This window comes from Microtus pennsylvanicus, chromosome 1 (assembly GCF_037038515.1).
Source record: "Microtus pennsylvanicus isolate mMicPen1 chromosome 1, mMicPen1.hap1, whole genome shotgun sequence".
NCBI classification, from domain to species: domain Eukaryota; kingdom Metazoa; phylum Chordata; class Mammalia; order Rodentia; family Cricetidae; genus Microtus; species Microtus pennsylvanicus.
Window position 1 is genome coordinate 134143371 of NC_134579.1, and position 139054 is coordinate 134282424.

At 50.2% G+C, this 139054-nt stretch overlaps 7 protein-coding genes and 1 long non-coding RNA gene across 12 annotated transcripts in view; 4 read left to right on the top strand and 4 right to left on the bottom strand.

Annotated features, from left to right (window-relative positions):
* Positions 1-16803: 16803 nt before the first annotated feature.
* On the bottom strand, positions 16804-18855 carry LOC142841281 (uncharacterized). Of its 2 annotated transcripts, XR_012909044.1 has the most exons (4): positions 18772-18855; positions 17141-17179; positions 17013-17054; positions 16804-16851 (listed from the first exon to the last, which is right to left on the bottom strand). It is a non-coding gene; the product is annotated as an uncharacterized LOC142841281 (long non-coding RNA). The 2 variants fall into 2 exon arrangements; XR_012909043.1 differs by lacking the exon at positions 18772-18855 and having other exon boundaries at positions 17141-17209.
* Positions 18856-26749: 7894 nt separating this feature from the next.
* Positions 26750-44464, bottom strand: Dmkn (dermokine). 2 transcript variants are annotated; one of them, XM_075958131.1, is made up of 20 exons: positions 43812-44464; positions 43394-43561; positions 43245-43301; positions 42998-43042; positions 42689-42853; positions 41748-41792; positions 41135-41197; positions 40912-40962; positions 38386-38433; positions 36783-36842; positions 36597-36644; positions 36143-36190; positions 32541-32597; positions 31913-31957; positions 30412-30459; positions 30255-30305; positions 29877-29948; positions 28440-28463; positions 28285-28332; positions 26931-27068 (listed from the first exon to the last, which is right to left on the bottom strand). In XM_075958131.1, exons 1-19 carry the CDS (start codon positions 44187-44189, stop codon positions 28285-28287), a joined length of 1521 nt encoding a protein of 506 aa, XP_075814246.1. In that variant the 5' UTR covers positions 44190-44464; the 3' UTR covers positions 26931-27068. The 2 variants fall into 2 exon arrangements, with proteins under 2 accessions (XP_075814237.1, XP_075814246.1); XM_075958122.1 differs by lacking the exons at positions 31913-31957; positions 32541-32597; positions 36143-36190; ... (9 more) ...; positions 43394-43561; positions 43812-44464 and adding an exon at positions 31571-31668 and having other exon boundaries at positions 26750-27068; positions 30255-30296.
* Positions 44465-54337: 9873 nt separating this feature from the next.
* Sbsn (suprabasin) lies at positions 54338-58720 on the bottom strand. The gene is made up of 4 exons (XM_075985134.1): positions 57064-58720; positions 55687-55752; positions 55522-55566; positions 54338-54492 (listed from the first exon to the last, which is right to left on the bottom strand). The coding sequence occupies exons 1-4, from the start codon at positions 58561-58563 to the stop codon at positions 54469-54471; spliced, it is 1635 nt and encodes a 544-aa protein (XP_075841249.1). The 5' UTR covers positions 58564-58720; the 3' UTR covers positions 54338-54468.
* A 9266-nt stretch (positions 58721-67986) lies between these two features.
* On the top strand, positions 67987-86428 carry Gapdhs (glyceraldehyde-3-phosphate dehydrogenase, spermatogenic). Its single transcript, XM_075978039.1, has 11 exons — positions 67987-68053; positions 76813-77029; positions 78771-78867; positions 79033-79139; positions 83135-83225; positions 83310-83428; positions 83959-84040; positions 84328-84479; positions 84611-84773; positions 86059-86156; positions 86356-86428. Exons 1-11 carry the CDS (start codon positions 67987-67989, stop codon positions 86426-86428), a joined length of 1266 nt encoding a protein of 421 aa, XP_075834154.1.
* A 373-nt stretch (positions 86429-86801) lies between these two features.
* Positions 86802-88654, top strand: Tmem147 (transmembrane protein 147). Its single transcript, XM_075985150.1, has 7 exons — positions 86802-86996; positions 87077-87146; positions 87642-87701; positions 87787-87923; positions 88060-88144; positions 88249-88370; positions 88453-88654. Exons 1-7 carry the CDS (start codon positions 86920-86922, stop codon positions 88574-88576), a joined length of 675 nt encoding a protein of 224 aa, XP_075841265.1. The 5' UTR covers positions 86802-86919; the 3' UTR covers positions 88577-88654.
* Positions 88655-91540: 2886 nt separating this feature from the next.
* Positions 91541-103883, bottom strand: Atp4a (ATPase H+/K+ transporting subunit alpha). 2 transcript variants are annotated; one of them, XM_075958142.1, is made up of 22 exons: positions 103872-103883; positions 103619-103759; positions 103448-103507; positions 102608-102811; positions 101501-101614; positions 100927-101179; positions 100494-100762; positions 99818-100016; positions 99408-99517; positions 99190-99324; positions 98671-98863; positions 97429-97604; positions 96459-96595; positions 96254-96377; positions 95966-96134; positions 95721-95875; positions 94209-94332; positions 93744-93889; positions 92486-92619; positions 92036-92137; positions 91852-91943; positions 91541-91664 (listed from the first exon to the last, which is right to left on the bottom strand). In XM_075958142.1, exons 1-22 carry the CDS (start codon positions 103881-103883, stop codon positions 91636-91638), a joined length of 3078 nt encoding a protein of 1025 aa, XP_075814257.1. In that variant the 3' UTR covers positions 91541-91635. The 2 variants fall into 2 exon arrangements, with proteins under 2 accessions (XP_075814257.1, XP_075814252.1); XM_075958137.1 differs by having other exon boundaries at positions 96227-96377.
* A 17993-nt stretch (positions 103884-121876) lies between these two features.
* On the top strand, positions 121877-122330 carry Pmis2 (PMIS2 transmembrane protein). Its single transcript, XM_075978151.1, has 2 exons — positions 121877-122059; positions 122202-122330. Exons 1-2 carry the CDS (start codon positions 121877-121879, stop codon positions 122328-122330), a joined length of 312 nt encoding a protein of 103 aa, XP_075834266.1.
* Positions 122331-132610: 10280 nt separating this feature from the next.
* Positions 132611-139054, top strand: part of Haus5 (HAUS augmin like complex subunit 5) — a 9115-nt gene continuing 2671 nt past the window's right edge. For both annotated transcript variants that reach the window (XM_075985166.1, XM_075985174.1), the window contains exons 1-13: positions 132611-132783; positions 133441-133503; positions 133599-133631; positions 133767-133791; positions 134657-134762; positions 134842-135001; positions 137398-137467; positions 137558-137640; positions 138067-138124; positions 138278-138399; positions 138562-138625; positions 138705-138835; position 139054. The exon at position 139054 is cut by the window's right edge and continues 162 nt beyond it. In XM_075985166.1, the coding sequence (XP_075841281.1) occupies positions 132662-132783; positions 133441-133503; positions 133599-133631; positions 133767-133791; positions 134657-134762; positions 134842-135001; positions 137398-137467; positions 137558-137640; positions 138067-138124; positions 138278-138399; positions 138562-138625; positions 138705-138835; position 139054 (1038 nt within the window). In that variant the 5' untranslated portion in view covers positions 132611-132661. The remainder of the gene's footprint in view (positions 132784-133440; positions 133504-133598; positions 133632-133766; positions 133792-134656; positions 134763-134841; positions 135002-137397; positions 137468-137557; positions 137641-138066; positions 138125-138277; positions 138400-138561; positions 138626-138704; positions 138836-139053) is intronic.

The following is a 139054-nucleotide window of genomic DNA, read 5'->3' on the forward strand; positions in this document are numbered from 1 at the left end:
GGTTTATAATGGGTTTATCAAGGGTTTCCATTCCCAGGTTTTGATTTTAGGTTCTGGAGGTGCTGAATGCATACTCTCTCACTGAGCCATGTGCCCACTCTTCCCTCTCCATCACCATTTTAAAACAGGTATCTACAAGACCTATCTTCACATTGGGCCCACGAGGTAGCTGAAGTGAGGCGAAAGTCTGGCGTTGCCTTCGTTTTACAACTGTCTCCTTTACTTTGGGTAAGAAAAACTGTCATTTGCTCAAGGAGCTCCTGCTCACACAAGCACCCCACTCCCTTCAAGACTCAGGGCCTGAGAGACAAGCTCTGCCCTAATTTACCCAAACCTAATTCTGAGATTCCAGGAAGCACAGAACCTGCAGAACAGACCGAACTAAACAGTTATCAAGCAAGAATTACAGTTACAATATTTATATCTACTTTATCATTTATCATAACCAAGAAGAACTATAGCTATAATCATAAATTCTTCAACTCCATCAAAGACTCCAGAAGGATATAATATTACCTATGTAAACAGGAAGTGCATTGTAAACAACTTCCAAAACTCTAGAATTGACAGAGACATCTCACTGCCTGGACAGTCACTCAAAGTTTTTCTGTACTGTTGGGGCATCCATCTTCAGCCTACAGGTCCATAGTATACAGCAAACTTTTTCACAAAGTAGGAGATTTCAAAGACAGTTCAGTCACTTTCTTCTGTATCCTTCAAAATGTCTCACAGACTCTTTCATGAAGCAGGAACCCTGAAGGATCATCTCACCTTTAGGCAAGTTCAGCAGTCATCTCTCTGTGGGTACTGCATATCCAGTGAAGCAGTCCAGGCAAGAGTAGTTTCTTGACCAAATGGCTATCAAACTCCATAAGGAGCCTCTTCAAATCCCATCTTCCTCTTGAAGTAGCTGGTGCTGCCAGGAGCAAATGCATCTCATTGTCATGAAAAGTCCAAGTTATTAAAACATCTTAAATGCCATATTCTGTAGTCTTTGAAAGATATGAAGAATGCCTATCCATATGATATATCTATGCACATCTAGAAAATCTAACTAACATGACTACAAACTTGACTATTATAGATGATTATCTATTAACCTATATTTCTTAATTATACATTATATTTTTAAACAAACTACATAATCACAACACCTGAATCAAGAGCAGAAATATACATATAACAAGATTGACCTTAAATTTATATCAATAAAGCAAGATCCAGACCAATGCAAATGTCTATAGCATATCCCTCTTTAAATGTAAAAAAAAATTTATAAACAATATTTGGGAATATGGGCATAGATTTATCCATACTGCTTCGTGCTGATTGAGGGGGCTATTAATTAGGTCTTTCATGGTGTATCCTGTATGCTAGGTTCATCTCAGTCAGCAGCTGGGCAAAGTAATTTTTTGAGGGTGTTCAAGGAGACCTTTCAGGGGGTCTTATTCCATGAAACCATATTGGTCTAGAAGCAATCCACAGGTTCTCATCTTTTGTGAAAACAAGAGAAGAACTTTTCCAAAGCATCATATCCTTAGACACAAATTTGAAAGTCATGATACCTTTATAATATACATGCTGGTTTAGCTCAGCAGCCTATACAATGAAATGTCTCTCTGTGCTTAGCTCCTTCACAGTCAAAAATAATTCAAAGAAAACACAATAATATACTGTCTCCACCTCTCTCAGGCTTTAAATATGGTGGAGGTAGTTCACCTCAGCTCTAGGACTACCGGGTGGGAGCCATCCTCACCACCTAACCTCTGGGTAGCACCATGCAACACATAAACCCTTTTTTTCTGAGTAAAAGCTAAATCTGCCATGCAGAACACTGCATGGCCTGGAAATATCTCTGTGTATGGTGACAGAAATCCGCCATGCTCTCCCACTTGTGCACACCTAGTAGACCTGATCCCGCCACCTGCCCAGGTGGGGAGAACCAAGCCACAGACGTGGTCTCAGGTACTTTCCTCCCGAACCTGAGTGTGCACACAAACACCCTGGCCCATATTGTCGTTCAAATGCTCCATAGCCAGAGTTCACGCTGGTGGCATGGCACAACTTTCTTCCTGCTAAGGCTGAATCAGAAAAAAACTCTCGACAAGGAGCCACACCACGCCTGCTTCTAGCAAGCAAAGCCCATCCAAGAAAACTCCACTGGCAAACCATGCTTAACTCTGTTCTTTTGTCTAGAATTATTTTTTAAGCTTTCTCTGGTTTTACATGGATTTAGTCCACCACGTTGGTGTGCCAAATGAAGAAGGATGCATAAAAGAAATCTCACACTAGCTCAGAATTGAGAAATAGATTGTTATTTATTTAGGGGTAGACTCACAAATCAGAATCCTCTGCTTGATCGGAGATCAGAAACAGAATTCTGCAGCCTGAAGATGAGAGCAGATGCATGCTCTACTTCAGTTTATATAGTATAAGAGGCCACGCCCCAGTGGGCGGGTAACCACTGGCTGTAAGACTTCCTACAGCAGATCTCCTACCCTCTATTGAAGCGTACAGCCCTTGTCAGGGCCCTAAACATGAACTTCAGGCTTGAGGGTTACTGTGCAGTAGGATAAGGTAGAGAATGGGGGTCAAGAGGCCTGGCACCAACACACACACACACACTATCAGACACACACATACACACACTATCAGACACACACAGAGACACATACACACGTATACACACATGCACAGACACCCAGACACACACACATGCACAGACACATACACACACAGAGACACACATACACACTGAACCATCTCTCCAGCTGCAACTAAGCAGGTTTCACAGAAGCAGAAAGTGCAGGGGGGGGTTGTTTTGTTTTGTTTATTTTTGTTTTGTCACAACTGAGCAAATGGCAGGCCCAAGGCAGAGAGCCTACCACTGTTCTCTTTGACACAGACCAGAACTGCTCTTCAGGTGGCTGTTAGTGTGGCAGATTTACTCTTCCTCAAAGGAGGCTTAATGAGCAGCCTGACAAGCAAATCTCAAGAGCAGCATCCCCGAGTGAACCTAAACTCCAGCTCTGTTAGTACTGCAGCCCTGTGTCCCCCACCTTTCCATTTCTAAGAAGTCTGGTTATCACACGACCTATCTGGACTTGGATTTGAGACAGAGCCCCTTCAGCTCAATTCTACTTTAATGTAACTTAATATTTATTCTGCAAGTACATCAGTAAATCTTCTATGACATCAGTTTGTCATTTTTGTTTTTCCTTCTCCTACCCTGAGGCACAAGAAACTGGAACACCTCTATGTCACGAGAGCTGTCATGCCGGAGTCCAGGCCCTTGCCAGCCCTAACAAGCTGGGCTCAGCCACAGGCAACAGATCAACTAAGCAGAGGAACAGCAGTGAAAAACTGGAAAAAGATTAATTCAATGTGGCCATACTGGGAAGAGGAAGAACTGAAGGGATGCAGTGTGATCCTCCCACCCAATTCATCTTTGGGGTGGCGTGAGGGTAAGTTTTAAGTAGAGGGTCAGGCTCAGGTAAACCTAAGCCATTCTGCCTGGTCAAGCTGTGGTTCCTGCCCAGAGCTGACCCCTCATTGTCTCATCTCCAGTCTCTCTGGCAAAGTGTGCTGACAAGCTAATAAGAACCTCGGGAAGACTCTCTCCAGCTCCTCCTGCGGCTCGGCTGCACCAGGCACCAGCCTTTCCCTTCTTCTAACATGAGGCTCTTGGGGGAATTGCAACTTCTTGAGGACCATCGTTCCACCAGTTTGAGAGCTGAAGGGAGGGACACAGGCGTCCCTCTTCAGAACACACTCATGCCCACTAGAACAGTTACATCCTTTGTGCCCAGCAACCCTGATTTCCATTGGTGTCTGTCTCGGATCTGCCAGGAAATGAGATCTTTGCTTCTAATCTCCCAAATATTCCGCTTGTTCTGGGGGCCTTAGGGGGAATTATTCTCATTTGCAGGCAAAGGGAGAGCTATTACATGCTGCCATGGTGCCTGCTGTTTGAAAACTCCCATGGCAGGATAATTTGATCATGACCCGTGCTGGAAATGAGCTCTCACCAGAGGCAAGATGCTCACCCATCAAGATGCATGAACATCGGGGCCTGGCCTGCAGTGATAGCCCCCTAGTAAGGACTGAAACCCAGCTGGGATTTCTCTCTCTAATGACTCTCCTCGTTCGGCAGCCACTCCTTTGCTTTGCTTCTTCATTTATTCTCCACGAGACCTGCAGGGACAGTGAGCCAAAGCACAGAGGACATGAGGGGGTGCCTCTGAGTTCTGCAGAGACTTCAGGTGGGCTTGAACTCGCAAGGGAGGGTGCCGTGGTCACGCAAAAACTTCCAGAGTTCGTGGCCTCTTAGGTTTTGTCCTGTGATTTGAAGAAGAAAATGTACAGACCACAGTGAGGGCGTTTTAGGGAGAAATGTATTTAGATTTGCAGGTCAGCGCTCACAAGACAGAAGGAGGAGAGGCCCTATTGGGGGAGCCTAGGCAGTTTGGATGCTCACCTTAGGAGACCTGGATAGAGGTGGGTGGTCCTTGGGCTTCCCACAGGTCAGGGAACCCTGATTGCTCTTCGAGCAGATGAGGGAGGGTGACTTGATCGGGGGAGGGGGAGGGAAATGGGAGGCGGTTGCGGGGAGGAGGCAGAAATCCTTAATAAATAAATTAATTTAAAAAAATAAAAAAAGAAAATAAAAGTTTTCCTGAAAAAAAAAAGCAGAGACAAATGCAAAAAAAAAAAAAAAAAAAACAGGCCCCAGGAAATTGGCTTCTGACGAGGTGCGAACTGGGGGCTTTTGCTTTTAAAGCTTGATTTGTTTTTATTATATGTGTATAGTGTTTCGCCTGCATATATGTCTGTGCAGGACAGGAGTGCAGTATCTGCAGCAGCCAGAGGAGGGGCTAGGGTACTTTGGAAGTGGAATTACAGGTGGCTGTGAGCCACCATGGGTGCTGGGAACTGAGCAACAAGTGCTTAGGATTTCCTTTCTTCCTCTTTTTCAATATTGATTTATTTTTTTATCATGACTGGGGATACTACTACCTCTAGGATGTTTGAGATTCTTATTACTTTTTCTCAAGCTCCACTAGATTGGAGCTGAGATTAGGCTAGGTAATGTAAATGGTCTCCTTTGTTTATGTCAAGAGTGACATCTCAAGAGAAAGACAGTGGTGGTGCAGGCCTTTAGCAGGAGGCAGAGGCAGGAGGATCTCTGCGAGTTGAAGGCCAGCCTGGCCTACAGAGTGAGTTCCAGGGCAGACAGGGTTACACAGAGAAACTTCTTGAAAAACCATACTCACACATATACACACAAAGAGCTATGTCTTTGGAAAGGCAGGTTTGGGATTTAGGATTGCTTGATACTATTCAGGATTAACAGTCCAACATTAGAGTTAGGAAGAATAGAGCAGAAGAAAAATTTTAAAAATAAAATTTAAAAAAAAAAAGAAAAAAAACAGGCCAGGAACTGGAGAGATGATGAAACCCTGGGTTTGGTTCCTGGAACCCATAAAGTGGCTTACAACCATCTGTAACTCTAGGTCTAGAGGATTCGTTGCCCTCTTCTGGCCTCCATGAGCACTACACACATATGGTGCAGGCCATGCGGGGAAGTCTCCTGGTTGGCAGCTACCATTCTGAACTGCTGGTGGGTTTGTCTCTTTACCCTCCTTTGCTGGTTTCAAACCTGAGTGTAGACTCATCAGGAGGACTTGTTAAAACAAATTACTGGGCCCCACCCTGAGTTTCAAATTTAATAGGGCTGGGTGGGGCCTAAGAAATTAAATTTCTTCCAAGTTCCCAGGTGATCTGTTGCTACTAGCCTGGTATAGCAGGGACTCTGGGGCTGTATTTGCTCAATGCACGTGCTCCGAATGGAGCTTCAGATGTGTGGTGGGTTCTGGAGGCGAGCTTTCTTCTGCACTTATCACCCTGGCTACCTCAAGCCTTGGGTCAGAGCCTTCTAAAGTCTGAGCACAGTTATGGTAAACATTTGAGTTGTGTTTAGGTCTGGGATGCTGGTCATGCTTGCCTGGCCTGCATCCAGCCTTGGGTCGAGCACCTGTACTGCAACAGGGGATTGGGCTGGAGAGTTGCCTTTATGGTTAAGAGCACTGGCTGCTCCTGTAGAGGACAAGATTCCAGCATCCGCATGGTAGCTCCCAACCATCCCTAACTCTAGTTCCATGGAATCTGACACCCTATTCCGATCTCTATGTGCCCAGGCATACATGTAGTGCATATATGTACACACAGGCAAAATACTCATACACATAAAACCATATATAAGTGGACCATTCTCCTCCAGCTGATGATCCTCTACTTCAAAAGAAGAAAGAAGCAAGGTGAGCAGCTACCATGCTTCTGAGACCACAGAGACATCACAACTAGGTGTCTTAGTTTGCTTTCTGTTGCTGTGATAAAAATGTCATGACCAAAAGTAACTTGGGGAGGAAAGGGTTTATTTGGGTTACAGGTTACAGTCCATCATGGGGGAAGCATGGCAGGAACCTGGAGGCAGGAACCTAAAGGCGGGAGCTGAAGCAGAGGCTGTGGAGAAAAGTTCCTTACTAGCTTGTTCCTCATGGCTTTCTCATACATCTATGACCACCTGCCTATGGGTGGCACCACCCACAGTGGACTGGGCTCTCCCACATCCATCATCAATGAAGAAAGTGCCCCACAGGCCGTCTGATGGAGGCATCTTCTCAATTGAGGTTCCCCTTTCACACACGGCTTGAAAGAGAGTCAAGTTGACAAGAGCTCTGAACCACTTCTCAGCAGACCACCACCCAGAGGCTTTGACAGTGTTCTCTTCCAGGGGCCGGAGAGGTGGGTAACAGCACATGCTACACACACCTGAGGACCTGAGTTCAGATCCCAGCTGCATGTGTGTCCATAAACACAGCACTGTGCAGGATAGAATTAGAAGGCTCATCAGGGCTGGCTGGCTGCTGGCCTGGCTCCAGTCCAGTAAGATGCTGTGTCTCAAAGGAAGGTGGGGAGCAAGCACAACACTCTCCCTGGGCAGCTGTGAACATGCATTGATGCACATGCCTCTTGAAATTGCACACACACACACACACACACACACCAGTTGTATATCTTCTCTCCGTATGACTTTCACACACAAAAACAGCAAAACTCATGCCCTGCCCCACCAGAAGACCATCCAGACCCCTCTAATCAATGCCTTTATCTAGAAGAACTAGTTTCCTCTTGCCTTTCTGACTGGTCCCCTGCTCCGAGTCCCCTATCTCTTGCAGTCACCCTGGAATCCAGGAACAAAAGATCTGATGGGTAAATGTGGATCAGAGCTCCCCTAAGGCAGTAGCAAGTTTCCCCTTTGCAAGGAAGCTCCCTGTGGCCATTATGAAGTCACAGTCAAGAGACAACAGCTTGACAAAGACTTCTGAACTCTCGCTGCTGCCTAGGCCCTTTCTAGTCTTCTTGGTAGAGCCACAGAGCTCTCATTTGCTCGTTGAAGACGTGGCCTTGGGATGCTTGGTCCTGCAAGTCCTTCCCACCACAGCTACACGGATGGCTTCTTCCCTACACTACCATTCTTCCTTACGCAGTTCTACGGGGGCAGCAGCCTGACTTGGTGTGTTGGGACCTCTAGAGTCAGACTTCCCTGGCGTCCAGGAACAGGTTTGGTCTCACAGTAGGTATCAAACTTGGAATCTTTGGACTCTGGGACCATAGTCTATAAACTACCGCTTTACCACAGTGACACTCTTAACCTGTGTGCGATGACTCTTAGTTTTCGGGAAGATAAAAAGGGGAGGAACATCTTTTTGGGTCTGGCTTACCTCACTCAGGATAGTGTTTTCTATTTCCATCCATTTGCATGCAAAATTCAAGAAGTCCTTGTTTTTTACTGCTGAGTAGTACTCCAATATGTCTAATATTCCATACTTTCTTCATCCATTCTTCCATTGAAGGGCATCTAGGTTGTTTCCAGGTTCTGGCTATTACAAACATGCTGCATAAACATAGTAGATCATATACTTTTGTTGTATGATAAGGCCTCTCTTGGGTATATTCCCAAGAGTGGTATTGCTGGGTCCAGGGGTAGGTTGATCCCGAATTTCCTGAGAAACCGCCACACTGCTTTCCAAAGTGGTTGCACAAGTTTGCATTCCCACCAGAAATGGATGAGTGTACCCCTTTCTCCACAACCTCTCTAGCAAAGGCTATCCTTGGTGTTTTTTATTTTAGCCATTCTGACAGGTGTAAGATGGTATCTTAAAGTTGTCTTGATTTGCATTTCCCTGATTGCTAAGGAAGTTTGTAGTAATATGGGGCGGCGGCGGGCGTCATTTGTAGTAATATGGGGCGGCGGCGGGGCTGCGTCCCCAAACACCCCAGCCGCCTGCCCTGCCCGGCTAGCTTATGCCCCGAAATAATTACACAGACACTGTATTCTTTAAAACACTGCTCTGGCCCATTTCTACCTAGCCTCTTCTAGGCTAACTCTCGCTCCTGGACTAGCCCATTTCTTATCATCTGTGTAGCACCGGTCTTACCGGGAAAGATTCTAGCCTAAGTCCATCCTGGGTCGGAGCTTCATAGCGTGCGTCTTCCCTGGAGCAGGTAGCATGGCGTCTCTCCTGCGTCTGCTCAGGAGAGGAGAGCTGTCGAGTCTGAGCTCACTTCCTCTTCCTCCCGGCATTCTGTTCTGTTTACTCCACCCACCTAAGGGTGGGCCTATCCAATGGGCCTAGCAGTTTCTTTATTGCTTAACCAATGAAATCAACAGATTGATATATGACACTCCCACATCACTTCCCCTTTTTCTGTTTAAACAAAAAAAGGAAGGCTTTAACCTTAACATAGCAAAATTACATATAACAAAAGTTATCAAGTAAAAGTTACATCAGAAACATTTATACATATAACAAAATTGACCATAAATCTATCAATAAAGCAAAATCTATACTAATGCAAATTATTCACGTCTATATCATATCCCCCTTTAAATGTAAAAGAACATTTATAAACAATTTTTGGGAACATGGGCGCAGTTTTTTCTCTCCAAACTGCTTCCTGCTGAATGGGGGCGTCGTTAATTAGGTCTTTCATGGTATAACCTGTGTGCTAGTTTCATCTCAGTTGGCAGTTGAGCAAAGCAATTTTCTGAAGATGTTCACAGCAACCCTTCAGGAGGACGTGGTCCATCATACCAAATCGGAATAGAAGAAATCCATAGAGTCTCATCCTCTGTGAAAACAAAAGAAGACTCTCTCCAAAGCATCATATCCTTAGACCCAAATTCTGAAATCGTAATACCCTTATATCCATTCTGGTTTAGCTTGGCAGCCCATGTAATGAAATGTCTCTCTGTACTTAGCTCCTTCACAGTCAAAAATTTTAAAGAAAACACAATAATACAAAGAATCCAGACTCTCTGTGAATTTTTCATCTTTACGCGGCTTATTTTTACTCTATCACTTTACTTTATTCTGTCTCTTTAAAGACTTTACCTTTTTTTTTAAGCATTAACTTTATTCTCTATATTCTTTTTCCTCTCTCTCCCAAGCCTACGTACATTCATCCAACAGTGTGACTCGTTTAGCGGTCTGAATCTGTCCTATTGTGAATCTGCAATTTTTTACTATCCAGGAGCACTTTTGATTTACGCCTTTAAATCACTAGGCGCTTAAGAATCTAATCTGAGACATTCCTAGATTAACTTTTTGCTTTTTGAGCATACATCTTTGACCTGGAATAACCCTGTAGACCAGGCTGTCTTTGAACTCTCAGAGATCTGCCTGTCTCTGCCTCCCAGGCATTGGGATTAAAGGCGTACACTACTACACCTTGAACTCACAGAGATCTGTTTGTCTCTGCCTTCTAGGCACTGGGATTAAAGGCGTGTGCTACCACACCTTGAAGTCACAGAGGTTTACTTTAAGAATTTTAACTTTTAGTCTGCATATATTTTTAACACACTTTAAACCATTCAGAAATTTTCTCTGTCTTTGAATCTCTCTTTACTGTATATCTCTCTTTTTCTGACCACAAGAGCCTTTAATTTACCAAGCAATATCAGTAGGACTAAAGGCGTGGCTTTGCCAGCTAGATCCAGTCCATTCCTTAGCTTTCCAGCCTCATGGCGGATATACAGGCTGCAGCCATGTTTATAGCCACAACTGGCATTTCAAGGTACCTGCCAGCCAGAGAGCTACAACAGACAACACTCAAGTCCTCTCTCGGTAGCCGGCCCTCCTGCCTCAAACAGTCAGAGTTTGCCCTGGCAGGATGGCCCAAAAGCTGGCATTTTTAAACGGCACAGCTTTTTTCCTGCTATGGCTTAAAACCGAAAAGCATGCGTTCAGCTTTTTGTCAACACCGTTTAAGTGTTTCGTGGCAGGACCTCTTAATGAGCTGCAGGCTTTGCAGCTAAAGCTGAGTCAGGAAGCCTCTTGGGGCTACCAGGTAGGAGCGGCACTCAGCACTTTAATTCTGAGACTGAGCGTGCAGCACAGAAATTCTTTTCATCCAAGTTACGTCCAAATCTGACACACAGAGCACTGCGCGGTCTAAAAACACGTCTCTGTATGGCGGCAGGAATCCGCCATGCTCTTCCGCCTGCCTAAGCCTGATTCTGCCTTCTGCCCAGGAGCAGGCGGGAAGCTCTGAGTCATCGCACCGTCTCAGAGCACTCTCCTTCCAATCCCAAGCGGGAACACAAACATAAAGCCAGAGTTTGCACTGGCGGCAAAGCCCCAGGAAGCCGCGCTTTAAAATAACACACCTTTTTTTCTGCTGCTGTCCCTGAATCAGGAAATCTCTCTACAGCACGCCACCAACAAACAGCAAAAATCTGTGTTAAACGCTCTCTTCCTTATTTTTAAGCCTTCTCAGGTTTTTTAAGTAGGTTTAGTTAGCCACACGTCTGGGCGTCATTTGTAGTAATATGGGGCGGCGGCGGGGCTGCGTCCCCAAACACCCCAGCCGCCTGCCCTGCCCGGCTAGCTTATGCCCCGAAATAATTACACAGACACTGTATTCTTTAAAACACTGCTCTGGCCCATTTCTACCTAGCCTCTTCTAGGCTAACTCTCGCTCCTGGACTAGCCCATTTCTTATCATCTGTGTAGCACCGGTCTTACCGGGAAAGATTCTAGCCTAAGTCCATCCTGGGTCGGAGCTTCATAGCGTGCGTCTTCCCTGGAGCAGGTAGCATGGCGTCTCTCCTGCGTCTGCTCAGGAGAGGAGAGCTGTCGAGTCTGAGCTCACTTCCTCTTCCTCCCGGCATTCTGTTCTGTTTACTCCACCCACCTAAGGGTGGGCCTATCCAATGGGCCTAGCAGTTTCTTTATTGCTTAACCAATGAAATCAACAGATTGATATATGACACTCCCACATCACTTCCCCTTTTTCTGTTTAAACAAAAAAAGGAAGGCTTTAACCTTAACATAGCAAAATTACATATAACAAAAGTTATCAAGTAAAAGTTACATCAGAAACATTTATACATATAACAAAATTGACCATAAATCTATCAATAAAGCAAAATCTATACTAATGCAAATTATTCATGTCTATATCAGAAGTTGAGCATGACCTTAAGTGTCTTTTGGCCATTTGAACTTCTTCTGTTGAGAATTCTCTGTTCAGCTCAGTGCCCCATTTTATAATTGGGTTGATTAGCCTTTTACGGTCTAGTTTCTTGAGTTCTTTATATATTTTGTCAGTTGCAGGGTTGGTGAAGATCTTCTCCCAGTCAGTAGGTTGCCTTTTTGCCTTAGTGACAGTGTCCTTTGCTTTACAGAAGCTTCTCAGTCTCAGGAGGTCCCATTTATTCAATGAGGCCCTTAATGTCTGTGCTGCTGGGGTGTACTCACTCATATTTGGTTTCTAGCCATAAATAAAGGACATTGAGCCTAGAATTAGTGATCCTAAAGAAGCTAAATAAGAAGGAGAACCCAAAGAAAAACATATAGGCATCCTTCTGAATATTAACCTTCATCAGGCAATGAAAGGAGACAGAGACAGAGACCCACATTGGAGCACCGGACAGAAATCTCAAGGTCCAAATCAGGAACAGAAGGAGAGAGAGCACGAGCAAGGAACTCAGGACCGCGAGGGGTGCACCCACACACTGAGACAATGGGGATGTTCTATCAGGAATTCACCAAGGCCAGCTGGCCTGGGTCTGAAAAAGCCTGGGATAAAACCGGACTCGCTGAACATAGCAGACAATGAGGACTACTGAGAACTCAAGAACAATGGCAATGGGTTTTTGATCCTACTGCATGTACTGGCTTTGTGTGAGCCTAGGCAGTTTGGATGCTCACCTTACTAGACCTGGATGGAGGTGGGTGGTCCTTGGACTTTCCACAGGGCAGGGAACCCTGATTGCTCTTTGGGCTGACGAGGGAGGGGGAGTTGATTGGGGGAGGGGGGGAATGAGAGGCCGTGGTGGGGAAGAGACAGAAATCTTTGATAGATGATAGATAGATAGATAGATAGATAGATAGATAGATAGATAGATAGATAGATAAAAAATCTTAAAACACACACAAAAAAAAAGAAAACTGTAGCTATAAAAAAAAAGAAGAAGAAAAGGGGAGGAATGTTCTGAGACTTCAGGCTCCTGCCATCACTCCCAGCTACACCTCGTTATCTCTCATAAGTCAGACATCTCCTTGTTCGTTTTCACATATGAGTTCCCGCTTTGCTTCCATCCTTGGAAGTCTGGCTGAGACCGTCTGAACCAGTGTCTCCTAAGTACGATTTCTAAGGCCCCAAATAAAGTCATTTTTACTTTCGTAGTTTCTGAGTTTGGGTTGATTGACATCTTTTTAAGACCCCCTTTTCTTCCCTTTAAAATCTCGTCACTCAATGAATGTCTTTTAAAGACCTTTCCCCTTCTCCATACTTTTGAGTGCTCTTTTTTTTGTGTGTATTGTATTGGCAGATCTTGTGTATCGTTTTTCTGTAATGATCATCCATTTATAGTTTCCTCACTTTTGTATCTTTTTTAGGTAACCAAAGGGAAGCCTGTAAACACATGTATGACCTGGGCCAGCAGGTTGTTCTTCAGTGACAAGATCTTAACGGGAAGTGACGGCGGGGGGGGGGGAGCGGTAGAGAAGATAGAAGATGATGGAGCAGGTGATTGGGAGGTCTTGCATGAGCAAACAGCATCCTCTGTACTGTTTGCATGGGGTAGATGGCCAAGGTCAGCAGAAGGCTAGGTCAGACAGTGTTAGCCAAGAGAATGTGGGACACCTCCGACACAGCAGCCTAAGGACTGATATCTACAGCCCAAGGGGAAGAGTCGGGTCTCCAGAAGATACAACCTTGGCTGCTATGAGGCACTGACTCCACCAACAGACAAGTCCATTCCTGGACAAGGACTAAAGTTCCCCTTGTCCCATCACCAGGTCCACCTGGTTCCCCACATGCACACGTGTTGGTTGGTCTGACTCCCCGGACCCATGTATACATGTGCTACTCATTTCATCTACAAGCAAGGAAAGCAGATGCCGAGTTTTGTCAGTGGATGCATGTAAGTATGTATGGATGTGTGAATGAATGGATGCAGGGACGGATGCATGTACAACCGTCCCTTCACGCACAGGTGGATAAGTGCATGGATATTCACAGAAGCATAGGTACATGGATGAATGATGGATGGATGGCTAGATGCATGAATGAATGATGTACAAATGCATGATAGATGGGTGGAAGGATTCACAGGTGCAAGGGTGAATGCCTGGATGGGTGGGTGAGTGGGTGGGTGAGGGAATACCTCAGTGGGTTAGGTCTCTGGTTGAACGTGCGAGCTGGAGAGGGCAGATAATAAAGTGTCTACTGTACGTCTGGCCCTGTACAAAGGAACTTTTTATGCTTATTTCACTTAACCTTGATGCAAGACTACAGTGTAATTGCTAGTGTTCTTGTTTATTCCTTCGCTCATTTCAGATACATACACACAAGCTGAGACAGCCCAGAGTCACGGCACTCATTTCTTTATTTACAACTTTCCTGAGTGAGAGAGAGAGAGAGAAACGAAAAAGCGGAGGGGAAGGAAGGGAAGGGAAGGTAGGGAAGGGGAGGGGAGAGGATGGGAGGGGAAGGGAACGGAACGGAATGAAGCAAACGAAAGGGAACGGAAGAGATTTCAAATGGGTCACATGATTTAGGCTGGGTGCCGAACCTCGGGTTCCAGACAGACCCGTCATACTAAGCTGTCACAAAAGCGTTTATATTTTCAGAAGGTGGGTGGGGATGGTGTCATAGGTCAGGGAGAAAGTTTGAATTAAGAAGCACATATCTTCATCATGTCCAAGACGGTCAGACAATACTAAAGCACAAGGGGGTCTCTTGATCACTTAATTTTGGAACTAGTCCCCACAATGAAATTAACAAATTGTTTCTCTTTGAGTCATTCTCTCTTCCCAGTGAAAATTTATATGTTTCTTATTCCTTCCTCCCTCCTTCCTTCCCTCCCTTCCTCCTTTCCTTCCTTCTCTCTCTCCTTCCCTTTCTTCCTCCTTTTTTCTCCTTCCCTTCCTCCCTTCTTTTCTTCCTTTCTTCCTTCCTCCTTTCCTTCTCCCCTCCTTCCTTCCTTCCTTCCTTCCTTCCTTCCTTCCTTCCTTCCTTCCTTCCTTTTTTGAGACAAGGTTTCACTCTGTAGACCAGACTGGCCTCCAACTCACAGAGATTCACCTGCCTCTGCTTCCTGAATTCTGGGACTAAAGTCTTGCACCCCACACCCTGCCCAAGTTAAGGTTTAAAACCCAGAGTGTGGAGAAGAGAAAGCTCAGTTTGTAAAGCACCTATCACACAAACATGAGGGTGTGAGCGTTGAGATCCTCAGCACCCATCTGAAAGTTGGAGTTGGCTGTGCATGTCTGTAACCCTAGTACTAGGGGTGGGATAAAGAAGGACAGGCGGACCCTGAGAATTCACTGAGTCTGGTGGGTTGATGAGGAGCTCCGAATTCAGTGAGAAGCCTCAAAAGATAAGCTGAGAGCCATAGTGGAAAACACTGAGGTCACACACACACAGACACACACACACACAGAGAGATACACACACAGAGACACACACACACACACAATCACCCTTTTTAAATTTTTCTGTAAAACTTGAAACCTCCCCACCCCCAGCTTCTAGCTGACTAGGGTTACTACCTTTCACTAGTCATTTTGGAAGTCACTTGGCTAAACAATAAAGTAGTACCTCCCTGCCAGCTCTCCCCTATGCACACACAAACCAGTGTAGCTATAGGCAGCACCTCTAATCATGGTCGTCCTGGGAACAAGAATCTAGAGACTGTCTTATCTGACTCAAACCAACTGAAGCCACCACCCTCTTCATTTAGGCCTACATAAGTGTCTTTTTGTCAAAAACTTCACCCACAGGTGAGGCTAATGTGCCATTTGGACCAGCGTCCTAAGAGCCTGGGAATTCAATGGAGCATCACATCCCTCATCCCCAGTCATCATCCCTCATCCCCAATCACCGTCCCTCACTCCTAACACTGCCGGATTTCCTCACCTCTTCAATGCTCCCATCTGTTACTCTTGCAGAGGTAGAACCAGCTCATCCCTCATCTAGAGCTGACAGGTAACTCGTGAACAAACTCTAGAACTTGACTTAGGAGATTAGCTCACTGTGCAAGATGGATTCCTTCCCGTTTCCTCCCACCTATCTGCTTACAGTCGTCTCAGAACTAATTCTTCTTCATTTTTCCCCAGAGCCCAGTAGGACAAGGACAGAAACACAGATCCAGGACCCACTAGACTGGTGGAAAACACTTTATTGGAGGTACTGAGCCAGGGGAGATTTGCCGTAGAATGGACGTCGGATTCCACGCTAGTGTCCTCTCCGTGGGGTCAGCCTAGGTCCTAGGTCTTAAAGAGAATGATCACTGGGAATCAGGAACTGCACTTCTCAGTCCTTTTACCTGAAGGGCAAGGGGTGTAGGTCAGATTGGGGACCCCCCAGCGTTGGAACCCTATAACAAAGTCAGAATGGGTGGGGCTTCGGTGGAAAAGAATTCTCAGCTTGGTCTGAGTTTCCATTGTCTTCAGAATATAGTAGCTGAGATGGCTCCGAACCATGGGGAAAGGGCCCTCTTTCCTTCAAAGTCCCCATACCCCTCCCAAATCCTCTGCCTCTTCCCTCACCCCAGTCTCCTCTCGTCTGAATGAGCACCACTCTTACCTTAGGGAAGAACTCCCAGTTGATGAAAGGTAACGCCTTTTTGAACATCTGAGAGGAAAGAATGAGGTCAGGTAAGCGGCCATCAATGAATAAACAAGGATCAGTAAATATTAAATGAGTGAGGATCAGTAAACGCTCACTGATGAAGCAGGGATTGGTGACCACTCACTGGAATCACACGCTAGTGTGCTCACTGAGTGTCACGGTGCTATTGGCTTGCTTTATGAGCACAGTCAGAGCCCACATTCTGGAAGCCTCTCTCCGTGTCTGTCCTGCATCTGCTGCTATGCAAACATGCCTTCATTTAGACATCAGAGCAGCCTCCTCAGGCCAGCATCACCTCCATCTCCCACATCCCAGATGAAAACACGGAGGCAGTTGCAAGGGGTCACATAGAAAGCGCAGAGCCAAGGGCACTAGATCTGGGGGGAGCCTCTGAATCAAATTTCTTGGTTTGCCTAAACCCATTTCTTCATGAGGAATGAGAGGGCTCAGATAAAATGTTGGTTTGTTTCAAGTCAGGACCTTAACTATGTAGCCCAGGCTGGCCTTGAATTCATGGTTCTCCCACCCCAGGCACGGGAGTGCTGGAATTACAGGCATGCTCCACCATGCCTGGCTCTCGAATACAACCTAAGGACTCACATCAGTGAGGGCATGCCAGTTCAGGAAGTCATCAGTCTTGAAGGCCTGTGGGGAAAGAAAGAGAGGCCAGAAGCCAGTCAGTTCCAGAGGTCCCCGTGCATCACCCAGCACGATGGAAGAGAGGAAGACGGGCCCAGGAACTTCGCAAGCGCTCTCCTCTGTGAGGTGGGCAAGCCATGGGTGCCACACTAGGGAATCATACTCACAGACTGTAGCTTGTCAAGGTTCAGGAACTGACTGTTAAAGCCCTAGGCAAAAAAGCAGGGTGTTACGGAAGTCACAGAGGAGACAGAGATGGGGACACAGCAAAGACTATGGGAAAACAGGTGTTTACCTCTGATCCCGCAGCGTAATTGCCGACGGTCGTCTCTTCCTGAGGAGACAAATGACCCTGTGAATGGTGAGCCCTTCTCCCTGACACACCCCCCTCTTCTTCCTCCTTTGTAAGCCGGTCCCCAAGAGGCACCGCCCATTGTCTCTCACCGGGGCCCCAGTGCCAGCCCCATTCTCGTCCAGGACACCCAGTTGCTGGCAGAGGATGGGAAGGGTGGAGAAAGAACCCCAGCTAACGAAACCAGTAGTATTGTTTGGCAGTTGATTTTCTATGTGCCAAAACGCCCATGCTTGTTGGCCTGGCTGGGTGGAGACCAGCGTGCTAGCAGGAGCCAAGCCCCTAAGGTGAGCCGCCTGCTCGGCAGGCTGAATCTCTTCTTTTAGTCCCTAAAACCTCTGCCCCTCCATCTTACTGACCCCCTTCCCCCTTCCTCCCCATGACAGGGATCACAAACATGTGGCCCTCTGGGCAGGGTCCCCGTGCACAGAGCTTAGCAGTTTGGCGCTGTTATTTTAAATTTGAATTAAGTTCGGGCAGGAGGGGCCTGAACTGATGGCTCAGAGATTAAGAACTCCTACTGCTCCTGTTGAGAACCCCAGTTTGGTTCCCAGCACCCTCATTAGGAGTCTCACAACTGCCTGTGACTCCAGGTCCACAAATAAGACATTCTTCTGGCCTCCGCAAGCTCTGGTGTGTCCATGCACACACACAGACACATACATACACTCTTAATTAAAACTAAAGTCTTTATATATATACATATATATATATACATATATATATATATATATCAGTGTGTGTGTGTGTGTGTGTGTGTGTGTGTCAGGGTCCACCTATGTAGCCTGAATGAACCTCAAATTCCTGATTCCTCTGCCTCAGCCTCTCAAGTGCTGAAATCACAATTGTACTCCACTATGCCCAGCTAATTGTTAAGAAGTAAGAATTCATAAACAAACACAGATTTCCTGTTTCTCATGAAAAGTATAAGGCTCTAGCCACCGTGGGTACATTCTGTCTACTTAGCCACAGTCTGATGGCATAGAGACCCAATCCCCATAGACCTGCCAAAGTCACCCAGCTCACTTGAGATGCAAGCAGATCCTGCTTTCCCTGAGGCTTTGTGCTCAAAACCAGTTAAGCCCATGCCCCTGGCCTTAGATCCTTAAACCCAAGAAGAACATTCTTCCCTCTCTAAAGAGAAGAGAGAGGCAGAGGAACTCTGAGGGTCCTCTCTGTCCAGGGACCCGAAAGGAGTCTAGACCAGCAGGGAGCCTTCATCTGGAAGCTACTCAGTATGTTAGAGAGGAAGGCTGGATTAGGCGGATCCCAACGACCCACCTCAGCTTCCAGCTCCCCACCCCTGTACCTTACCATTCTCTCCAGATATATAAACATTGCTGCCCCAAAGGTCTTCCCAGAATTGTTCTCTTCTGTCCCTCCCTCCTTTTGCACCAAGCTACATCCCCCATGCTCTCCTGCTTCCTTCCTCCCTCCCTCAGAACCCCAACTTCTCATCCAGCTCCAAGAATACATCCAACAAATAAGAATTACTTCTCCAGCAATGGGCAGGAAACCCCAAGGGACAGCTGGGTGACAAGTCTAAGAAAGGCTGATACAATTGGGGTGCTCACCTCGGCACCCCCCAGGGCAGCTCCCTGGGCAGCATGCAACGCCAAAAGAGCGAGGAGAGCCACGGCGGGAAGAATTTGGATCTTCATGGTGTCAGGTTTGGGGCGATCTGAGGCGGGGCCTCGTTGGTGGCCCTTTATATTAGCAAGGAGGTGGCTATGAGAATGAATAGGGTTCCCACCCTACTGACTCACCCCCATATCATGTCGCCCACCCCTGAGGCTCCGGGAGGGGAGGCATAGACTGTTCCCAGTATATCTTTGATTTCTCAACTCTCATTCCTCCCCAGGCTCTTGCAAGATGAGGCTGCCATGGGTCTGTCCATGCATGAGGTGATGGGACAGAGACAGGTTAGGCCTGTCCCTGCAAGAGCTGACATACAAGCAAGCGCTCCTTCTGCATCTGCCTCTTTTTCTCTATCCCTCACGCTTGTGTTCCTCCACCCTGACAAATCCCTCTAAAGCCCTTGGACTGGTATAAGGCCTTCCACACTGCAGACTTCACCTGCCCTTCCGGCTTCCCTCTTCTGTCCTCTTCACACATACCCCATATGCTGGCTAAATCGGACTCCTTACCAAGCACACCCCTTCCTCCTCCAGGCATCTGTCTGAGCCTCTCATCTCTCTCTCCCTCTCTGTTTCTTCCTTCCTTTCCTTGCAGTTTTTTTTAATAGGGTCTCGTGTAGCCCAGGCTGGCTCACTATGTAGACAAGGATAACCTGAAACTCCTGATCCTCCTCCTCGACCTCCCAAGGACTGCGATTGTTCACAAGCATCACCACGGCGACCTAAACCTAAACCTAGAGTGCCTTTTGTTTGTCTCCAGTTCTCAGAATTCAACATCCCCTGTGGGTGAAGTTTCCCTGGCTGCTCCCATTATCCTGTCCTATCCCTTCTCAGAACTGTTTGTATCTCTCTGAATCACAGACATGCCTGAGTTTAATTTCTCTTGTTTCTTTCTTGAAATACTAAGCCTCATACATGTGTGTGTTGTGTGTGCATGTGAGTAGGGGGAGCACACTTTGGAGATAGAGAGATAGATAGACAGACAGACAGACAGACAGACAGACAGACAGATAGATAGATAGATAGATAGATAGATAGAGATATATCTCCAAGGTTCTCTATCTTTCTCTATCTATCCAGGCTGGGCTCAAACTCACTACATAGCCAAGGATGACATTGAACTTCTGAGCCTCCTGCCTCCACCTCCTGGGAGCTGGGGTTACAGCCTCGCACTACCACATCTGGTTTATGTGATGCTTGGATTCAAACCCATGTTGCGTAAACTGCATGTTACGCAAGCACTCTACCAATTGAGCTATAGCCCCGGCCCAGGCACTGCACACGAATCCCCTTTCTCTCCATTAGCACCGTGCCTTCCACACAATGCAGTGGAGACTGGGGCATTAGAATTGCATCCATTCGTCCTTTGGTCCAGCTCTGCACTCTCCTCTCTTGGCCTGGACTCTGCATTATTACCCAGGTGTTGCTCCTGGGAGTTTAGATGACCTAGGAAGATGAGGAAACCAGAAACACAGAGCAGAAACAAGTGTCCCAGAGACGGAGCTGGAGAAGCATCTGCTCTGGCCTGACCTCTGAGCATCTGCTCCCTGAAAGGTTTCACTTCCCACCCCACCCTTAGCGGGAGTGGGATCACCTCAAAGTGGCAAAACAGCTCGATGATGCAACCTCTGCAATGAGGTCCAGATGGCCCAACCGGTGTCACAAGGAGGTGCCAGGACAAAGCCACCCCTTATCTGAGGGTTGGGTTCCTTACGGCAACCTGAGGCAGCGGGCCTTGGGTGGGAGGGCTCCAGTCATTCCTGAAGAATCTCTATGAACCCCTGCTGTCCTCACCTCCCAGGACCTCGTTAGCCTCCCAAAGCCTCTCCAGTAGGCACAGAGCATCCCCCACTTTGCCAAAGCCACAGGAGGACACAGCCTGGGGAACACCCACTTTGCAGGATGACTGAGTGACTGTGGACGTTCCTGGAGGGGACAAAGAAAGAGAATAAAGTGAGGTGGGTGGAGTTCCTCCCAAAGGGTTTTCTGGAGGACATGGTTTTTGTGAGAAGGTGGATTCATTCTGTTTAGCAGTGCCTGCCCAGCTCACGGGAGCCTTTGGGCCAGGGTAGTGTGAACAAAAGCCCTGGAAGAAGCGGGAGGCGCAGAAGAGAACAAATGTTATGCTAATCAGCTCCATTTAGACATGCTAATGGTGGAGTCTGATTTCCTCCCTGGCTCACAGGCCTGCACATGCATGGTGCCCAAACATGGACCAGCCAGCACCAGCACCACATCGCCGTGGCTCTGCTTGGCTCTGGACTCTGCCCTGTGGTGGGCTGGCGTAGCATACTGACATCTCAGTGATGTTTTCCTTTCGACCTCATGGTACCAATACCATTACCAGTTCTGCCTCTGTGGCAGGCCTTGTGCTAAATATTCTGAGGGCATGATCTCATCGAATTATCAGAAGTTCCAGGAGATAGGCACTATAATTACCCACATTCTGTAGGTGGGGGAGCCACGGCAAATATGGAGCTTAAATAACTCAACCTAGGTCACGTGGCCCGTGTGGGTGTGTGGCAGGGCCAGTGTGAGGGCCCTAGGATTCCAAGACCTGAGCTGGGTCTCTGATAGTCCCTTGCTCCCTGCGCAGTAGTGTCTCTCAAAATGCTTTAGCATTCGGTATGAGTTAGAGCCCTGGCGAGAGAGTGCAGGGCAGGCTCAGTACCGCCTCCCCCCCACCCCCACCGGACAAGCTTTGTGACCTAAGCTCCAAGCATGTGTTAATCTAAATGAATCCAGCCAGATGCTCTCAGCTAACAAAAAGAACGACCTGGCCAGGCACGGTGAAGGACTGTCATCCAGGTACTCCAGAGCTGAGGCAGGAGGATGCAAGGTGTACCTGGGCCGTAAAGTGAATTCATGGCCAGCCTGACGTGTGCCAAAATGAAGAGTCAAAGAGGGCTACGCATGTGCCTTGGTGGTAGAGCACACTCCGGTGCCTGGACTCCACCCATGAGGGAGTTTGAGCGTGGCTCAGTGACAGAGCATGTTCAAAGGCCCTGAGTCCAATCTGCAGTACTGGGTAGCAGCGCAAGGGGGGAGGGGCGCTGCTGGCATCTGGCAACTGTGTGTCCTACAGTAAACCTACAATTAATTAGCTCAGTTTCCACAAGTCCCACACAGTAAACCATCTTCCCACACCAAGTACGTCTTTGAAAGTAATGTTCTAGCTGGGTGTGGTGGCCATAGGGGCCTGGAAATCTGGAGTCCAGCCTGGGCTCCATGGCAAGATCCTATGTCAGCAAACAAACAACGGAAAAGTTTGGCCAAACAAAGATAGTCCTCCACCTTGGACCCCGTGTTCCTTGCTGTTGTGTGTGAAGACGCAGCACCCCTAAACACAAACCCATCTGTTCGGGTATTCCACGGAAAGAATCCTGGCCCCTTGCAGAGGCCAAAGCTGGCTGCATCAGTCTGCTGACCCTTGTCACCTTCCAGATGATCCAAACATTGTGTTTGATTTATGTACTGGGGACTGAACCGTGGGCTTTGTCCGTGCTTGGCAGACCTACTCCTGAGCTACATACGTCCTCAGCTCTCTTTTGCCGTTTTCTTTTTTACACTTAGCGTGTGAGAGGTGCGCATGTGTGTGGAGCTCAAAAGACAACTCAGGAGTCAGTTCCGGCTTTCTACCTGCCGAGTCATCTTGTCGGACCTCTTTTTATCTTTTGTGACAGGTTCAGGGTTCTAAACCAGGGGCTGGAGACATGGTGTGGTCAGTGAACTGCTTGCCATGTCCTCACGAAGTCTGGAGTCGGATCCCTAGAACTCATGAAAAGAGCTGTACAGTAAGCTGTATAGTGTGTGGATTCCTGGACTCACTAGCCAGGCAGCCCAGGAATCCACTAGTGAGCCAGTAGGAGCCCCTGTCTCAGCAACTAAGTGATGGCTCCTGACATGAGCACTTGTGTTACAACCAAATGAGCATGAATTCTCTCTCTCTCATTCACAAGCATGGATGTGCATGTGCACACACACATACACACACACATACACACACACACACATACACACACATACACACACATACACACACACACATACACACACACATACACACACATACAGACACATACACACACATACACACACATACACACACATACACACACATACACACACACACATACACACACACATACACACACATACACACACATACACACACACATACACACACACATACACACACACACATACACACACATACACACACACATACACACACATACACACTCACATACACACACATACACACACACATACACACACATACACACACACATACACACACACACATACACACACACATACACACACACATACACACACACATACACACACATACACACACATACACACATACACACACACATACACACACACACATACACACACACATACACACACACATACACACACATACACACACATACACACACATACACACACACATACACACACATACACACACATACACACACACATACACACACACATACACACACACACATACACACACACATACACACACACACATGCACGCACGCACACGATTCCTTGAGCTTTCTGTCCTCCTTTCTCGGCCTCCCAAGCAGCTGGAAAGATAGGTTTGGCTCCCTGGTGAATGTTCAGGAGTGAAACGATTTCTATGCTAAGCACTGATGCATCTTCCTCTCCACAGGCCTCGCCTTCCTCCATCCACAGTGCCTTGGTGACTTTGTGCTCCCCAAGTATCCAGTGTCCAACAGAGTGAGCGGAGGGATAAGCAGGTCTCAGGAAGGGAGGTCACAACAGTTCAGTCTTGGAGTGGGGGAGGAGCAGGGAAAGTCTCCCAGGATCCCACTCTGCTTTGAATGAATACAGAAAGACCCATCTCTAGGTCGAGTCATTCCCATTCCTTCTCCAAGAACATCAGTAAACCCCTGTTTTCTCACCGCCTGCCCCGGCCCATCCCAAATGTGATGGAACTTGAATGTGGGTAGGAGGTGAGGCCCAGCCCTGATTGCTACACCATGACAGGTACTGGGGCCAGAGCCTCCTGGGGATCCGGGCTAGGGACGCACACCAGAGAGTCAGTGGGGACAGATGGGGGTCATCCCTGGAGAGAGACGGGGGGGTCTAGAGTCTCAGGGAGGGTGCAGGGCAATTAAAGTTGAGGAGAACAGCCTCCGGCCAGTGCCAATCATTACCACACTCCAGGAAACAGCACGCCCTCCTCTCACTTGGAACCTAAACTTCTCCCAGGAAGACTTCCTGGGTCGGTCCCGGTGCCACTGAACTCCAGTCCCATAAAGATTTCTTGAGCAGACACTTTAGGTCTCAGTATTGGGAAGTCAAGAAAGACAAGAACCAGCCCTTCCCTTCCTGCTCAGCGGAGGAGGCAAAGAATCTAACAAAACAAACAAGTACAGGAGGATAGGAACAGGTGCTGGGAGGAAAACAAAGGGATGTGGGGGGGAGACCAAGTCCTAGGGAGGCGCCTGTGAACTACTGGGGGTGGGGAGAGCTGTACTTGGTGCCTGAGGCAGGAGCATTCAAAGCCTGTACTACAGAGCAAGCATGTGCAACTCAGATGAGAGCCTGTCTCGAAATAAAACGTAAGGTCCGAAAGCTGAGCCATCTGAATTTGAATCCCAGGAAGGAGAGGCCTGACTCTGGCAAGTTCTCCCCCTGACCTACACACACTGTGTGGCACATGAGTACCCATGTGTGCACGCACACACAAACACACACAATAAACATGTAATGAAAAATTTTAATTAGAAAAGTGAAAAGAAACTTGAAGATACAACTCTGTGGGGAGCAGGGTGGTGGTGCTGGCCAGACTTTAAGCCCAACACTCAGGAGGCGGAGGCAGGTAGATCTCAGTGAATTCGAGGCCAGCCTGGACTACAGAGTGTGTTTCGGGATAGCCATGGCTACACAGAAAAACCATGTCTCGGAAAAACCACACAAAACAAACAAACACAAACAAACAAAAAAACCTCCGTGAGGAGAAGCAGGGAAGGAGGAGACAGATACCAATAATCGATTACCCTGTCACCTCTCGAGCCTCTCACACCACGTTCTGGTCTTTGAAGGCATAGACCACCCTGTCTAGCGTCAATGAAGCTTAAAAGTTGGAACCTCAGAGGCTCCAGCAAAAGCTAAGGGAGCTAGGAGCAAGGGACCACTGCCCATTATTGGAGGGCCCCTTATACCAGACATCCCCTAAAAGTGGGAAGCCATATGGATCCTCGTTAATCGGCCCCAGGAGACCTGGGTTCCCAACCATTTCTTAGTCACATTCGCACAGCAGGAAGCCCTACCAAGCGAGAACCAGGCTCTCTCCCAGGTTCGGCCTCTCGTCCGCCCCCATGTGGATGTGGTGAGGTACTGCAAAGTCCTCAGTACAGGTAGATGAACACCCCGGAGACTCGATTTAAAACCCAAATTAAGGCGAAGATAGAGCGAAGGAGTAAACCAGGATTTCCGCTCCGGAATGTAGGTTTGATCAGGTGGCTTTTCTGAGTCAGCTTAGGGCCAGGTTTCTTTCACCGATTCACAACGTATTCGAACCTTGTGTCTAACTACAACCGCAGACAGCGCTCAAGCACTTAGTGAGCTTGCAGACGGCTCAGGACACACGAAGTTGCCAGGGTTTCTTGTCTTTCTCTTGCTTCCTGCTTCCCTGCATGGATATCGGGAGTGGAAGGACAGTGATAGGGGCTCCTCCATTTGGGCACCCTGTACCAGTTCCATGAAACACAGAGTTGCCTCTCCCTGTCCCATGAGCTTCTCAGCCTGTGCCCAGGGCCCGCGCCACTTCCTCTGGGTCATGGCCCGGCATTCCTCAGCAAAACAGAGGTGGCTTCATGGCAAGGGAGTGGTTTTTGGCTCCCCCTTCACTCCCCAGCTTCCTAACCGCTGCCACCATCTGCTCGTCCCCCTGCAACCATGACATGCCCCGACATATTCTCCACCAGTCCTTGCTGGTCTGTCTTGCCCTGCCCCTGTGTATCTCCACCCCCAAAACTGCTCTGTCGGTTTTTTTAACAGCCTCCTGACTGCGACCTCCTGTTTTGAGCTGTTGCCCTATTGCCCTTTCAGGCCACCAAACACCTACAGCTACTGTTGAAAAACCCTCGTTTTCAAGGGCGGTGGAAGAAATCCCCCAGTCTCAATAATTCAGGCCAACAGATGCAATCAGCAAGAGGTGTGTTTATTGATAACACAGGTGCCTGTCGGTGCAACAGCAGCTTACGCCAACTGCACACCCCGGGCAAATTCAAACAGCCATGTTTATAGGGAAAACTGATTACATAAGAGGGTAGTATAGCACAAGCATTTCATTGGCTCTCAAATTGGCGGGCTTAGCTCATCCTGGGAATGGCCCCATGTCTATTCTCGAATTTCCCCGAAAAACCATGAAGACAGATAAAACCCTGCAGCGAGTTGACAGTTTAGATAGGATATCTTGGGGAGGGGGAGGGGAGTATCCTTTCTCCTTAGTCCCGAAAAACCACAAAGCTAGATATAGCACTCTGTTTCTCTCCTTAGCCTAGTCAGTGAGTCTGCCACCCATAGATATCCAGTTTTAGCATCGGCTGAGCCCGGGGGCCCAGCTAAATTTTCAGCAGAGTTTAATATAGTACATGGGCACGGGGGTCTTTCAAGTATGGGGATCTTTCACTGTAAGTGTGGTATTTGTACGTTAGGCAAAAATTATTTTTGCAGATGGAGAAACTTGCAGGAAGCCGGGAGCTAGCTGCGACCCGTTTTACCCAAACTGAAGCCCAGGTCTCTCGAGTCACCCACATCTTTCATTCCACTCTCAGGAGAAAGGTGCTCAGCCACCAACCCACCTTTCCATCCACCTACACCCTGGTCGGCAGAGTCATATTAAACCACAACAAGTTGAGAAATCTAAGGAAAACGAAGAAGTCATGTTTTATTTCCACAGGGAGATTTGAAGGAAGGGAGTTCCTACTGCGTTGTTGGGGGAACTTCCGGTTGCACGCGGGACAAAGGGAAGAAACTGGCTGGTTATCCAACGAGGCTGATTGGTCTCCAGACACCACAGCTGAACTGGGAGGATGAGGACAGGCAAACCAGGTCCCCAGGTGGGATGACAGGTGTCAAGGCCCAGGTAGGTCTGGCACGGTAGAGAGAACTGTGGATAAGTACAGCCAAGCTCCCTGAAGACCTGTGTTCTTGAAGCATCAGCAGTGACTGGAAGAAATTTTCTAGAAGAAAAAAAATGCAAGAGGAGAAAAACAGATGGTATAACACACACACATACACATACATACCCGCCCATCGATGGAGAACGAACCCTTCCATGAAGATTCCTACCTTGTCCACCTTCAATCCCCCCCTTTTACTTCTATAGAAAACAAATTTTGTGGTCTCACTGGGGTACTCAGTAACCACTTTCCAGGTCAGGCATGGTGGTGTGCACCTGTGTCTCCACATCTGGGAGTCTGAGGTGAGAGAATTAGGAGTCTGGAGCCCCCCTGAACTACATAGAAAGACCCTGTCTCAAAAATGTGAAAAAGAACATCACCAAGAGAAATAAACTTCCATCCTGGGGTCCTAATTCACCGTGCCTCTGAACCTTTGCCTCCCGGGAGGCTCGCATGTCTGTAGGTACCAGGTACCACAGGCCAGCCTTCTCCTTGGTCCCGTACCTTTGTTGTCCCTCTCTGGTCAGCCCTTTATTCTGCCCTCACTCTCTCGCTCATAGACAGCCCTGAACCATTTTCCAGGCCCCACAAAGAGGGTGTTCTTCTTAATCCCTCTTCAGTATCCACCCCGAGGAAACTGGACTGCTGCTGCTGCTGCTTGTTGAGGTCCAAAAAAATGCCCCGCTCCCAGCCTGCCCAAGAGGAGGCTACTCTACTCCTGGCATTCAGTCTTGTGTGGCCCACTCTTGGGATATTTTGTTTGTGCTCAAACAAATAAAGCTTGCCTGAAGATGAGTGTGCAGAGCTAGGCCACTAGTTAGTCATAGAGGTCAGGCAGTGTTGGTGCACACCTTTAAACCCAGCACTCAGGAGGTGGAGGTAGATGGATCTCTGTGAGTTCAAGGCCACCCTGGGCCACACAAGATCTATCCAGTCTAAAAGAGAATCAGAGCCAGGCAGTGGTGGCTCACACCTTTAATCCCAGTACTTGGGAGTCACATGCCTTTAATCCCAACACTAGGGAGGTGGAGACAGGAAGAGATATAGCTGGGTGGAGAAAGGAATATAAGGTGGGAGAAGACAGGATCTCAAGGCTTTCAGTCTGAGGACTTGTAGAGACAGGATACCCCATTCGGTCTGAGGATTTCAAAGAGGTAAGAATTAGTAGCTGGCTGCTCTGCTTCTCTGATCTTTCAGCTTTCACTCCCTAATATCAGACTCCAGGTTTTTGTTATTAAGACCAATTAGAATTCGTGCTACACACTCGGACACTTACCTACCAAAACTTCAGCCACTTCAGCAGGCCAGGTTGTGCCCGGGAAGCCTGCAGGACAAGGGAATAGCTGAGCAGACATCACACTGTTACCTCCACCCTCAGCAACCTCGGGCACCCTCTTCTCCAGCTGCATCTCCTCAAGCCCCCATACTCACCGAGGACGATGGTGTGACTGCCCCCTGGAAAAGAGACGATCGAAGGAGGTGACTCAGCGTCATGGCAACCCTCATTAGGCTCTGCCTTGGCCTCAGGTTCCCCAAGGGCCCCCTCACCACACCCTACACATACACGCGCGCACACGCGCACAAATCAACATTTTCAGCTAAGTCCTTCAGGTTGGCTGTGGATACTCAGTCTATGGGTTTTTCCCCCACAGCATGTGTTTAATCCAGGATGATACTGAATAATGGTTGCCAAACACCACACAACACAATGGAGAAGCAGAAGATCTCCCCTGTCCATGGGATGGTGGAAGTCAACCTTAGACAGAGGCCAGAGAGCCTCATACATACTAGGCAAGTGTCCTACCGCTGAGCTACGTCCCTAGCCCTTTTTTGATCCTTATATTTTGAGACAGACTCTCTCCAAGTTGTCCAGGCTAGATGTGAACTCTGGAATCCTCCTGCCTCAGTCACCATCCCCACCCCATCCAGGTCGCTGGGATGTTTGGTCGCCAGGCTAAGAGTTTCTCTAATCTTCGAAGCAGGTTCTTTGGCCAGGGCTTTCACTGCTCTGAGAAATGGAAGGAAGTCCCTGGCCTGGCTTTTCTTTGAGAGCCTAATTAGAGTCTACCGTAGTCACTCTCCGATAGTATAATGTCACCTTGCTTATTTCCTGAATGGTTGGTTGGTTGATTGCATTGCTAGGAATTGAGCCCAGGGCCTTTCCTCTGTTCGATGGGCACTCTACTGTGGAGCCACATCCCGAACTCCTAAGACTGCCTTCTGGTTTCTTGTTTATTTTGTATATATATGTATATGGGCCAGAGTGCACATGTGGCGGTCAGAGGGCAGCGTGGAAGAGTCCGCCCTCTCCTTTCACCGTGTGCATCCAGGGGATTGATCACAGGTTGTGAGGCTTAGCAGCAAGCCTCTTTACTAGCTGAGCCAGTTCATGGGCCCCTAAGTCTGCCTTGTCTGCAACTATGCCAAACAAGCCTCTCAAGTGTCCCTTCCCCACGTTATTATTATTATTATTGTTGTTATTATTATTATTATTTCCTTTGAGGCAAGAAGAAATCAGTTTCCCACCAACCAAGTTGTCCCTAAACTTGGCTTGTAGGATGTGCTGGGCTACTTTCCTCTGCCCCAGCTGCTGTCCCACAAAGGACAGGAAAGCCACACACAAAGCAAGTCTGTGTGTTTGGCCTGGCGCCTGTAATCTGTCCATCTGGAAGCATCTCGTTGCCCAGGTTTCGCCGGTGCACCTACTTCCAATCTACTCTCAGGGCAGGGCAGGGAGATGCGCTGGAATCTCCCTCATAAAGTGATGTAATGGAGGAAGGAAGCAAGTCTCTCTGTGCTCCAAGAAGACACAGAGATAGATGAAAGGACGGACAGACAGACAGAGAGCAACGCTTTTTCAAGACTCACCTTGGCAGTGGTGGCCTTGGTATAGTATTGCCAGTTATAAGTAGGATTCCCCTGTGGGTTACTGTAGTAGTTCTGGGGAAAACAAGAAGTGCATGGGGTTCAGAGGAGAAGGGACGATGGCATCCCATTGTGTACTAAAGACCCCACTTCTTTACCCAGACAGCAGGTTTCTTAGAAGCCCACCCTGTGGCCCCTTCTTGTAACGTGGGCTTTCTTTAACATTACCACACAAAGCCACTGGACCCCACTCCATCGGGTCATTCCTCCCCCTCCCTGGTCCCTGTCCCAGCTCCTCAAGTGTGATATGGGAGGTGAGAGTCGAAGACCAGGAGAAAGGGTGGTGTCTATGCCAGGGGGTCAGGGGAGGAGATAGCTTGCCTTGGATGTGACAGCTGACAGCTCTTGTCTTGCTGCTTCAGGCTGAGAAAAGTATCAGGTGGGAGTGGGCAAAAGAGAGAATTTCAGATTAGCCAGCCTTGGGAATGGGGCTGAGAGACCCAGGGCTTTCCAGAAGCCTGTGGACAGAGAGACTCACCTGCTCGGCGCCACCTGCCCTCTTCTGCAACGACGGCAGATCTGGACCCTAAGAAGGAGCCGGAAGCTGTGGTCAGGGGCTCCAAGGTCCTCCAGGCCTTACCAACTTCCAGACATTGTGCTGCCTCCACTCTACTTCCCCCTGGGGCTCTGCCCATCCCACCCTGCTCCTGTAGGACTGGAGGATGCTGATGGCCCAGATAGATAGAGAGCACAGGTGTCCTCACTCAAGGTTGGGGAGCAATGGGTAAGAGCCAAGTTGGGCAACAGCAGCTGCACCCCCACACAGGCTGCATGGTCGGAAGCTTTGAGTGGAGATGAACCCACATGTATCCCTCAGCTCCAGCCAGCCGTGTACCTACACTAGACCCCGCTGCTCCCTCTAGGGCTCTTAATCCTGCTATACTAATGTTATTCTACAGGGTGTTCTTGAGGCTCAGTGATTAGGTTAGTTCCCAGGAAAACAGGCAAGGAAGCATTAACAGCAGTCTTCGGTGCACTCCCACAGCCCCTCAACATCTGGCAGAGGTAATAAGGATCAAAACTATTCCAGGCAGGGGCTCTACCACTGAGCCATGCCACAGCCCCTCACTGGGGAATTCTAGGCAGGGGCTCTACCACTGAGCCACGCCACAGCCCCTCACTGGGGGATTCTAGGCAGGGGCTCTACCACTGAGCCACGCCACAGCCCCTCACTGGGGGATTCTAGGCAGGGGCTCTACCAGTGAGCCACACCCCAGCCCCTCACTAGGGGATTCTAGGCAGGGGCTCTACCACTGAGCCACGCCACAGCCCCTCACTGGGGGATTCTAGGCAGGGGCTCTACCACTGAGCCATGCCACAGCCCCTCACTGGGGGATTCTAGGCAGGGACACTGGTCCTACATGTGTGCATAAGGAGCTCAGGCAGCTTCACCTCAGATCTGGTTCTCAAAGGCCACTAGTCATGCAGCATTGAGGTGTGGCTTTCTACAAGACACAACGGACCTGCTCATCCTCCCCAAGACCCAACTGCTAAGGCCTCCTACATCCATCCTGAACGCCTGATTCTCCTCGGCTTCCTCCCCTGTAGCCCTTTGCCATTGCTTGAGAGTGGATCCCAGGTCCTTTCTCCTCCCCATCTTGGGGATCCCCCTCCACCCACTTGCCCTCGGTACCCACCCAGCTGTGGCTGTCTCCGCACCAGGCCACGCCCAGCAGGATAAGCAGCAGAGCGGAGAAGGTGGCTGACTTCATGGTTCTGCTCTGGTGCAATGAGTCCCAAGCCTCTGGCCCTGGGGTTTTATCCTCAGGAGACCCCTCCCACCCCGTTCCTGCTGAGGTGACTCATGGCTTCCCTCTCGCTCCTGCTCCACCCAACTCAGGGTTGCATAATCCAAAGAAAGTGGGAAGGGAAGGTGTCCTTCCTCACCACGGACATCGGACATCGGGAAGCCGTCTACCTGTCAAGGGACTGCCAACCCTGAGCCCCTAGAACTAAGCTGCCTCCCCCCACCCCCTTACCTCAATCTGCTTCCAGTTGAAGAAAGGAGTCTTGCGTTTGAAATTCTGAAAGGAGAAGTGGAGATGAGACAGTGCCCACGGTGCCAGAACTCAGAGGGTAGGAGAGACAACACACCAGGCAGGGTGCCAGGTGGCTGGCTGTAGGACAGGCCAGGTGTGGCTTGGGGGTGGGTGAAGACAAGCATACGGGAAATTGGGGGTGCTTGAGTTTGAGATCGTGTCAGGGATAAAATATAATGAGACGGCCTATCTGAAAGATGAGAAAGGCCCTCAGGTGTGGTGGTGCACACCCTGAACCCTGCACTCAGAAAGTGAGGCAAGAGGATTGCGAGCTCCAAGCTAGCCTGTGTTACACAGTGAATCCAAGGCCAGCCTGGGCTAGCTAGCAAGCTCAAAGCCAGCTAGGGCTACAGCTGAAGAGAGGGAGGGGGAGCCGGGGGTGTCGCTTAGTAGCAGAGTGCTTCCTTAGCACGCGCAGAGCTCAGTGTTCAATCCCCAACACTGGGGAAACGAAGCAAACACCCCCAAAAGAGACACGATGTTTGCAGTAGGTGAGCTATAGCTGCTTTGAGGGAGATAGATGTGGGGGCGGGATCCCCAGGTCTTTGGAAAGTGGGATTTCTCCTACCTCCCAGAGTCTGCGGAAGTAGAGTAAGGCACGAGTGCTGGGAGGCGGGAGGTGGCCCTGTGAACAGAAGATGGGGAACAGGTTAGCAGGGAACCCCCGCCACTGCTCACCTAAAGCCCTGACTCCCGCTCCCGCCTCTTTTCAGCCTTCAAAGAGATGCCTTGTAACTAATGTGTGCAAGGGATTCTGGGAGTCTCTAGGTACACCAGAACCTGGAAGGAGAACAGAGAACAAGAGCGACGGGCTAGAGGTCCAGGCCGTGTGCCTGCCCAGACCTGGCTCTGTCCCTCTCCTGGATACAACACAACTGTCACAAAACCCTCAGGACCCAGGGCTGCCAGTCGCCAACACATCTCCCTACCCCCCCCCCCAGGGCAACACTGGAGGCAAAGAAAGGAACGGAGACCAGCAGTGTGGGACAGCTACGGTTTATTTCCAGGGGGCAGGGTGAGAGTCAGGACTGAGGGAATGGTGGGACTCCCATCCAGCTGGTAGCTCCTCGTCTGGTGGTCATGGTTTGCGAGAGCTCCCTTTGTCCTGAGCGGAGAAATGGGTTCTAAGAGGAAGCTGGGGGAGTGGGTATCTCTGGGGAGCACTGGGCAGGGGAAGGCTAGCAGGGAACACTGCTCTCGGATTCTGCCTGGATCTTTTAAGACACTATCGTCAGTCCACACAAGCCGGATATCCCCGGTTGGGCTCATGCCCCTCCCCTCGCTCATCCCACTGGCTGAAGTAGGCCGCTCAGCTCTCCCAACCCCCTCCCACTGGGGAAGCTGAATGCCCTACCCTGCCCATCTCTGCCTACCCCTTTCTTCTAGACTAACCTGCTAGGAGGCCAGTCCCTGTGAATTCCACCTAGCTAGCATTCCCCAGATGCGCAAAAATGCTTGGTACAGTGTTAGCCTGTGCCCTGGTCTCCTAGGGGATCATTAGTCCCTCAAGGACCACAGCAAGGAAGCTTGCCCTACTAGAAGCTGATATATATATATATATATATATATATGCAGACCCCTCACTCAAGGTACGGTGGTACATGCCTAGAATCCCAGCACTCGGGCAGCTGAGTCAGGAAACACTAAAGTTTGAGGTAAACCCAGGCTACCTAGTGAGTTCAAGGCTAGCCTGAGCTATATTGGGAGGCTTTGTCTCAAAATTAAATAATAAGGTACAAAAACGGAATTTATTTTGTTCATTTACACTAGAAATGTGTTGCCACCGGGAAATACCCATCTCTCATACCGCTGCCCCATTCCCTCAGACTTCAAACAGGCTTTCCTGAGATGTGGGTAATTCTGTCCCCATTTCACCACTGCCGCTGTCCCATAAAAACCCTAAGTCTTGGGAAGGACGTTTTAGGATAAGGATTAAAATTTCAGCAGCACAAAGAGCCAATCAGGTGACTAGAATGCTTGACAGACAGATCAGAATAGTCACTAGAGAACCCACAGTACAGTGTAGGAGCACCCTGTACCATGGAAAGGGGTCCCAGAGGGGCCAGATCTTTCGAGATGAGTCAAGCACCTAGATCATGAAGTGAAGTCATCCAATTTTTAAAGTTTGGCAAGTAATTCGTGTTCTTTTTATTCTTAATGTGCCTTGGTGATTCATGAGAAGGTCACCTGGACCTCTTGGGTGTGTACTGTTGTTTCTTAACAGCCTCCAATTTTCCTGAGTCTGTGTAGCAACCCTGTCATTCCAGCTACTCAGGAAGCTGAGGCAGGAAGATTATGAGTTCAAGGACTGCCTTGACAACTTAGTGAAACTCTGTCTCAAAATAAAAAGTGAAAAAGAATGCTAGAGATGTGGTTCAGTGGTAAAGCCCCTGCCTAGAATCCCCCAGTGAGGGGCTGGGACATGACTCAGTGGTAGAGCCTCTGCCTAGAATCCCCCAGTAAGGGGAAGGGGGTGTGGCTTAGTGGTAGAACACTTTGTCTGGATCTCTTTTGGCCCTAGGTTCAATCCCAAGCACTGAAAAAAATTTATTGTTTAAACTAAAATTAGGGCTGGAGGCATGGCTTAGTGTTTAAGAGTACTTGTTCTTGTAGCGAACAGAGTTCAGATCCCAGCAACTACATCAGGCTGGTTACAACTGCCTGTAACTCCAGCTCTCAGGGATCCAATGCCCTCTTCTGGCCTCCATGAGTACTGCTTCCCAACACACAGAGACAGACACAAATAACAAAACGGAAAAAATTTAAAAAGTAAACTTTAAAAAAAAGGAAAAATAAACTCCAAGTTAGCTTTTTTAAAGTGGCATAACAGGCCCATCTGCTACCTGCAGTCCCAGCTTCTGCCTGGAGAATTCGGGTTTCTCTTTGCCCTTCATCCTCTCATTTCCCAACAAGTTATCATGTCGTCAAGTTATCCTGGCCAGGGGCATCCACTGTGAGATGGGATGGGTAGGGCAGGGAGAAGGAGAAAAGGTTTCTCTGCCGAGCTGTGAGGCTTACACACGAGCAGGGTCTCTCCCAAGACCTGTCATGCATCTGGTTCTCAGCAGCTCCCCCTGTCCATTTTCTTTGTCTCTCTGGGTATTTTAGTCTTCATATGGCTTTGTACATCCATGCGACTCCTCATGCAGCAAATTCCCGAGGATCGAGTCTACTCAGTCTACCTAATCCCTTTTGTGTAGAGCTAGGGATTGAACAGAGAGTTTCACCTGTGCTAGGTAAGCGGCTCTACCACTGGGCCATGCACTCAGCCCCTCACTGGGGGATTCTAGGCAGGGGCTCTACCACTGAGCCACACCCCAGCCCCTCACTGGGGGATTCTAGGCAGGGGCTCTACTACTGAGCCACACCCCAGCCCCTCACTGGGGGATTCTAGGCAGGGGCTCTACCACTGAGCCACACCCCAGCCCCTCACTGGGGGATTCTAGGCAGGGGCTCTACTACTGAGCCACACCCCAGCCCCTCACTGGGGGATTCTAGGCAGGGGCTCTACTACTGAGCCACACCCCAGCCCCTCACTGGGGGATTCTAGGCAGGGGCTCTACTACTGAGCCACACCCCAGCCCCTCACTGGGGGATTCTAGGCAGGGTTCTACCACTGAGCCACATCCCCAGCTCCTCAGTAGGGATTCTAGGCAGATGCTCTACCACTGAACCATGCCCCTAACCCCTCACTGGGGGATTATATGAAGGGATTCCACACTGAGTTTCAGCTCAGACCTTCACTGATGGGTTTTAATTTTGAGATATTATCTCCTTAAATTGCCTAAGCAGGTTATGAACTCACTCTGTAGTTCAGGGTGGCCTCAAATTTGCGAGCCCTACCACCCTTTCTTCCCAAATTGCAGGGACTACAAGCCTGCATCTCATAGGTCTAAAGGGAAGACTGAGATTGACGATTCACCTGGTTCTTTAAGCTGAGATATTAAAGACCCCCCCCACTGCTCATTGCCAGTACCCAACAATTTCTGAGTTCACCCTATCTTCCCAGGTCTCCATGGCCCCCTACTTGTGGACCCATTCAGTTTGAGCGTTTGCCTAAACACCTTAACAGTCTTCGTTACTACCCTCTGCCACACCGGGAAGGCATCTAGCTCTCCTCTCTGGTCCTCTGCTCTCAAATCAGCGAGGGCGTGGCCTTCAGGCCCTTACCTTGTTTATGGCATCCCAGTTAATAAAAGGCATCTTGGATTTAAAATTCTGCAGGGAAAACAAAAGGATATAAAACAGTGTTTGTTTTGTTTTGTTTTTGATCAGAAAATGTCAAGGGCTGAGCTGGAGAGATGGCTCCGTGGTTAAGAGCTCAGGATGCTCTCTCCAGAGGTCCCGAGTTCTATTCCCAGCAACCACATAGTGGCTCACAGCCATCTGTAACTCCAATTCCAGGAAATCCGATGTCCTTTTCTGGCCTCTGCTGACACCAGGTACACATATGTGTGCACACAAACATATGAGTAAGCCAAGCACTCATATGCATGAAATTAAAATGAAATTTTAAAGATTTTAAAGGAGAAGGTCAAGGCCGTGGCTTTTTCTTGGCATGTGGAGGACTGAGGAAGTGGGGTTGCTTCTCCTCAGGGGTGCCGAGCAAGCTTGCAAAACTTACCTCCCAGAAACTGTCAAAGTTGAAAGGCGAGGAAGATGGGTCAGAGTTCTAAGGAATGGACAAGAAATGGCGGGAAGTTAAGAGTCTGCTTTGTGAGCAAGAGGCAGGAGATACGGGTGTCAGGGAGGAGCAAGGATGCCTGGCACCCCAGTCCCAGCCCAAGGGAGAGTAAGTACGGCCACTCACCAAAGTTTTGAGTCCACTGACAGCTTCATTGTGCCCACCGTCCCCATGGTACCCATGCTCCTGGGAAGCGGAAAGGAAGCCATGTTCAAGGCTCATGTCCACCTGCCAGACTATTCCAGGCCCGCCCATCTCCTCCCCTGGCCCCACCCAGAGTATTCCAGGCCCGCCCATCTCCTCCCCTGGCCCCACCCAGACTATTCCAGGTCCGCCCATCTCCTCCCCTGGCCCCACCCAGACTATTCCAGGTCCGCCCATCTCCTCCCCTGGACCCACCCAGACTATTCCAGGCCCGCCCATCTCCTCCCCCGGCCCCACATCTCTTCTCTCTCCCACGCCTGAACTCCCAGCTCAGAAATGACTTCACCCACACAGCTGACCTGATCTCTTGAGACGTGCATTCACTGTGTAGCCCAGGCTAGCCTTAAACTTGCAGTGATCCCCTGCGTCGCCTCCCAGGCTTACAGGGGTGATGGTGATCCACCACCATGCCTGACTGCCACATTTTCGCCTCCACTTCCTTTTTTTTTTTTTTTTTGGTTTTTCGAGACAGGGTTTCTCTGTAGCTTTGGGCTTTGGAGCCTGTCCTGGAACTACCTAGCTATTGTAGACCAGGCTGGCCTCGAACTCAGAGATCCGCCTGCCTCTGCATCCTGAGTGCTAGGATTAAAGGCATGCGCCACCACTGCCCGGCTTGCCTCCACTTTCTTCTGCCTGGCCCCGACAGAGCCCAGTGAGAATGATGAAAACCGTGTGGCCCCACTGTGTGCCAAGCACCACAGTGTAGGTTATATTGAGATGACTTTATTTCTCTGGAAGTGGCCAACAGTATCAGTTCTGTCTGCTTGTCTGGACCCTGGTTTGATTATGGTACAGAAAAGTCTAGAGTTGCTACGGTAGGTGAGCAGATCAGGGTTTACTAAGAGGTCAATTGACTTGTCTGAAAAAGCATAGATGATGAGCGGTGGACTTGACTTTTAACCCCCACCCTTATACCCAAAGTTCAGCAATTTTCCACTCCTCAATATTTATGTATTAGGTACATTGAAATGAACATATGTGTATGTATATATACACACATATGCATGCATATTCTCTTGACCTCGATGGGTGGGGCAGGAATCACTGGGAATTGGATCTAGGGTTTTACATATGTTGAGCAGGGGCTCTACCACTGAGCCACACCCCAGCCCCTCACTGGGGGATTCTAGGCAGGGGCTCTACCACTGAGCCACACCCCAGCCCCTCACTGGGGGATTCTAGGCAAGGGCTCTACCACTGAGCCACACCCCAGCCCCTCACTGGGGGATTCTAGGCAAGGGCTCTACCACTGAGCCACACCCCAGCCCCTCACTGGGGGATTCTAGGCAAGGGCTCTACCACTGAGCCACATCCCAGCCCCTCACTGGGGGATTCTAAGCAGGGGCTCTACCACTGAGCCACACCCTAGTTATCTTTTATTTTTTACAAAAGACTCTCTCCAAGTTGCTAGTTCAACTAGCTTTGAACATGCTATAGATTAGGCAGTCCTTAAATTTTTGTCTCTTGGCATTCTGTCCCACTCTCTACTGTCCCTTCTGCTAAGCCACCCTGACCCCTGACTCACCTGGTAGTCATGGGAGCCCCCAAGGAGACGGCTGCTTTCTCTACTTTCCTAGGGAGACAGACATAAAGCACAGAAGTCAGTTTAAGGGAAGGTAGGACAGAGGGGTGCAGGGGTGGAGAGAGGAGTGTGGGCAGGGCCTTCTCTCCTGAGACTCCTCCAGATACTGCTCCAACATCTCAGGGGTGGCCAGTGACTGCTCACTCATGCTTACTAATACATCAGTATCTGCTAATATCCATTTCTCCAGAACCCACAGAATTGTGACTAAGTCATCTCCATCTTCCCCTGGCCGGCCTGCTGGACTAAACTGACAGACTAGAAACTCCAGATGGGCTGGTGTCTGCACTGGGCAGAAAGAGGGTGGCCGCTGGTGCCTGTACCAGGCAGAAGGGGGGTGGCTGCTGGTGTGGCACACATTATGTGGCTATGCTGCTTAGGCACCTCCGGAGTTAGAGATCAGCAGCTCCATTGTCTGTTCCTCGTTCCCACTGAGGACCTGGCCAGAATGTGGGATACCTGCCTTGTTAGTATTACTACGGAAGACTGGTACACGCAAAGTATCTACTCTCAAAAGCTGCCGTCCCCCTGCCCTGATGTCCCCTGAGACCTCTGGGACCTCCCTGTTCTCTGCTAAAGTAACATAAAAGGAAGAAAAGGAGAAAAATATAAAATTATGTAAGTACTTGTAAATACTAGAGAATCGTAGAGACATTTAAAATAATACACCAGGGCGGAAGAGATGGCTCAGAAGTTAAGAGCATTGCCTGTTCTTCCAAAGGTCCTGAGTTCAATTCCCAGCAACCACATGGTGGCTCACACAGAATAATGTATACATAATAAATAAATAAATATTTAAAAAATAAATAAATAATAAAATAAAATAATGCACCAATGGCAGCAACCACAGAAACAGCCATGACGTTGTTGACTCCCTTTGGTATTTGCTCTTTTCTGTTTGTTTTGTTTTTCAGGACAGAGTTTCACTCTAGCCCTGGTTTTCCTGGATCTCACAGTGATCTGCCTGCCTCTGCCTCTGCCTCCCACGTGCTGGTACTAAAGCTGACGCCCTATATTCTTAAAAGTGATTTAAAAAATAAATCAACTGGGCAGTGGTGGCACATGCCTTTAATCCCAGCATTTAGAAAGCAGAGAAAGGTGGTTATCGGTGAGTTCAAAGGCAGCCTGGTCTAGAGAGTGAATTCGAGGACAATCCGGACAGTTGCATGGAGAAACCCTGTCTCTAATTAAATAAATAATAAAGGAACAAGAGTTAACAAGCTGAAAGAGTTGCTCTTAAAACCTGGGAACCCATAAAAATTAGCACCCTAATATACAGGTTCTTCGGAGAGCTGCCTCTGCTCAGTCTTTCTCGCCTCTCCATCTTCTCCCCATCTCATCCTACCCCTTGCCCAGTGACCTCCGCTGCCACCAGGGCCCAGCCCAGCAACCTCAATATCTCCAGGGAACGGATGAGAAACTCAGAGTCCCAGCCCCACACCAGATCTGCTGGCTCAACCTGCACTTTGCACAAGACCTCTAGGTGTGGACAGGAGTGTCACACCCACTCAGCCAGCATCATTGCGGGCACCGACCCTAGTGCCCAGATTTCCAGAATAGCTAAGGAAGGTGTGTATGTGCACTACTAGAGTTCACTGCATTCTGGCCACCGGCCAGGGATAGGATGTTTGAAATATCTGTCACACCTGTGACTCTGGCACTCAAGAGACAGAGGCAGGAGGATCAAAAGTCTGAAGGTAGCCTGGGCTCGAGTGAGAGAGGGCCTTTCTCAAAAATAAATGAAATCAGACTGGTTACGCAGGAATTCCTCGTAGCCTAGTCTGGATGTAAAGCCAAGCATAAGGCATAGGGTTTGCCATCCGTGTTTAAGGCCTGTTTGGGCTACTGTTTAGGGAGTTCAAGGCCAGCCTAAGGAACTTAGTGAGCCCCAGTCTCAAGATAGAAGCTAAAAGAAGCTGGGCTTCGTGGTTTATGCCTGCAATCTCAGCATTTACAAAGCTAAGGCAAAAGGATTGTTCTGTGTTTCAGGCCAGTTGAACCAACCCTGTTAGGGAGGTCTTGTCTAAAAAAGAAAGAAAAGGAAGGAAGGAAGGAAGGAAGGAAGGAAGGAAGGAAGGAAGGAAGTTAAGGACAGAAAATGAAGACCAGTTCCAAGGTGGTATATTTGCCTAGAATCCAGCACTGAGGGGCTGGGGAGGGCATGGCTGCTCAGCAGTTAGAGCACCTGCCCAGAATGCCCCAGTGAAGGGCTGTGGCTCAGTGGTAAAGCGGATGCCTAGCAAGAATAAGGCCCATGGTTCAGTCCCTGGCAGATCACACATGCTTGCGCGCACACACGAGGAATGCTGTCAAGTTGTCCACTGTGACTTAGGAGACTTGGGTTTTTAGGGGTCTATGCTTAGGTTCCCTGCAGGGATTGGATGGAGGTGAGCATCAGTAACGATGGCTGAGTAGAGCGTGCTCCTGGGGCCACAGCACAGTCACAATAACAAAAGGTTTGTCTCTCACCTGATTACTAGATCCTCCAGCCGTGCGTGCATCATCCCCTGGGTTGTCACACTGTGGAGGAAAGATTTTTTTCTCAATCTCCCAGTGATCTACAATCTCAGCCCCCATGTCAGCATAGCAATCAGCTCCCCTCGGGAGGCAGCAATGCCCACCACGTTCAGCCGAGCCCCACCCCGACTCCTCTTCCAGCATCTGGGTCCACATGTACTCCCTGGCCACTCACCTCAGGTCTGTTCCCACCACCACTTCCACCTCTGCTGCCCGAGGACGAGGACGAGCCAGTTCCCTGCAAGGAAAGAATCCTCATAGTGTGCACAAAGGAACCCAGGAGTCCCCAGCCATCTCTCCAGTCTCCATTCTTTCCTCACCTATGGCCAACTGGTTGCTAGAGGCCGAACTTTAGTACAAGAAGAAGGCCAAGTATAGCCCAGGGTTTAGAAATACACAGTTCCCTTGAGGGTCTGAGCTGTTTAGCTCTCCAACACACACAAACGCACACGCTCACACATGCACACGACTCTAAGAAGCTGCCATTGGAGGGGAGGCTGAAGAGATGACTCAGAGGTTAGGAGCACATATTCTTCCAGAGGACCCGAGTTCAGTTCCCAGTGCCCATGTTGGGCAGCTCACAATCGCCTGGAACTGCAGCTTCAGAGACCCATCAGTCTGGCCTCCATGGGCACCTGCACACACGAACACGTACCTACATACACATACACACCTCATAAAAATTGTTTTAAAGAACTGCCACTAGGGGGCAGGCTAGAGCCTGCTCTAACACACCCTTCTTTATGCACCCCTTCTTAGAACAAAAGGGGAGACTCTAGAGTCCTTACCCTGGAGACTGAATAGCCTTCATCAAAATTAGACGTTTCAATGTCCTGAATGGAGAGAGAGGGTTCTCAGACTGCATGCAAAGCCACCGGTGGCGTCAACAGCGGCTTAATTTATTCATCTATTCATAGCCTTGAACTCATTACGTAGCCATGGATGACCTTAACTCCTGACCCAGCAGCCACCCCCAGGGAGCTAGGATGAGAGGAGTGTGTCACCACACTTGGCTCATGTGGGATTGGGGATGGGACCCAGGACTTCGGACATGCTAGGTGAAGCACTGTGTATCCACTGAGCGCCTCCTTTGACTGGGACCGTTCTCAGACCCCTAAGGTGTGACATCCCTGTGTGGCCCGAGTTTGGACATCCTGTCTTGGAGCTCATCTCTAAGATGCCCCTCTGGTTCTCCCACCATCACGTGGGGGCCTGACAGGTGCCGTCTACACCACAGCTGTCCTTAAGTCTCTATGGGTACAACCCATCTCTCCCCATCCCATTCTTCCTGAAGCATCCCAAACAAGTGGGGGCAGACTTGTCTACTTTGTTTGAGATGCAGCCCTGGTTGGCCTCAAACTCACAGCAATCCTCCTGCCTTAGCCTTCCAGGTGCTGGAGAGAACACTATTGTCCTAGGCCCACCTGTCTCCTCCGGCCCCTCACCCTCAGCTCTACTCAGCAAGGAGCAAAGGTTAGACCTGAACCAGAACTCTCCCACCATGGCAGCAGGCACAGGAAAGGAGTAAGTGATGTAGGAAGTCAGTGCCCCTTCGTAAGGAACCCTGTTATTAGGGCTGGGCGGGTGGGGAACCAGGGCTGAAGGAGTCCCAGGGTGACCACTGTCACTGACACCATCCATTCTAGGGCTGTTGACAACTTTAAGGGAAACCCCAGAGCCTGGGTCCTCACCATCAGGACCGTCACCTCAACCCAAGGAAGCAACTTACCCGGGACCCAGAACCACTGTTGCCACTGTTGCCTTGGCCACCATTGCCGTGGCCACTGTTGCCTTGGCCACCGTTGCCATGGCCACCGTTGCCATAACTATTGCCATTGCTGCCACCTTGACTGCTGCTACCATGGCCACCATTGCCACCACCACTGCTGCTTCCCTGTGGGCAGAAGAACAGAGCAACAGGTAAGAACAGGGCCCCTGCACTTGTCCTTGACCCCTTCCTTGGCCTTGCACGACCTCAGCCCACCTAGGAAGCAGTGCATCCCAGCCTCCCCAGTCCTGAACCACAGGCTCCTCTTACCCCATAGTTGCTTTCACGGGAGTCAGATGGTGGGGGGTTGGTACACTGTGAATGGAAGGGGATACCCAAAGGCAGAGTATCAAAGCCACTCCACAGGCCAGGCCTCTTTGCCACCTGTGTCCTGACTTCCTCACCCCCTTCCACTTCCCTCCATCTTCCCCGGCCTGTGACGTCCATCCCTTCCCTCCCCCTCTTCCTTTCCTCTCTGTCCCTCCCCTGTTCTGTCCCATGCACCCTTCTATCTTACCCCTGAGTTCTGGTTGCTGCCTCTCACTGACCCGTAGCCAGGTTGAGCCACAGCTCCCTGCAGGGAGGGTGAAACCCAGTTTAGAAACCAGAGGATAAGGAGGGGTGGGGAGGGCAGGATCAAGGGATGGATCTGGGTGGTGACTTTACCTGAGCATTGGCCTCATAGTTGAATGACCTGCCATCGCCACCCTGACCCATAGAGCCACCCAGAGAGTTGGTTCCAAAGTTGCCTTGTGAGGTCCAGGGAGTCCCTTGACCACCGGGGTTACCATGACCTACCTGAGAGCCAAGAATTCCGTGGCCTCCAGATGTCCCCTGAAAGGACAACACACACATCCTTAGTGTGCCCATCTCTGACACTCACAAGAGAGAGGGAACCAACACAATGGGGCAGGGGGGAGAGGAGGGGAAAGAGAGTCTATATGGTAGAAGACTCACGACAGCAAAAGAAACCGTCCCAGGCAGCCACCAAAGAGCCATCTGGTCGCCCTCTGACCCACTTCTCAGGGTTCCTGCCGCAGCCACCCTCAGCTCCATCAGTACTCCCAGCTTCCCGACCACTCACCCAAGACTTGGAGTTGTGGACAGCATCCATCCCGCGTCGAATGACATCCTCAGCCTGTTTGCCAACCTCGTTGCCACTGTTCCCCAGAGATCGCGCTGCTTCCCCAAGCCTGTGGTCGAAAGCATCCCCTCTGGCCCCCCTCAGTGCATAGCCACCTTCCCCTCCATGACCCTGACCAAGGGCATCCTGGATCCCGGAGCTGGCTGCTTCTTTGGCCCCTTGGCCCACAGCCTCTCCAACTCCTTGGCTAACAGCATCTCCCATTCCTTGAGAAGCGCTTGCTCCTATGCCTTCTCCACCATTCTGCAGTGGGCTGGCTGTCCCGCTCCCCAGACACAGGGTCAGCAGGAAACAGGCCAGGGACCCTCTCAGCTTCATCTCTCCCCTGTGGATCTTTGCAGCCCAAAGTGGTTCTTGCTCCCTTCTTTCTTCTTCTGTACTATGGAACCTCCTGCCTTTCTTTCTTCCTCTGCTTTCTTGCTCTCCCTCCCTCAGGACCCACAGCCCTTCTCTCTCTTCCCAGACTCCCCTGCTTTCCAGAATCGTCCTTCTTGCCACTGCCCCTTATACTGTAGGTTGGGAGAAGGTAGCAGGGCTGGGCAGCACAAAGTCCCTCCTCCAGTGACTCAGGGCCTACCCGCCGATAGGGTAATGAAGCTTAATTGTGAGTGAGAGCCTGTGTTGAAACAGAGAGCGAGCCGGACATCGGGGAGGGAGGGGGAAGACGAGGATGAGACGGATGCAAAAGTGTTCCAGTTGCCTAACCACAGGAATTTGGGGCACAGGGTGGGGACAGGAGCATCTGAGGAGATAGGTGTTGATGTCTTCTGGAGGTGGCAGGGTGGGGGTACTTAGGAAACAGGAATCACACGCAGGTGAGACCCCAGGGATATAAGGTCAGGGAAGCAACAACAATAGGGGACCCATCCCAGGTAAGCCAGCAAGATCAGGGGCATGAGGACAGGAAAGAGGTGGCCCTTCTTGGCACCTTCTTAAGCTCAGCAGGCATTCCCTGCTCTCATCTCTCCCCTAGGATGCCACCCCACCTGCAGGTGACTGTTCTTGCCCAGCCCAGGAGACATTGGGAACTCTGGAACGTCTGTTAAGGTCTGAGGTTCTGAGGACTTTGGTATTGAAGGAGTGGAACACCTCTGAGCGGCCAAGCCAGGAAGGGTTTGGGCATCTGTCATGGAGAGCTCAGGGGCCCTGGGCGTGGAGCAGGGGAGCTGGGCGGGTCAGCCACCCGCAAGGGAAGAGTAGGCGGGAAAGACCAAGGGAGGGAGCTGACCCAGACACCCATCCTGTTTACCTGGATGGAGGGCCATGTGGATCTGTAAGAGTTCATGGTCACTGTGCTGCTTGCTTGCTACCTGCAGCCTTCCCCAGGGGCCAGGGCAGCTCTAGTGAGGGAGGAAGGTCAGCACAAGATCACCCCCTCACCATCAGTCACCATTCCAGTGGGGAGCCCCAGCATCCTCCCCACATCTCATCCCTGTTTGACAAGTGTGACTGCTTCTCTGTTCCCAGGGGCCCTGGGCCCTCCCACTTGGAACTGTCTTGTATCATCCGGCTTCATCACCTAGTTAGGAGCGGCCAGTTTCCATCTGCCTTTCTCAACGTCTCTCCCCACCCCAACATCCGCACCCCAGCTTGTACCATTCAACACTTCTCTGTGTATAAACACCATTCCTGACTGTCCCCCGCTCCAACCTCCCTGCTCTGCCATTGCTGACACTCAGCTAAAATACTACTAATATTAATAGTAATAATCACAGTTCCAGTTTATCAAAAGCTTTCTATGCACCCAGATTTCTGTGCCGGTTTCTGTATGGTCAGAGTCATCTAACCCAGGAAGACTGCTGTTTTTATTACCTCCATTTAGAGATGTAGACACTGTGGCTCAGAGTACACAGACGGCCCGCAGCCGAACCAAGAGCCAAGCCCAGACCTGCCTTTGGCAGAGCCTGCGCTCCTAAGCCTTGTCTGTCACTCCAGTGTGTCACACCAACCCTTGCTTGTCTAGATGGAATTAGTCTTGATTTTTCTCTGGAGCGACGTGGGAAGAGGGGACGCAGGAGGAAGTCTGGGTCCTCGGGATGAGTGACAGAGCCTCTACTGCCTGAGCCCACCGATCCCACTCACAGGGTGGATAGAGGAGGAACTCCAGACAGAATGCTCACTGTGGTCCCCCTACCAGGCTTCACGCATCTAGCCCTGCACACCTGCTCTGTTCATCTCCATCAGTGCTTGTCTTTCGTGTCCTAGCCAGCTTACTATCTTCCTTAGACTATCCCGGGAGCCTGGCATGGTGCACACACTTCCGCACTGGGAAAGGTGAGTCAGGAGAACCATGAATTCAAGGCCAGCCCAGGCTGCACAAACAAACAACAAAGAATATAATAAGAAGAATTTTACAGGTTGACAAGATGACTCAGCAGATAAAGGCCCTTGCCACTGAGGCGAACCGTCCAAGTTTGATCACCCGACCTCACATGGTAAACTGAAAGCTGTCTTCTGACTTCCACACATGTACCATGGGGCATGCATACACTAAGATACATACACACCATATAATGATGATGATGATGATGACGACGACGGCGATGATGATAATAATAATAATGATAATGATAATGAATAGAATACTTTATATTGCTCATTAAAATAAGAAACGATCCTCTGTCCTAGGCATTGTTTTGTAGCTGGGTACAGTTGCTAGGTGTTCTTTGTTATAAAGGAAAGTTAGCTGGAGAGATGACTCGATGATTACTAAGAAAGAATCCTTGCTGTGGCTGGAAGGTGGTGGCGCACGCCTTTAAACCCAGCACTCGGGAGGCAGAGGCAGGCGGATCTCTGTGAATTCGAGGCCAGCCTGGTCTACAGAGCAAGTTCTAAAGCTACACCGAGAAACCCTGCCTGGGGGCTGGGGAGTAGGTAGAGTGCTTGCTGCTCTTCCAGAGGAAGAGTTTAGTTCCCTGCACCTACATCACATGGCTCACAACTGGCGGCAACTCCAGCTCCAGGGCGTCCAGCGCCCTCTTCTGGACTCTGTGGCACTCGCACGCTTTGGTTACAGAACATCCAGAAATCAGTCTCCAACTGTTCAGGAAATTCTCTCCCAGCTGGCTGGCTCTCACAGTGCTGGAAGGTGCCGTGCAGACTGCCGGAAGAGAAAATGGTCTTCTCCAGGGTTGGGCTCTGCACCCTGGAGTACTGAACTGCCCCGAAAGTTACAGCCTCTGGGGCAATAGTGGCTTGATGGCTATGGGGTAACCAGTCATTTTCTGTTGGACCTGAGACCTGCTCCACAGAAGGGAGTTTGTGTATGGCACTGTAAACCTGGCCAAGAGCCTATGACTTGAGAGATCATAGATCCTGATTCACTAAACGGTCATGTCAAACTTCCTTCCTAGTCTTTATGCTTATACTCACAGACTTTTGATGCTCTTCACCGTGATTGGAGGAGCTCCTTTTTGCAGTGGGCAGTGGCTAACACAGAGGCTCAAAACTGGTCGATATATGAGAACAAGTGGCAGCAGGCGCTCAGCCTTGGATGGGTCACCTCTATCAATTTCCCACAGTTCACGGCGTAGGAAACACCCCCAAAGAGTGGGTGTGGAGACTAAGAGCTGGAGGATGGAGGTGGGAGCTGCTACATTGCTGGCTGCTGGACAGGACGGGACTGTTGTACCCGTGATTCATAGCAGCTGTGGTTGCCAGCATACAACCTGTACAAGACCGAGGGAGGCCACATTCCAGCACGGATGGGAGAGGGCTCCTGGGGCCCCAACCCTGGCTGAGGAGCTGTTGGTGGTTGATGGCTTCTGAAGGAGAGCTAGTCACTTTTCTTTGCAATGTGGCCACTGGGGCGTTGCCCACTCCCAGCAGATGGCTCCATCGTAGCTATTGGCACATGATCAGCACTGCTGGACTGGGGGGGTGCTATTAATAGTAACAATAACAAAAAAGAGGGATATGGGTGGTGGGTCATGGGGGGAGCTGAAGATGGGGATGGGGTGGAAACAATCAAAATACATTGTGTATATCAGGTTCAAAGGAAACTCCATTTCCCCAAATTCTGACCATTGGACAAAAAGTGGCATTCCTCAGAACTCGTGAGGCAGTTTCCCTCTACCAAAGGAGCTGTGCCCCTCAGACAGAAGAGACGAGTGGCTATCTGTGGTGCCTGTTTGCATTCCAGATTGCATGCTGGCTTCCATGCTTCCTCAGTATCACGGATACCTAGTCCTTCACACACACCCCTCCCCCAGCCCCTCATTTCTCTTTATAACCCCCGCTGTTTGGGCTATGGTCTCTCTCTTTGTCCCTCTTTTGCCCTCTCTTTCTTGCCCACACTCTTTCTCTTCATCTCTCACCCCATCTCTCTCTCTCCCTCTCTCCCCCTCTGCTCTGCTTCTGCTTCTCTCAAGGCAAGGTCCAGTCTGCTGGCCATGCTCTATCTACTCCGTGCTCTGTCTGCTCTGAACTCTTCCCGATGCCTCTGGCTGTTCTCTCCCTCATGTCTTCAATGAAACCCTTTTCTTCAGTCACGCCAGCGAGCCATCCTGTTGTCATTTTATGCAGTATACATGCGGATAAAAGTTTCACCCTATCTTTTTGTTCATTTTGATTTGGGGACACACCTGTGACCACATGGCTCCGGCTGCTGAGGCAGAAGGATCCCAAGTTCAAGACCAGGCTATGTAACCCCCTGTCTCAAAAAAGTGAGGGTGGCTGGAGAGATGGGAACTCATGACTGTCGGTAACTCCAGTTCCGGGGATCTGACACCTCATGGCCTCCACAGACATTGCATGCACGTGGCACACAGACAGAGGTGCAAGCAAACAGCCATACAGAGAAACTAAAAATAAAGAAAACCTTAAAAAGCATTCTAATTGGATTAGGAGGGTGGCTCAGTGGATAAAGCACTTGCCATGCTAGCATAAAGACCAGCGTTCAAATCCCCAGGATCCATGTAAGCCAGACACAGTAGCCCCCATCTGCTATCCCAGCGCTCCTAAAGCGAGACTGGAGAGAGAGACAGGGGAATGCCCAGAGGCTCTTGAGCCAGCTAGTGTAGAGTACATGATTGCAAGCAAAGAAACTCTGTCTCAAACAAGGTTTAAGGCACGGACCAACACCGTGGCTCTTGCATGTAAATGACACCCCCACTTACGTGAACATACATATTCACACATACATATCATATATAAACAAACAAGCTTATGTGTTAATTATTATTTTGTGTGTATTGATATTTTGCCTATGTGCCATGTGTGTCTGTGTGTGTGTGTGTGCATGCGCGCATGTGCACATGTACATGCATATGCACACCTGCCAGAGAAAGACATCAAATCCCTCTGGAACTGGAACTGCAGATGGTTGTGAGCCACCACGTGGGTGCCGGGAATTGAACCTGGGTCCTCTGCAAGAGCAGTAAGTATTCTTAACCCCTGAGCCACCTCTCTGACTTAACAGACTTTTTTTAAAAACCATGGGGAATAGTGTGGCCCAGGCCTGACTCTGGCTGGTCCCTTCAGTACCAGCGTGCAGTCTCCTTCCTGCATCTAATAACATCCTGTCTAAATCTCTGTCTCTCTCCTCTTTACTACTTCCTGCACTGAAACTTATCAAGAGCTAGGCGGAACTGTAAAGAAACCTACAACTGGGAGGAATAGGGAAAACGTAGCTGGCATTTTCAGCATCCATCGTGAACAAGGAGAGTCCTTTCAGGTCAGTTGGTAGGCTGCCATCTACAGGAAGAAAACAATCAGAGGGTGTGGAGTCTTCAAGCAGGACAGCATGCAGAGACCCTGCGGCAGGCGCCTGCTTACTCTGCTTAAAGACCACTGTGGCTGGAGCAGGCAATGGGAGATGCTGAAGTCAGAGAGGGAGGAAGGCTCTGGGGACTTGGGGACTCTTGTGAGGACTTTGGTTGGGGGACACTTGCTGCTTTTGGACTTTGGTTGGGGGACACTTGCTGCTTTTGGAAGCCCTCTGGGGTGGGAAGTACGCAGAGACCAGTGGGGAGGCCTCAGGGAAAGAAGGGAGGCTGACAAAACATAGCAGGGAGATAGTCTTGGGGCTGCTCAGGTCCCTCCTCCGTGCTGTGGGGTCCTGGTCACAGCCTGGACTGCCACATCTTACTCCTCTCCTGGAGCCTTCAGCACTTCTGTAAAGACAGCAGATGTGAGGCTCAGCTGCAGCGAACGGGAAAGGTTTCAAACAGTGCACAGAGGGCCCCAACGGAAGCAGCAGGAATCCGTGACCTGTCGGGATGCTTGCTTTCTTCTTCATGACTTTGGTTTTTGTTTTTTATGACAGGGTTGGTTTCTCTGTGTGAAGCCCTGGCTACGTTCTTGATGATTTTTTAATTTTTATTTTTGATTTGTTTTGTGTGCATGTGAGTACATGCCCGCATGTATGTGTGCATGAGTGTGCGTGTGTGCATGTGCGCGTGCACACGAGTAGATCAGAGAACACTTGATGGGAGTTGTTTTTTCTCTCCTTCAACCATGTGGGGCCTGGGGACACTGAACTTAAGTCATCGGATTTGGCAACAAGAGCCTTTACCTGTGGAGCCACCTGATTTTGTATTTGAGACATGGTATTATAACATAGCCAAGGCTGGCCTGGAACTCACTGTGTAGTACAGGCTAGCCTGTACTCATGTTCTGTCTTCTTACCTTAGCTCTGTAATCCCTTCTGCCGTGGTGTTAGATGGGTGCAACCTCACCCTGGCTTATAGTCGTGTGGTGTCCACACACACACACACACACACACACACACACACACACACACACACCTGTCCTTAAAGGGCAAGTCAGAAACTTGTTTATAAACAGAGCCCATTACCCCCTTGCTGCAGGTCACAGGGCAGACCACCTTTCAGGTGGCCTGGCAGCACACGGAACGGCTCCCCTGGGTGGCCTTAGGCACTTGTCTCCCTCTGACTGCTTCTCCATCATCTGTGAGGGGGGTATTGGGGTGTTTGCTTCTGGGGACTTGCGAAGACACAATGAATCACGTCTGTAAAGTGCTTAGCACAGACCCAGCAAGGGCCCTGAAAGGTGGCGAGGCAGCAGTGAGGTCCCGCCCAAATTCCCCATCCTACACCCAGGCATCTGCAGAAACTGGTCCTTCCTCTGTCTCTCTGGACCCACCCTTCCCATCTCAGGGCTTCTCCCTTCCTCTCAGTCCACAGCCTAACCCCGGTTAACTCATGTGTCAGACATCTGGGTCTGTCCCTGACCTCAGCGCCGGAGCTGGATGGGGGAGATGAGTGTTCAACAAGTAACATTTTGTGGTATAATTGCAAACTGCCACAGGCACCCTGAAAACGAGCTCAGGGTGTCATGAGAGAGTATGGGAAGTAATGGTCAGGTAGGACATGGTCAAGGCAGCTGTGACCCAGAGGATGAGGAGGGAACATTCCAGCAGAGGGCAGCAAACCCCGCCCATCCCAGGAAAGAGAGGGGCCTGAGAGTCTCCTCAGGTACAGCTGACGTTCCTCTGGTACCCTCAGGGCTACTCTGTAAACAAACCGGATGAGGAGACGTCATAAGAAATGAACAGTGGCTCAGTAAATAAGGGGGCTGCCTGCCAAGCCTGAGTCCAATCCCAGGGCCCCGAGTGGCAGAATCATCTCTGGCCAAGCTGTCCTCTGATTTGTTCCACACACTGGTCACGGCACCAGCGCACCTGCACACACAGATACATAAATGCATAAACACATAAATAAAGACGTGGAATTTGAAAAATAGCCAATGCAAGCTTTTACTTGGTAAAAGAATGGTGGTACCCTTGAATACTGCCTTTGGAAAGGCGATGAAGGATGCCTCCCAGAAGGACCGGTACCTCTCTGGGAATCCAGCACAGTGTCACCAAGTGTCTGACCTGGTTCTAGTTACCAACATGCAGCCCACAGATTTCCACAGTATAATTTAAAATGCACTTTAAAAAAAACATGTTGATAATGGCACATGCCTGCGATCCCAGCAATCCGCAGTAGAAGCAGGATGATGAAGAGTTTCTGTTGTTTTGTTGTCGTTACTGTGATCCTTGTTGATTTGAGACAAGGATGAATTATATAGCCCCAGTTGGCCTTGGGGGTCCTCTTGCTCCGCAACCCTCTACTACCCCCCTCCACCCTATCACCCACCCTTACCCCCTGCCTCCTGAGTGCTGGGATGGACATGCACCACTGCATATGGTAAGAATTGTTTGAGACCAATCTGGTCTAAATGGGGAAAGACTATTATAATAATAGTAATAGCAATAATAATCCAGGTGGTGGTGGCGCACACCTTTAATCTCAGCACTCGGGAGGCAGAGACAGGTGCATCTCTGTGAGTTCGAGGCTAGCCTGGTCTATAGAACAAGCTCTAGGACAGCCAGGGCTACACAGAGCAACCCTGCCTTGAAAAAAACAAAACAATAACAATAAAATAGTTATTATAATAAAATGATAATCGTAAGAAGAAGCAAGATGTCTCGGCACCCGAGGGAGACTGCAGCCGAGCCTGAGGACCTGAGTTCGACTTTGAGGCCAACATGGTGGAAAGGGAAAATAGACTCCCACGAGTTGTCTTCTTCTGTGGCGTGTGCATGCCCACACACGTACACATGCTAAATAAATAAATACTGTTTTCTTAAAGGGTTGTTCTGAGGCTAGATGGACAGGTGTGTGCTCAAGCAAGTTCAAAACGATAAGGGGGGAATCTGAGTGATGAAATCGCAATCTCTTTCCTTTCTTTTCCTTTTCTTTCTTTTTTTTGGCTAAAACATTTTCAGAATATTTCAGATGTTATTATGAAATGATAATACTTCCTTTAAAAAAAAAATAAGACAAGGTCTCCCTGGCTGGTCTGGAACTCACTCTGTAGACCAGGCAGGCTTCAAACTCACAGAGATCCACTCGCCCCAGCCTCTTGGGACTGGGATTAAAGGCGTGCACTGACTCTACAAAATCAGATGGGGAAAGGGCAGCACATTAGAAACATCTGGGATGTTGCCTTTGTTGTGCAAAGGTAGGCTCCTAGGTGCCTTGGGGTGTCTTTCTTGTGTTTTAAGGGGGTGTTTGGTATTGGCAGGCGCTCTGTGACTAAACTGCAGCCTGGCTTGGGCTTTCTGTGGTCTAACATCACCCCCAGCAAAGCCTAGATCCCCAGGGCAAGCAAAGCCCCCCTGTCTTAGTCGTGGTCCAGTGGGTGGACAGGGGAACTGGAAACAGACTGTAGCCTTAGACTGTAGACACCCTCCACCCCCACCCCCGCGAGCGCACTTTACACTGGAGGAAGAAATCCTACAGGCGGCTTCGGCTTCCCGGATGCTGCAGCACTCCTAGAGCTCTGGTTGGATCTGGGGAGCGGCAGGGAGACCATGGAAAATGCAAGGTAGCGTCCTGTGTGCAGGTCAGTAGTGCCCAGATGCAGGCCTATTGCTTCCGGTGAAGGATCCACAGTGTGCCCTCGCCCTGAGGAATCTCCGTGCACCCAACAGGGGTAACACAGCATCTGGGCTGGGTTGTGAGACAGACGGGCATGAGGAAGCTTTGCTCAGCCCCTATGATTGGCACTTGCTGGCTGCTTTTTTTTTTTAATTTATTTATTTATTAAGGATTTCTGCCTCCTCCCCGCCACCGCCTCCCATTTTCCTCCCCCTCCCCCGATCAAGTACCTCTCCCTCATCAGCTCGAAGAGCAATCAGGGTTCCCTGACCTGTGGGAAGTCCAAGGACCGCCCACCTCCATCCAGGTTTAGTAAGGTGAGCATCCAAACTGCCTAGGCTCCCCCAAAGCCAGTACGTGCAGTAGGATCAAAAACCCATTGTGCTGGCTGCTTTTGTTACCCCTCTGTGCCCGAGCAGTTCCTGAACCCTGGACCTTCTGTGTCTCTACCCACATCACTGAAGAGGCTCTTCCACCTGTCCAAGAACCTTCCTGCTGAGCGTCCATCTTCTGCTTCCCTGAGAAACCCTGCCACTTGTCCAGTCTTCTCCCAGTCCGCTTGCTGCCTCACCCTCCCGCCAAACAGGAGAGGGTTTGCAGCTCCAAGGCTGTTTCGTCCCCTACACTAACTGCCCGTGTGTTTTCCAGCTGCGCAAGCCTCCACGAGACTCCTCCATACCTAGGGATAATAACAGAAGTTTTACCTAATTGGGCGGTCGGAGGATTCGGTGAGCTCATGCCTGGAAAGCTCCCAGCATGTCTTTATTGCACAACGGATACAAGCTGCCATTGTTTCTTCCTGGGTACCACACACCCCACCAGCGGTTGCTTCCCTTCCCAGCTGCCTTTCCCAGCGCAGAGACAAACACTACATGTTGTTAGACAAGTGTGGCTCGCCTCCGGAAACTGCCCTCTTCAAGCCAATCAGTCTGGCGTCTCCAGCACTTTCCATCCTGTATGGCGAATTCCTACCTCCTTCCACCCAACAAGAAACAATGCAAGCCCCCTCCCGGCCTGCCAACCCTGCCTTCCCTCTCCAGAGAGCACAGTCAACCATGATGTGAAAGGACAGTGCGTTCGTGTTTATTCACAAAGCTCAAAGCAGCCCCCGCTAAGGACACCCAGGAAGCTCTTCCCCACCCCCAGCTCCTCCAGGCCATTTCAGCTGATGTGACAACATGAACATTCTGTGTTGCCTGGACATCAGTTTAGGGCATGATGGCGGCGATACTCTGGAAGAGAAGAGAGGGGGATCAGATACAGATGCATGGCCACAGGGTCCTGAGATCTGGGCTCCTAGTCTACCCTGGAGAAATGACAGGAAGACAGCTGTTTCTCTTGGAATAGTGGGCTGCCAGTCCCAGGGAGATGGGCTGAGGGAAGGCACTCAACCCAAGAAACCCTGTGTGTTTCACCTCAGAGGATCTTCTGCCACTCCAAGGTAGGGCTGTCACGCACCCTGGGTCCTGGACCCTAAGCTCTGGAAGCAGATAATAGCAGTATCTGTTCAGTCGTGAAGACCAGAGTGTGGATCCCAGCACCCACACCAGGCAGCTCACAAACACCTGTAACTCTAAGGCATTCAATGCACAGTGTACACACACACACAGACAGACAGACACACAGAGGGATCCAGCACAGAGTACACACACACAGGAATCCAACACACAGTGTACACACACACACAGAGAGAGACAGACACGCACAGGAATCCAACACAGTATACACACACACACAATTTCAAATGTTTTTTTTTAAAAAAAAAATACAAAGCAAGACTGTGGACCTAGAATAAGAACCAGAATTCCACAGGGACCTTTATACTATCAGCCTGGAAGGGAGCTTCCTGCCAAGACAAATTACCACCACTCAGCTCACCCACGCAAAGCAGCAGGGCAGGGTAACAGAGGCATTCACAAGAAGGCCAGTGAGAAGGAGAGGCAGCTAGTCACTGGGAATGGGAGGAGAGATAATGGGGAACCCAGATGGGCACGTGAGGGATGGTTTCAGCATCCCCACCCTGGCTCCCAGATGCCCCAGGGCCCTAGAGGTAATTTCTGTCAGCTTATGTTTGTTCGTTGGGACTGGAAAGTACCCAAAAGCTGCAAGTGAGTGACGAAAGGCCAGCGCAGAGCTAGGAGAACAGGTTGGATGGTCTCAGCAGAGGCTGAGTCTGCCCAAAGGAGCGCTGACCGCAAGAAGACTACAGGAAGGGAATTCAAGGTTGAAGGATGGAGAATGGGGATCATAGAGACACTCACCCTCCACAGAGCTGGGAAGTTGATAAATGGCTTGTTGACCGAGGCCTGGAATTCAAGGACAAAGCCAGTCACTGACCTTCAATCAACCACTGTACTTAGGAGAACCTCCAGCAGCCTCCACTCCCCACTCCCGGCTCCAAACCCATGTTACAACCAGAGACTCACCCCAGATGCTAATGTAGTGGTTGCGGCCCCTCCGTGTTGGCCTGCGTGCCCGCCTTGATGAGCGCCCTAAAGACAAAGCCCAGATTGTCACTACCATCCCTTGACCTGCGAAGGTCTCCCCCCATTCCCTTCTCCCGACCCGAGAACCTGCCCCCCTCTAAGATGACTGGGTCTGAGTGGGAGCCCAGGCTCCTCATTCAACTGTCCTGAAAGACAACCCAGAGTCCCAGCTGCTGACCCCATGGGAGAGGTGGAGAGAGAGGACTCAGGGAAGGATGCCTGCCTCTTTCTGACTCACCTCACCCAAGCTCTCCTTAAAGTCAGTGTTAGGGAAATGTTTCCATCTTGAAGAAGGAGGACTTGGAGGACCCACACAAATGCCAAAGCCACCATTCACCCTCAGCCCTGGTTTTTAAATGCTTTTCCACAGTCTAGCCTCAAGCCTAACACAATTCATGCCCACTCTCGACCACCACGTGTGGCTCAACATGTCCTCCCCAGTTGCCCCCCACCCGCAACTACTCTTGCCCTTCCCTCAGCCTCTATTTCAGTCTCTCACTCAGGGTCTGGGTCTTCACCCAGGAGTCTCTCTAGTCCCCTCCTCCACACTCCAGCCTTCAGTGCCTCCCTCCAAGCAGCAGAGGTGACTCTGGGCTCTGAGACCTAGACTCATCCTCAAGGTGGTGTCCCAGCTTGCTGATCTCTACTGCGACTGCTCACGGGGTGTGGAGAACTGGGAACTGGGCCACGCAAAAGTCAGCCTGACACTGCTTCCCAGTCCTCCTTGGTGCCTGCTCTGTGGCTGCTTGCCTGGCCTCCAGCATCTGTTCCCTCTAGAAATATAGGTAAGACAGTCCCCGAGAAGCTCCCCCCAACACCCCCTCACCCTCCTCCCCAGCCACACAATCAGGAAGCAAAGGAAGAGAGTTGCCTCTCCTCCACTGGGCACTTGTCATGTGACCTTGGTGAGTCCCCTTAGCCTCTCTGAGCCTTAGTTTCTTATCTGAATGTCATAGAGCCAGCACCCTCATCCTGACCACCTTGGAGACTTGTCACAAGGACGGAACACAACAGAGCCTGCGGCCAAAGCGCCTCCTTGTGCTCCGGGGTTTCTCAGACTCCGTCTGTTTGTACAGTGTCTGAGCTCAGGACTATTTCCTGGTTCCAGGAGTGGGGACAGGTTAGGGTCTCTCATCTAGGAGGACAGTTCCCCAACAACGGGACTGGATCCCTTCCACCTTCTCTAACCAGCTGGCCACCAGCTCTGCAGCAATGGAGATGGATGGGAGGGAACGCAGCGTTATGGCTTCCCAAGAGTTTAGTCTCTTCCCTCCCACAACCCCCATCCCCCCAGTTTCCCCATTTCTGTTCACCTACATTCAGCAGCTGGTTGGCCTCCTTGCTGGCTTGGTTGACCCCATTATGAACATCTTGCTGCCACCTGTCCATTTCCTTCCCGGCCTGGCCAGCAGCATGGTGGACACCTTGGCCAAGCTTCTCCGCTTCCTTTTCGGCCTGGCCAGCAGCATAGTTGACCGCTTGGCCAACTTTCTCTGCCTCCTTCTCGGCCTGGTTGACCCCAGTGTGGACCCCTTGGCCAACTTTCTCTGCCTCCTTCCTGGCCTGGTTGACCCCAGAGTTGACCCCTTGACCTACTTTCTCTGCCTCCTTCTCGGCCTGGTTGACCCCAGTCTGGACCCCTTGGACCACCTTTTCCGTCTCCTTCCCAGCCTGGTCAATGGTATGGCGGACACCCTGGCCAAAATGCTCCATCTCCTTCCCAGCCTGGTTGACTCCCTCTTGCCAAGGCTGCCCTGCAGCATAATAACCATGGCCATGACCATGGGCAAACTGCTGTGCCTCCATTGCAGCATGGCTAAGTCCCTGATTGGCCCCTTGCACCACTTTCCCTCCTTCCTTTCCAGCTTGACCAAAAGCATGGTGGACTCCCTGACCCAATTTCTCTGCCCCCTTCTCAGCCTGACCAAAAGCGTTGTGAACCCCTTGACCAAACTTCTCTACTTCCTTCGAAGGCTGACCAAATGCATGGTGACCTTCCTGACCAAATTTTTCTGCTTGTCTCCCAGGCTGACCAAAGGCATTGTGGGCCCCTTGACCTAATTTCTCTGTCTGCTTCCCACCCTGACCAAGAGCATGGTGAGCCCCTTGACCTAATTTCTCTGTCTGCTTCCCACCCTGACCAAGAGCATGGTGGACCCCTTGACCAAACTTCTCTACCTCCTTCTCACCCTGACCAAGAGCATGGTGGATCCCTTGACCAAACTTCTCTACCTCCTTCTCACCCTGACCAAGAGCATGGTGGATCCCTTGACCTAATTTCTCTGTCTGCTTCCCACCCTGACCAAGAGCATGATGAGCCCCTTGTCCCAACCTCCCAGCCTCATTTCCAGCCTGCCCCCAACCATGGTGGGCCCCCTGAGCAAACCTCCCTGCTTCATTGCCCGCCTGGTTGACCCCGTGATGGACCCCATGATGGATGATTTTGTCTGTCTCCTTCCCAACCTGTCCAGCGGCGTGGTTGACCCCATGGGTTAACTTCTCTGCTTCCTTTTCTGCGTGTCCGACGCCATTGTTGATGCCATGGGCTACCTTGTCCAAGCCACGGTCCAAATCCTTGCCAGCCTGGCTCCCCATGTTGCTAAGTCCATTAATAACTTTTTCCACTTCCCTTCCAGCTTGAGTGATTCCATTATTGATGCCTTCAAGGGCCTTGCCCACCTCTCTCTCTGCGTTGCTCAGCCCTCGGCTGAACCCTTCTATGACCTTCTCAAAGGGATCATCATGGGCTGCCCATGCTGGCAGAGCCCCCAGGAGCAGTAGGAGGCAGCAGGACCTGAGCGAATTGGCGAGATGCATGTTGTTAGAAAGGCGGGGAGGGTGCAGAGAGGAGCCGGAGAAGTGAGGCCGCTATTTATCCTTTGCCTCCCTCCCTCTTCTCCACCCCTCATGACTCAATTGCCCCTGTGAGGCTGTGACTTAGTTCCCAGTCAGGGAGGTGTTTCCCAAAGACAGTTGCTGTTGAGCAATGAGAAGGATGAAGAGGAAAACAGGGTGAGTCACAGAGAGAGAAGACTCTAGCTAGCATCTCTGCTCCTTGACCTGCTCAGGCCCTCCACCCCAGTATAGGGTTCTGCCCTGCTCAACCCCCTGTTTTCCTTCCTCCCCCACCAGTCATGCTCCTTGCTCCTGAATCCACCTTCAGGAACCCACCAAACCACCCTGTCAGCTCTCTTAGAGACCTAAACATACAGCTTGCCCAGATGGATAATTCTGGAAACATGGAAAGCAGTCAGGGAGGAGGAGAGAACCCCAGGAACTGAGAGAGTTTCCCGATTTTGTTCTTGGGGGTCTCTCTGCCACCCCCTCTCTCTGCTCCAGTTACATGGCCCTTCTCCCAGCTCCTCCCATAGCCCTCTCATTACTGCCTGATGTATTTGCCTGTGCCTGGAAGCTGGAGTGTCACCTTAATGGCTCCACGCATTCCACACCTGGCTCAAATGGCCAGCATCACAGAAGGGCCTGCCTGACCACCCCCAGGCACAGTGTGGTATTACAGGTATGACTGTTATGCCCGGTGACATCATCCTTCTGTTTCCATAGTAGTTATCACAATCTTAAATTGGATTTAGTTTTTAACAGTCTCTCACCTGCCAGATTGTACACTTCCAGCAAACTTTGTGCTGAATACGTCTACATTCCCAACTTGGGGGACAATAACTGGGGCTCAGTAAGTATTCATAGATGGATGGGTTAGAAACCAAAGGGATAGTCCAAGCCTGAGCCCATCTCACAGGATGCTGGAGAGAAGGGGTACCTGGGTCCCCAAAACTGCATGGGGTCTCTTGGAGATGGTTGCAAATTTTGGAACCAGGATCACATGTTCATGACAGAATCCAGGCCTCTTTCCTCCCAGCCCGTGGGCAAGGGCAGGGGGGCTGATCGTCACACGCTGGGAGAGGACGCAGTGGTACCTGAAAAGCCGGTTGAAGCAACCCTGGGGAGAGGCTCAAAGACCTGTGCAACAGCAACTGTCTCAAACATACGGGCTGGGGGCCAGGACCTTTTCCTTCCTCCCTTGGGGCATCCAATGCCTGGACCTGAAACCCCAAGCATTGCCCTATAGATTCAGATTACTGGGGGAAGCAGCTAGGAGCCTGGGCTGGGGTCGAAGCCCAGCATTAGAAGGAAGGGCAGGTAGTGGCTGGTGGATCATCTGTGGTGTGCTTACCCTAGATTAGAGGGAGGCAAACAAGAGCCAGCGGGTGGGGAACAGTGGGGCGAAGATATTTAGGTTTTAATGCCAACAGTGAGGCTAAACGAAGGGGTAATAGTGGGACGGTCAGGCACGGAGGAATGCAGAGGGTGTGTGCCCGTGGAGGTGGTAGAGTTATGTGTGTGGGTGCCAGGTGTGGCTGAGAATCAGCGCGTGTTTTTCAACTTCAAACCAGGGCATGAGGTGGTCCCCTTAAAGAAACAGTAGCCACACCCAGAACCTAACATCCCCAGGACTAGGGACCCTGGAGCCTCTGCCTTCCCTAGCTCTGACAGCAAAGGGTGGCTAATTGGGCCCCTCGAAAGAGTGGATCTGTTTCCCAGTTTCACACTCCAATGACAAAGGCAGATCTCTAGGCAGTTTGGGGCGTGGCCCTCAGCCAGGAGCATCTCTAAATGATGGAGAATCAAAGGCCAAGCAAAGAAGTGACAGGATAGATAGGTTGCCCCCCCCCCCTTATGACAAGGTATCCTATCTTTTCTACGTCCTATTGTGGTAGGGTCTCATGTAGCCCAGAACCAGAGGCTGGCTGGCCTTGAATTCTTGATCCTTCCGAGGCCACAGCTGGGCGCTGGGGTTGCAGGCACACACCCCATGTGATACTTTCTTTTCCATCCTTCTCTCCCTCTATCAGCCCTTCTTCTCAGCTTTCCGTTCCCATTTGCCACCGGATTCAGGAAGTCTCATCTTTCTTTTTAACTGCTGTCAGCAGCCTCTGGCCACCTGGTTGTGCTGGTTCTTTGACGCCAGTGGAAGAAGTTCAGGGTTTGGAACGTCACACTTCAGTATATGTTCACACAGGGTGTTTGCCCATCCAAGGATATCACAGTGAGTGCCTTACCCAGACCCCCCTGCAGAGGAACTGCCTGGGGCTCCCCAGCTCAGGCCAGGGTCTGCCACAGTTAGAAAAGGAGATGGACACAGGACATTGATCGGAAGCAGCTGCTGGGAGAACATCTCAAGACTCTTGACATCAGATCCTGGGTAGCTGTGTGTCATTTTTGTTTTGTTTAGCCTAGGGCCTCATACTGTAGTCCAGGCTGACCTCAAACGCATGGCAATCTTCCTGCCTCAGTATCCCAAGTACTAGGACTACAGGCAAGAACCACCATGCCTACATCTGGCACAGGGCAGGATGTTTTGATGTGGCTCTGCCTTTGGTTTTATGAGGCAGGATCTCTGTATGTAGCTCAGGCTAGTGCAGAACTCAATCTGCCTGCCTTAGCCTCACAGGGTCTGAGAGGGCAGGTATGTCACCATACTAAGGAAAACTTCCTCACACATGCTAGGCAAATGTCTGCAAGGTTATCTATACCCCCAAACATTTTACATTTTATTTTACTCATTTTGTTTACTTTTTGAGATAGGATCTCACTTTGAAGGCCTGGAACTCAACTCTGTAGACCAGACTGGCCTTGATCCTATGATCCTTCTGCCTCAGCTGCAATTACAGATTCATGCTTGTCTCCCTCCAGGTTATTTTTAGTTTATTTCTCTAGGGCCATCCAAGCAGGATATGGCCTTGCTGACTCTTGTCCCATGGCTGTTTTTTGACGTAATGTAGATCTAGCTTTGGTTTGGGGAGACCTCTGTGTGTAACCCATGGAAAGCGTCCATAGGGATTTGGGGAAGGAAGAGGTTATGTCATTGTATGAGTTTTGGGCCTTCCACCCTTCTCTCTAGGACAGTGACTCCTCCCTGTACAAAACCCCACACCCACCTTGGTCACAGCTGCGTGTCAACTGGCCCTGTAGGGGAAGGAGCCTGCCAGTGAGTCACTAAAATGCAAGCAAGGCCTGGGGCTTGAGGGGACGTCTTCACCTTGCTTTTGCCTGGACACTTCCTGAAAGCTGCTCTGTAAACTGGGCATGGTAGCATGTGGCTGTAATCCCAGCACCCAGCAGGCTGAGGTAGGAGGATCACAGCAACTCTGAGGACCGCTTCAACCACATCATGGGATCTTATCTCAAGAAATGAAGAAGAGAGAGCCTGAAGAGGGGGCTCAGTGGCTAAGAGCACTGACTACTCTTGCAGAGGATCTGAGTTCCGTTCCCAGCACCCACAGGGTGGCTGACATTCATCTGTAACTCCAGGTCTAGGGGAATCGACATCCTCTTCTGGCTTCCAAAGACACCAGGAATGCAAACAGCACACTGACATACATGCAGGATAAAATAAACACTGTCTTAAAAGAAGAAGGCCCAGTTTGTGCCAGGTGCTGCCCCAGATGCTGAGGGACACCTGTGGATGCAGCACCTCCAGAATACACAGCCAGCAGGAATGACAGGGAAGAGGGCATCACTAGGTGCCAGATACAGGAAAACTACAAGGCAAACAATGAGCTGCAGCCGGACATGGCTTAGCAATTGCTTCAGGACTGGGGACCAGAAGATACACAAGAGCTGAGGGTTGGCTTGCTGGTAGCAGGTGATTGCTGCAAAGCCTCAGGAGCTGAGTTCAATTCCTGGAGCCCACAGCTGGAAGAAGAGGACCAACTCCCACAAGATGTCCTCTGACCTCAAACAGAGATGTGGGGTGAGAAAAAATACAATAACCTGAGGGGCTGGGGGGTTCAGTGGAAAGAAACTTCCTAGCATCCCCAAGGCCTGGAGTTGACTCCAGCAAGAAAGGGAAAAGAAAAGAAACTGAGGAAACGGGAGACCTAACATGTTCACCGCTCACACACAGAAACACCTATCCACCCGTGCTTCCTAGATATTGCATGGATGGGTTTGGTTGTTTTAATATTTTATTTTATTTTTTTATTTTACATGTATGGGTGTTTTGTCTGAATGTTTGTCTGTGTGTGCCTGGGGCCTGTGTGAGGCCAGAAGAGGGCATCAGATCCTCTGGGACTAGAGTTATAGAAGATTGTGAGCTGCCATGTTGGTCCTGGGAATCAAACCCACATCCTTTAGAAGAGCAGTAAGCGCTGTTACCCACTGAGCCATCCCTCCAGTCCTGTTTGTTTGTTTATTTGTTTGTTTTGATACAGGGTCTCACTATGTAGTCCAGGCTAGCCTCAAACTTACAGAAATCCTCCTGCATTAGCCTCCCAAGTGCTAAGACTGTTGACATGGTATTTGGCAAACTGAGTGTCTTCACTATACCTGTGTCCACACCTCCTCCAGTTCCATCTCTTCCCCATCACTGATGGGCAGGAGTCATTGCCGTCTAGGGTATGTGTAGGCTGGAGTATGGGTCCACAGCAGAGCACACGCTTAGCCTATGCGAGAACCTGGATTCAATCTCCAGCACCCCACTACTAACGGGAGCCTTAAAGTAGGTTCAATTAAAGACACCATGATAAGCGAAAGGGGGGGGATAAAAATCTGAGTGTAAAGAAGTCTTCTCACAACAGAACCCAGCTGTTCATGTTTCTTTATTCTTCTCCCTTCAACCCATCATTCTCATTGTTCCCCCTCGTTCCCCCTTGTTCTGCCTTGGTCTCTCTTGTTCTACCCGTTACAAATGCTCCCAGTAATGTATACCCTTAAAACCAGCAATTCCCCAGCCCTAGCAGGTTCCAGGGCCAGAATAATTTTGTCCCATAAAAAAAATCAGATAAGTAAGTAAATGCTCAACATCCTTAGTCATCAGAGAAATGCAAGTCAAAACAACTTTGAGATTCCATCTTACACGTCTAAGAATGGCCAAGATCAAAAACACTGATGACAACTTATGCTGAATAGGTTGTAGGGAAAAGGGAACACTTCTGCATTGCTGGTGGGAATGCAAGCTGGTACAACCCCCTTTGGATGTCAGTGTGGTGATTTCTCAGAAAATTAGAGAACAACCTTCCTCAAGACCCAGCAATATCACTTTGGGGTATATATCCAAAGGATGCTCAATCGTGACACAAGGACATGTGCTCAGCTATGTTTATAGCAGCATTGTTTGTCATAGCCAGAACCTGGAAACAACCTAAATGCCCTTTGACCGAAGAATGGATAAGGAAAATGTGGTACATTTACACAGTGGAATACTACACAGCAGTTAAAAAAATAACATCTTGAATTTTGCAGGCAAATGGATGGAGTTAGAAAACATCATATTGAGTGAGGTAACCCAGACCCAGAAAGACAATTATCACATGTACTCACTCATAAGTGGTTTTTAAATATAAAATAAAGAAAACCAGCCTGCAATTCACAATCCCAGGGAACCTAGACAACAATGAGGACTCTAAGAGAGATATACATAGATCTAATCTACATGGGAAGTAGAAAAAAAAGATCTCCTGAGTAAATTGGGAGCATGGGGACCTTGGGAGAGAGTTGAGGGGGAGAGGAGAGGCAGGGAGGGGAGCAGAGAAAAATGTAGAGCTCAATAAAAATCAATAAAAAAATCAGATAAGGGTTTTCACACACACACACACACACACACACACAACACAACACAGACTCTGATTGTCTGCACGAAGATAGGAGTGGCTAGTGCACATCCAGTGAACTCCTAGTGGAGAAAGCTAGTTAAGAAGAGAAGTAAATAAATCCTCAGGGGGATTCTGAAGGGAAGGTTAGTGCACATGCTACATTCTCGGGTGGTTTGTAAAGAGCTACAAGGTTTATTCAGTAAAATTATGAATAGGGCACAGATTGTTTAAATCATCATGCCACTTCTTTCCTCACAGCATGATTGGAATCAGGTAACCAAGCAACCTACATAAACAATCAGAGAGAAGCCAGGCTCTTGATCTGATTAGCACATTCGCCAGAGGCTGCAGTTTCTATGGTCCTAGGTCTGGAGTTAGACTTACCGCTCTAAGCCAAGAAGAGACCCAGGCCTCTAAATTATCTGTTCTGGGCTATGCTGTTATCAGCCGTACTGGTCGAGGGGTAAAACCAGAGCAACGGCTGGGATAGGAAGTAATTCTGCGTCCATGGAGATGTGTGGACGTCTTAGATGGGGCCTCTCTGCCTGGACCCTAAGCGCTGACCAAGTTTCTGCTGAGAAAGATGACTGCAGGAAGGCAGATCTCTGCAGTGCCTAGGAGAGAGGAACAGAGGCCTGGCAGTGGGAACTATTTTTACATGCAGCTAGGGGGAAACAGTTCTGAGCCGTGGGAATTAATTCCCAAATATGTAACAGAAAGGGAGTTAGCTACAGTGAACGTCTACGTCAAAGGACGGTCACTCATTCACAAAGCAATGACGCCAAAAAACCTTGTCATTTGGTTTAAAAACCTTCATCAAAGCCCTTGGCTTTCATAAGTCACTCGTGAAAAGACAGCTGATCAATTACTGTATAATGTGGCTTGTAGCACCCTACATCCAGGCAGGAATAAAAACCAAGGTGTGGACATCAGATAGGTCACACACTTAATATAATAGATAGCTTCTTAGGCACATAAGGTAAGTACTCTGTCACTGAACCTCAACCTCAAGCCAAAATTTTTTTTAAAAGTTGTTATATTTTAATCTATTTTATTAATGTTTATAATTTATGGATATAATTCATGTGTTCATATCTACAAATATATTTCTAATTTTATTTATTTATATATGAGTGTAAATTCATGCCCATATGAGAGCAGGTACCTGTAGAGGCCGGAAGAATGTGTCAGCTACCCTGGAGCTAGGGTTTTATGGGGTTGTGAGCCATTCAAGGGGGGGGGGTTGTCTGTTTGAGCAAAGGCCCTTAGCCACTGAGTCACCTCCTCAGGTCCACCGGCCAGAATCAGAACCCTGGAGGAAAAAAAAACCCTGTGACCAATGTGGGTGCAATATTTGCATCTTGTTGTAGCCTAAAACTGAACCCATCATAGTAACAGGGAATTTTTATTTAAAGCTTTAAATATATATATATGTGTGTGTGTGTGTTGTAAATTATAAAGTTTAAAATAAAAGTTAATGAGCACTTCCTTCCCTTAATAAAAAAAAACCTGCAAGGCAAAGGTGTTTTATTTATGGAGTGAATAACCTCTAAGTTAAACATGGGGTTGAAGACAGTTCAGCTGGATAGGACACTTGCTACCAGGCGTGACGGGTTCAGAATTCAATCGCCAAGACCCATGCAGAAAGAGAGGCTTACTCCCAAGTGTCATCATCTGGCCACCACTCGTGTGCACATGTACACACATCATAAACGAATGAGATTTGAGTCACACACACTTGTCAATGGGACATAGAGAATGAGACAAAGCCCCACCTACCCTTTCAGAGTGTGTAGGTGACCTTGTGAAGGAAGGGTCTCCACTCCTTCTGCAGAGCTGTGTCATTTGGGCTAGCAGGCCCACAAGCTTCTAGGACAAGAGATTCATGTTGCCACATCTGGCTGCGTGTGTGTGTCTGCCTGTCTGTGTCTGTGTGTCTGTGTCTCGTGTGTGTCTGTGTATCTGTGTCTGTGTGTGTCTGAGTGTGTGTCTCTGTGTCTGTGTAGGTATCTGTGTGTATCTGTGTGTGTGTCTCTGTGTCTGTGTAGGTATCTGTGTGTACCTGTGTGTGTGTGCGTGTGTCTGTGTGTGTACACTATTTTTTTAAGAATTTCCTATGTGCATAAAGTGTGTTTTGATCATGTTCATCCGTGCCCCCCTCCTGACTCCTCACAGATCCTCTCCACCTCCCACCCTTTACCAACTTCATGGACATTTTTTAAAGTTATTTTTTTTTTATACATACAAGTGTTGCAGAAGATTTCTTTACATTGTGTTTGGTTTAATAAAAAGTTAAATGGCCAATAGCTAGGCAGGATGTATAGCAGGGACTTCTGGACAGAGTGCACTCTGGGAAGGAGGCAGGCAGGATCTTGAGCCAGATACAGGATAACCAGGATGGGAATAATGGAAATGAGGTAATGAGTGTATGGAAGAACATAGATTTAAAAATATGGCTTAAAATAAGGTAGAGAAGCTAGTTATAAGCAACCCTAAGCTTAGGCCACACTCTTATAATTAACAAGTATCTGCATCATTTTTTGTGAGCTGGTACCCCCCTCAAAATTCCATCTACATAAGAGTATTTTGCCTGCATGTATGTGCACCACATGGGTGTGGTATCTGAAAAGACAAGAAGAGGGCAGTGGATCCCTCCCTCCGGAACTGGAGTTACAGGTGGTTGTAAACTACCATGTGGGTGCTGGGAACTGAAGCCAAGTCAACTATTAGAGCAGCAAGTGCTCTTAACGGCTGGGCCATCTCTACAGCCTCATATCCTATCTATCCATCTATCTATCTATCTATCTATCTATCTATCTATCATCTATCATCTATCATCTATCATCTATCATCTATCTATCATCTATCTATCATCTACCTACCGACCCATCTGAGTATCGATCTCTATTTTTAAGCCCACACTCATTTGTTCTGCCAATAGATTCATGGGTGTGAACTCATTCTGCAGTGTTTGGCTTAGGATCCTAAGGAAAACTGACTTTTCGTTCCCTGTCCATAGCTCCCGAGCCAGCTGGAGCACATGAGCCCCTCCCCCATCCGTGAGAATGTTGACTGCCTTGCTCTTGGCAGGCAACTGTGCCTGCTGTGAGTTCAGAAGCACAGCAGTCCCATCATGTCGGGGAGATACTGCTTCTCTGCTGTCCTCCCAGATTTCTGGATCTTACAGTATTTCCTTCCTATTCTCCGCCTGGGTGAGAAGAGCCACGCTTAAGCCCCTGGGGAACCCAGCCAGCCAAGGGGAGACTTGGGAGGGGCTTTCTAGGTCCTCCCTGACTCCTGGAGAGCTAGGGAAACACCTCAGAGATTCAGGACACCATGGAGCAGGTGGACCAGGGGAGGGAGGGAGGGGGACAGCAGCCACAAGCACCTGAGTGAACCCAGAAGATTCCACTCTGGATGCCAGACGGAGGCCTGGAAATACTCAGCGTGAGATTCCCAAAAGCCTCTGGTGGGCCAAGATCCCCAGCCTGCACACTACTCCCTCTGTGATGTCACTGAACAGTGTGACATCATCAGAGGCTCTGGAAACACTAACCAACCCCCGGGGAGCCTCACACCTCAGTACCATCTCAGAGGGGCCCAAGGAAGCCAGGCCATGAGACCTTAGGCCATGTCGAAACGTGACGTCGTCCTCACCAATGTCACTGTTGTCCAGCTACTGAGGCAGCCATGCCCGGGTGAGGAGAGCCTTTAGGGGTGACCCTGGGAAGAGGAGGAAAGTGTGGTGTGGGAGTCAGTACACCTTCACACGGGGTGCTCAGAGTCCTGACACCCTTCTTCCACCAGAATGCTGACTGATAGGTGCCCTGGAGAAGCAGGCCAGGGGTAGGCCCTTCAGGCAGCTTCCAGGCCTCTCTCCTCCAGGAGTCCTTCCCTTCCCTTCCCCACTCCCTCTCATTCCTTCCTCACTCCAGAGCTTCTGCTTGGGATGCAGATGGAGGCTGGGAACCCTGTCCCCAGAACTGCCTGAGCTCTGGGTTCTAACAGTGCAAAGGGAAGAAGCAGAGGCCAAGATGAGGCAGGGAGGCTGGGAGGAGAGGAATGGGTGACCAAGAGCATTTGTGAAAGGGGCTAGGTGGGTGTGTTTCCCCCATTTCACTGATGTCCCTGGTGGCTGGCCACAAAGGAAGGGGCTGATGGGCTTGGTCATCAGTGGGCTGCAGAAAGCAAAGGTGCTTGCTGCCCTCCAGGTCTTTCCTGACTCCTGGAAGCAAGTGTTCACACCTCACAGACACCAGGTTGGGCCTGGGTGTTCACTGTCCCCCATTCTATGGAGGCCAGCAGAGGTCAACAGAGAGCAAGCCACTTCCCAGCCCCCAGCCAAGGCATGGCACATTCTCCCAGGACCTCAGGACTCTGTGCAGTCTCACTGCCAGATGCTGGGCAACCCCAGCCAGAGGGTGTGTGCACATGTGTGCTGTTCAGGTACTCAAGCCAGTGGAAGCCAGGGCTTCTGGGAGGGCAACCCCCAGTTCACTCCTGTGTCCTCACTTCCCACAAGTGGGCGGGTGTGGAGGGGACTCTGGCTTCAGGACACAGCAGCAGACAGGTGGACAGCAGGGATTGGCTTGTTCTGTGGCCCCCAGCTTCACTCCCCCTCTGGAGAGGGGGTGTGTGTGATGGTGCGGGGGGGGGGGGCAGCGCTGTGCTCTGAATGGCTTCTGGGTAAGCACACAGTCCCACCCAGAACTCTAAAGGAATAAACCTCTCTCTCTTGTTTTAGGTTTTACATTTTATCTGGGAGAGGGAGGCAGTGTGAGCCACAGCACAAGTGGGGGGCAGAGGACACCGCGGGAGAGTGCTTCTCTCCCTCCACCATGGGGGGCAGGGGTCCAAGCAGGCCACCAGGCTTGGCAGCAAGCACCTTTTCCCTCTGACCCATCTCACTGGCCCAAACCTCCCCCTCTGGGTGCAAGGAGTGCACAGACCTAGAAACTCCAGGATGCAAATATTCAAGGTCACCAGGGAGCACAAGGTCACGGCCACCAGGCAGTGTGGAGAGATTCTTGGTCCAGTTGGAAACACCCAGAATCCACTGCCAGGCCTTGGGTCTGAGGAGCAGGGAGATGTTGGGGAAGAGAGACAAGCTGGCCACTAGCCCCTAGCCCCAACCCCTCCTGGTGCCTTATTCCCTTGTCTGTAGCAACTCTCACACACACCTTCCAGCCATTTCCTAGCCTAGTTCCTCCTACATACTCCAAATGCTACCCTTGCTTCCCCGATCCTCTAAACTCAGCTTCTACTTGTGGGTGTGCAGGGCTCCCAGAACCCTCGAAACCTCTGGATGGAACCTGAGTTGCAACATCCAGGACTTAAGTCAGAGAGGTTCATTAACTTCCCCAGGCTCACACAGCAGCATGTGGCTAAGCCAGGGCTGGAATCCAGAATGTCCAGAGTGATATCTTCTGCCAGCCGGGTCCTCTCACTACTGTCTCCATTCCTCCCCTCCTCTTTCCTGAGGTCCTTGCCTCCATAGCTCAGACAGTCAGAAGCACACTCCAGGCCTGCACTGAGGTGTGGGGACAGGAAGCCAACATGGCTTCCAGTTAGGACAGCGCCATACACCTGCACCACACACTCAGTCTCCTCAATGTCCCTCAGGATGACAGCCACCTGGGTGTTGTTGTTTGGAATAATCAGTCAAATTCCTGCCCAGTGTGGGGCGCTGTCACCTCAGCACAAAGGGTCAAGGGTTCAAAGTCATCTTTGCCACAAAGTGAGTTTGAGACAGCCTGGGCTCTAATGAGAAAACCCTGTCTCAGAGAGACACGGACACAGAGACACAGAGAGACAGAAACAGAAACCTGGACCTCGGTATTGCCAGGCTCAGAGTTTCCTAGAACGAGGCCTTCCTCGGTAATTCTTATCATAAGAGGCTGGGGCCTCGCCAAACTGGATCCTGATCAGAAGGGGTCCAGAAAACAATCTTTGAAATGTTGACGCCGTAAGAGTGGAGTGCAGCTCTGTGGGAGAGCAATTGGCTAACATGTGGAAGGGGCTAGGTTTTTCTCCAGCGCTAGAAAGAAGATGGGGCCAGGAAGCCTAGGAAGGAGGAAATGCATCTGTAATCCTAGCAGTGAGGAGGCTGAGGCAGAAGGGCCGAGAGCTCCAGGCCAGAGTGCGCAACATCGTGCAGAGGGCAAAAGCAGTGGGCACCAGGCTTGGTGATCTGCATTCTACACTGGGACCCATAAGGTGGAAGGAGAGATTCTCTCTCTCTCTCTCTCTCTCTCTCTCTCTCACACACACACACACACACACACACACACACACACACGCACGCACGCACACATAAACACAATTAACCAATTAATATGTTAAAGTCCTGAGAGACTGGGGATGTGGCTCAATTGTAGAAAAATTGCTTATCGTGCCCAAAGCTGGGTTCAAGAAAGAGTACTTGAAGTAGGGAGGGGGCCACACTTAGATGGAGGAGGCCATCACTAGAATTAGACACACTAGACATTCCTGGGTTCCCCGAATAGGCGCGGGTGGTTGAGTTGTTTGTTTGATTGGTTGGTGCCGAGACAGAATCTAGTCCAGGCCAACCAAAACCTGGCTTAACCTCCCAAGAACCGAGATATTAGGCAAGTGCCACTCCACCCACCTTTGGTACTGTTTGCTTCGTTCTTTTTTTGTTTTTTGTTTTTAGCCAGGGTCTTATTATAGATCCCGGGCTGACCTGAAACTCATTATGTAGACCAGGCTGCCCTCAATCTTGGAGAGATTTGCCTACCTCTGTCTCCTGAGTGCTGGTATTAAAGGCATATGTGCCTGGAATGTCATGTATATTTTAAATTGACGTGTGTAGGCTAGGGTGTGGCTCCACAGCAGACACAAGGTTAGCGTATGCAAGGACCTGGATTCAATCTCCAGCACACTCACCTGCCAAGAAAAAAATAAATCCAGGTGCTTGAGATATTTACTCATGAATCTTTTATATATTTAATAGACTATAGTGCAATGTAAATATAATTTCTGTGTCTATGGGGTAGGGTTGGGGGGGGCAGATGTTGAGACCAAGCCTAGGACCTTAGTCATTTTAAGCAAGAGATCTACAACAGATTCTGTGTGTGTGTGTGTTTGTGTGTCTGTGTGTGTGTGCAGGTGTCCGCAGAAGCCAGAGGAGGCCAATCCCCCGAAACTCCTGGAACTGTATTTATAGGAGGTTGTGAGACACCTGATGTAGGTGCTGGGAACAGAACACAGAACTCGGATCACTAGATGAGCAGTACATGCTCTTAATCATTGAACCATTTCTTCGGTCCAATTTGAATTTTAAGTTTTCTCTGTTTGAATGTTTGCCTGCAGGTATGAATATGCACCCTGTGCATGTAGTGCCTTCAGAGGCCAGAAGAGGGCATCAGATCCCCTGGAACTGGAGTTACAGATGGTTGTGAGCTGCCACGTGGGTGCTGGGAACTGAGCTTGGGTCCTCTAAGAGCCATGAGTACTCTTAACTGCTAAGTCATTCCTCTCGTCTCTTGGCTCTTAAGATTTATTTTCTGTACTATTAGTATTTGGGGGGTTGGAGGGTGTGAGCGTGCAACAGCGTATTACAAAGATTATAACTGCTGCTCAGGAGTTGGTCTTCTGTCTACACTGGGTGCTGTGAACTGAACTCACTTGTCAGGTCTGTACAGCAAGTATTTTTGCAGGCGAGTTTCTCACAAGCCTGCATCAGTTGACAAATCTTCCCTCATGAGTCCAAATTTACTGTTCCACCAAAGACACATGGAAGACACATAAGACAGCCATCAGCAGAGTGGGTCTCAGAAGCCATGCAAGAGAGGACAACTGATACATTTTTAAATATATTCCAAATTTACTATTCTTCCAGAGACACATGGAAGATACATAAAGATGCCATTGACAAAGTAGATCTCATGAGCCATGTAAGACAGGACAGTTAATACATTTTTAAATGCATTTGAGTTTATTATGGGAAGTATTGAAGATTAAATTCAGGATTTCTTGTCTGTTAGGTAACTCTACCACTGAGCTATGTTCTAGGCTCTTAAATTTAATTCAGTTCTTAAAATAAATGTTTAAATATAACCTTTAATAATTTTATCTTATATATATGGCAATACCATCTTCTTCAAAATGGCATTTTCTACATAGAAAACTTTAATTCACTTTACCACATATTCTGTGATATATTGTTTTTAATTTTTATCTTTTATCATTTTCATTTTTCTCTATTTTTTCTAATTTTATTTTTATCTTTTAAATTTGTGTGTGTGTGTGTGTGCGTGTGTGTACCAGCGTAGTCAGGGAACAGTGTGGAAGTCAGAGGATGTGAAGAGCCATTTCTTCCTCCTCTCGTGTTGATGCAGGGTCTCCTCTTTCTGCTGTGTGCTGCAGGCTAACTGACCCATGAGACTCTGGGCTTAGTTACATTCGTCTACTATTTTTATTATATATATATATATATATATATATATATATATAATTACTTTTATTAAACTTTTGAGTCCATACATGCAATGTATTTGGACCATTTTCAACACTACCTCCTCCCCATGACTCCCCTAACACTAATTCCTTCCCAACTTCCTGAGTTTTTGTTATTGTTGTTTGGGGTTTTTTGTTGTTTCAGTTTGCTTTGTCAAGACAGGGTCTCTCTGTGTATTCCTGGCTGTCCTAGAACTCACTCTGTAGACTAGGCTGGCCTCGAACTCTGAGATCTGCTTGCCAAAGGTGTGTGCTACCAATGCCCAGCTTGGGTTTTTGGGTTTTGGCTTTGTTTTGATATGCCACTGATTCCCATTTGTGCTGTGTTCACAGAGGGGTCAGGGGTCATGCACTGGAGCTTGGTCCACAGCCTTAAGAAAACTGACTCTCCTCTCCCCAGAACTATCAAGAGTTCCTCAGCCAGAGGTGGTTGGGCAGGGGCCTTGGGAGTGCTCCCCTTCCTCCCGCGCTGGAATGCTGACTGGCCTGGTCTGTCACTGGGGCTCAGCACCAGCCACTATAGGTTCAGGACTGCAGCCTGTGTCCAGGAGACATCACGTGTCTTCCTCCCCACCTCAGGCTCTGATGGGCACCCCTTTACCTGCTCTTCCGTCATGGGGAGAAGGACCTCAGTTACAGAGAGCATCTGAGAGGAACCCAGCAGGAAGGGGAGACTTGGGAGGGGCTTTCTAGGTTCTCTCTGACTCCCGGAGAGCTAGGGAAACACCTCAGAGATTCAGGACACCATGGAGCAGGTGGACCAGGGGAGGGAGGGAGGGGGACAGCAGCCACAAGCACCTGAGTGAACCCAGAAGATTCCACTCTGGATGCCAGACGGAGGCCTGGAAATACTCAGCGTGAGATTCCCAAAAGCCTCTGGTGGGCCAAGATCCCCAGCCTGCACACTACTCCCTCTGTGATGTCACTGAACAGTGTGACATCATCAGAGGCTCTGGAAACACTAACCAACCCCTGGGGAGCCTCACACCTCAGTACCATCTCAGAGGGGCCCAAGGAAGCCAGGCCATGAGACCTTAGGCCATGTCGAAACGTGACGTCGTCCTCACCAATGTCACTGTTGTCCAGCTACTGAGGCAGCCATGCCCGGGTGAGGAGAGCCTTTAGGGGTGACCCTGAGAAGAGGAGGAAAGTGTGGTGTGGGAGTCAGTACACCTTCACACGGGGTGCTCAGAGTCCTGACACCCTTCTTCCACCAGAATGCTGACTGATAGGTGCCCTGGAGAAGCAGGCCAGGGGTAGGCCCTTCAGGCAGCTTCCAGGCCTCTCTCCTCCAGGAGTCCTTCCCTTCCCTTCCCCACTCCCTCTCATTCCTTCCTCACTCCAGAGCTTCTGCTTGGGATGCAGATGGAGGCTGGGAACCCTGTCCCCAGAACTGCCTGAGCTCTGGGTTCTAACAGTGCAAAGGGAAGAAGCAGAGGCCAAGATGAGGCAGGGAGGCCGGGAGGAGAGGAATGGGTGACCAAGAGCATTTGTGAAAGGGGCTAGGTGGGTGTGTTTCCCCCATTTCACTGATGTCCCTGGTGGCTGGCCACAAAGGAAGGGGCTGATGGGCTTGGTCATCAGTGGGCTGCAGAAAGCAAAGGTGCTTGCTGCCCTCCAGGTCTTTCCTGACTCCTGGAAGCAAGTGTTCACACCTCACAGACACCAGGTGGGGCCTGGGTGTTCACTGTCCCCCATTCTATGGAGGCCAGCAGAGGTCAACAGAGAGCAAGCCACTTCCCAGCCCCCAGCCAAGGCATGGCACATTCTCCCAGGACCTCAGGACTCTGTGCAGTCTCACTGCCAGATGCTGGGCAACCCCAGCCAGAGGGTGTGTGCACATGTGTGCTGTTCAGGTACTCAAGCCAGTGGAAGCCAGGGCTTCTGGGAGGGCAACCCCCAGTTCACTCCTGTGTCCTCACTTCCCACAAGTGGGCGGGTGTGGAGGGGACTCTGGCTTCAGGACACAGCAGCAGACAGGTGGACAGCAGGGATTGGCTTGTTCTGTGGCCCCCAGCTTCACTCCCCCTCTGGAGAGGGGGTGTGTGTGATGGTGCGGGGGGGGGCAGCGCTGTGCTCTGAATGGCTTCTGGGTGAGCACACAGTCCCACCCAGAACTCTAAAGGAATAAACCTCTCTACTCTCTCTTGTTTTAGGTTTTACATTTTATCTGGGAGAGGGAAGCAGTGTGAGCCACAGCACAAGTGGGGGGCAGAGGACACCGCGGGAGAGTGCTTCTCTCCCTCCACCATGGGGGGCAGGGGTCCAAGCAGGCCACCAGGCTTGGCAGCAAGCACCTTTTCCCTCTGACCCATCTCACTGGCCCAAACCTCCCCCTCTGGGTGCAAGGAGTGCACAGACCTAGAAACTCCAGATGCAAATATCCTCAAGGTCACCAGGGAGCACAAGGTCACTGCTACCAGGCAGTGTGGAGAGATTCTTGGTCCAGTTGGAAACACCCAGAGTCCACTGCCAGGCTTTGGGTCTGAGGAGCAGGGAGAGGTCGGGGAAGAGACAAGCTGGCCACTGGCCACTGGCCCCTAGCCCCAACCCCTCCTGGTGCCTTATTCCCTTGCCTGCAGCAACTCCCACCACCTGGGATTGTTCTCTCAGGATGGGTGGGGCAGTGAGAACATCCACTATTCCAAAGCTAAGTGAGCGCAGCTAAGAACAGAATTCCCTCCAGGTGCGTTGGTGCAAGTCTGCAATCCTGGCCCCTGGGACCAGGTGTTCAGTGTCCTCCTTGGGTACACAGCCTAAAGACAGCTCGGGTTACAAAGAGAAGACCCTATCTTTAGGAAGAAAGGCTGAGGGAGGAGAAAGGAGAGAGTGGAGAGGAGAGAAGAGAAAGAGAGAGAGGAGCTCAGTATTGCCCAACTAAGTCTGATTTTTTTCTAGAAAGAGGCCTTCCAGGGTGAGTCTTATCTTTAGAATAGGTTGGGGCTCACAGAACTAGATCTGTTATCAGATCAAGCAATGATCTCAGAAATATTAATATGTAAGAGGGGAGTGTACCAAAGTGGGAGAGCAGTTGTCTAATAGGCAGGGGTCCTGGATTTATGTGAAATAAATCCCCTGAAAGGCGGGGCGGGGGGGAGCTTATAGAGTGGAACACAGCTGTAGCCCCAGCACTGTGGAGGCTGAGGCGGAAGGACCAAGAGTTTGAGTCTAGTCTGGGTTACAGAATTAGACCCTGTCTCGGGAAGGAGAAAGGGAAAGGAAGGGACAGGGAGGAATATATATTATAATATGTGTGCAGAATAAGAAACTGAATCCCAGAAAATAGGCCCTCGTGGAACTGCTAAAAACACACACTCTCAGAAAGAAGTTTAGGAATGAATCCCTGGCAGAAACCTTTTGTTTTGCTTTTGTTTTTGGAGGCAGGATTTCTGTGTAGTCCTGGCTGTCCTGGAACTCAGTCTGTAGACCAGCCTGGCCTTGAACTCACAGAGATTCACCGCCTCTGCCTCTGGAGTGCTGGGATTACAGGTGTGCGCCACCACACCTGGCTACCTGGTACACATCTTAAACTCAGTTCTCCTGCTTCTTCCGGGGCTAGGTGACCTTGGCAAAGAAACACTAGGCCAGGGAGTTGGCCACTAGGGGCTCTAAGCCAAACTGGGTCTTTGTGGTAAAGATAGGTCTTTGTCCTCTTTGAAAGAAAGAGAGAGAAATTGACATTTATTTGCGTGTGTGTGTGTGTGTGTGTGTGTGTGTGCGCGCGCGCGCGCGCACGCAGCACCAATACTTCCACATAAGGCATTCTCACACCTTTGTACGTGTGCAGAGGTGGAGATCAGAGGACAATTTGTGGAAGTCCATTCTCTTTTTCTACCACAAGGGTTACAGAATTCGCACTCAGGTCACAAGCCTTAGGGGCAGTCACCTTTACCCATTGAGCCATCTCATCCATCCCCATGTCTTGTATGGTGTGACCCAGCTCACCATCTCTCTTCTGAACTCTCTCTGCTCCCCACAGTGATCAGACCTCCTTGTCCTCCTCCTCCTTGTCCTCCTCCTCCTTGTCCTCCTCCTCCTCCTTGTCCTCCTCCTCCACCTCCACCTGAGCCCACAGTTGAGGAGCCACCGCCGCCACCACCGCCTCCACCCCGGGTAGAGCCAGTCAAAGAGGTTCCACCTCCCCCTCCACCACCACCCAAAAAGCCATCAAAAGAGCTGACAGTGGGCATCAATGGGTAAGTCGGCCTCAGGTCTGAGTGGATGCTGGAGCTGGGCAGCCCCAGAGGCTGATGCTGTGGCTACCTCGGGTCACTGTGGTCTGGGCCAGCAAGGGCAAGCCAGCCGTCAGAGAACTCCCTTCGAGGAGATAGCACTCAGAACAGACCCGAGGGAGTTGACCCTGCAGTGGCAGATCTCACTAAGACCAGGGAGGGCAGCACTGGCTGGACCCCCGAGGTTTCTAGGAACAGATACAGGAGTGAGGCTGAGTGACAAAAGGCAGCTGGTCATCTCGCCACTGGGGAAAATCTTCAAGGGAGTGGGGCAAGCGAGTGCTTGGGCATGGAAGGGGCTGCTTCGTATATTCAAGGACAGTCAGGAAATCTGCATAACTGTAAGAACAAATGGGGGCAGGGGGGAGGGGGGCAGAGGATCCTCCAAGACCATGGTGAGGAATACAGATCTCATTGAACACAAAGAGGCGTGAAGCTTCCCAGCCAGTTACAGAAGTAAGAAGAGGGAACATTAGCAAGGCATGGTGGTGTGCCCACAACACTAGCAACTAGGGAGGCCGAAGTAGGAGTCCTAAATTCCAGGCCAATCTGAGCTAAATATTGTGAGTTCCAGGTTAATCTGGGCTACACACTGAGATCCTGTCTCAAAAATACAGAACAGAAACAATGCAAAAAGGAACTGGAGGCCCGCAAAGGCAAAGGCAGGCAGATCTCTGTGAGCTCTGGGCCAACCAGGGCAACGCAGTGAGACCCATTCTCAAACAGAAGAATAAAGGCCATGCAGGGCTGATGGTAAAGGTATATAAACTGCTGGTTGAGTGCTTGCCTAGCATACACAAAGCCCTGCATACACAACCACAAATAATACAAATAAAAATGAAAATAGAAAAAGGGATAGAGAGAGGAAGAGGAGGGGGGAGGAGGGGAAGAGAAGAGAGGGGAGGAGAGCGGAGGGAGTGGGAGAAGGAAAAGAAGGGAAGAAGAGGAATCAGCGGGTTGGGTGGGGCTAGGAAACAGAAGTGCAGGTTAAGCCAAGCAATCTCACCTGGGCTAGAGATGACCCACAGTGGCCCACACAGAAGTGGTCGATTCCCACACCCACACCAAGGACCTAGACTCCTCGAGTGAGCTTCATGCTGTCTCAGTTTTAAGTGGCTGTCATTTGACACCAGATACTGGGCCATTTAAAAGAGATCTCTTACAGTCTGGAGACTGGGGGAGTCCCGCATGGAGGTGATGTAACTGGTGAGAGCCTCCCTGCTGGTGGGGACTCCTGCAGAGTCCTAAGGCAGTGCACTAATGGCATCGCCAATAAAGTCCAAGCCAGTTTTCAGGTCTCTGCTCTCATAAAGCCACCAAATGCCACCCCAGGGGCCTCACCTCATATCTTCACTTAAACTTAACTTTCTAAGTCCCATCTGCTAATACACAAGAGGATTAGAAATGATCTGTGTTTTTATGCGTGTGCATGTGTGCATGTACACATGCATAGGTCAGAGGACAACTTGCAGGAGTCAGGTCTTCTCTTCCACCGTGTGGGTTCCGGGCATAGAAATGAGGTTGTCAGGCTTGGCAGCAAGCGCCTTTCCCCTTGAGTCATCTCACCAGCCCCAAGTTTTCATCCTCCTAATACCCCCCTTGGTCTAAAGTTCATCATGAACATTGGTGGGACTCTGACACCATGGCATCCCTGTCACCCTGTCCCCACACCCATTCCCTTTTTTGCATGTTCCTGCTTGGACAGATTTGGACGTATTGGTCGCCTGGTTATGCGAGTCTGCATGGAGAAGGGTGTTAAGGTGGTGGCAGTGAACGATCCATTCATTGACCCAGAATACATGGTAAGCAGCAGATGGGGAGAAGGACTGGCAAGAGTGGCGCTTGTGTTGAGGAGGTTCCAGGATCTGTATGGAAAGCCTTGCAGAACCTTCCCAAGGTGGGTGGAGACCTGTCTGGGGTTGCTTGCTCCACCACCTAAGATGAGGACCCTACTCTGTCGACTGCAGGTATACATGTTCAAATATGACTCGACGCATGGGAGATACAAAGGACGTGTGGAGCATAAGAATGGACGACTAGTTGTGGATGACCTTGAGATCCAAGTGTACCAGTGGTAAGGAGGGAGCGTCTGTGGCACCATGAGGCTGGGAGGCTATCATCTCTCTGTGCATGCCTCTGGGTCCTGTTTAGAGAGGGGGGTCTCAGGAAAGTCTCTGGCTCCCTAGAACAGTTAAGAACAACAGCTAAGAACAGTCCATGGTTCTTTAGTGTTTTGTATCTCACATCTTCGTGTGCTCTCTTGGCTATATGGGTGCCCTGTGCCTCATGTCCCGTTCCCCCTGAGCCATCAGCCACCTCTCTCGAAGGCAATTGAGCCAGTTCTGACTCAGCATTCCCTGAAGTCTTTTGAATCTCCACCAAGCCAGGGTACTCCTCTACCTAATCCCCCATGCTCCTCAGCACCCCAAAATAAGGCTGCAGCTACCAGTGTACTCCATGCACCATGCATTGCGTCCTGCAGTGTCTCTGTGCTTCATCTGCCACACTGGTCATCACCTCCGGCCTGCGCCCCTTACACCCAAGCAAGGCTGACTTCATAGTGCCCACCTCACACAGCTTCTACTGATGGAAGTCCCACTGTTTACAAATAGATTCAGAATCTATATATCAGGCAGTAACACTTATAACCCTGGCACTTGGTAGGCTGAGACAGAAGGATTACCACAAGTGCCAGACCAGCCTGGAGCTATGTAATAAAATTCGCTCAGGGAAAAACAATGACATCTTAGGTTACTTGCAAAGCCTAAGAAACACAGCCCTCTGTAGCCCCAGACAAGGTCTTCTGGCTCCTCGGGAAGGAAACTCTGTTTCCCTTTTAACTTGCTGAAGTTGAGGTGTAACGGGGAGCTTGGAGGGGGCTGAGGGAAGGTAGGTACTGGGGTGTCAGGGAGATAGAAGCTGCTTGCCCTGCGTTTGAAATCATGACCGCAAGAGCAGTTTCGGCGTGGCAGCTTATCAGCTGCTCCACGTCCTTCTGCGTCTGTCTGGTCATCGGTGAGGCACTCTCCCTCCCTCATCCTCGCCACACAGCACCCCACTCCCACACTGCTGCAGAATGACCTGTGACACCACACTTTCAGTTTTCGGTTTGAATAAATTTATAAATGGCAAGCCAAAGTAAAATAGGTAAGAGCAAGGAATGGATGGATAGATATATAGCAAGATGTCAAATCAGGTACTCAAAATGTCTGGTGGAAATCAGCTGGGGATACCCCAATAAGAGTCAGTTCCAAACAGCAGCAGAGCGTGATGAGACATCACACAGTCAAGGGCTCACGACATCCGGCAGAGACTGATTAGGGAAGCTGAGCTTTCTCTCACAGCTGAGCTTGCAGGCTTTCCCAGGGTACCACAGGTTGAACAATAGGAGATTCCACCCTGGGGACTGTGTTCTTACCCCTGGGCTATTTCACTGTTCTTTCCTTTCGCTGTCACACAGGTGGGAGGGGCCAGTCCATCCCTAGACAAGGTCTTGAAGAACACTTGACATAAACATGCTTGGGTCTTGAGTCAGCTTCTCAGTGAGCCCAAACAACACATGACAACTTGCTAATATGATATGCAATACGGTTGCCTTCCCCCATCAAGGCAGCTGAGTGGATGAGTCTTCAGGACAGCCCTGCAGGCATGAGGGGCTGTGCCAATGCAAGTGCTGCTCCAGGAATTGCTGAAGTACTCACAACTTGAAAGCCAGAAAATGAGTGCATCAGTTCAAAGATCCCCGGGCCAGAGGGTGAAGGGTGTGGGCTGATGGAGCAGAGGGAGAAAAGAGCCATGTGGCCGGGAGAAGGGGGGAAAGTTCATGCATTCATCCGTTCCCACACTGTAGCTGACTGGGGATAGAACCTAGGGCCAGGCAGCCTGTGCTCCCAGCCTACAGCCTGTGCTCCCAGCCTGCAGCCTTTGCTCCCAGCCTACAGCCTGTGCTCCCAGCCTGCAGCCTGTGCTCCCAGCCTGCAGCCTGTGCTCCCAGCCTGCAGCCTGTGCTCCCAGCCTGCAGCCTGTGCTCCCAGCCTGCAGCCTGTGCTCCCAGCCTGCAGCCTGTGCTCCCAGCCTACAGCCTGTGCTCCCAGCCTGCAGCCTGTGCTCCCAGCCTGCAGCCTGTGCTCCCAGCCTACAGCCTGTGCTCCCAGCCTGCAGCCTGTGCTCCCAGCCTGCAGCCTGTGCTCCCAGCCTGCAGCCTGTGCTCCCAGCCTGCAGCCTGTGCTCCCAGCCTGCAGCCTGTGCTCCCAGCCTGCAGCCTGTGCTCCCAGCCTGCAGCCTGTGCTCCCAGCCTGCAGCCTGTGCTCCCAGCCTGCAGCCTGTGCTCCCAGCCTACAGCCTGTGCTCCCAGCCTACAGCCTGTGCTCCCAGCCTACAGCCTGTGCTCCCAGCCTGCCATCACCACTGTCCTGACAGTGGCTTTTTTGAGAAGTGGTCGCAGTGACAGTGGTGGCATTGTGGTGGCTAACAGGGCTTCCTACAGTAAAAAGCTGAGACTGGAGGCTCATGAGAGTTTAGTGCACATGTGCAGAATGACTAAAAAGAACAAGACTAGGAATGTGGCTCAGTAGAATACTCCCCTCTATGTATTCCCCTGGCACCATTCCTCAGTACCCCAAAATTAAACGAATATGTATCGATTGGTACTGGGGAGACAACTTAGCAGTTAAGATCACAAACTGCCCTTTCAGGGGACCCTAGTTTCAATTCCCAGCACTCCCATAAGTGGCTTGCAGCCTCCTGTAATTACAGTGCCAGGGGGCCCAACAACTAACTCTCTCTCTCTCTCTCTCTCTCTCTCTCTCTCTCTCACACACACACACACACACACACACACACACTCACACACACACACGACTTAAAATAAGTTATTTTAAAATGTTTATATATAGGCAAGGCAGTGGCAGGACACGTCTTTAATCCCAGCACTTGGGAAGCAGAGGCAGGTGGATATCTATGAGTTCAAGGCCAATCTGGTCTACAGAGCTAGTTCCAGGACAGCCAAGGCTAAACAGAGAAACCCTGTCTCCAAAACAAATAAATAATAAAAAAGTTTAAATATCCATTGACTTATTAAATTGCTATAGCAGAGGCAGACCCGGCCCCCAGAAGCAATCATTAGAACAAATCTCCCTGTCACATGATAAATTCCATGAGGGACAAGCCCACAGATGGAGTCACTGAGCTTGCTTGCTGGACACAAGGATAGGTGTTTGTTGACCAGTTTCAGATGAAAACACTAGTGGGAACATCAGGGAGACACTGGGCATGATGGAGCCCGTGTAACCCCTGCACTTGTAGGCTGAGTCAGGAGGAGCACTGACCCTGCTGAGCAGACTGGGATACGCAGCAGACACTACCGCCACCCACCAAACACAAACCAAGTGAAAATGTAGACTGATGGGGAAGAACAGACTGCCTTTGGGGGGCGGGGCTTTCTACTGTCAATGATCGGTCACTGCTGGCCATAGGGTCTTCAACTGTAGTCTTCCCGCGAGTTGCTGTCTGACGTGGGAGTCTGCCCTTGGGGAGTGACAGCAACAGGCTAACAGGTGCAGCGGTCAGAGGTGGGGCCCAGAAAGGAGTACTGCCAGTTTCACCATCTTGGGAGTTCATGCTCTGAACATGGGATGACAAAAGGCTCTGGTCCCCTTTGGCATTATCAGGATGGCTCCTGAGGGAGTAAAATCCCGAGATGAAGATGTGAAAGTCTGGATCTAGACACTGCAGGTTTAGCAGACAAGGAAGAGTTGACAGGCAGTGGTAGCGCGTGCCTTTAGTCCCAGTGCTTGGGAGGCAGAAGCAATCCCTGAGTTCGAGGCCAGCCTAGTCTACAGAGCTAGTTCCAGGACAGCTAGGGCTACATAGAGAAACCCTATCTTGAAACACCCCCCCCCCAAAAAAAAGGGGGTGAGTGGTTAGTTTGGGCCTACAAGATGGCACTAACCTGGAACAAGTAGGAATATATAGTTAGGAAACAGGGGTTAGCAGGTCAAGGCACCAAGGCCTCTGGCTTGCCTGACACCCAAGCAAGGAAGCTGATACAGCCTTCCCACCACTCCACAGCAAAGATCCCAAAGACATTCCTTGGAGTTCTGTAGGGAGTCCCTATGTGGTGGAGTCTACAGGCGTATACCTGTCCACAGAGGCGGCTTCGGTAAGTGGGAGAGAGTGCCCATGCCTGTCTGGGAAGAGGGGGCAGTGGTGCTTGAAGACTCTAACCCCTGTACTCCATCACTAGGCACACATCTCAGCCGGAGCCCAGCGTGTAGTAGTCACTGCGCCCTCCCCCGATGCGCCCATGTTGGTCATGGGTGTAAATGAGAAGGAGTATAATCCTGGCTCTATGAACATCGTCAGGTACTTGGGATGACAGCCATCCTTGAACATGTGGGTGGTACCAGCAGACATGCCAGGCTGTAGCACAGGAAGTGCTCACCTCCTCCCACCCTCTCCCTACACCAGTCCCACTAGATCTCTGGGGTCTTTTACATCAACTTACCCCCACTTATCTGTCCCTAAGTCTCGAGTCCTCGGCCGGGCGGTGGTGGCGCACGCCTTTAATCCCAGCACTTGGGAGGCAGAGGCAGGCGGATCTCTGTGAGTTCAAGACCAGCCTGGTCTACAAGAGCTAGTTCCAGGACAGGCTCCAAAACCACAGAGAAACCCTGTCTCGAAAAACCAAAAAATGAAAAATAAAAAAAAAAAGTCTCAACGTGCCTGGGTAGCATTCCCCAGTGGCACTTCCAATGGCTCCTTCATCTTTCCCATGGCATCCCCAGTGAGCCCTCCCTCCCCGACCCTCGCATCTCACAAACCAGACCCAGTTAAGTAAGAGTAAGAGTGGAAGGGAGGTTCTGCCACTCATCCGCACACCATGGCTGTTTCAGCAATGCATCCTGTACCACCAACTGCCTGGCCCCCCTCGCAAAGGTTGTTCATGAACGCTTTGGGATCGTGGAAGGGCTGATGGTGAGTTGGGGCAGGAAGGACGGCAGGGAAGCCAACACTTTCTTCCCAGGCCTTGCTTAAGGCAAGGAGTTAGCAAGGAGATTGGCTTGGGGAAGAAGCCCACCGACAGAGGTGCCTTTTGAAATACTCTTGACAAGGACAGGCCCTGGCCTCCAGACACCCTTCCCATGGTCTGGGGTGGTGGCCCTGATAGCTTCCATACCTAAACCACCTCCCAAGTCCTAGATGAGAAAGGAATGAGAGGTTTGGAGCCAGAAGGCTTCATCTTGATTCTCTTGTTCTCCAAGACCACAGTGCATTCCTACACGGCCACTCAGAAGACAGTGGACGGGCCGTCAAAGAAGGACTGGCGAGGTGGACGCGGTGCTCACCAGAACATCATTCCATCCTCCACCGGAGCTGCCAGTGCCGTAGGCAAAGTCATCCCAGAGCTCAAAGGGTATGAGGATACACTGCTGCAACTAGGGTGGGGACAGATCCTAGGGAGACTTCACTGGCCTCACGGCAAGAGGAAAATGCAAGCGGAAGTCCCTGGGCTCTGACTCCCACCCTTTCTGTGAAATTCTCCAGGAAGTTAACGGGAATGGCATTCCGGGTGCCAACCCCAAATGTATCTGTTGTGGACCTGACCTGCCGCCTGGCCCAGCCTACCTCCTACTCGGCTATCAAGGAAGCTGTGAAAGAGGCAGCCAAGGGGCCCTTGGCTGGCATCCTTGCTTACACAGAGGACCAGGTAGGGACTGGGGAAATGGGGAGCCCCACTCACCAAGGAGCTATTCTGCATGGGTCAAGATAAGAACCACAGGCCAGATGGGCATGGTTATGCGCACGTGAGAAGGCGTGTGCCCCTGAGCCTAGCAGATGACACTAAGAAGTCTGCTCCCAGGAAAGGTGTCTGACCCCTGAACAAAAGAATTTTAAAACAACTGGTGTCTTTTGTTTGCTAAGCATGTATTAAGCACCTTTGTATGCCAGGCCCTGGGTACATAGTAAAAGCTCCATGAGGAGTTAGGTCTTAAGTTACTGTTTTCTTGAACAGGATGGTCTATGGATTATGTGAGTGACTTCTGGTCACTGTGGTAGGAGAAGCAACAGGTTTCTTTAAGTGTCATCTGCTAGGCTCAGGGGCACACGCCTTTAACCCTAGCACTCAGGAGGTAGAGGCATCAGATCTGTGTGAGTTTGAGACCAGCCTGATCTACACAGAAAATTCCAGGGCTACAAAAAGACCCAGTATCAAAAAAAAAAAAAAAAAGCAAACTGTCAAGTGCTTCTACCTTGGCAAAGTTCTCTTGCACTGGCTCCTGCAGGTCCACTCTCATACAATTGGCAAGATATCATTTGAATGGGCCCGATCAAATCAGTCCAATGCCAAAAGTCCTCCTGTGTCCTTAAGGGTTACAACCCTCTGTGTCTGTGTCAATAGCTCCTTCCACTTCAGGCCCAGGGCTCATGCCACCCATTGTTCCCTGGAACAGTGTTTGGGCCTTCTGGTCTGTGTCCAAGGTAATATATACATATGCCTTGTGTATATGTGTGGATGCATGGAGAAACATGTGCAGGTACACAAGTAGTATGATATGTGTGGAGGCATGAGGCTGACATGTCTTCCTCCATTGCACTCCACTTATTTACTGAGGCAAGCTGTGATGGTAGCTTGTCAATTTCAGCTAGTCTAGCTAGCCATCTGGCCCCAGGGATCTCCAGTCTGGATCTGGAATGCTGGGATTACAGGTGTTCACCACCTGCCCAGCCTTTGGGGATCCAAACTCAGATGCTCACGCTTATGTGACAAGCACTTTTACCGACTGTGTCATCCCTACCCCTATCCCAATCTAAGTCCTTTCTGACAGTCCCTAAGACAAAAGTCCCGCCTGCCTTGGTCACATCCTGTCACCAACACAAAAGACCTCGATCCACTATGCCAGATGAATGAAAGACAATGCGGTGTACGAGTCAATGTATGGGATCCTGGAGGTCCTTACTCTGCTACATTTATCTTTAAAATTGTCACCTAGGTGGTCTCCACGGACTTTATCGGCGATTCCCATTCGTCTATCTTCGATGCTAAGGCTGGCATTGCCCTCAATGACAACTTCGTTAAACTCATTTCCTGGTAAAGGGGAAAGATGACCGAAGATAGTGGGAGAGGTTGGCAGGAGGGCACGGGCACGCACGCACACACACACACACACACACACACACACACGATGCCTTCTTTCTCACCTCCCCAGGAACGACAACGAATATGGCTACAGTAACGGGCACACACACACACACACACACACACGATGCCTTCTTTCTCACCTCCCCAGGTACGACAACGAATATGGCTACAGTAACCGGGTGGTCGACCTCCTCCGCTACATGTTTAGCCGAGAGAAGTAACCTGGAAGGCTCCTCCTTGCTTCCCCGCGCACCTTACGTTCCTGCCTCGGGTCCCCTTCGAAGGAGGTCGCGCGGCTCTCGCGCCGCCACCAGGTCAACAATGAAATAAAAACCAGAGTGCGCACAACTTCGCCTTCTTGTCTCTGCGCCGATCACCGTACACTCGGGGCCGGGTTCAAGGTTCAGATGGGCGAGAAAGAGGTGGCGCTTGGTTCTGAGTCGAGTGCCACTTGGGAGGGCACACGCATCTCTGCTGTGGAACACCAGCCCTCAGTGGCGTCGGGCTCTGGAAGCACCGCAGTGGGGCGGGAGGTGGGCGCTCTGACGTCACGGCGCGCGCCGTGCCAGGCCGACTACAATTCCCATAAGGCCGAGCGCGGGTCACGACAATTAGGTGGCGCCAGGCCCGGGTGCCGGCAAGGCCGAGACCCTTGCCCGAAGGAGACGCCGCCTGGCGAGTCTCGCGCTGGCGGGACCGGGCGGCAGGCGTCATGACCCTGTTCCACTTCGGGAACTGCTTCGCCCTCGCCTACTTTCCGTATTTCATCACGTATAAGTGCAGTGGCCTGTGAGTGCAGGGCGGGCGCGGGGCGGAGAGGGTGCGGGTCCCGGGCCGACCCCTCACCGCCCGCCCGCCCGCTTCTTCAGGTCTGAGTACAACGCCTTCTGGAAATGCGTCCAGGCCGGAGTCACCTACCTCTTTGTGCAGCTATGCAAGGTGAGGGACTCCGGGACTCCACGTGTTTGGCCTCCAGGCATTCCAGACCTCAGGGACCCGGCTCTGCTGTTTGTCGCCCTCCAAGGGACCACCCTCGAGACAACGCTTAGGGACTGTGCCCGAATACCTTATAAGGGGTGGAAGCCCAGGGGAGTCCTTGATGTAACTTTTTCTTAGCTCTTTTGGTAAAATCGAGAAAACCTCAAGTGTTGGCTAAGCGATATTTCACCCACAGGGTGTCGCATGGTGCTGCTTACGCTATGCTACGCATGCATTCACTCTGGCATTTCTAGACTTCGGATTACCCTGTGAACTTACAGACTTCTTGGAAACCAGGCATCTGCTCTCTGTCTCCCCCACTTTGTGATCGTGCCAGTTATACCCGGCATGACCCCAGAACCCAACGTCCTGCCCTCCTCTTACACTCACTGTCCACAACATCCGTGTGGTTTTAGCGCCATCACCTTCTGGTGACCTTTCACTTTCTGTTCTCAGATGCTGTTCTTGGCCACTTTCTTCCCCACCTGGGAAGGTGGCATCTATGACTTCATTGGGGTGAGTTGATCACGGAAGGGACAGGGAGTGGAGGAGTGGATTCACCTGGCCCCTGTGTTTACTCAAGCCTCTACCTGACCCACAGGAATTCATGAAGGCCAGTGTGGATGTGGCCGACCTGATAGGCCTAAACCTTGTCATGTCCCGGAATGCAGGCAAGGGGGAATACAAGATCATGGTTGCTGCCCTGGGCTGGGCCACCGCTGAGCTCATTATGTCCCGGTGTGTGGAGCAACCTGGAGCCCAGACTTCTGGGAAAGGGCACCTGGGTCCCAGAGGGGTACTGGAGGGTGGGGATCAGAGTCTGAGTGTTGAGGGGGTCGGGGTACTGGAGGCTCCCTCCCTTTGCCTTCCTCAGCTGCATCCCTCTCTGGGTGGGAGCCCGAGGCATTGAATTTGACTGGAAATACATCCAGATGAGCATCGACTCCAACATCAGTCTGGTATGCAGGCTTGTCCCCCACCCCCACCCCATTTTCATGCTGCTAACCGTACTTCTCCCCGAAACTCGGCCCCAGCTTCCCACTTCCTTCCCTCCTCCCTGCAGGTCCACTACATCGTTGCATCGGCTCAGGTCTGGATGATAACCCGCTATGACCTGTACCACACCTTCCGGCCTGCCGTCCTCCTCCTGATGTTCCTTAGTGTCTACAAGGCCTTCGTCATGGAGTGAGCTGGATGGGGTTTGAGGCTGGGTTCAAATGGGGGTGTGTGTTCTCTTTCCTTTCCTCATTATGATTTTTCCCCACAGGACCTTTGTCCATCTCTTCTCTTTGGGCAGCTGGACAGCCCTGCTGGCCCGGGCCATGGTGACGGGACTGCTGGCCCTCAGTACCCTGGCCCTGTATGTTGCTGTTGTCAATGTACACTCCTAGCTTGGTGGCCTGGGTGTTGGCATACCTTTTCGCTGCCTCTCTCCAGATTTTAATGAAGTAAACAGTGTTTGGAAAGTTTTTTGTGCGTTCATTTCTCTCTTAGAAATCAATGCTAGAACTATGTCACTTGGGTCCCACAGAGCCTATCTGGTTTCCACAAGCTGGCCAGTCCTCCTGGTTTCCCCATGGGAGCCTGGAGGCTTGATAATTGAATAAGCTAAGGAACGGGTGCACTAGAGTTGAAGAGGGAATTTGGGGTAGAGGCAAATTCCTCTTCTCCTTATATCTTGGCCTGAGCCCTCTTCCACACAGAGCCTTCCCTGGGCTGGCTGCCTTCAACACTCAGCCTGTACTTCCCCCTCTGATCCATCCACTGTGTGACAGCTGAGGGCGGGGGTTGATCTGAAACCTATCTAACTAGGTCACCATCCTCAGCTTATAGCTCTCCATGTTGCCTCATTGTACAGCTGACAGTAGCCTGTGCCATTGCCCTTGATATATCTGGAGTTGCTCCCTGGGATGATTTCCCTAGTCAGATTCCTATCATCACTCAAGCCATAAGGCCACTGTGAGGAGTTCCTTGATTCTGAGCTTCTCCATGCTTTGACTCAGTTCTGCAGCCTTAATCCTGGCCTAAGTCTATTAAGGTGGAACTTGGGGTCAGCTATCGCTTAATAGCGCTTGAGCCCACCATCTTGGTTACTGTCCTAGATGCTAACTCCACCACGGCAGCCATGCCCTTCCTTGGTCTTCCCAGTGTCTTCACCCCCCTACCGCAGGGGGGGTAGGACAGTTCCCCATCCCACTATCACTGGGCTCTGAACTGCGTGTTGTTTCACCTTAGACATGGGAAAGGCCAATTCCTTTAAGCTCTGTGTGACAGTCTGTTTACAGAAGGCCTATTTTTCCATCACATGGACCCCATTCCCCTCCCCTTCTCCCACCCTTCCTCGGTGCCCTGAATATTACCCCGTAGCTTTGTGTACTGAGGGTAAAGAATGTCCTTGACTTTGCACGGACAGAAAGTAGACGGGGTGCACACTGGACCTACATTGGGATCACTTTCTCATGCACCTCTATCTTGTGGTCTGCCTGTCCCATCGTGGAGATGACAGAACTAACCAGATCCCTAATGGAGAAACCAGGGCTGTGGTTAGCGTTCTTGTTGGAAAGCAGGGTTTATTGGGACACAGAAACTACCTTACCCAGCCTGTAGGTAGGGGGTGCTCAAGGGAGGGTGTATCAGCTGAGTTCTAAAGGACCAGTTAGGACAGCAGAGAAGGACTTGAGTTGGATGTAAAGGCCTAGGGTAGGGGTGATGGCCTTGGCTTCTGGGACACACCAGACTGTTTGGCTCCAGATCAGCTGGGCTTGAGACACAGTCTAGTAGCAGGGGCCAGAGCTGATGGCTGACGATGATGTTGACCAGGGCACGGGTTGGTTTGGGGTTTTGGAAGCTGTCCATCATAGTGGTGTGGAAAGAGATGAACCAGAAGGCCTAGGTGGAAGAGTCCCTCAGCAGGGATGGACTAGAAGTGAGGTGCCGACAGTGTTGATTGGTTGGCTAAGGGGAGAGGTCACAGGTAAGGAGCAAGAGCCCAGGACACCACTCGTTTGGGGCTCTATGGCTCCCAAGAGCCTTCCACCCTTAGAGAAGACTGCACAGCAAATGGGGACAGGTTGGAGAGTCATGTAGACACCAGTGTGGGTTACCTCAGGAGAGGCTGGAGACAGATGTGGGCATGACAGGAGAAACTTAAGTCCTTGGGGCGTGGGGATGCGGTAGTGGTAGACAACAGGGAGGAAGAGACAAGCAGAGATTCCCAGGAAGAGGGGTGGGGTGTTCCCAGCAGCTGGAGAAGTTGGCTCTTTAGGAGCAGGGGTTCGTGGGAGAATCTCCATGATTTGATGAGGACATCAGGGTACAGGTACCAGCACATAAAATCAGAGAAGACCCTGGGGACTGTGGCAAGAGGCTGCTTGCTGTGGAAGTCTGAGTCCCTGTGCCAAGAGGCTGGAGAAGGGGGTTGATGGAGGAAGGTCATTGGTTAAATAAAAAGAAACTGCTTGGTCCTCATTGGTTAGAAGATAGGTGGGAGGAGTAAACAGAACAGAACGCTGGGAGGAAGAGGAAGTGAGCTCAGACTCCACAGCTCTCCTCTCGGGAGCAGACGCCTCAAAGAGACACCATGCTCCCCGCTCCCGGGAAGATGCCATGCCCCAGCTCCGACCCAGGATGGACTTAGGCTAGAATCTTCCCGGTAAGACCGGTGCTCACAGATTATTAGAGACGGGTTGATCGGGATATCAGAATTAGCCAGTAAGGGCTAGAGCTAAAGGGCCAAGCAGTGATTAAAAGAATACAGTGTCCGTGTAATTATTTCGGGGCATAAGCTAGTTGAGCAGGCGGCTGGGGTGTTGGGGACGCAGCCCCGCCGCCGCTCCTTATTACTACAGGGGGTATTACTGAGAATACCCCATCTAGGGCTAACGGGTAATGGTGGTCATACTCTGGATGGTACCTCAGGTCATTATCCCAGCTTGTCTTTAAGTTGCTACCTACACAAAGAAACGGGAAGTAATTTCCTTAAGGAATCTGCTGGAATCCCTACTCCACTCGAGGTTCTGCCCAAGGCACTACAGATGCTGCACCCCTGAACATTAGTCCTTAGGTGGCATGTTTGTGGGAAGTTGAGGGTACTGGGAAACATGTAAGACTGCACAATTGGTGTGGTATGTGGTTTATTACTGTCCAGCACAACATGAGGGGTGTGTAACAGCCCCTAGGCTACCTTCTGTCCAGATGGAGTCCTGGGGATGGACATACCTCCACGGGGTCTGCCAACTGCTTGGTCAAGCCCCTCCCACCTCAGAGGACTTGTCTGGGGTGCAGCTGCTCCAAGACAGTATGGAACTTTGGGGTGAGTAGCCCCTCCAAGGGGTGTGGGCTGCAGAAGTGGGTACAGCCAGGGCTGGGAATCTGCTGCATAGATGTTTTGATTGTCACCATAAGTCCCATCCCCATCACACTGCTAGTAGGTGGAGAGATGACCATCCCTCTAATAGTAGAGTTCCTGATCCCACCAGCCTGGAGGAGACAGAAGGAAGGCAACTCAGTGCTGGGTTACCCAAGCAAGAGCAAGGTTCAAAGCAGTAATGGTTTGATTCAGAGGGTCAAAGACTTGAAGTCATATGTTAAAGGTCAGGGGGCAAAGGGCTGCTCTAAGAACCATTCAGTTCTCCCCCCCTCCCAGGCCCCTAGGCTCCACACTCACTCCCTGGGCAACAGCGAACTCCAAGTTTCCGGATCTCATCATAGACAAAGATGAGGAGGCCGAAGGGCATGGGGACCAGCCACCACTGAAACCTAAAGGACAGGCGAGGATGGCAGGATCAAGGCCATGCCCAAGTCCGTGGCCCACATCCCCATCCCTATACCAACACCTCACAGCTCCTCACCGGATGGGCATGAAGTTGAAGATGTTGGGCATCCCCGGGCAGTAGCACAGGAAGGAGCCGATGCAGACCTGGAACACGATGGCAATCACCAGGATCCTGTTCCTGTGGGGGAGGAAGGACTCAGGCTGGCAGGCTGGGGACAGACACAGACCAGCCATCTGAAGTTGGGAAATAGGAGGAACTTAGGGAGGTTGGACATCACAGTAGCAGGAAGATGCCCTAAACCTGTGACTCTGGTGGCTGTCCTTAGGAACAGGAGCTGGCGCTCTTGACCTCAGCCCTTAGTGAGATATGGAAGGACCCCAATGCCAGCCACTGGCCAGCAGAGAAGGACTTATTTCCACGGTTTGCACCCAGCTCACTGCATCTGGTGCTGGCATTTGCTGGTTGGGAACTTGTAGGATCTGGGACTGAGAACTGGAGGGTGGAGCTGGGGCCAGCTGGGGACACCTGAAGAAGCCCTGCTGGAAAGCAGAGAGGCGACGTGTCTTGCGGATGAGGACATCAGCGATCTGGCACATCTCGATGCTGATGAAGAACACGGTGTAACAGGTGTACTGCTGGTACAGACGCTGACCAAATGTCTGTAGGCCAGAAAGGGACAGGGGCAGTCTGAGCCTGGGTGAAAAGCCTCTGCCACCTGCTGGGCACTGAGACCCCCTGACCTCCCTTCTCTTGCATCACAGGCTGGGCCGCAGGAGCCCAGCATCTAGAGGGGCTTGGGTAGCTCTGCCCGAACTGATAGATGAACCACGGGGTTTTCCCTGAATACCAAAGAAGGAGCCCAGGAAGGGGAATCAGAGGATCTCGGAGAAAGGTGACAGGAGCCAAGGAGGTGGCAGAGAGCAGGACATGAGCAATAGAGAATGCCTGCCCCACATGGGAGCAGCGGCTGTATATGCTGTTTCTTCAGCAACACTCGTGCATGCGTGCGAGCGTGTGTGTGTGTGTGTGTGTGTGTGTGTGTGTGTGTGTGTGTGCACGTGTATGTCAGTACCTAGCCCTGACTGGCCTGGAACTCACAGAGATCCACCACTCATCTTAATAGCGGAGGAGTAAGCTGAGCTTCAAGGAGCCAGGGTGATATCTCTTTCCAGTAAAACAGCCAAATGACAGGTATCAGACTCCCTAGGAGGCCCCACTCCCAGAGTTTCTGACCATAGGCCTGAGGTGGGGCCCGAGAATTTGCATTTCAAATGAATTCCTAGATGAAGTGAATTCTGCTGGAACAGACTGGGGAGGGAGGCACAGACGGGCCACACAGCTTGTAGGGTCGATGTAGTACAGTGAACCTAGGCTAGCCCTAGACTGCATTCATAACTGTGGCAGCGGCCATGGGGAATTTCTTGCTAAATAACATGTTACTCTCCAAGACAAACTAAACACATCTGGCTACTGCTGGCGTCACGGCCCTTTAAGCCTTCAATGAAATAAGTGCCACACACCAGAACTCTGTGTGAATGACATTACCAGGAAAATGACAGAAGACCAGTTAAACCTGCGATATTGAGGTCTATTGGTGCAGCAAAAGGGCTCAAAGGGAGCCTCAGAAGCAGAAGGCAGAGCCGAGGATAGTGAGGAAAAGACTCCGCTCCACAGTAACCACAGAAGGGGTGAGTGCCAGGCACTCCTCTAGCTGAACTGTTCCAACAAAGGTACATGGCACTAGGTAGGAGGAAGTGGGAAGGGAATGACAGGCAGAGCTCACCCATTCCTGGCCATAGCTGTCCTGAAGATCTTGTAGGTGGTGGTCCTCCCACTGTGGCCGCAGTCCCACACACAACAGAGGGAACCAGCCCTCCTGGGCCATGGCGGTGAAGTAATCAGCAAAGCCCGCAAATGACTGGATGGCACCTGTGGAAGGCGAGACAGGGAGTGTGGGAACAAAGATGGAGACAGACACAAAAGACAAACACACAGAGAGCAGGGTCGCGGGACTCAAAATACAAGAAACACACAGAGAGAAACAAAGTACAGACAGGGACAGAGAGAACCCCAAAAGACCAAGGCACTGACCCTGCAATAGCAGGGTTAACGTTATACACTAGGACCAGAGAGGCCACCTCGAATAGATTGGGACATGGACCAACCCAGCCCCGGAGGCCCAGCCGGGAAGCCCGTGGCAGGTGGGCAGAGCCTGGGGATCGCAGCCTTGGCCACAGACAGAGCTTACCAATCTGGAAATAGGAGTAAGCAGCCAGGGGTTCATTGACCAAGCGGTCACGCCTGGGGTTCCGTGGACGCAGGTGCATGATGTCGCTCTCGGCCTTCTCATATGCCAGGGACACCGATGGGAACTAGCCAGGAGCAGAAGGAAGAGGTGGAGGGTAGCCTGGGCCACTGACTCCTCTCACACACACACACCAGGAAAGAACAGGAGGGAGGTCCTGCAGACACCACACAGCCACACCTGCCCGACAACCGGGGCCACTTGGCATGTCTGGGTCACACGCGTCCTAATGTCCATCTCCATGCAAATGTCTGTCTTTTGTTGTTTTATTTAAGACAAGGTCTCATGTAGCTCAGGCTGGACCCAGACTCACTTGAACTACTATTCTTTCTACCTTCTCCCACACGTCCCAAGTGCTAGGATTACAGGTGTGCGTAAGCACACTTGGCAAAGGTCTGCTTTAATCCCACTAGCCTTTGCTTTCTGGCTGGCCCCTCTTCTCCCTTTCCCTGTTCCTCCTCTTTTCTGTATTTTTGTTCTCCACTGCTTGTGGTATTCTGTTTCCTGATATAATGCCTTTCTTTTCCCTTCTCTCTCTCTTGCCCCTCACCCACCTTTCTCTCTAAGGGTTTGCTATGTAACCCAGGCTGACTGTGAACTCACTATATAGCCAAGGACAGCCTCGAACTCATGGTCCTCCAGCCTCTGCTTCCCAAGTGCTAGGGTAACAGGCATGGGCGATAATACCAGACTTTGATCCCCCCACCTCTGCACACACACTCACATGCACTGTCTCCTCCCCACTCCTGTCTCTGATGTGTGAAGGGACAGTCACTGCCGGGATGGCAGCAGAATGGACTGATCAGGTGCACAGGCCCAAGGGAACAGCTCCCAGCTGGGGCCACTTAGGAGCTGATAGACCTGGGGCAAGCCACTGAGCTTGTCTGTGTCTCTATCAGATGGTCAGCAAGATGGGGAGAATCACAAGAAAGCCTGTCCTGAGGGCAGTGATGAGGACATTAAGTCAATCAGTGTGCGCTCAGCCAGACTGCACCCTGGGAGGTGTTGAACATACCTTTCAAAAGGGGCCCTATGTCTGCTGCCTTCAGGGCCTCATCACAAGGAGGTCTGCTGTGGGAGGTCTGTCTGTTAACCCTTCTTGGCTAGACACCTATGTCTTCTAACATCTCTATTAACTTTTGGTTTTTGTTTGGCTAGTAGGGTCTCAATACGTAGTCCAGGCTGGCCTCAAATTTGATATCCTCCTGCCCCTGCCTCTTGTGTGCTAGGATTACAGGAACGCACCCAACTGATATCTGTTTGTCTGAGTGTCTGTGAGTCTTCCGTATCCATGGCTCTCTCCTGCCTACCCTACCTGCCAACCTCAGGGTCTATTTCTGGATGTCTGTTGACCTAAAAATGTTCATGGTGATCTTGGTCCATCCTGTCCATCCATGAGTGTATGTCTGGGGACACAATGGGGTGGGGGACCCCAGTATCAGGCTGGAGACTCACGATATCTGTGCAGAGCTCTATGAAGAGGATGGTGATGCAGCCAAGGGGTAGGGGCACGCTAACAGTGATATAGATGAGGTAGGGTGTCAGTTCTGGAATGTTCTTGGTCAGTGTATAGGCGATGGATTTCTTCAGGTTGTCGAAGATCAGTCGGCCTGTAGGGGCAGAACAGGTACCTCAACCTCCTCCCAGCCAGCTTCCTCTTGAGCCCTCATGGCCTGCCCCCTCCCTAGCATGGCACAGACCCTGCTCCACGCCAGTCACAATGGAAGCAAAGTTGTCGTCCAGCAAGATCATGTCAGCAGCATTTTTGGCAGCATCTGAGCCAGCGATACCCATGGCTACACCGATGTCGGCTTTCTTCAGGGCTGGGGAGTCATTCACACCGTCTCCTGTTACAGCCACAATGGCACCCTAGGGCAGTGGGTCAGGTGAGTAGGAGATCAGAAAGACACCAGCCCGTGGCCAGGCTGGCCCACCTGCCACCCTCCTCAGCAGGGTCTCACCAGTCGCTGACAGCTCTCCACAATGACCAGCTTCTGCTGGGGACTAGTGCGAGCAAAGACCATCTCAGGGTGGGTGCGCAGGGCCTCCACCAGCTCAGATGGGTCCATGTCCTTTAGCTGCATGCCATTGATCACACAGGCCCGGGCATCCCTGCAGGAGGGAGCGAGTCTCACTAGGGTCTCAGGGTAGGGGTGCAAGGGAGAAGCACAGGGACAGCTGACGAGGGCTTACTTCCGATTAACCTGGTCCACGGGCATGCGGAGGCGGGCAGCAATGTCTTCCACTGTCTCACTGCCTTCTGAGATGATGCCCACACTGGCTGCGATGGCCTTGGCTGTGATGGGATGGTCACCGGTCACCATGATCACCTGTGGGAAGACCAGCACACACTTTACCTCTGCAGATCAGCGCAGGGTCCCTGCCCTCCCTTGTAGATCTCTGCTGACACAATCATTAGGCAAGCATGAATGCCTGCTGTGCCTAGGGCAAAAGAGACAACTCTCTCTGTCATCATACCTTGACATTCTAGGGCAGGAGACAGAAAGGACAAGATACAGGAGTGGACACAATAAGAGGGGGGAAATAAGCTCACTGAGGGAAGTAGCGGCTTAACTGTGCGCAAAGACCTCACTGAGGAGGTGACATGAGCAGAGACCCAAACATGAAAGAGTTGGCCACACGGAGATGTGCAGGAAGAGCATCTCTGGCAGAAGGAATAGCCAGGTGCGAAGGTCATGAGGCAAGACCATGCCCGAGTTGCTGGAGATACACCATCCTAGAGAGGGCTAAAACCCAGGTAGACGGCTAAGCGGCTCTTCTCAGGCAGGTGGCTAAAGTGAGGTCTGTGGCCAAGACTGAGCAAGTAAGCCCAAATATTGCTGATCAAGACATTCTATCCCCCAGCCATCAAAGCAAGTTTGGGGATGAACATGTGGACCAACTGAACAGGAGAGGAGGGAGCTGTAAGTGGGATTGTCTCCTCTGCACGCTCACACTGAAGCGCTGCCTGAGATTAAAGCAGAAGAGACGCAAAGGGAACTAGGACAGGAGAAGGGCAGCTTCCTGACTACGCTGAGCTCCTGCATACAGCTATGCATGAAGCTTCCTTCCCTGGGACTTCTGTATCATGAACCAGTAGCGTTTAATTCGCGGTGGTTACAGGTGAGCGTCTGTCATCTGTCCTCGTCCCCAGCTGGCATACCCGGATGCCTGCCGTGCGGCACTTGAGCACAGCATCAGGGACGGTGGCCCGAGGAGGGTCAATCATGGAGACGAGTCCCGCAAAGCAGAGGCCACTGCTTGGAAAATTCATGGCCTCCACATCGAAGGCATAGCCAGGTGGGAAGTCCTTCTCATTCAGGTAGAGCTGGCAGAAACCTGGCCAGGAAAACGGGAATGAGAGGAATCTGGGCGAATAGATGGTGTGCTAGCAGAGCCAACAGAGACAGGAGGCTTGTGAAGTAACAGGACCTCACAGCACCCGTGGATGCTGGATCCTCACTCACCGTATGAGGTGCACTCCCACCCTGCTTACGAGGAGACTAGGGTACAGAGCTAGGCAGGGCCTGTAATCCCAGCACTCGGGAGGTAGGGGAGGAGGATCAGAAGTTCGAGGACAACCTGAGCTATATTAGATTGTAGGGAGGGAGGAAGGAAGAAGGAAGGAAGGAAGGAAGGAAGGAAGGAAGGAAGGAAGGAAGGAAGGAAGGAAGGAAGACAGGAAAGAAGGAAGGAAGGAAGGCAGGCGTGAAGGAAGGCTGAGAAAGAAAACATTTCTTTCAAAGTAAAGTGAAAGGCAGAACTGAACCATGGGTCTGTGCCTTCCAGAGTTTCCAGGGGTTAGGAAAGTTAAAAGGGGAACCGCAAAAGTTGGAGGGTTCACAGATAAGGGCAAAGGAGGGACATGGTAGCCCACACCTTTAATCCTGAACTGGAGAAGCAGAAGCAGACGGATCTCTAAGTTGGAAGCCAGCCTGGTCTACAGAGTGAGTTCTGGACAGCCAGGCTGCATAGTGAGGCTGGCTCGGAAAACAGAACATGGGCCTGGGGAAGGTCCAGCATGGAGACACGGACTGGGAAAGATCAAAAAGTCAAGAGGACACAGGATTATAGATGAAGCAAGGGCTGGAAAAAGAGGGGGCACTAGCAAGGGAAGTATGGGGGTGTTCAGGGTGAAGACCTAAGAGTGTCAGGTTAGGGGGTCAGGATTGATGCAGGGAAAGGAAATCAAGGGTGAGGCTGGGGCAGACTAGACCCTGGGCCAGAGATGAGGAAGGTTAGGGCCTGCAAGCCTAGCACGCACAAGGGTACAAGGCCGTGGGATCCACCCGCAGGATCACAAGAAAACGACAACAAAAAACAAAAGGTCAGGTCCGGGCCAGGCAGTTTGGAGGGGTCTGTGCCACACCTCTCGACACACCGTCCCTCCCAGAGCGTCTCTCACCAAGGACACGTTCGCCTAGACCTCCCAGGCTGAGATAGGCCGTTTGGAAAGCCTCACGCCATTGCTCATCTAGAGGCAGCTCCTGGCCTTTGATGAGGATGGAGCTGCAGCGCTCCAGCACACGCTCGGGGGCGCCCTTCATCACCAGCAAGTGCCGGGAGTCCCGCGGATCCTCTAGCGTGTGGATGGACAGCTGTGGGCAGAGGGAGAGGCGGAGCTGCGGGGGCTGCACCGGACTTGTGGGGTAGGGGATCAACGGGTGTGGGCATGGATAAGGGGCGTGGTCACACGAGGAGGCGGGCCTGAGGGTGCAGGGACCTGCCTAAAGCAGAGATGCTCCTCTGTCTAGGAGGCATGGGTGGGGCTTGATTGGGCGGGGCTGGTGTGGGAGTGGTCTGACGGAATATGGGCGGGGTCATAAACTGGATTGAAATGGAACTGAGTCTAAAGAGACAGACTAAGAGGTCTGCCTTCACTGTGGCGTGGCCTGTAGTGGACCCGACTCAGTGAGCGGCGCACCTGGAATTTGTTGGTGGAGTTGAAGGGGATCTCGCAAACTTTGGGGAAGCGGTCCCGGTAGCCCATGGCGTTGCCCAGTGTCAGCTCCGAAAACTTGAGCAGCGCTGTCTCAGAGGCGTCTCCGATCACGATGCGCTAGGAGCAGGGTCCAGTGTCAGAGTCGGAGCCGGCGTCACCAGGCTCCAGACGGCACCCTCTGGAATCCCCCGGTCTCTCACCTTGGGCACCGGTACGGCGTCCTGGCCGGACTTGAAGGCGGCGCGGTTGCACAGGGTGAGCACGCGGCATAGCGCCCGCCATGTCTCCGAGGACTGGTCGAACGTCTGGCCTGGAGACCAGACAGAGGGGCTGGGACCTCAAGGGAGTGGATCTTCCAAGCCAGAGCAGAGCCCTTCCCACTGCTTTCAGGCCGCCTCTGCTTTTGGGTCCCCTCCCCAGGCATGGATAAGTATCCCACTTACTCTTCCATACACAGCCTCCAGGAGATCAGATTCCCTTCAGGGACCTGCTGAACTCCCTCAGAGGACCCTGGACCTGACACCTCTCGTTAATGCAAAGCCTGCCCCAGGCTCCCAGTCAGACCACCAACTGCATCCGGTCCTGGCGCCTTCCCCTCCCACCCCCACACCTGACTGATCTTCCGTGGTGTCCGCCGTGTGGATATGGTTGTCAAACCATAGATGGGACACCGTCATGCGGTTCTGAGTGAGAGTTCCCGTCTTGTCTGAGCAGATGACTGACGTGGAACCCAGGGTTTCCACCGCTTCTAGGTTTTTGACCACGCAGTTTTTACTGGCCAGCCGCTTGGCTGTCAGTGACAGGCAGACCTGCGGACAGATGAGGAACATAAGGCATGGCCAGGTCCTGCCGACAGCCCTATTTCTTCTCCTTGTACTCCACCTTGCTACACTTGAGTGTAGCATTCCTTGAGTCAAAAACCAAAACAGGTTTGTTCTTCCCTCCAAGCCCTTTGTAACCCACGCCTTCCCCAATATCACTGGATACACTCTGTGCTCTCTCCCAGCTCACATCGACACCATGGAGATGAGAAACGAACTTCTGAGCCTCCCTCCTCTAGGTGGGTCTGGGCTGCGGCTGGCTAATTCCAGGGATCTCATCCCATGGTGTGCGCGGAAGGCCAGCCCAGAGGAGCCTAGTAGATGTTTACTGCGTGGATAGGTGATGTTGGGTGGGGAGGAGAATGGATGGATGGACAGGAAGGAGGGAGATGGGTGGAAGTCTGGTGGGATGATTGAACAAGCAGCTCTCTGCTCCCTGTACCTCCTTCTGTCTCCCCTACTCACTGTGACGGTAGCCAGCAGCCCCTCGGGCACATAGGCTACCACAATGGCCATAAAGAAGACCATGGCCCGAAGGAAGGTGTAGCCGATACACATGGCCACCACAAAGAATGTGGCACCAAAAAGAATGGCCAGGCCCGCAATGATGTCCACAAAATGTTCAATCTCGATCGCAATAGGCGTCTTCTCATTCTCCACGCCCGAGGCCAGCGATGCGATGCGGCCAATGATGGTGCGATCGCCTGTGCTCACCACCAGGCCCTGCGCTGTGCCTGCAGTGGCAACAAGAGGGGAGCTCAGGGTGGGGTGGGCAGCATCAGGAAAGTGCTCTGTGGTGGGGAGGCGTGTGGCATGTGTCACGGAAGACAGAAAAGGGGCTGTTGGGGGTGTGTGGAGGCTCTGTGGCTTCGGGACAGAACTGCAATGTCTCACAGACCCTCCAGACACATCGTAGAGAAGAAGGCGATGTTGCGGGTCTCCAGGGGACTCTCATGTGTACATTCAGGTGAGCGGGTCTGTGGTTCAGACTCTCCAGTGAGAGAGGAGTTGTCCACCTTGCAGCCCTGGGCCGACAGAATGCGGATGTCTGCTGGGACACGGTCCCCGCCTTTCATCTCCACAAGATCGCCCACCACAAGCTGATCCGCATTGATCTGGAACTTGTCCCCGTCTCGGATCACGGTGGCTTGCTGTGGGGCAAGGGTGGCAATAGAAGTTGCTTACTGTCGTCTACGGCCATACCACCCTGAACACACTCAGTCTCTTCTGATCTCTGGAGCTAAGCAGGGTCGGACCTGGTTAGTACTTGGATGGGAGAAGTTGCTTACTGTCATGGAGTCATGGGAGGTGAAAACTGGGGAAAGCTGAGGCACTAGCTAGGGAAATGGAAGCCATAAATAAGGACAGATTGGGGCTGGTGGGGCTGGGCACCCTGGAGAAGGCAGGAGATGCTGGGGTCGGGTGGCTTGGAGACTAGAATCGGAAGAGAGGTGGCCAGCTGGAGGACCCACCTGGGGCACGAGATTCTTGAAGCTGGCGATGATATTTGTGCTCTTGAACTCCTGGTAGTAGCCGAAACAGCCAGTGACTACAACCACAGCAATGAGCGCCAGCGCCAGGTACAGCTGCAGAGTGAGACACACAAAGGTTTTATGTACAGGAGTGGGAAGCCCCTTCCTCAAGGCCACTTTCACTCTTTCCGAGTCCCCTGGTGTTTTGAGGAGTTTCCTCCCTCTACCAGGAAGCCTCATGTGCTATTCCTGTGACCCAAGCTCCTGTCCCCATTTTCTATAAATGCAAATTCACTTGCCTTGCATCTTCAGCGTCTTGTGTCCATGTCCCTAAACCATAGTCCCTGGCTCCTGATCTCCCATGTCCACATATGGTCCTTGCTCCATGTTTCTACTCCTGCCTCCCCTAAGTCCTAAATCTGCCATGTCTCCTCATGTTTCTATGTCCCACGTTTCATATTGTTTTTCCTAATCCATATGCCACCCTGTGCCCTTGTGCCCACTGGTCCCTATGCCATCGTGTCTCCATTCCTGTGTCTGTGCTGCAGATCTAGGCCATGATTGGTATCTCCATGTCCCAAATGCCAAGTCTGTGTACCTCTGAGGACCAATGCCATGTCACTTGACCTTATGACTTTTCAAGTCCGTGTCCGGTGTCACACATGTCACCCCATGTCCTCTGTCTGTCCCTGACACATATCCAATGTCCTATTTACATCTCCATTTCCTCTACCAATGTTTTCATATCTACTGCTGTGTCTCTCTGTGGTGTGTCTGGTGTTTAGTGTCCCTGTCTCTCAGGCCAAGTCCTTGTGTCCCCTGTCCCATGTCCTTGGTCTGTCCTATATCCTCATCTCCTCTTCTTAGCAGGTTCATATCTTACATTTTCCAGTTCCATTTCCTACCCATGTTCCACCACCCAAGAGTCATCCTCCATGTCCCTGGTAACCTGTGTTGCCCTCCATCCTCCATCCAGGTCTCAGAATTGCATCCTAACGTTCCCGTATCCTCATTTTACAGCCCATCTGTTGTGAGTCCTGGGCTCAGTGTCACAGTCTCCTAGGTCTCACTGTGCCCCATGCCGGCCCTGAAGCACCCTCCACTCACGTTATCATCTGTGGTCAGGTCACCCTCACTGGCCTGGATGGCAAAGGCAATGAGGCAGATGGCAGCAGCCACCCACATGAGGCACTGCAGACCGCCTGCCAGCTGCCGGGCAAACTTCACATACTCAGGGGTGCCGCGAGGGGGCCGGAGCGCATTGGGCCCATCCCTCAGCAGCAGTTCAGCTGCCAGGCTTGCAGTCAGGCCCTGGGGACAAGCAGGTGTGGTCACGGTGGAGGCCACAAGGTCTCGCCTTCACCCTGTCTCTTTTCCCTCTCCTCCTCTCTTGTCCCCTTCTCTCTTCTTTCTCCTCTTTCCCCCTTTCCTCTCTCCCTCCATCTTTCTCTTCTCTCCCCTCTCTCTTTATCACTCTCTTTCTCTCTCTCCTATCTCTAACTGCTCTCTTCCTCTCCATCTTTCCCTCCCTCTCCCCTTCCTCTGTTTCTCTACATAGGTCTCTCTTCACCTCTTCTCCATGTCTCTCCTCTCTCTCTCTCTCCTCTGTATCTCCCCCTTTCTCTTCATCTATTCCCACCTCCCAGCACACACATTTGCACACATACACATGCACACACATGTGTATGCCCATGTGCACATGCACACACACGTACACGCGTGAGCACGTACACACACGTATGCTAATGTGCACATGCTCACGTGCACACGCACACACACACATAGACACTGCTCTCGGGTGCCCTTCTCACCTTGCTCTCTCCCTGCACACACACACACACACGCGCACACACACACACATGCACACACTGCTCTCGGGTGTCCTTCTCACCTTGCTCTCTCCCCATCCATCTTCCCCCTCACTATACCCACCCACTCCTAGCTCACCTTGGTGGCGCTGGTCCGGTACTTCTGCTCCAGCTCAGACACTGACAGCTGATGGTCGTTCTGGGGGATGGAACAGGACCCTCACTGTCTGGCTGTCACAGCCCCGCCCTGCCCATTGCCTAGCTCCCAGTCCCCACCTCAATCCTGCCAGGCTCCAGCCCCCATGCTCACCATCTCCATTTCCTTCTTCATGTTCTCCAGCTTCTCCTTCTTCTTGCCTCCCCCACCACCTGCCTTCTTCTTGCTCATCTTGGCGGTCTTGTCCCCACCAGGGCCAGACCCCAGTTCCACTGAGTACAGTTCATAGTTCTCCTGGGGATGAGATGGAGCAAAGGAGATGTCAGGTGCCGCGTTTCTGCACACACACACGCGCACACACAGACACAGACAAACACGCCCCAAACACTCCCCAGGTGCCACTCACTGCCTTTCCCATGGTGCCTGGTGCTCTGCCCTCTTTGGTCTCTAGAACCTAGGGTCTAGACCAGGCTTGATATACCCAGGGAGGGTGGGGGTGGAGCAGAACCAGCTGACTACAACTGATTATGAGGCTCCTTGGGGTAACCTTCAGGCTTGGGCAGCTCAGACGTTTTCTACTGAGCTTTCCCAACTTGCCCAACCCTATTGCCACCTGTCACTCAGATCAGTCAGACATCAACAAGAAGAGGAGCAAACACTGGGTGCTCACTTCATGCCAGCAATGTGTTGAGGGCTTTCACATTCCAGTCATTTAACCTTCCAGAAACCCTTTGAGGTGAGGAATGCCCATTACTGGTGGGGAAACTGAGGCACAGAGAGGTCAAGTCACTTGCTCAACCCTAGTCTAGGACATGGTCGAGTCAGGAGCAGGCAGATCACCTGCAGAGTGTCCTCTTGTGAGCCCTAAAGCATGTGCACAGTCACCTGTGACATTATATCTTAGCTATCATTCTCACTGTGAGGAGACAGGGAACAGGCTTGTGGGACTTCAGCAAGATCCTGCTGCATACTCAACCTCTAGCTGCTGCCCACAGCTCCCAACCATTCCCCTGTCCCCACCCCAATCTGCTCAGGGAAACAAAGGCGCTTACTGGGAAAGGCTGTATCTAACGGCCCTTGTTTGAGCTGGGTGTCAGGAAGTCTGAGAGACCCTCCATGTATCCCAGGCAAGGATCCCTGGGGGCAGTGGTGAGGGGCTAGGCTCAGGAAACAGAAGGACCTTTGGCGCAGTTTTTGCTCTGGCCTCCCATTGTGGGCACGTCTCCAAGGGCAAGTGTAGGTGTAACTGATAACATAATCTCCTTGGCCATGTCCTCCTTGGAAGCGGGTCACCTGGGGAAGCAAGAGGTGGGCAACCTGAACTCCCCAACACCCCTCTGGCTAAAGATGCCCACCCTACTCCAGGAGTCCCAAGAGGAGACAGGCATGCTGTCGGCACAGCTGTGAGATTCCGGAACACAGATGACCCTCATCTGAGTCGGGTATGCCAACGTTTGTGTCGTTCCTTGACTCACAAGCTTCACACACACACACACACACACACACACACACCACTCCTATAATTTCCTACGAGGCCTACCCTATGAGCCTCCCCATCTCAGTTCCTGTGCTCAATCCCTCAATACACAGTTTGCTTTGGGCAGGCCGAGGTCATTCAGGCCTCGGGGCCTTGGCACTTGGCGCACCATCTGTCCCCTTTTCCAGAGATCTATGTGGCAATTTCTCATCTCCTTCGAGTCTCATTGCAAATGTCGCCGTCTTTTCTGAGAGTCCTCTCCGAAGCTCTGCAGTACCACGGCATTTCCACTCACTGCCACGAACCACACGCCCTGTTCCAATCTGGTGTTGTATTCTATTCATTTGGCCGTTCCCAAGCAGGGGCACCGAGCAGCCTCTCGGGAAATCTCGCTCTTTGGAATGCCTCAGATGCCTCTCATCGTCTTCAAACTCCCACCCTTACCTACCAGCCTCTGTCCCCAACATACTCAGGGCCTGTGGAAGCTGTGAGAGGTGGGGGGTCATGTCTGCAAGCAAAGTCACAGACGGGGTGCGAGTGGGGGACCAGCCAGCATCGCTGGCAGCAGATGGTTGACTAAGACACTTTGCGGACCTCTGCCAATATGGCATGGCCATCTTTAGCCTCTACTTCACTGGCTGTCTCTTCTCTCAAGTCTTCAAGTCATTATGGTATTGTAAATTTTAATATGATAAGCTAATATTAATGTTGATTAATATTTAGATATTTCAGATCTGCAAGTTATAGAAACAGTAAAATGAACATTTTAACAATTTGGTAGCTTTGTGTTAAATAGATTAATGAATAGATAAGTGATATATATCTATATAGTTATATTCTATATATCTATATATAAAGAGGACAATGATAGATGAAAGACAAATGATAGAGCAATAGATGATAGATAGATAGATAGATAGATAGATAGATACAAATCAATAGACTGATGGATTAATCAACCAATCAAAAAATTCAATTTTATTCTGAATGAATTATTTAGAAGACTTGTATACAGGAAGTTTTGTTTGTTTGGGTTTTGTCGGTCTCTTTCCTATGGTGCATAACCTTGAACTCCTAACCCTCCTGCCTTCATCTCCCAAACACTGGGGCTACAGGGATGCCTGGCTAGAAACAAAATGCTTTTTAACTATATTCAGGCAACTGCTGCTCATGAATAAGGACTTTTTTGTTATTGTTTTTTTGAGACAGGATTTCTCTGTAACTTTGGAGTCCTGGAATTCACTCTGTAAACCAGGCTGACCTTGAACTCTGCCTCTGCCTTCGGAGTGCTGGGATTAAAGGTGTGGCAAATAAGGACATTTTTGGATAAAGTACTGTCAAGAGAACAACTTCAAAAAATTTGCTTGACCCTCCCCAGTTTTCCACTGAAGTCCTTGCTGTCCGGGACCTGGTCCAGACTGCGCCTTACGTGAGCTCCCGCCATCCTCTTCCTTTCTTCTGTCTTCTCTGGCTTCCCTGACTCCTACATTTAGGAAACATGTCTCATGTTGTGGCTTTTCCCCTCGGTTTTCACCCACTGATCTTCGTGGGAGATTCAGATTGCTCATTTTGGGTAGGAGCACAGAAGCCATGTGTCCTTCTCAGAGCATCGCGTCAGTACATACCCCATCTTTAAGTGTGAACAGCCTAGAAAAGAACATATATTTTGGGATGCCCACAACTCGGACCTGAAGCCCCATAGTCACTGCCAAAACGTAAATACATATAGCCGCTGCCTGAGCCAGCATCGGCACAGCCAGTGCCTGAGCCCCATAGCTATCACACGAGCCTGAGCCCACAACAGCCGTTGCATAGGCTGAATCTACACAGTTATCATATAAATCTGAAATAATATGCACAGCTCCTAAATGCCTACGTCTGAGTCCACACCTTCACTGTCTGTTTCTGTGCCTACATAGCCACTGTTCACACCCCCACAATTTCTTCCAGGGCTCCCAACCTCCTACACCCAACTACTTACACCCAGCCACCTAAAGACGATGCCTGCTACAGGCAGCCTGAATTTGCACCATCTTTATGGCTTTGTCCATCCCAAGTGTGCAGTGCCCACGGGGTGGGGATGGGGGAGGGCTGTGCTTCAGGCTGATGGGAAGCTCCTGACACTGTTCAAGGGCCAAGGCTTCGAGAAGGGCAAGTGTTCTAAGATGCAGTCCCTGTAGAAGTCAGCAGTGTGGATTTCACCAAGTCTGAGTGAGGTACACGGGAAAGTTGAGTTGCAAGCTTGTTTTTGAACAATGGTCAGAATTTGATATGTTTTTCTTTCCCTAAGACACCATTAAATAGAAAGAGAACATTGCAAAGAGTATAGGAAAATTTTGACCGAGAGTCTCCCGAATATATACATTTCCAAGGCCTGATAAGGCTCAGACTCCTGCTCTATCCTTCTTCCTCATGTTGTTTTATCTTTCAGGACTGAGGGCCTTCTATTTTTCAAAATGTTCATTTCTGAGGCTGTCATTCAATGGCAGAGCCCCTGCCTAGAATCCCCCAGTGAGGGGCTGGGGTGTGTGGTTCAGTGCCTAGTATATGCACTGAATATACCAGCCTTGATAACACACACACATATACACTCCTCTATGATGTTCTACCCCAGTCCACAGGGCCAAGTGTCTAAGGACTGGATCCTTTGAGCCATGAGTCGAAAGAAATTTCAGTTTGTTGTTTCTGTCACGTGTCTGGTCACTGCAACACAGAAGTAACATTTCAGGCCTCACCGTTCGAACCAAATTCTCCACCAAAGCCCTGAGTTGTCAGCATTTGGTGATAATTCATCCCCGCTCTACACTCCCGGGAAACAGATCCCTTACTTAGGCACCCAAGTGTTCTCGCCCAGCCCAAGGCCAGCCGGGGCTGGCCCCAGGGACTGTTTGTTGAGTGTGTGGGCCTCACTGTGACCTTGACTGTCAGTTTGTGTTTGAAACTCACTGATAAGATAGTGGGCCCAGGGTGCCCTTCACTCCCAGTAACTTGGTAACTTGACGCGGACCCTGGGCAGGCAAAGACCTTGTAGCTCACTCCTTTTCCCGCCTCGAGCCAGTCTAGGATGAGGTGGTGAGGAAAGAACAGAGAACAAGGTTTGCCCATCCTGCTTAATCTGCACCTGTTCCTCTTCCACCTTTAGCAGATTGCAAAGATCCTGGACAGAGCCCTCCAATTCCTTAGGGAATTGCCAGACTGCTCTTGCTATAGGGTCTCAAGGTCATTATATGTAGATCCGCCTTCGTCTCCCTTCTCAGCTCTCAGCTTGGTCCAGCTTCCACCACCTCCTGTCTCTAAAACCCCCACGGCCTGCTCCCCTCCCTACCCACACCTGACAGGCTACTTCCCAAACTTGTCCAGAGGGAGTACAGGAAGGGTGTCGTCAGAGTACTCCATGCTCAGAGCCCTGTCCCAGCTACAGGTCTCCAGCTACAAGGCAAGTCCTCACAGAATACCCAAGACCCAGTGACACGGCCGTTCTGTGCTGCCTCTAGGTTCCCTCCTCCTACTCTCCAGCCAGTGCGCCCTCCGTGATGCTGTTTCACACAGAACGCTAGCCCTTCCTCACGGCTGCCACCTAAGCAGGAAAGGCCCCTCGTTACCTGTCATTTTTGTGGAAAGGTCTCTGTATCCACAGACAGGGATTCTGCTAGTGGAGCACGACTGTAACCCCAACACTAGGGAAGCTGAGGCAGGAGAATCTGAAGTTCAAGGCTAACTTGGGCTACCTAGTAACTCCAGCTCAAAAATAAAATCAAAAGGGTTATGTTTGTGTGTTTTACACGTATTTACTTATTCATGTGTGTGCATGTGTGTGTGTGTGTGTGGCACAGGTGTGGAAGTCCGAGGACTACTAGTGGGAACTGATTCTCTCTTCCCACCCTGTATGTTTCAGAGATCAAACTCAGGCCACCAACCTCGGCCCCAAGAACCTTTACCCACTAAACCAATGTAGCATGTTTATCCTAAGTAATGTGAGTCTGAAAAGTCCCCTACAGGATCGTATTTTAAATGCTTCGCCCTCAGCTTGTAGCACTGTCTGGAAGGCTATGGAGCATTTAGGAAGTGGGGCTCCATGACCAAGAGAAGTGGGTGACTGGGGCCAGAACTTTGAAGGTGGTGCATGGTCTTGGCCTATGGTCTTTGTTTTCTAGCCTGAGCCTTATGGGCCAGTATAGGTGGAGTTTTTCATCAGGACCACCAACCAGCTCCCAAATAACCACACAGGGACTTAATAAAAATGCTCGGCCAGTAGTTTAGGCTTATTACTAACTAGCTTCTACATTTTAAATTAATCCATATTTTTTTTTTTTTTTGGTTTTTTTCGAGACAGGGTTTCTCTGTGGCTTTGGAGCCTGTCCTGGAACTAGCTCTGTAGACCAGGCTGGTCTCGAACTCACAGAGATCCGCCTACCTCTGCCTCCCGAGTGCTGGGATTAAAGGCGTGCGCCACCATCGCCCGGCTAAATTAATCCATATTTTATCTATGTTCTACCTCGGCCATGTGGTGGTGCCTTTTCTCAGCATGGCATGCTTGTCTCCTGCTTCCTCTGCATCTGGCTCAAGAACCCAGAAACTCCACCCTTCTTCTTCCAGCATTCTCTGTCCCTAAAATCCCACCAGTCAGCTCTTTGTAAACCAACGAGAGTAATACATATTTACAGTGTAGAAAAAGATTGTTCCCAGCGCTGGCTCACACCTTCGCTGCCATAGACAGAGCTGTACCTGCCTCCATGAGCCTCTCCACGGCTTGGGAGCCCTCTGAAACCTAGAAATCAACACTTCTAACCCTCTCTCTCTCTGGTTGGCATGGCAGTAACTAACACTCTGTAATCTGGGACACAGTGAAGTCACAGACTGGACTGCTCCGTGGGTGCACTGGAAATACAGGTAAACACATAAAGACGGGAGAGAGAACAGCCTACTGCATCTGGGGAAGTCCAGAGATACCATAGCTCCCTCTGAGGTGGGGAGCAGAGAAGCAGGCAGACTGGCCAGGGCCAAGGCTGTCTTGGGAACAGAGAGAAGAATGAAGAGAGAAGAGTGAGGCAGGAGAAATTGCCTTTGGGGTTATAAAGAGCATGTGGGTGCTTGGTATTCACGACAAGCACATGTTACAGGGGACCAGGAGCTTTGAGATGTAACCATAACTGTATGGCCAAGTAAACCCATCTCCTAGGTTTCTGAGGAATGCCTCCAACAGTCCTGCTACAATGCTGCCCTTTGGGGGTCTGAGACATAACTCACAGAACATAACAAACTTATTAAAATGTGAATTTCTAGGAGATGGCTCTCAGGTGAAGAGCGCCGGCTGCTCTTCCAGAGGACCCAGGTTCAACTTCCAGCACCACAATGGTGGCTCCCAGCCATCTGTAACTCCCCAGTTTCAGGAGACCCAGCACATTCTTCTGGTCTCCATGGGTACCAGGCACACACGTGGTACACATACATATATGCAGGCAAAACAATCACATACATAAAATAATCTTCATGAATATCCTATTTATTTATTCATTTATGGGCTGACAGTGTAGCTTAGTTGCTGGAGTATTTGCCTAGGCTGTGTGAAGTGTCCTGGGTTCAAGTCCCAGCACCAAGTAACCCAGGTGTGGTGGCACAAGCCTGGAATCCCAGCACTCAGGGAGTGGAGGTAGGAGGATCAGAAGTTCAAACTCATCCTCAGGTAGGGACCAGCCTGGGCTACATGAGACGCCGTCTTAAATTTAAACCACACACACACAAACACACACTCACACACATAGACACAATGCACACACGTGTGCACACAAACACTTCTTTTATTTATTTATTTATTTATTATGTATACAATATTCTGTCTGTGTGTATGTCTGCAGGCCAGAAGAGGGCACCAGACCCCATTACAGATGGTTGTGAGCTACCATGTAGTTGCTGGGAATTGAACTCAGGACCTTTGGAAGAGCAGGCAATGCTCTTAACCACTGAGCCATCTCTCCAGCCCAGGGTTCCCATTTCTTTCAACACCCAGAATGAGCTAGGCCCCTTCCTGACTCACAGTTTCGCACCTGGTGTTCAGGTTGGAACCTTCTACATTTTCTTTGCTTCCCCTTTCTTTTAGACAAGGTCTCAAACTGGCCTCACACCTTGAATTTCTGAATCTCCTGCCCTCGCCTGCAGAGCCCTGTGGTTACAAGGTGGGCGACCACACCCAGTTTCTGGGGTGCTGTGCCAATGGGACTGTGGCCCAGATTCTTATGGCTCCATCCATTGTGCTTCAAGTCACACCCAGTTGTCAGAGCCCCGTCAGCTAGGCTCCCGGTTTCATCCACTTTTCAGGCTTACCACTGTCCAGAAACAGCGGCCAGCTATGGTAGCTCCTAACAAGAAAAAGGTGGATTGATTTTTAAATCATTGAAATCAAAGCTTGGCCTCCTCCACATTGTACAAGGTCCAGCACATTTGGCTGGTGGCTTCAACACTGGACAGAACAGACGGCACCGTCACTGACGTCCTTAGACAGGATGACCTCACATGATCTTGGGACTTTACATTTTATTCTTTCTCAGCGTCTTCTCAATATCATGTGAGAGTTTGATCTTGTTTTTTTGTTGTTGTTTTTTGTTTGTTTGTTTTAGATAGGGTTTCTGTGTAGCCCTGTCTGTCTTGGAACTCCCTCTATAAACCAGACTGGCCTCCAACTCACAGAGATCCGCCTGCCTCTGAGTGCTGGGATTAAAGGCATGCCGAGCCTCACTTATGTTATTGTTCTTTGTGTGTTCTTAGGATTCTTTATATTATGTACACGGTGCTCTATCTGCACATACACCTACACTCCAGTGGCTGCGAGCCACCATGTGGTTGTTGGGACTTGAACTCAGAACCTCTGGAAGAGCAGTCAATGCTCTTAACTGATGAGCCATCTCTCCAGGCCCCTTGTTTTGCTTTCAAGACAGGTTTTCATAGGCAGCACTAGCTGGCCTAAAATCTGCTACATAGTCCAGGCTGACTCTCAGATATCCACCTGTTTTGGCTTCCTGAGTGCTGGAATTAAAGGCTTGCACCACCGAACAGTGCTGGGAACTGAACTCAGAGCCTCCCTCAGGCTAAGCAAGTGCCTAATCACTGAACTAGAGAGTTGTCTTCTTTAAAATTGTTGCTGCCTTTTAACCCACAGACGTCCTATCAGTAACTGCAACTCAGGATGCTATCATCAGTGGTTAAGGCAGGAGCAGCAGCACTGACTCGTTCAAAGCTACTAAGAGAATTTAACTAAATCTGTCCCTCGAAAGACATCAAAGGTTGCCGTGGAATTCTGCTCCTCACAGAGGCTGAATAGCAAGTCGTTCACTTCCTATCCTTCCTGCAGCTCTCCAGAAGTCCTCGTGCTTCTCCTCGCCTCTCCTTACAAACCTTTCTCCAGGCAGGTGGTAGTGGTGGCAGTGGTGGTGGTGCACGCCTTTAATCTCAGCACTTGGGAGGCAGAGGCGGGTGGATCTCTACAGAGTAAGTTCCAGCCTGGTCTACAGAGTAAGTTCCAGGGCAATCAGGATTGCTACACAGAGAGACCCTGCCTCAAAAACAAAACAAAAAAAAACTTCTCCATCTGGCTTCTCCCAAGTACTTCCTGTCAGCTAGTTGCTGAGGCAGCCTCCTGACCACAGGTGAATTTTGTGTAATCAAACACATCTTTGCATCATTAAACAAAGGTTCCAGAGCATAAACAAAAGTAACACACCTTAAAATAAAATTCTACAACATTAGATTCCCAGCCCAATAAATGAAAGGGTTTTTTTGCTGATTGTTGTTGAGATGTCTGTAGTTCACCCTGTGCTCCTCCTGTCTGAGACTCCCCAAGGCTGGCATTACATATGTAGTCATTGTACTTTTGTTTCTGAGAGTTTCACGATATAATCCAGGCTGACCTTAAACTCCCACCCTCCTGCCTCTGGCACCCAAATGCTAGGATTACAGACTTGTACCACAATGGTAGTTTGAACGAGAAATGCTTTGTAGGTTTATGTGTTTGAACACTTGGTCCCCAGTAGGTGGCGCTGTTTGGGGAAGTTTGGAACCTGTAGAAGGTGGAGCCTTGCTGCTGGGGGAAGTATGACCCTGAGGAGCGGTTACCCTAGTCTCTTCTCCTTTCTCTTTCCTTCCTCCACCACTCCTATCCTCCCCCACTATCCCCCACCAGCCTCCTGCCCTACTCCCACTTCTTGGGTAAAGAGAAGAATATGATAATTGCTTTCTGCGCCTCTGTTATGTTTACCCCGCCATGCCAGACTCTTTCCCCCTGGAACCATAAGGCTAAAACCCTCTCTTCCTTGAGTGACTTCTGGTCACGGGAGCAAAGCAGAGAAAACAGATATCACGCCCACCTTCCCTTTACAGTCCTCGGTGAAGAGGCATGCCTCATTCATCTACCTAACACTGTTGTCGATAAAAGTCCATTCTCTCAAGGGGCCCCAGGGCACCTGGGAAAGCAGACCCATGGTGCCATGAGAACAGGTGCCCAGGCGCCCACACATACAGCAGGTGAACGGGAAGGTAGAAACCGCCTCAAAGTCTTTATTGCTCTTAGCTTTCCTCCGCACAGACAATGGCTGATGTCCACGGTCAGAATCTCCAAGAACAGACAATTCTCTGGATGAGGTGGGCTTTCAGGGTCAGGTCGTGTCCTTCATCTCAAAGATTGTCTCAAAGAATACTATAACAGTGCTGATCATCCCTGGAAAGTCCAACATCAGTACTGGTGAGGTGAGCAAGAAAAGAGCGGGGCTCAGTCCCCAAAGGAAGAAGTAACCAAGAAGGGGACAGAATGAGAGAGAGCAGAGCTAAGTAAGACCCTGGAGTTGAAGGAACCAAAGGGACATGCAGCCAGATGTGAAGAGGACAGAAGCCTCTGGGAAGTACCTGAGGGAGAAGGGCGGAGGGGGAGGGGAAGGTACCCACCTTAAGGGAGAATATCAGGGCTGGGATGCAGAATGCAGGATGCAGAAGCAAAGGGAGCCGATGGAGAGACACAGATAATCCCTCACTGGGGGAGGCCAGGCTATCAGCATCACTGGTCCTGACACAGGCAATAGATGTTTCCATGATGGAGCCTGGGATTCCAGGTCCTTGATTTTGGTCCTAGGAGCCATGCCTCCTAGCCCAAGAAGGTTGTTTTTCTGGGTGAATAAAAGATGTACACAGCGGGGGGGGGGGTAAAAGAGTCAGGAAGGTGCGGTGCATCTGAGATCCCAAAGAAGAACGTCTGAGCCAAGCCTGGTGTAGGCCTGTAGTTTTTTTTTTCTTAACTCTTTAGGGGCCTGCCACCCAGCTCTGAAATAAATAAAGTGACTTATTCTATTTATGAATGCCAGACCTTAGCATGGCTTGTTTCTAGCCAGCTCTTCTTAACTTACATTATCCCATCTACCTTTTGCCTCCGGACTTTTATCTTTATTCTATACGCCTTTCTTTCCTTCTTACTCTGTGGCCAGCTGTGTGGCCCCTGGCATCCTCCTCTCCTCCTTTCTCACTCCTCCCTCTTCTCCTCTGGATTTCCCCTCCTATTTATTCTCTCTGCCTGGCAGCTCTGCCTGTTTCTTTCTCCTGCCTAGGTATTGGCCATTCTGCTCTTTATTAGACCATTTAGAGGTTTTAGCCAGGCAAAGTAACCCAGCTTCACAGAGTTAAACAAATGCAACATAAAAGAATGCAACCCATCTTTGCATCATTAAGGAACTATTCCACAGCATTAACGAATGTAACACATCTTCAGCTAATGTTTCATAACAGAAGGCTGTCACCACAGATGCTCAGGAGAATGAGTCAGGAGGGTTGGAAATTCAAGACCCACTTGGACTACAGAATGCGTTAAAGGCCAGTCTGAGCAACTTTGTAAAAAGACCATGCTTAAATTTTAAAAAAAATTTTAAAAAAAGTACAAAGAGGCTGAAGATTTAGCTCAGTGGTGAAACATATAGCTATAATATGCCCATGAGAAGCCGGAAATGTGACCTGGCAGGAGGGAGGGGCGGGACATGACTCAGCAGCACCAGACTCCTAGCTTAAAATCCACCAATGAGGAGCTCGAGTGGAGCTTTGCAAGCAACTGGCCCAAGCCAAATGAGGTACAAGACACTGATGGTCCCACCCCAAGCCAGGGAGCAGGCACCATCTGGAGTCCACCACATCTCTGTGTTCTTATGGAATAGCCTTCCCAGCACTCGGGAGGCAGAGGCAGGCGGATCTCTGTGAGTCGAGGCCAGCCTGGTCTACAAAGGAAGTTCCAGAACAGGCTCCAAAGCTACAGAGAAACCCTGTCTAGAAAAACAAAAAAACAAAAAAAAGGAATAGCCTTGCAGGCCCCATAGCCCCTCCCCAGGCTTCCTGAAATGACCTCCCTGTCTCTCTCAATTACTTTTCCTTCTTTTAAATCCTCCTTCTCTCTCTCTCTCTCTCTCTCTCTCTCTCTCTCTCTCTCTCTCTCTCTCTCTCTCACACACACACACACACACACACACACACACACACACATACACACACTTTTCTCCCTCACTGTCCATAACTTATCACAAACCCAATGTCTGTGAGTCTTCATCCCTCTGCTCCAGTTTCCAAGATGGCCTTGGCAATCTGAGACACTGGGCGTGGCCGCTGTAGAGCCCATCACCTCATTATGATTGGCTACTCTCTAGTGGGTGTGCCTCCATTATGGGGAACTCCTCCAGAGGCTGGGCCAGGTTGGGCATGGCTTTGGTTACCAAAAGGTGAGGGCCCACCCTGGATGTTGGATTCTGTTCCTGTTCCCCATTGTGATCTGTGAGTCCCCCCTTAAATAAAGAACCCCTTGTTACACCCTATTCGGAACTAGTGTGGGATTATTTAATTTGAGTTCCTCTTCATCTGGAGTCCAATGTGGGAACGAGCCCACCCTTTGCCCCCATGACAGCTGGAAGTAATTCTAGAAGATGAGGACCCTTTTCCCAACAAAGTTTGTCTTCAGGGTTAGGGACATCAATTAGGAGTTGATTATAGCCTGGTGGTGGTGGCGCATGCCTTTAACATTTTGGAAGTTGCCTGTTTGCACTTCCTATTTACTCAAGTAATATTATTTCCCTTCTCAGGCCTTTGATGGGGTTGAAGACTAGATAATGTAGTTACTTTCCTCTCATGACTTAGCCAAGCTATTTCTAATACGTCTTAGACTCCTTAGGATGAAATAATTATTAAAATATTTAGCATATGTTTCTTGCTTAATATTGTTTATACTGGTTGTTGTAGTGAGCCGGACAGGATCGCCATTACAAGATGGCGCCGACATCCTGTCTTGGAAATAAACAACTCCATATTTGGCTAAGCCTTTGAGAGCTGCGTGTCCCCCGCTTCCCGCATGCGTGGTGGATAAGGGTCCTTGGGCCTATCCCGATGCAGTCTGGTGTCAGCTGATGGTGGCAGCCAATTACAGGGCGACCCGTGTGCCAATTCCCTATATAAGCAGCTGCTTTAGTGCTCTTGGCTCTCTCTCTCTCCCCTCTCCCCTCTCCCCTCTCCTCTCTCCTCTCTCTCTCTCTCTCTCTCTCTCTCTCTCTCTCTCTCTCTTGTTTCCTGCCCCTCGCTTCCTGCCCTTCCCTTCCTGCCCCTCGTTTCCTGCCCCTTCACTTCATGCTCTCTCTCAACCAAGGGCACTCCAGTAAAGCGTGATCTGAGAAGAATCCTCGTGTGGTGGTTGTTCTTTCTCGCTGGTCGAGAAGTCCGCCGCAGGTTGTAATTCTAATTTTTATACTTGGTATCTGTTCTTATTGTATATAGCTTTTTAAAAATATTTATTTATTATGTATACAATATTCTGTCTGTGTGTATGCCTGCAGGCCAGAAGAGGACACCAGACCCCATTACAGATGGTTGTGAGCCACCATGTGGTTGCTGGGAATTGAACTCAGGACCTTTGGAAGAGCAGGCAATATTCTTAACCTCTGAGCCATCTCTCCAGCCCATTGTATACAGCTTTATATTGGGTTTAGAACTCTCTTCTTTAGACAAAAGGGTGATGGGGAACCTCCTTCAGCTAATGGCCTTTGAGAGGCTGGACCAGATTGGGCGAGGCTTTGGGTACCAAAAGGTGAGGTCTCAAAAGGTGCAATTCTGCCCCGTGCGCTCCCCCCAACACACACACACCTGGATGCTGGCTTCCCCGTTGTGATCTGTGAGTCTCCCCTTAAATAAAGAACTCCTTATTATACCTTATTCAGAGCTAGTGTGGAATTACTTTATTGGTGTTCCTCTTCATTTGGTGTGTTCCCCTTCACCTCCAGTGCTTAAATCTGATTGGTTCAATGTAAGCAGCCTTATCCAGCCGCACCCTTTTCTTCATGCTCTTGTGACTGATGCTTTGAGTCAAGGAGTCTGCATCACAGTTAATGACCCCTTTGTTACCCCCACCACCCTACCCCATCACCCACCCCATCTCCCCCACTGCCGTGTGAACTGATTATCTCCCAGGCTGGACATGAGCATTGGGAGTAGTGATGCTGATCAGATCATGGTAACATCCTGACATGTACACCCAGCTGGACCCCCAGAGTCATGAGTGACTCAGGCCGAGAAGACCCTGGCTCTCCAGAGTTCACAGCTCACAGGAAGAAAAACGGAAAAAACAAAAATAAGTAAGCAAATGGGGCTGGAAAGATGACTCAGAGGTTAAGAGCACTGGCTGTTCTTCCAGGTGTTGAGTTCAATTCCCAGCAACCACATGGTAACTCATGCAGTCTGTTATGATATCTGGTGCCCTCTTCTGGCATACAGGCATATATGCAGGCAGAACACTTTATACATAATAAATAAATCTTTTTTAAAATGAATAAAATTAATTGTGAACCAAACGTGAATTTGAATTTAACCGTGACCCAAATATGGTTTGGATTTAAAATGACTCACTCCCACCCCCCATGCTCACATTTTAAACACTTGATTCCTGGGTTTGTGGCTCTGCTGTGAACGCTGTGGGACTTGTAGGAAGTGAGACTTGGCAGGCAGACGGAAGCCTCCGGAGGTGAGCCTTTGAGGTTCTCAAGCTTCTGCTTGCCGTCCGTGGCCATGTGGGCAGTGGCCAGCACTGGTCCCGCTGTCATTAGCCCTGCCAGCTGAACTGCACTGAACTTGGGTGGAAGCGGGAGGATCTGCAGTTCAAGATCGCCAGAGTTTCTTCTTGCTGTTGTTTGGCTTTGGCCTGAGGGCGATACTGGACCATGTGGACTATGTTGGAAGCATTCTCTTCTCTCTTTGCATTTGGAAGAGATTGTGAGGGTGCGCGCATGTGTGTGTGCATATTTATCAGGTTTGCATGAACAAATGGCACAGATGCATGGGGAACTCAGAGGTGGATGTCAAATGCCTTCCTCCATCACTCACCATCTCAATCACTCGCTTGATTAACTCCATGATGGAAAGGCTGGAGATGCCCACAGAATTGGAGCCAATTAGAAATCAGGAAAGACAAACACAATATGTCCTCACTCTTAAGTGGTTACTAGATGTAAAGCAAAGGATAACCAGACCACCATCCACATCTCCAGAGAAGATAGGTACAGAAAGACCCTGTGAGGGCCACACGGATCACCCTGGGAAGGGGAAATGAATGAGATCTCCTTGGTAAACTGGGGGCAGGGGGTGGTAGAAGGGAGGGGACAGAGGATGAGAACATGAGGGAACAGGATGGCCAAGTTGGGGAGAGGGACCGAGTGGGAGAGCAATAAAAGAGATATCTTGAGAGAGGAAGCCATTGTGAGGTTAGGGAGAAACCTGGTGCTAGGGAAATTCTCAGGAATCCCCAAGGATGGCAGCAGCTAAGACTCCCAGCAACAGTGGAGGGGGAGTCTGAAAGGGCCTCCTCCTGTATCAGATTGAGGGCCACCCTATTGTCATCAGAGAGCCTTCATCCACTAACTGACAGAAGAGACGCAAAGGTCCTCAGCCAGGCACCAGGCTGAGGTCTGGGAGTCCAGTTGAAGAGGGGGCTCATGAGGGAATAATTATGTGAGCAAGGGGCGTGGGTCAAGACCATGATGGGGAAATCCACAAAGACAGCTGGCACAAGCACTCATGGGGGCTCATGGTCAAGGCCTGTCTAGTAGCTGAAAGAGAGGTGGCTGGAGAGATGGCCCAGTTGTTTGTTGTTGTTGTTTGTTTTGTTTTGTTTTGTTGTTTTTGTTTTTGAGACAGGGTTTGGCTGTCCTGGAGCTTGCTCTGTAGACCAGGCTGGCCTCGAACTCACAGAGATCTGCCTGCCTCTGCCTCTACCTCCAGAGAGCTGGGATTAAAGGCGTGCACCACCACACTTGTTACTCTTGCAGAGGACTCAAGTTCTGTTCCCAGCGCCCATATGTCAAGTGGCTCACAACTTCCTGTAACTCATTTTAAGGAATCCTATGTCCACGTCTAGCCTCTATGAACACCTGCACACACACACACACACACACACACACACACACACACACACACAAATGCACATAAATAAAACATAAAATAAATCTTGTAGACCTCCTTGGCGGGTCACTCAGTCTAGGGGTTGTAACCCGCCTGGCTGGTCAGTTATTCCAGGGTCCCGGAGAAGCGCTATCTGAAAGACATGGGCGGGAGAGAGGAAGGAGGCCAAGCTAGGTTTGTCGATGCCTCCGTTTATTAGAGTCATGGTTACAGCTTATATAGGATGAGGAATTTGGGGGGGGGGGCAGGGGCATGACCAGAGCAGGAAGGGATCTTGTAGCGTGGTCCAAGCCAGTCACGAGGTCGTCAGCCAGGAGGTTACGAAGGGTCAGGTCATGATTCCTCGGTCAAGAAGTCACAAGTTGACACACCTAGTTCTCTAGATAGTTGGAATGTGGGGCAGGTTGCGCTAACAGATAGCTCTCTATTAACAGATAATTGGGTGTGGGATAGGCTCTGCCAATATGGGGGGAAATGGCTCTTGACAAAATCTTTTAAACTAGGCATAATGCCCCCAACCTTTAATCCCAGCACTAAAGAAATAGAGATTGGTCAGCCAGGGCTACATAGTGAGAACCTGTCTCAAAAACGAAAACATCTCACCAGGCAGGGCTTTAATCCCAGCACTTGGGAATCAGAGGCAGGCCAAGCTGGTCAAAGCCAGTTTCAGGATAGCTAGTACTTGTTACACAGAGAAACCCTGTCTTGAAAAAACAAACGAAAAAAGAATACACCTTGTTTTAAAGGTTCTAGGAATATAGCTCGGTGCTAGAGCGCTTGCCTGGTCAATGTGAGGCTCTGCATATGCGTGTGTGTGTGTGTGTGTGTGTGTGTGTGTGTGTGTGTGTGTGTGTGTGTGTGTGAGAGAGAGAGAGAGAGAGAGAGAGAGAGAGAGAGAGAGAGAACAGGTATGGACTTCAAGTCACTTTGGTCTTCACAGCATCCATCTCCCTAAAACCGTCAGCTCAGGGAGCCACCCAGCTGAACGCCCAGTGGCACTGTATGAGTGTCCACTGATGGTTGCCACCTGAATCGTTCGTCACCATGTGGCTTGAAACTTATAATCCATTTCCTGTAGAGCACAGCAAACTCCAATAAGTTTAATTACCAACTCACAGTTCCGAGTGTCAGCACGTCCAGCTCTCTGGTCCGCACCTCCTAGGCTAAAAATACGGTATCCCTCCTGCAGGGTTCTCAAAGTTCAAGTCCTCTTTCAAATAAACATGGTTGTGGCTGAATTCAGAATCTTGCTGTACCTGGCTGCTGGTCAGCTAAAGGCTGCTTGTGTTCCTTACTTTGTGACCCTTGTGGTGTCAAGCCAGCAGTTCTCAAGGCCCAAGCCTCTCCTGTCAATAAGACCAAGGCTCTTGTAAGGACTCACTTGGCTGCTCACTGTGGCATTCCTTCACAGCATGGCACTTCAGTAACAGAATGACCAGGAGGAGCCATATGTGTGAGGCGGCAGGCATCTGAGGGCAATCCGAGGTACACCCTCCTGGAAGATTATTTCCTATGCCATTGGATTTTCCCCAAGCAGTTCTGGGGGGCTGAAACCATCGAGCTATATCTACATTTAAGTGGTGTTCCACTTTAAGACAGTTCTTCCAGCCCTACAGCCAAAAGGTGCATGAACATGGGGCTTCAGAAGGCAGAAAATGGATCCGGAGGATCAGGAGATCAAAGCCATTCTTGGCTACATCACGAATTCCAGGCCAGCCTTTCTCAAATGCTGGGATTATAAGCGGCCACACCTCCCACAGTTCTTTATTTGGCGGCAAGCTTTCACTATTAAGACCTGGCTAAGAGCACTGGCTGCTCTTCCAGAGGACCCGGGTTCAATTGCCAGTACCCACACGGCGGCTCACAACTGTAACTCCAATTCTAGGGGACCTGACACCTTCACCCAGACATATGTGCAGGCAAAACGCCAATGAACATAAAAATAAATTACTAAAAGATCTGGCAGGCAGTCTTGAACTCGCTGTGGACTAGGCTGGCCGCAACCTGACCCTCTTTTTATTTATTCTGAGATACGATCTCACTAGGTAATCCTTGAGCTTGCTGTGTAGACTAGGCTGGCCTTGAATTTACAGAGATTCACCTGCCTCAGTCTCCCGAGTGCTGTGATGAGTGTTACAATGCCCAGCTAAAAGACTTGTCTACTTACTCTTTAGAGGTTTCCCTTCCTCTATCCGTTAGCACTCCGCCAAAGAAAGAGACTCAGTCAAATTTCCTCACAACCAATCCTTGAGGGTACAGCGGGAACTACCACTGTACAGCCTAGGCCTGAGAAGCCTAATGGCGGCGGGACCACGCCCACCTCTTGAGGGCAGCCAATCAGAACTGGAGATGCTCTTAACTCCTTTGTGAAGAGTGGCCTTAGACCGCACAGTTCTTAGGATTCTTGGTAGAGCCTCGGGAAGCGCGGTGGGTCTGGGTCTCTGCTTTCAAGACACCAGGATCTGTCTTTGCATGAAAAGATCATGGCTACAGCCCCACCAAGTGCCCCTGCAGAGCCAGCAGCTCCCCAAAATAAAAGGCAACTAGACCGTCCACAGACTGAGGAAGAACTAGCGTTTTATGCTCGGAATCACTTTATCATGACGATCTGTGCAGTGATTCTTTTCCCACCCTTTGGATTGGCAGCCCTCTACTTCAGCCGCCAGGTAAAACTATTCCCCAGACACTGCTCATCCTGTCCTCTGCTGGTCTCAGGTCGGGCTCCCCCCGCAGTGGCTAAAGGGTTCCAATCCTTCCTCCAAGAGCTTCTAGCCTGAGAAACCCATACCCATGCTCCCACCCTTACAGACCGACGAGGCCAATAAGTGCAGCGACTGGGAAGGCGCGTATGCCAACTCAACTCGAACTATATGGATGGATGTATTCGCCATTCTCATGGGTTTAGCCCTCATCTACACATATGTCCTGCTTATATGACGGCTAGACCCAGCATCCACGGGCTGCACTCCCCAACAGACACGCCCACTTAGACACAGACCAGCCACCAAGAAGAATCTCAGAACTTCAGACATCCCTTAGCCAGGAAACCCACGAACCAAAAAAATTCAACACCCAAGCAACCCGCCAGCCCAAGAAGCCCCGAGGCCACCTACCAGCATACCAACTCACTGTTATTTGGCCTCCACAGCTGTCTCCATCCATCTTGAAGGCCCACACTCAAGTCCTAAATCTGCGTAAGCCCCTGAGCTGCTCTTTCCTGAAAAGAAAAAAAAAAATCATGTTTCTTAGCCCAATAAAACTAAAGGGAATATTCTGGCTTAGCATGTGTTTCTAGATGTTTTTCTGGTCAATAGTGGTTTCCCTGGGGCTGTGTTTGCTTAGGTCCTGTGAAACTCAGAATGCAATAATGGTGCCAGACACTGGGACACACATCTATAATCCCAGAATTCAGAAAAAGAGACAGGAGGATTAGAAGTTCAAGGCCAGCCTGGGCTACATAGTGAGTTAAAGACCAGCCCTAGCACACATGAGACCTTGACTCAGACTAACAAAAACCAAAACAATAAACAATGTCGTAATGGTGAAACCCACAGCCATGAAAATGGGGACTCTGTGGATTTTCACCCACTCACTACCAAGATACTGATAAATCTGCATGCCCTGAGGTCTGGGGAGAGGGCTGGAGTGTTTAAAAGCATCCGCTGGACAATTCTGATGAACAGGGTTCAGTCTGGATGCAATGGGTCATATTGGTAATCCCACACTCCCATGATGAGATAGGAGGCAGAAGCAGGCTGGACGCTCGTGGGCTAGCCTGGAGTACATTGCCTGCTGGTAAAAACAAGAACGATGTTGCTCACAAGGTGAAAGGTGAGGATCGAATCTCAAAAGTTGCCCTCTGAGCTCCATACGTACGCACACGCATGTGTATGCACACAGACACAGTCATTTTAAAATTGATTATTTTTTGTTGTTTCTTTGGTTTTGGTTCTGGTTTTTTGAGTCAGGGTTTCTCTGTAGCTTTGGAGCCTGTCCTGGAACTAGCTCTTGTAGACCAGGCTGGCTTTGAACTCACAGAGATCTGCCTGCCTCTGCCCCCCCCAGTGCTGGGATTAAAGGCGTGCACCACCACCTGGCTAATATCTTTGATTTCTTGGAGCTGCTTTCTTTGCAAAACATACATACTAATTACTAAGGTGGGAGAAATCTGAATGAATGTCTGATTTCTCATGACTTCCCTTTCAAGTCAAGGTGTTAGGCTTCTGGTGTCTCAGAGCAGGAAAAGAAAGCAGAAACCTTGCCAGGCGGCATGTCGCACGTCTTTAACCCCAGCACTCTGGAGGCAGAAGCAGGTGGATCTCTGTGAGTCTGAGGCCTGCGGGGGCTACATAGTGAGTTCTGGGATAGCCAGAGCTGCATAGTGAGACCATGTCTCAAAAACAAGCAGAAGAAGAAGATGAGGAGGAGGAGGAGGAGGAGGAGGAGGAGGAGGAGGAGGAGGAGGAGGAGGAGGAGGAGGAAGAAGAAGAAGAAGAAGAAGAAGAAGAAGAAGAAGAAGAAGAAGAAGAAGAAGAAGAAGATTTCTGTAATCCCAGAATTCAGAAGGCAGAAACTAAAGAAGAGAAATTTCAAGGCTTTATAAATGAGACCTTGTCTCAAAAAGAAGATACAAAAAAAAAAAATCAAGAAAACAGGAAGCTCTTCCTTCTAAGAGACAAAGGGCAATATTTCAAAGAATAACAATGCGTTTCATAGTACTAGGGAATGTAGCTTCCCTAGCAAGCATGTTGTCTTGGGTTCGAGCCCCAGCAGCACAAAAACTGAGGGCGGTTATGCATACTTATAATCCTTACTCAGCAAGATCAGTTTGAAGTCAGCCTGGGCTAAGTCTGAAACCCTGTCTACACACACACAAACACACACACGCGCGCACACACACACACACACTCACGCACACACACCATAGATAGATAGATAGATAGATAGATAGATAGATAGATAGATAGATAATAATGTTTAAAAACACTTCCTGCTTTTACAGAGGACCAGAGTTCAGTTCCCAGTGCCTGTGTGTCAGGTGGCTCATAACTACCTATAACTCCAACTGACCTCTTCTGGCCTCCACCGATACCACACACAATTGGCATACACACAGACACACATTCATACACATAAATTTTAAAAATAAATATAAATATTGAGCTGGGCACTCTGGGGATGTTTTTAATCCCAGCACTCAGGAGACAGATGCATATGGATCTCTGAGTTCAAGGCCAGCCTGGTCTACAGAGGGAGTTCCAGGACAGTCAGGGCTACACAGAGAAACCTTGGTGGGGGGAGGGAGAAGAAGGGCAAGAGGAGGCAAACCTCTTTGTAGCTTCCGAATATTAATCTTTTAGACTCCATCCACTTTTGTACTATGAAGAATGAAGAACACAAAAAACGGAAAGCGGTAATGTAGGTCATAACTTGAGTCAGCTAAGGAGCCCCAACAAGAAAACAGGGCGGCTGTGATTTGAACAGTAGGCGAGCCGGGTGGTGGTGGTGCACGCCTTTAATCCCAGCACTCGGGAGGCAGAGGTAGTTGGATCTCTGTGAGTTTGAGGCCAGCCTGGTCTACAAAGGGAGTTCCAGGACAGGCTCCAAAGCTACAGAGAAACCCTGTCTTGAAAAATCAAAAAAACAAAACAAAACAAAAAACAACACAGTAGGTGAGCAACAGTACCACCTGTTGGTAGCTAGCAGCTATTTCATCCTTTTTACCTCGTGTGTTGGGATGTGTGTCTTTGTGCCTAATACATAAATGTGTGCCTGCCTGGAAGTGTTTGGAGGTAAGAGGTCAACATTAGGCCAATACCTGCCTCTATCACTCTCTATCACCTTAGCTTTGTTTGTTTGTGTTATGTTTTGTTTTGTTTTTTTTATTATTTATTTATTTATTTATTTATTATGTATACAATATTCTGTCTGTGTGTATGTCTGCAGGCCAGAAGAGGGCACCAGACCTCATTCCAGATGGTTGTGAGCCACCATGTGGTTGCCAGGAATTGAACTCAGGACCTTTGGAAGACCAGGCAATGCTCTTAACCACTGAGCCATCTCTCCAGCCCCTTGTTTTGTTTTTTGAGACAGGGTTTCTCTGTGGTTTTGGAGCCTGTCCTGGAACTAGCTCTGTAGACCAGGCTGGTCTCGAACTCACAGAGATCTGCCTGCCTCTGCCTCCCGAGTGCTGGGATTAAAGGCGTGCACCACCACTGCCTGGCCACCTTAGCTTTTTAAGACAAGGTCTCACACTGAACTTGGAGCTTGCCATTTGGACTAGACTAGCCTAGTGAACTCCCAGGATCCACTCACAGTCCCCTAGTTCTAAGATTATAGACATGGGTTTGGGGATCCAAATTTACACTTGTGCAGCCAGAGGATTCAAGGCTAGCCTTAGCTACAAAGTAAGTAGAAACACAGTCTGGGCTACCCGAGAAAAAAGAGGGGCACTTAGGGAGATGACTCAGTGAGCAAAGTATTTGGAGCTGAAGTGTGAATGAAAGATATGGCAAGAGTGACCCTGTCAGGTCCCACTGCGGGTGGGAGACCGCTGCAGGTAACGGACAGACAAACATGCATGCCATGCAGAAAGAGCTTGGGAGTATGAAGTTTTATTTAGGAAGAGGGTTTGGGGAAGGTTTGGGAGGGTTGGGGGGACGAAGGGAGAGATACAGAGAGAGACAGAAAAAAGGGAAGAGAGAAGAGAGAGAAGAGGAGCAAAGCTGCCTCTTCAGAAGGGGGTGTGTGAGAGTGGAGAACAGCTTGCTTCCTGAGAAGGGAGAGGTTGGTAGTGGATGGCGCTTGTCTCTTAAAGGGACAGGGTACTGACAGGGAAGCCCAGCATACACATAACATTCCCGTCTCTCTCTTATAGAAAGGCAGAAGTTAGGCATGACATCTTAAAGGGATGAGGGCATCCAGTTCTCAAGACTGCTTCCTGCTGATTTGTGGGTATCAAAATCTTGGGGTCCTGAGAAAGCTGGGATCCTGGTCATGCCCTGGGACAGCTGGTTGCTTCACTACTATGCTGGCTTTGTGGTGTGGAGCTGTCTGGAGTCTCTTGGACCTGGTGAGGTGGGGGCAGAGCAGAGGGCAAGGTTAAGTTTAGGACTAGAGCTCCTCTGGGTGTCCTGATGCTCCCGAAAAGTTGCCAGTTTTTCAGAATCCTGCCTGAGACTGACTATCCCTCTGCTCTGGGCCTCACACCCACTCCCACAGCACATCAGATCTGTCCTAGACGTGGGGCTGTCCAGAACTCACACTTCCCAGTGTTGTTTTGCATTTAATATGGTGACTGCACCTTAAGCAATTGCTGTCCAAACTGGCAATTGCAACTCTACAAGTGCCAGCAGCAGTTCAACTGTAGGGGCAACAACCAGGCAGGAACTCTGTTCCCTTAGGCACCGGCTCCAGGCGGCTGCTAAAGGAAACTTTATCTAAATCTCTACCCTTCTGTAGAACTCAGGATTCAAAAGTTGAGCTGAAATCCTGCTAGCTCAGAGAGGCTAAATAGCAAGTAGCTAACCTCTCCTTGCTCAAGCCTCCCAAAAAAGGCATGTCCTGCTCAGTCCCTTCGAAAGAACCCTTACAACCCTTAGTTTCTCCCTATGACTTCCTGTCAGCTAGTTGCTGAACATCCTGACTCCAGGTTAATTTAATTTTATTTTTTTTAAATATTTATTTATTTATTATGTATACAATATTCTGTCTGTGTGTATGCCTTCAGGCCAGAAGAGGGCACCAGACCCCATTACAGATGGTTGTGAGCCACCATGTGGTTGCTGGGAATTGAACTCAGGACCTTTGGAAGAGCAGACAATGCTCTTAATCTCTGGGCCATCTCTCCAGCCCTCCAGGTTAATTTTATTTAACCAAACAAATGTAACATGTCTTTACATCATTAACAAAAGCAGCAGAAACAAATGTAACACCTTTAGACAGTTAAAACAACACTCCGCACATTCCCAAAGCATCCTGCAGACCTCTCTTCATCCCAAAATGACTCAACCCTACTGCTTATTTTTTTCAACATCCCCGCCCCCCTGGATTGTGAGCTCTCCACAATGAGGTCTGAGTGCACCTCTCTCCCCACAGTGCCACCAGCATCATGGAGCACAGTCAGGTTTGTACAAGTCAAAGAGTAAAATCTGGGCGAGTAAAATCAAGATGGACCAACTGGTAAAGGACCTTGTTTGCTGTGCAAGCCTGAAAAGACTCAATCCCTGGACCCATGAAAATGGGGATGGTAAAAAGCTGCTTCTACAGTGTCATCCTCTGGCTGGCACAGGACACATATATACATTAATAATAAATTTAAAGAATTTTAAAATGAAAAACAATGCCCAGAAGACTATATACCGAGAAAATATATGAGCCAAGTTTTCTGTCTTTTATTCTCCATTCAGACATGACTCACAGATTCAACGCAATGCCCATTAAAACCCCAGCAAAATTCCTCAAAGACCTCGAAAGAATGGTACTCAACTTCATATGGAAAAGCAAAAACCCAGGATAGCCAAAACAATCCTGTACAATAAAAGAACTTCTGAAGGCATCACAATCCCTGACTTCAAACTCTACTACAGAGCTACAGTACTGAAAACAGCCTGGTATTGGCATAAGAACAGACAGGAGGACCAATGAAACCTAATAGAAGACACGGATATTAATCCACACATCTTTGAACACCTGATCTTTGATAAGGAAGCAAAAAATATCAAATGGAAAAAAAGAAAGCATATTTAACAAGTGGTGCTGGCATAACTGGATATCAACATGTAGAAGAATGAAAATAGACAGACCCATATCTATCATCTTGCACAAAACTCAAGTCCAAATGGACCAAAGACCTCAACATAAAGCCAGCCACACCAAACCTTATAGAAGAGAAAGTGGGAAGTAGACTTGAACGCATTGGCACAGGGAACCACTTCCTAAATACAACCCCAGCAGCACAGACACTGAGAGAAACAATTAATAAATGGGACCTCCTGAAATGGAAAATCTTCTGTAAATCAAAGGACATGGTCAACAAGACAAAATGACAGCCTACAGAATGGGAAAAGATCAGACCTCTGTCTGATATGGGGTTGGTGAAGATCTCCAAAATAAACAAAGAACTCAAGAAATTGGACACCAAAAGATCACATAATCCAATAAAAAATACAGTACAAACCTAAACAGAGAACTCTCAACAGAGGAATCTAAAATGGCTGAAAGACACTTAAGGAAATGTTCAACATCCTTAGTCATCAGAGAAATGCAAATCAAAACAACTTTGAGATTCCATCTTATACCTGTAAAAATGGCCAAGATCAAAAACACTGATGACAACTTATGTTGGAGAGGTTGTGGAGAAAAGGGAACACTTCTGCATTGCTGGTGGGAATACAAGCTGGTACAACCCCTTTGGATGTCAGTGTGGCGATTTCTCAGAAAAATTAAGAAACAACCTTCCTCAAGACCCAGTAATACCACTTTTTGGTATATATCCAAAGGATGCTCAATCGTGCCACAAGGACATGTGCTCAACTATGTTCATAGCAGCTTTGTTTGTCATAGCCAAAACCTGTAAACAACCTAAATGTCCCTCGACCAAAGAATGGATAAGGAAAATGTGGTACATTTACACAATGGAGTACTACACAGCAGAAAAAAAATGACATCTTAAATTTTGCAGGAAAATAGATGGAACTAGAAAACATTATTTTGAGTGAGGTAACCCAGATACAGAAAGACAATTATCACATGTACTCACTCATAGGTGCTATTTAAACATAAAGCAAAGAAAGCCAGCCTACAAACCACAATCCCAGAGAACTTAGACAACAATGCGGACACTAAGAGAGACATACATAGATCTAATCTACATGGGAAGTAGAAAGTAGAAAAAGACAAGATCTCCTGAGTAAATTGGGAGCATGGGGACCTTGGGGGAGAATTGAAGGGGGGAGGCAGGGAGGGAGCAGAGAAAAATGTAGAGCTCAATAAATATCAATTAAAAATGTATTTTTAAAAAGACTCTGCTTTTGGAACCAAATTGTAGTTGGTTTTTGATCAGTATTTGTATTCCCAGTAGTAATTTAAGCCAAATTAAAGTCCAGGTTTAAGGAGCAAAACACCACTGGGTGATTCTCAAGACCCCCAGAAGTGAGGTGGGGGGTGGAATCACATGGCAGGGCTGGTGACTGGAGCTTAAATACCCTGTAGGCATGGTCTTGAGCAGCTTGTTTGGCAGGCTTTCTGAGAAGGGGGGAAGTAGGATGAGGGGTGAGTGAGGTCAAGGGGAGCTTCCAACATGAAGACTTGTTGTTACTTATGAATACTGGCCTTATCTTGGCTTGTTTCTAACCAGCTTTTCTAACTTATCCTATTTCTCTTTAACTATGTTTCGCCTCTGAGCTTTTTACCTTTCTTTATCCTATGTATTTTTCTTTCCTTCTTATTCTGTAGCTCACCGTGTGGCTGGGTGGCTAGGTGTGTGGCCCCTAGCATCCTCCTCACCACCTTTTCTCACTACTTGCTCCTCCCATTCTGCTCTCAAGTCTAGATGTTTTCCTCCTATTTATTCTCTCTGCCTGGAAGCCCTGACTATTTTTCCTGCCTTGCTGTTGGGCATTCAGCTTTTTATTAGACCAATCAGGTGTTGTAGGCAGGCAAAGTAACACAGCTTCACAGAGTTAAACAAATGCAAAATAAAAGAATACAACACATCTTCACATCATTAAACAAATGTTCCACAGCATAAATGAATGGAACACATCTTAATATTCCACAACACCAAACATCAGTAGCTTGTAACTGATGGAGGAAGGTCATTGGCTAATAAAGGAACTGCCTTGGCCCATTTCATTGGTTAGAAGATAGGTGGGAGGAGTAGACAGAACAAAACGCTGGGAGGAAGAGGAAGTGAGCTCAGACTCCACAGCTCTGCTCTTGGGAGCAGACGCCTCAGAGAGAGACGCCATGCTCCCCGCTCCAGGGAAGATGCACGCTATGAAGCTCTGACCCAGGATGGACTTAGGCTAGAATCTTCCCAGTAAGACCGGTGCTATACAGATGATAAGAAATGGGCTAGTCCAGGTGCGAGAGTTAGCCTAGAAGAGGCTAGATAGAAATGAGCCAAGCAGTGTTTAAATGAATACAGTTTGTGTGTTGTTATTTCGGGGCAAAAGCTAGCCGAGCAGGCGGCTGGGGTGTTGGGGACGCAGCCCTGCCGCCGCTTCATATTACTACATGTAACTGGAGATTTTGCTCCCACCCCCAGTTCCTGAATAACCACTCTGAGGCTTAATATTAATTACAAATGGTTTGACCTATTAGCTCAGGCTTATTATTAACTAGCTCTCACAACTTAAATTAACCAATTTCTATTATTCTATATTTTACCGTGAGGCTTATGGCTTATTATCTCACATCTTGCTTCTCCAGCAGCTGCTGGTGTCTCCCTGACTCTACCCTTTTTCTCCCTGTATCTCTGTTTGGATTTCCTGCCTGGCTCTATTCTACCTAGCTATTGGCCAGATCAGCTTCTTTATTAGCCAATGGTAATAAAAAACATATTCACAGCATACAGAGGGGCATCCCACATCAGTAGCTCATCCCAGAATTTGGGAGGCTGAGGTAGAAAGATCACAAGTTCTAACCCAACCTGGCCTACATAGACCCTTCCTCAGGAAAATGGATAAGGCTGGGAAGATGGCTCAGTTAGTTGTTAAGAACACTGGCTCCTCTTTCAGAAACTCGTGGTTTGATTCCCCTCAACACATGGCAGCTAACAACCATCTGTAACTCCAATTTCAGGGACTCTGACACCCTCTTCTGACCCTGCACGGGACGTACTGCATGCAAGCAAAACACCAGTACTCATAAAATAAAATTGAACATATCTTAAAATATATGTAAAGGTAAGTTAAATTAAACATTAATAAAATACGCATTAAGTTCATTGTCTCTCCTGATTTGGTTCTCAGTGAATGAAAATGAAGACAGGACCACTCATGGGTATGGTTGAGAAGGGTTTTATTGTAGATAATGGACGTTCTGGAGGAAGCTCCACCTTGATCCTCCTCCTCCATCTCTCTCTCCCCAAACCCTGCCTCATCTCAGAAGCCCACTCAACAAAGCTCCTCCACAGATGCTCGAGCCCACTCCCACAGGGTATTTAAACTGCCCCTGAGAAAAAAGACACCTGGTTTTTCAGTATCTCTTCCCTGTTTCCTCTCTTGGGGTGGGGATGGGGGGGCTGGAAATCATCCAGGAGCGTTTTATCCATTAAACCTGAGCCTTTTATAATTCAGTTTGATTTGGTCTGATTTGAATCGCTGCATCAGTGGAGAGGCTTATGGAAAGCAGAATCTTTTCAGATAAGATAGGGAAAACAGACTGAACATGGCCAGCAAAATAGATCTGACCATGAGGGGGGAGAGAGGGGAAGAGAGCGAGAGAGGAAGAGCAGAGAGGAGAAAGGGGACCAAGAGGACAAGTAGCCCAAATGCCGAGTTCCATGGGAATCAGAAGCTGGGGGAAGGGAAGGGAAACTCGGGGGCTGGAGAGAGTAAGGGTAGGAGGTGGGATATGCCAGCCAGAATGACTCTGGAACTGGTGCTTGCTAGGCGGGACTCTGAGGCTAGAGGCTAGAGGCTAGCACACACCCTGACAAGCTAGTAACCACTACAGGCATAGGTTAATGGGAGAACAATATGTCCAAAGATTAGGGGAATGACTCCTTTTAGCAAGTAGGAACTGTTTTGTTTTTCGAGACAGGGTTTTTCTGTGTAACAGTCCTGGCTGTCCTGGAACTCGCTTTGTAGAACTCACAGAGATCCTCCTGCCTCTGCCCACCGAGTGCTAGGATTAAAGGCGTTCGCCACCACCATCCGACCAGGAGCTATCATTTTTAAGTCCCCGAGGGAATGCTGGCTTTTGTCTACACGGACAGACTTTAGGAGAAGCAACTTCTTGGAACCTGACACTCATCCTCTTAGCGTGCAAGAAAATAAGGTGAAACCTTCAGGACCTTTTACCTCTTACAGTGAGTGAAAGAACAAATGAGAGCAAGCGGGCGCGTGTATCCCAACCCGTCCTTTTCATTGTCACTCAGTGGAAGCGACACGCGAGCTTGAAGAGGCACTATAGAAAGCCGCCTTGCTCCAAGACCTGGAAGCAGAGATCTGCAGGCGGCTTGGTAACCCGGGACGTCCAAGCGTCGCGCTCGTGACGTCATAGGCGGGCGCCATACTTGAAGGGAGTGCGGGAAGCTGCGAATGCAGCTGAGCTCTCTGACAGCCATGGATCAAACGCCGAAAGCGCGGGAACTTAGTTGCTGGGCTGCAGAAGAGATGGAGGTGCCCCAAGCAGCCCGCCCTGGGGAGTCGACGCTGCGCAGGTGAGGCCGCTCCTGGAGTAAGGACGCCCCATCCTAGAATTAGCCTCCAGGAGTGAGATCCCCTACCCTCCTAGAGGATGAGACACACACGCATACACCCGTAACTGAGGGCTCCCCACCCAGAGTGGTCTCTCCAAAAATAATAATAATAATAATCTTAGAGTTGAATGAGGACCCCAAGTAATTCCTGTCACGCCGCACAAAACAGGATTCCTGACACCTGTGATCATAGTTCAAGCGTTAGTGGAGCCCCTCCTACCCCCAGTGTGGAAATAGGATCTGCAGAGTAAGGCAGACCCTGCAGCACCTCGCCTTTACCGCTCTCCCCGTAAGCAAAGATGACACTACATGGTTAGCAATAGCCGTCCTATTGGGGACCAAATCTGTAGGAAGAATGACCCTGTTATGAAAGGTCATTTCCTCTCACATTCACCTCTGGAAGTGACTACGGCTAACCCTCTCCAAGAAGGAGGAGAACCCCATTGTGGAATGAGAATAGCCTCACACTTAGTGAGACGCCCACCCTTTCAGTGACACCCACTCACCCCCAGGAACACCTGCCTCTTTTTCCCAGGACCGTTCCGCCTAACTGTGGGAATGGCGGAGGGTCCTCCTCCTGGGTGATGCCCTGAGATACCTTCTGCTGTGTCTCCTCAGGCTGTGTCTGGGTCAGGGGTCTGACATCTGGGCCTACGTCGTGCAGCATGTACGTAATCAGAGGTAAGCCAAGCTGCTGCAAGAGAGGGGGTTGCGAATGGGGGGAAGGCCTGGGTAAGGCCTTCAGCAACTCCTCTCCCTCCGTCTTTCCCATGCAGGAGTATCAAGACGATCCGGGGAAACCTCCTCTGGTAACTGCTTCTTCAAGTCATCCTAACTATCGTCCCCAATCCTGTCTAACCATGCCCGCGTCCACAGCCTCTGCTTCTTGCCTTCTACTCTGAAAGCCCCAGCCATCTCCTCTAACTCCAGTCTCATTTCTTTAGGTATGGCCATCAGGACAATCCAAAGGTGAGAGACCTCTGCTGTAAGAGTTTCTTTCAACCAAAAAAGAGCTTACAAGTATTTCGCTCTAGGCACTGTATGTGCTGGATACGTCAGGGACACTATGTCACAGAACAGCCTAGGCCTTTGTGCTCCCAGGGGCTGTAGTCCAGGGGAAGCCAGGCACCAGCTGGGTAGTGTAGGGAACTACGATCAGTGTGGCCAAACCACTACTGGTAGCTGCGAGCTGCAACTGCTAGTTAGGACGGTAGTTGCTTAAGGGGCAGATGCTGAATTTACTGAAAAACAACAATGAGGAAAAGACAGGTTTGGAAGCTGCTAAGGGACACAGGGAAGCAGTCAAGACTAGGAGGAGGCTCAACAGTTAAGGATACTTGCGACTCTTGAAGAGGACCCCAGTTCAGATCCCAGCATCCAGAGCAGATGGCTAACAACCATGATTTCAGTTCTAGGGGCTCTGACATCTGGCCTCCACTGGTGCCTGTATGCATGTGATGTGTGCTACGCTCACATTAAAGACTTAAGACAGAGCTGGGCGTGGTGGTACTTGCCTTTTATTCCAGCATTTAGAAGCTTAAGCAAGAGGACTGTGAGTTTAAGACCAGTCTGAGCTAGTTATACAACAAAACCCTGTCTCAATAAAAATAAAAAATAAGAAAAAGCCTCTGACAGATGTGGAAATCACCACACAGAAAACCAAAAAGATGGAGAGGTCATCCCAGGAGAGGGAGAGTCAGAGAGATTCTTGGTGCTTCTGTGTCATTCACCTCCCAGGAGAGGAGCCTGGTGCTACCCGGAAGGTAGTCCAGCCAGGGTCCGCCCCCGTGAATCCTAGCATCTAACCTTCTGACCCTCTACCTGACCCCACCAGGTCCGTCAGAAGCTGAAGCTGGAAGCCACTGTGGCCCGCCTGCGTGCCGAGATCCAAGGACTAGATCAGAACCTGGAGCTGATGGATCGAGAGACTGAGGCTCAGGGTGACTCGTGGGGCCAGCCAAGTGGGCCATAAACCCTGGGTGAGGGAGGTACTGACAGCTGCCTCTGCTTGTCCCACAGACATGGCCATGGCGCAGGAGCTGCAAAGTATGAAAGAGACCCAGCATCGAGCTCTTCTCCTCAAGGCCCAAGCCAGAGCTGTGCAAAGACGGCAGCGTGGGCTGCAGGACCCCATGCAGAAGCTGCAGAATCAGACCAGGCACCTGCAGGGCATGCAAAGGTGGGGCTCAGCCTCCCCAGGGATGTTAGACATTACCCTTAGAGACCCCAGCCCTCTGCCTGCTCCCTTCCTGATTCTGGAATTCTGACCTTGCAACTGTAACATAAGGGTCACCGGGGAGGACTTCTACCTTGGGTACCTGATCTGGTGCCAATTAGACATTTAGAACACTGGCTTTGAGGAAACAACTGAATACACAGACTAGGTCCCCACCCTTCAGAGCGGATGGCCTGCTACATAGAAGGCAGATGGTCACCTAGGAAATAGCTCACAGTTTCAGGAAGAGATAAATTCTGTGAAGGATCCTATGACAAGGGGTAAGGAGTAACGTTTAAGTTGGGGAAGGAGTCCCCATAGCTAGCTTATAGGCCAGAGCTCAGCTTGGGAAATGGACATCCAGGAGATAGTGCAGCCCAAGCCTTGCTGGCCAGAGGGACATGTGAGGAGGTGGAGTGGGAGTGGGGAAAAGCCATGGAGGCTCTGCAGCTTCTCTCTGAAACAGCAGGCGTCCTGGCCTGGCTAATTAGAACCACATGATCTCGGGCCAAGTATTCTCTGTGCCTCTGTTTCTAAGATCTATGGAATGGCGTTAATTTTCAACCTCTCTAGTTAGTATAAGAATTAGGGGGGCTGGAGAGATGGCTCAGTGGTTAAGAGCACTTAAGTGCTCTTCCAGAGGTCCTGAGTTCAATTCCCAGCAACCATCAGTAATGGGATCAGATTCCTCCTTCTAGTGTGCTTGAATACAGCACACATATACATAAAATACACTAATAAATGTTTTAAAAAAGAGATTAGTCGGAATCATGGAGAGTGCTCAGATGTCTGCCAGCTGCTCTGAGTGTGATAGGGAAGAGTCATATTGGGGAGGGTTAGGAATAGTGCCGTGATACTCCCTAGGTCTCATGAGGGTGGTGTTTTGTTTAAGAGTAAATGTTTTTGTTTTTATTTCTTTTACATATGTAGTTTTTTTGCCAGCATGTATATCTGTGCACCATATGTATGCCTAGTGTCCTCAGAAGCCAGAAAAGGGCTTTGGCTCCCCTGAAACTAAAAGCTACCATGTGTGTGCTGGGAATCGAACCCAGCTCCTCTGGAAGAGTAGCCAGTGCTCTTAACCTCTGCCCTATCTCTCCCTCCCGTGTAGCTGTGGTGCTTGGCATTAAACCTCAGACCTCACATGTACTAAACAAGTGCTCTACTACTGAGCTATACCCCTTGCCCTTTGTTTGTTTACTTTGTTTTAGACAGGGTCTCTGTAGAGCAGGCTGGCCCCAACATGACAATGAACCATTCGCCTCTGTCTCCCAAGTGCTGGGATTAAAGATGTGCACCACCCTGCCCAACCCTTGCCCTTTTGCTTGTTTGTTTGAAGATACATTTATTGTTTTTACTTATGTGTGTGCGTATGTGAGTTTATGTGCACCACACGCATGCTAGTGCCCATGGAGGCTGGAAGGCATCAGATCCTCTGGACCGGGATTTACAGGCAGTTGTGAGCCACTAAATATGAGTGCTGGGAACCAGACCCAGGTCATGTACAGGAGCAATATGTGGTCTTAACCAGAAGCCATTTTTACGGCTCCAACTTGCCTTTTTTTACTTTCTATAAAATTTGAGATGAAGTCTTACTAAGTTACCTAGAGTGGCCTAAACTGACTTTGTAAGCATGGCAGCTGTGCCAGCTTTCCATGGCACTTGGAGGATAGGCCTGTGCCAGGCCCAGCCAAGTCAAGTTTTCCTTGTTATTGTTTTGAGACAGTAGTTTAGGCTGGCTGGCCTGGAACTTCCTATGTAGCCCAGGGGGCTGGAGAGAAGACTTGGAGGTTAAGAGCACTGGTTGCTCTTTCAGAGGATCTGGGTTCAGTCCCCATCACCTGCTGGCAGCTCACTGTGTAGCCCAGGTTGACTTCAGACTTTCAGTGATCTCCTTGCCTCAACCTCCGAGTGCTAGAATCCAGTTCTTAACCTGTGGGTCGCGACTCCCGGAAGACCTTTTCACAGTGGTCACCTGAGGAAATTGGAAAGCAAAGATATTTACAGTGATTCATACCAGTAGCAAAATTACAGTTATGAAGTAGCAATGAAAATAACCGTATGGTTGTGGGTCATCACAGCATGAGGAGCTGTATTAGAGAGTCACATTGTTCGGAAGGTTGAAAATCACTGGCTAGACTCTCAGGCACTGGCCTGACTTTCCCCAGATTTTAGCAGGGTTGCTGACCGCTAAGGTCAGACCAGAGGGAACAGGAATAGGTAGACCAATGAGGAGGCTAGTATAGGAGATGACAGTGGCCCTAATCTGAGAGCCAGCCTATGAGAGCCAGGCAGGGGGAGGGAGAGCACAGACACCTGCTGTCCCTAGGACCCCATCCCAACTACACGCTTCCTTCCAGGAAAGCCAAAGTGGACGTGACCTTTGGACCTCTGGTGTCAACAGCCCCAGCCCTAGAGCCTGAGGTGTTGGTGAGAGTCCGGGGCTGGGTGGGAGCTATGAGGCATCAGGGATCAAGCCGAGGCCTGGAACCCACTCATGCCCCATCCTCTTCCCTCTAGCGTGATGTCCGGACGGCCTGCTCACTCCGGACTCAGTTACTGCAGAACCTTCTCATTCCCAAGGCCAGGGGAGGCAGCATCCCGTGAGTGTTGCCAGGCTCCAGCACCCAGGGAAGGCCGTGGGCTTGAGGGCCAGGAGATTGCTGGTTTGTAAATTACTCAAGACTGGATTTCTGGAGTATGTCCCGAGGGCGGGATGAAGAAGATGCAGATCCACCGTAGACAGCGACATCCCAATCCATTTAGCCAATGACATTCAGGGTGACTAGCCCTATGGGCATGTTTTTCTCTGGATCAGGGCTATTTGGAGTAGGGAGGCCTGAGGCTCTAGGACTCAGAGGAGGCCCTTATGTAGCTGGGGCTCTGGTGAGGAAATGGGCATGTAAGGACTGGATTTCCTCATCTGTACAATGGGGACAACCATAGCTCCTACTTACAGGTAGTGGTGATAATTGGAGGGTAACCGATGTGTCCTACAACATCCTTTGTCCCCTTACCCAAATCCACAGAAGCCCCTGTGATGACCACTTCGGAAGTTCCCATCAACAGTGGCTGACCTCAGTTGAGGTGAGAGGGCGGGGCTCTTGGGAAAGGGTACCTCCTCCTCTCCCCCATGAAACTTCCAACCCCTAAACGTCTAGCCATGAGTTGTTTCCCCACAGACCTGGCTCACATCCCTGTACCACCATCCTGCCCTGATTTCTCACTTGTCCCTACCAGACACTGCTGAGAAACCACCCTGCAGGCCACATCTTGGCCGCCTTGAAGTACCTGGCTGCAGAGCGGGAGACGGAGATTCGGTCCCTGTGTAGGGATGGACTCAAGGAAGAAGAGCTGTCCAGGTGTGCAGTGAGCTCCTATAGCCAGGCGCAGGCAGCATCCAGCAAACGGGCTGGAACTGAATGCCAGCCAACAGCAGGGGAGGGGAAGGCCGATACTGATGACCCACACCCATCACGACAAAAATAAAGGGTGCTCCCTCAGCTGTTCTGTCCCCATCCCAGAGCCCAGGCACCAGACCCATCGAACTCCAGCCAGGCCATGCCACCCTCTGCTCATCTCATCCAGGTAACCCTGGGGCACTCTCCTAAGTCCCACTGAACCATTCTGCCCATGGACCAAACCCACACAGACCTTGTTCCTCCAGGAGGGCTGGCTGGCTGTAGGTGCCCTCTTTACCCAGAGGGGTGTGCTCCTGAGCGAGCGGCAGGACCTGACTGGCCGCCTCCAGAGCCTAGTGGAGGAGGTGGAGAGACACGCCCTGGGACCCAGTGAGAGGTAAGGAGGCTCCTTCAGCAGAGGCCCTCTCCCAAGAGGCTGGGGATCCTGGATGTCAGCTACCCTGGGGCCCCCTCACTTCCTTCTCTGGTGCTTGTTTCCCGTGGGGTTCTTCATGTTCCCCCCACCCCGTCCCCACCATCCCCGCCGTACACCCCCCCCCCCCGTGACTGCCAGTCTCTTTGCTCTCTTTCACTGTCTCCCCACCCCCACCCCAGG

Bases quoted from the DNA above. Each gene is read 5' to 3' on its own strand.
- Dmkn (XM_075958131.1), bottom strand. From the start codon at position 44,189: ATGAAGCTGAGAGGGTCCCTGGCCTGTTTCCTGCTGACCCTGTGTCTG. The intron at 43,302-43,393 runs GTAAAGTCACCA...CCCTCCCTGCAG, and splicing joins ACTATGAGGCCAATGCTCAG to GGAGCTGTGGCTCAACCTGG. The intron at 29,949-30,254 runs GCAAGCTATCTC...TGTTTTCCCCAG, and splicing joins TGTCAGCTGTCACATCCAAG to AACTACTACAGTAACCCACA.
- Sbsn (XM_075985134.1), bottom strand. From the start codon at position 58,563: ATGCATCTCGCCAATTCGCTCAGGTCCTGCTGCCTCCTACTGCTCCTG. The intron at 55,753-57,063 runs GTAGGTGAACAG...CTTTGTCTTTAG, and splicing joins AGGCCAACCAGCTGCTGAAT to GGCGCTCATCAAGGCGGGCA. The intron at 55,567-55,686 runs GTGAGTCTCTGG...CTTGAATTCCAG, and splicing joins CCACTACATTAGCATCTGGG to GCCTCGGTCAACAAGCCATT.
- Gapdhs (XM_075978039.1), top strand. From the start codon at position 67,987: ATGTCGAAACGTGACGTCGTCCTCACCAATGTCACTGTTGTCCAGCTA. The intron at 83,429-83,958 runs GTACTTGGGATG...TGGCTGTTTCAG, and splicing joins GGCTCTATGAACATCGTCAG to CAATGCATCCTGTACCACCA. The intron at 84,041-84,327 runs GTGAGTTGGGGC...TTGTTCTCCAAG, and splicing joins GGATCGTGGAAGGGCTGATG to ACCACAGTGCATTCCTACAC.
- Tmem147 (XM_075985150.1), top strand. From the start codon at position 86,920: ATGACCCTGTTCCACTTCGGGAACTGCTTCGCCCTCGCCTACTTTCCG. The intron at 87,702-87,786 runs GTGAGTTGATCA...CCTGACCCACAG, and splicing joins GCATCTATGACTTCATTGGG to GAATTCATGAAGGCCAGTGT. The intron at 88,371-88,452 runs GTGAGCTGGATG...TTTTCCCCACAG, and splicing joins TACAAGGCCTTCGTCATGGA to GACCTTTGTCCATCTCTTCT.
- Atp4a (XM_075958137.1), bottom strand. The intron at 103,508-103,618 runs GTGAGCATGGGG...TCCATCCCCCAG, and splicing joins TGAAGAAGGAAATGGAGATG to AACGACCATCAGCTGTCAGT. The intron at 100,017-100,493 runs GTGAGTAGGGGA...ATCTGTCCGCAG, and splicing joins GGCTGCTGGCTACCGTCACA to GTCTGCCTGTCACTGACAGC.
- Pmis2 (XM_075978151.1), top strand. From the start codon at position 121,877: ATGGCTACAGCCCCACCAAGTGCCCCTGCAGAGCCAGCAGCTCCCCAA. The intron at 122,060-122,201 runs GTAAAACTATTC...CCACCCTTACAG, and splicing joins CCCTCTACTTCAGCCGCCAG to ACCGACGAGGCCAATAAGTG.